The following is a 144179-nucleotide window of genomic DNA, read 5'->3' on the forward strand; positions in this document are numbered from 1 at the left end:
GTACAACTGACCTTTATTTTATTTTAGGTACTTTAACTTTTGAAAGTAAATTCTTGTGATTTAATTTTTTTTTACTTTTAATGTTAGTTTATCTTTCTTCAGAGAAAATATACATGTTGTGATGTCCTATGTTTGTATTGTATTGAAATGTTATAATAAATAAATCACACGCGCCGCATACAACAGGTGTAGACCTAACAGTGAAATGCTTACTTACGAGCCCCTAACCAACAGTGCAGTTTCAAAAAATACAGATAAGAATAAGAGATAAAGGTAACAAGTAATGAAAAATAAAATAATAATATATACAGGGGGGGTGCCGGTACAGAGTCAATGTGCGGGAGCACCGGTTAGTTGAGGGAGTATGTACATGTAGGTAGAGTTAATTAAAGTGACTATGCATAGAGAGTGGCAGTGGTGTGGAGAGGGGAGGGGGACAATGCGAATAGTCTGGGTAGCCATTTGACTAGATGTTCAGGAGTCTTATGGCTTGGGGGTAGAAGCTGTTTAGAAGCCTCTTGGACCTAGACTTGGCGCTCCGGTACCGCTTGCCGTGTTGTAGCAGAGAGAACAGTCTATGGCTAGGGTGACTGGAGTCTTTGACAATTTTTAGGGCCTTCCTCTGACACTGCCTGGTATAGAGGTCCTGGATGGCAGGAAGCTTGGCCCCAGTGATGTACTGGGCCGTTCGCACTACAGGTAGTGCCTTGCGGTCGGAGGCTGAGCATTTGCCATACCAGGCAGTGATGCAACCAGTCAGGATGGTCTCGATGGTGCAGCTGTAAAACCTTTTGAGGATCTTAGGACCCATGCCAAATCTTGTCAGTCTCCTGAGGGGGCATAGGTTTTGTCGTGCCCGCTTCACAACTGTCATGGTGTGCTTGTTGGTGATGTGAACACCAAGGAACTTGAAGCTCTCAACCTGCTCCAGTACAGCCCCGTCGATGAGAATGGGTGCATGCTCGGTCCTCTTTTTCCTGTAGTCCACAATCATCTCCATTGTCTTGATCACGTTGAGGGAGAGGTCGTTGTCCTGGCACCACACAGTCAGGTCTCTGACCTCCCTATAGGCTGTCTCATTGTTGTCGGTGATCAGGCTTACCACTGTTGTGTCATCGGCAAATTTAATGATGGTGTTGGAGTCGTGCCTGGTCGTGCAGTTGTAACCAATGTGAAATGGCTAGTTAGTTAGCGGTGGTGCGCGCTAATAGCATTTCAATCGGGTGACGTGTTGTGATGTCCTAAGGCCTTACTCACATCAGCTGCGGAGAGCGTGATCACACAGTCTTCCGGTAGAGCTGCTGCTCTCATGCATGTTTCAGTGTTATTTGCCTCGAAGCGAGCATAGAAGTAGTTTAGCTCATCCGATAGGCTCGTGAGGTAGATCTAGGATTTAAAAAATCATATCAAATTTTATTGGTCACATACATGTGTTTAGCTGATGTTATTGCGAGTGTAGCTAAATATTTCAGATTAAACATCCCCTTGAAGATAAAATAACAATCACACCCTGGACCAGTGGTTAGGGGCAACGCCTACCAACCCCTGTGGAGTATCAGAAAATGATTTGCATTTGTATTTATTATGGATCCCCATTAGCTGCTGCTTTGGCAGCTGGGGTCCAGCAAAATTAAGGCAGTTTATACAATTTTAAAACATTACAATACATTCACAGATTGCACAACACACTGTGTGCCCTCAGGCCCCTACTCCACCATTACCACATGGTGGAGTAAACTCTAAATCCATGTGTATGTATAGTGCGTATGTTATCGTGTGTGTGTATGCATGTGTCTGTGCCAATGTTTGTGTTGCTTCACAGTCCCCGCTGTTCCACAAGGGTTTTTTTATAATCTGTTTTTAAATCTAATTTTAGTTTAGTAGTTTAGACAGACAGCTCGGTGCATTCAACATGTCAATACCTCTCAAAAATAAAAGTAGTGATGAAGTCAATCTCTCCTCCACTTTCAGCCAGGAGAGATTGACATGCATATTATTAATATTAGCTCTCTGTGTACATCCAAGGGCCAGCCGTGCTGCCCTGTTCTGAGCCAATTGCAATTTTCCTGACCATGCGACTGAACAGTAGTCAAGGTGCGACAAAACTAGGGCCTGTAGGACCTGCCTTGTTGATAGTGTTGTTAAGAAGGCAGAGCATCGCTTTATTATAGACAGACTTCTCCCCATTTTAGCTACAACTGCATCAATATGTTTTGACCATGACAGTTTACAATCTAGTGTTTCTCCAAGCAGTTTAGTCATCTCAACTTGCTCAATTTCCACATTATTTATTACAAGACTTAGTTGAGATTTAGGTTTTAGTGAGTGTTTTGTTCAAAATACAATGCTTTTAGTTTTATAAATATTTAGGGCTAACTTATTCCTTGCCACCCACTCTGAAACGAACTCTTTGTTGAGTGTTGCAGTCATTTCAGTCACTGTAGTAGCTGACGTGTATAGTGTTGAGTCATCCGCATATATAGAAACTGGCTTTACTCAAAGTCAGTGGCATGTCGTTAATAAAATTGAAAAAAGCAAGAGGCCTAAGCAGCTACCCTAGGGACTTCCTGATTCTAACTGGATTATATTTGATAGGCTTCCATAAAGAACATCCTCTGTGTTCTGTTAGACAAGTAACTCTTTATCCACATTATAGCAGGGGGTGTAAAGCCATAACACATGTGTTTTTCCAGCAGCAGACTATGATCAATAATGCCGAAAGCTGCACTGAAGTCTAACAAGACAGCCCCCACAATAATTGTATCAATTTCTCTCAGCCAATCATGTCATTTGTGTCAGTGCTGTGCTTGTTGAGTGTCCTTCCCTATAAGCATGCTGGACTTCTGTTGTCAATTTGTTCACTGTGAAATAGCATTGTATCTGGTCAAACAATTTTTTTCCAAAAGTTTACTAAATAATATGGCTTAAACTTGACTTCAGTGAGTTCTAGACAACTGGGAAGTCGGGATTAAACGAGCTCCAACTGGGAAAATACATTTTGAACGGTCATCCAACTCTGAATTGTAAATCTGGCCTCTTTCTAGAGCTACGACCTGAAGATCAATGACATGATTCAACCTTTTTTTTCAGTTCCCAGTTGTTTTGAAAACACCATAAATCCAGAGAATGCCAGACTTTGATGACAAAATTTGCACATGGACCACTGCGCCACCTTCCTGTTCAAGTGAACACAGCACAAGGTGAGTCCAAAAACATATTGTATGCTGCTGCATAAATGATGTAGTATGCCAGGGAGATATGTATAGTGTAGCTAAGAAAGTAATACTAAGTGTATGTTGTGTAGTAAGATGTTAGTAGCCCATGTGCCTCACCCTAATAATTTCACCTACTGTTCTGACTTGGCGGTGTACATGTAGCCTATAACCTGTTTTAGAGGAATGTAGTCATAGAATATTGTAAGAGCTTTCATTGTCTGCCCCCTTTATCCTACAGTTCTGACATGGTGTACAGGGAGAACACTAAGAACTGCCCATGTTCTGAATTCTGTCACTGTACATTTCAAGTGCTAAACAAATAGTTGACTACATACATGCTACTTACTCATGTCTTAGTCTAAATTACGGATTGCCTCTTAGCCGCTTGTCATCCCCATATGCTACAGTTTGTACATCTCAAGTGCCATTGACAATTTTTGTTTAAACAAGTCAGCCATGTTTTTTTTAAAGGCAGTAAATGAGACAATGAACTGTTTCATTGCCAGACAAGGCTCCACTGATAGCCAGGTGTAACAGTGGTAAGATGTTGGGAAAGGTTTATGTAGGCACTTTGCAGGCACCATTTGTCACCATTATAGTGCAATTCATGTGTTGTGTAGTGGCTTTGCTGGCATGCATCCCACTTATTATTATTTTTTCCCCACCAAGATTTACATGGTAAAATCATCACTGGTTGGGAGTACATACCACATAATTATATATAGGTTTTGTACCCAGTTTGATGCATATTGTAGTGATTCAGCCTGACCTGTGAATGTTCAACGCAGAATTATATGCTTTTCAGCTTTTATTGAAACATCTTGGCCTACACAAAGACCCTATCCATAATAGCATTTTATTTGGGGTCACTGCAATGGTTTCTCTCAGTGGGTGGCATGGTGCATGACATTCTGAAAGAAATTATTTTAGTTGTGTTGAGAATTTTGTTTTTTAATAATACAATTATGTCCAATACATAAAGTAAAACCCCCAAAAATGCATCCCCTTTCCTTTCCAAACCCACGTATAGGCAGTATGTGCAGCGATTCAGACTGGGAATAGAAGACCACAACAGACAAGCCCTTCCCTTAAAGGACCCAGAGACAAAAAAAAGGACAAACATATGCCCCTGCTAAGACCAGCACAAATACAAATATATTCCATGATTTAAAAAAATATATAAAATGACAACACTTGTTGAAAATTCCCAGAGCCATTTAAGGAATACAATACATTTACACGTATATTTATGTTTTTTGACCCCAATATGTGGCTCTTCAAACTCCATGCACAGCTTGCGATGACCTGAAATGAACATGACACGGCTTTCTTTCCACTCTCCAAAAATGTCCAGGTGTAGTGCTTGTGTTGGTTTAAACACAGACTCCTTTAGATGGTGTCTCAGCCTTAAATTTCCTTGAGCACACTTCAGCCAACCTCGCTTGATGTCAGTCAACAACATCATGCCAAACCTTTGTGCTTTTAACCTGTCTATAGGAGATAAGAGTCAGCAGAGTATCCTGGCTGGTCAGATCAAGAGAGGACAGCAATGGTATTAAAAGAAAGAACAATGGGACAGAACAGGTGCAATTCCATGCTGAACACTGGGACAAATGCTGCCTTTCTTTCCCCGATGAGATCCAGTCTGCATATGAGCCCTCAAGAGCTACTGGGAACACAAAGAAGCTGGGAAAGAAGATGCATCCCAGAGGCAGAATGTACTGATTTGTGCGCATTAGATACAATGCAAAATAAAAAGTAAGAATTTGTGGAGGCTGCATCTGTCTGTGGTATGTGTTGGAGGAAGGGGGGTTTCTAGAATAACAGCGCGCCCATGCTGCCCATTTCACTCTGCTCCTTGACGAAGATCTCAAAGTACTGGTAGATGATGGTGACGGCCAATAGGATTCCAGTACCCGAACCGATGGCACCCAGGAAGTCAGCCATGACAGACAGCCCACCTATGCATAGGCCACCGAAGGCTGCAGCCGTGGGGATGTACCTTCACACAGAACACAAGATATTAGAAGTGTGTAGCAAGGCATACACACCAATAATTCTTGACACTTGGGCCAGAGTGCAACCAAAGGTGCATATGTTTTTACCTGTTGAGCTCATGCACCATGGAGGTCTCTCTGTGTCCCCTCATCACCATCTGCTGTTCCTTCAGCTGCTTAGCCACCTGTTGGACATACAGACCTGCGATAGCAACTACCATACATACCTCACTGTACATAACCTAAATATATCTGGTGCATCAAGTGACTCACATCTTTGGCAGAGGATCCTGAAACCTCGATCCATGTCTTGGAGAAGAAGGCACAGGAGCCAAGCATGAAGACGATGTAGATGGCAGCATGGATGGGGTCATCCAGAACAGAACCAAAGGACTCTGGGGGAGAGAGGAAGTAGCAGAGACCTCCAACCGGGTAGGCACGAGCTGGTCCTCCAGTGGAAGTATCCTATACACAAACAACCACACATACAAATAATCTATACGTCGTGGATTCATTGTAAGCATAGCTCAATCAAGGCTGTTTGAGTAAAACCTGCCAAAGGCTAGCTCTTACACAGGCCTGCTGAAGTGAAATATTTAATTCTGTCAACCCTCCCAGTGGTCTTACATGGTAGTCCAAAATATGTGATCATAACCACATTATGGCTTCAAATAGACTCTTCGTTGTTTACGATCACCCATTACTAGATGTCACAGAAGTATTCAGTACTGTTTAACTCATGAAGGTTTAAATGGGATGTGATAAAATAACTAAGTGTATGTGCATTTTAAATAGTACTGGTGTAATGAAAGTTGGTAAGGTAAGTCCACTGCTGTGTGATTGACTAAAGCAGCACTCTAAGGTTATTCTGATAGGTACTTACAGACCAGGTTCCCAGCAGGTTAACCAGGAAGTTGCCGCTGAATCGCGTGGAGAGCATCTGAGAGATGACGTACAGGTTGGACACAAGGGCAGACTGGAGGATGATGGGAATGTTTGAGGTGTAGAAGAGCTTGATGGGATAGGTGTTGTACTGGCCACGGTAACGGGCAGATTTGATGGGCAGGTCCACCCTGAAGCCCTGGAAGGAGGCGAGAAGTGTTCAAGACCTTTCAAACAACTACTGAGATGTAATGGTATTCAAAGCTGATGTTCAATCATTCAGGTTTTTGGTCTGACCATTTGTTCACATTGTCAGATCCAATGGTCATATCATAGGTCACTTAAAGCTGAAATCTATAAAGGGGGAAACTGCCACATCTGTTTGGGATATTACAACAAAGAAGTTACTTCAAACACTTTCTTTCCCTCACATCATTGCACTCGTGATAGAACACCAGAATATGTACAGCAACTTCCTTACCACGCTGCTGGACTCTCCTCCGTTTCATCAACAAAACAAAAGTACTGAGGCAAACAGTGGCGTAGTTTCCCCATTTACGGATTTTAGCTTTAAGCAATGAATTGAAAGCAATTTGTTAAACCAATCAAAAAACAGCCAAGACGATATAGGCTACAACTATAGAGGGGGTTGTCTGTCCACTGACCTGGAAGTATATCACTACAGCAAAGACGAAGACAGTGGCGATGAGGTTCAAGAGGTTAGGCAGGTTCTGGCGGTAAAATGCCTCTCTCAGGGCACGCACCTTGTCTGTGCGAGTGGCCAACAGGTGGAACAGGGCAATGATGGCACCTTCAAACTCCGTTCCTGAGACACAAGAGACAAGGTTACTCAACCAACCACAGCGGAGGGAGCAACCCTGACTGAAAAACAAGAGTACATTGTCTATACAATTACAGGTGGCAGTAAGGCCAGTATACATACCTCTGCCAGTGTTGACAGTAGTGGGGCTGAAAGCCTTCCAGACGATGGTCTCACAAATGTTAGTGGCGATGAACAGGGAGATACCAGAGCCCAGCCCATAGCCCTTCTGCAGCAGCTCATCCAGCAGCAGCACAATCAGACCTGCCACAAAAAGCTGGGGAAGAAAGAGGGACAACAGAGCTTCAAATACAGTCTGACCAGGCGGATGAAAGCTGATAATCGCTGATTGAAAGATTAGAGAAATGGCAGCCAGGGGTTTAAGTAATGAAAGGTCTCTGTACTTAATGGGTCAAATGAATGAACTGTCCAGTTCACTCATGTCCATTATCACTTGGGTTTCAGCCATTACAGAGAGCAGTGTAGTGGTGATGGGGGGGGGGTCTAACTAACCTGAATGATGATGAGCAGGCAGATCCCAGCACCCATCTCTGAGGGGTCTCCGTACATGCCTGTCATCACATACACGATAGACTGTCCAATGGTGATGATCATTCCAAACACTGCAGAGGACAAAGGGAGCTGGGTTGCATTCAATATCCTTGGGACAGCTATGAGTTGGTAGACGATGAAAAACTGAATACGCCACAGCTTTATGACAGGCTATAGACCCTTATTCAATTACCCATCACATATAAGCCCACAACTCAGAAAACAGGTGTCAGGTGGTTAAATAACCATCCCTTATCTCATGATTAATCCTATTCCTTGGTAAAAACTTTGTAGGTCGGACATACGTTTCTGTGCTCCATTGAAGAGTGCTCTGTCCTTGGGGGTGTCTCCAACCTCAATGATCTTTGCTCCAGCCAGCAGCTGCATGATGAGACCGGAGGTAACGATGGGTGAGATACCCAGCTCCATCAGAGTACCTGTAGAATGGTGGGATCACAGTACTGTTTTCAGTCAACTATTATTATGAGCCAACACTGTTGTAATGGGAAAGAGGATTATACCAAGGCAAAACTCTGAATACAGCGACAAATCAGCCAAAGAAAGTCAGCTCGTCAAGAGATAAGACCTGATACCATCACAGGGAATAACTAATTCTCCATGTTAGAGGTACGAACCAAACAGCAAAAATTTAATAGGGATGTGTTCAAACAAGATCAGCAGCCAAGATTGAGAGCCATTTATCAATATGACTGATAAGATACAGGCAAGCATTCAAACTAAGCAGAACCAGACTGTTGGTTTCTCACCTCTGTTGGAGGCCAGGATTACTCTCATCCAGTAGAAGGGATCTGCGGAGTCTGAGGACATGATCCCGAAGAGCGGAATCTTGAGAACAGAAGACAAAGAATGAACCAATACAATGAACCCACAAGAGCTACAACTGCACCCATTGAGTCATTACCTGTGGCCTTAACTATATGTTCAGCTGGTGAGAGATTATGTCAATTTATTCCTCCTGGTATTCATTTTTATTTTCTCTCTGCATTGTTGGGAAGGGCCCATAAGTAAACTGTTAGTCTACACCGGTTGTTTACAAAACATGTGACAAATGAAATGTGATTTGGGCTGCAGGATTTCTCTGCAAGCACCATACAATAGATAGAATTACACTGAGAAAGATTTTCAGGCCCGGCAGATACTAACCTGGCAGCACACCAGGAAGATGAAAAGAGTGATGGCAGTCCATAGTACTTTTTCTCTGAACTGAATCTGAAGAAAGAAAAGAGGGACATCTTAGAGAGACATCACCAGAGCTAAGATTGTTAAAAAAAAGCTAGTGAAGAGAAATTGCAGTATACTATACCTTTCTCTCTGGTTTCTGAATCTCAGGTAAGACCGCACAAAACGGCTTTATGACTTCCAAAAATTTGACTGGAAAAAACAAGAGGACATTGGACAAAAACGACATTATACATCAGTGATTTAACATACACAGTAAAATAAAGTATTAACCAGAGAATTACATTATGCAGAACAGTGAGGTAGGTCTACATGCAGTTGAAGTCAGAAGTTTACATACACTTAGGTTGGAGTCATTAAAACTCATTTTCAACCACTCCACAAATTTCTTGTGAACAAACTATAGTTTTGGCAAGTCGGTTAGGACATCTACTTTGTGCATGACAAGTATTTTTCCCAACAATTGTTTACATACAGATTATTTCACTGTATCACAATTCCAGTGGGTCAGAAGATGAAGTTGACTGCCTTTAACAGCTTGGAAAAGACCAGAAAATGTCATGGCTTTAGAAGCTTCTGATAGGCTAATTGACCTCATTTGAGTCCATTGGACGTGTACCTGTGGATGTATTTCAAGGCCTACCTTCAAACTCCGTGCCTCTTAGCTTGACATCATGGGAAAATCAAAAGAAACCAGCCAAGACCTCAGAAAAAAAAGTGTAGACCTCCACAAGTCTGGTTCATCCTTGGAAGCAATTTCCAAACGCCTGCAGGTTCTACGTTCATCTGTGCAAACAATAGTACGCAAGTATAAACACTATGGGACCACGCAGCCTTCATACCGCTCAGGAAGGAGACGCGTTCTGTCTCCTAGCGATGAACGTACTTTGGTGCGAAAAGCACAAAGCAATCCCAGAACAACAGCAAAAGACCTTGTGAAGATTCTGGAGGAAACGGGTACAAAAGTATCTATAGCCACAGTAAAACGAGTCCTATAATCGACATAATATGAAAGGCCGCTCAGCAAGGAAGCAGCCACTGCTCCAAAACCGCCATAAAAAAGCCAGACTACGGTTTGCAACTGCACATGGGGACACAGATCGTACTTTTTGGAGAAATGTCCTCCGGTCTGATGAAACAAAAATAGAACTGTTTGGCCATAATGACCATCGTTATGTTTGGAGGAAAAAGGGGGAGTCTTGCAAACCGAAGAACACCATCCCAACCGTGAAGCACGGGGGTGCCAGCATCATGCTGTTGGGGTGCTTTGCTGCAGGAGGGACTGGTGCACTTCACAAAATAGATGGCATCACGAGGAAGGAAAATTACGTGGATATAGTGAAGCAATATCTCAAGACATCAGTCAGGCAGTTAAAGCTTGGTCGCAAATGGGTCTTCCAAATGGACAATGACCCCAAGCATATTTCCAAAGTTATGGAAAAATGGCTTAAGGACAACAATGTCAAGGTATTGGAGTGACCATCACAAAGCCCTGACCTCAATCCTATAGACAATTTGTGGGCAGAACTGAAAACGCGTGTGCGAGCAAGGAGGCCTACAAACCTGACTCAGTTACACCAGCTCTGTCAGGAGGAATGGGCCAAAATTCACCCAACTTAATGTGGGAAGCTTGTGGAAGGCTACCCAAAATGTTTGACCCAAGTTAAACAATTTAAATGCAATGCTACCAAATACTAATTGAGTGTATGTAAACTTCTGACCCACAGGGAATGTGATGAAGAAATAAATGCTGAAATAAATCATTCTTTACTATTATTCTGACATTTCACATTCTTAAAATAAGTGGTGACCCTAACTTACATAAGACAGGGAATTTTTACTAGGATTAAATGTCAGGAATTGTGAAAAACTAAGTTTAAATGTATTTGGCTAAGGTGTATGTAAACTTCTGACTTCAACTGTACATAGGTAGGAGGATACTTCTGAAGTAAGAAGAAAGAGTGGGATGTACTTTGTGGGGAGCTAAAACATCAGAGTCCCAATAGACAGCGGAGATGACATCGAGATGCCAGCTCTTGGACATGCTGACCTAACCACCGCCTCTGATGACCATCTAGTTATGATCTTCCAGATCACCTCCTGACCGAGTCTGCCCAAGCACTCAAAACGGACTTGACCAAGCTACTGTTCTAGACTATTTATTTTTTAACTACTTCTTGTTGTTGTTGATTTTGGTAAACAAGCACTTTGAGATTCTGTCTGTAATGAAAAGCGCTATAAAATGTATTACTACATGATTCTACAGCTGATACTCAAACTATGAGGCTCTCCGCACTGCTAAAGCTAACTCTCTCTCCTCTGCTCTCATCCTTCTAGACCTATCTGCTGCCTTTGATACTGTGAACCATCAGATCCTCCTCTCCACCCTCTCCGAGTTGGGCATCTCCGGCGCGGCCCACGCTTGGATTGCGTCCTACCTGACAGGTTGCTCCTACCAGGTGGCGTGGCGAGAATCTGTCTCCGCACCATGCGCTCTCACCACTGGTGTCCCCCAGGGCTCTGTTCTAGGCCCTCTCCTATTCTCGCTATACACCAAGTCACTTGGCTCTGTCATATCCTCACATGGTCTCTCCTATCATTGCTATGCAGACGACACACAATTAATCTTCTCCTTTCCCCCTTCTGATAACCAGGCGGCGAATCGCATCTCTGCATGTCTGTCAGACATATCAGTGTGGATGACGGATCACCAGCTCAAGCTGAACCTCGGCAAGACGGAGCTGCTCTTCCTCCCGGGGAAGGACTGCCCGTTCCATGATCTCGCCATCACGGTTGACAACTCCCTTGTGTCCTCCTCCCAGAGTGCTAAGAACCTTGGCGTGATCCTGGACAACACCCTGTCGTTCTCCACTAACATCAAGGCGGTGACCCGATCCTGTAGGTTCATGCTCTACAACATTCGCAGAGTACGACCCTGCCTCACACAGGAAGCGGCGCAGGTCCTAATCCAGGCACTTGTCATCTCCCGTCTGGATTACTGCAACTCGGTGTTGGCTGGGCTCCCTGCCTGTGCCATTAAACCCCTACAACTCATCCAGAACGCCGCAGCCCGTCTGGTGTTCAACCTTCCCAAGTTCTCTCACGTCACCCCGCTCCTCCGCTCTCTCCACTGGCTTCCAGTTGAAGCTCGCATCCGCTACAAGACCATGGTGATTGCCTACGGAGCTGTGAAGGGAACGGCACCTCCATACCTTCAGGCTCTGATCAGGCCCTACACCCAAACAAGGGCACTGCGTTCATCCACCACTGGCCTGCTGGCCCCCCTACCTCTGAGGAAGCACAGTTCCCGCTCAGCCCAGTCAAAACTGTTCGCTGCTCTGGCACCCCAATGGTGGAACAAGCTCCCTCACGACGCCAGGACAGCGGAGTCAATCACCACCTTCCGGAGACACCTGAAACCCCACCTCTTTAAGGAATACCTAGGATAGGATAAAGTAATCCTTCTAACCCCCCCCCCCCCCCCCCTTAAAAGATTTAGATGCACTATTGTAAAGTGGTTGTTCCACTGGATATCATAAGGTGAATGCACCATTTTGTAAGTCGCTCTGGATAAGAGCGTCTACTAAATGACTTAAATGTAAATGTAAATGTATGACAGGATGAAACGTCATCACTCCCACGCATGCAAAAAGTTGGTTCCACTCACTAACAAGGTCAAGAAGCTAGTATAGCTAGCTAGTTATATTGTATGTGGGGACAAACTTAGTGGTCTTATAGATAATTATTAGTATATTAAAAAAGAGGCAATGGAAATACAGTTAACTACTGTTACTGTAGATAACTAGGCTCAAAGAAATTGACATTCATTGGCAATGGCTTATTCAATCAATGTTATCGAGCTAGAAGCAAACCACAGTCATGATAAGTTACTGTCACATTCATTGCAAAGACTGTGCTACATTTCCTATAAGGATGACATCAGCAAGAATGCAGAGGGTAGATAATGTTGTAAGTGCACACAGCAATCTAAATGCCCCGAACAAGAGCCAACAGTAACATGGGCCCTCGAGTCTGGCTAACTAACGTTACCGAATCCTGCCTTGGCTTTACCGTTAACTGCCAATTCCGTTAATATGGTAACTCACATTAGCTACATCACATGTGATATTTTGTTAGCTTTATTTAACAGTTCATTGATATGTAAATGGTGTTGTATGTAACCCAGATTAGCAAATGTTAGCTAAGGACGCACAATAACTAACTAACGTAACTAGTTAGCCAGCTAGAGTCACAACGTTAGCTACGGCTGATGTTAGCATTACAATATAGTAGCTTGCTAGCTACATGTCCATTCCTAGCCAAGTTAAATATTTCTAAGATAAATGTCATATGCAGTTCACGGGTACATTAACATACATAGAAGTAGGAAAAATCACTCACTGCCCATGGTGTCCTTGATCCGATTCCTGTTGTGTTAAATTGGTGCCACTTTAAGGATCAGCACAATTCGCGTGGCACCATCTAGCCTCTCCGCACTGAAAAGAAAGCTCTGTAAAGACACGTCACCAATTAAGCGCCTAGTACCATGTGCTGTGTTCATGTTTTAGTCGGTACGAGGAAATTCTGAAATGTCCGACTTGCTAGCTGCTTGTAGTTATGCACGAGCCGCGTTCAACTAGTTAGCAAGTCGGAATATTCTGCGTTTCTAGTTCCGACTAGCACAAGAACGTGGCATTTGACATTAAAACTGCCTACTACATGTCAGATCTTTGAGGATCTTTCCTCCCACAAATTTCTGGAGCAACGTAGCTGAATGATCACCTTAGCTACTGTAGTTCACATTGGGGGATATGCTCTGAAAGTAGATGTTTGATTGAACAGAAATGATAGATACCAACTACGTTAGTTTTATTATTGACTGTTTATGTTTGAGAAATCTTGACACTTCACAGAAAAAAATATGCCTTGATTCAGGTTTGATTATGATAAACAATATTGCTCTTGAAGGAAATGCAAAACTTCTCAAATTATGACACGAGACTGCTAAATCAGTAATCTAATTTACCTTCAGTTATATTAAAATGCATGATCATTCTTTTTTTTATTTTATTTGTCTTCAATGATTTCTGAATCGAGAAAATATTGGGCCCTGTGTGATCAAAATCCAATTTGTCTAGGGGTCTCTTGTGCCGCTGCCCGTTTTTTTTAAATCTCAATATAAAATACTTTCTGTGTAACTATTAAGTACATTACTGTGATTGTTTTCAAACCATAAAAATGGAATTAAAAATAAACAAAAATATCTTCATAGCAATTTCTCAAGCAAGAATTTTGCTAGGACTGGTAGAGTTCGTTTTATATAAAGAAACAACAATAGCTTCTTAGCGAGTGGTCGAGATTTACAAGTGTTCCCTGAAGGAAGATGTGGGAGGGTCATGCTTTTACAATTTCCGTTAGGGGGAGGGTTTAGTCTTTTTTAAATTTAGTCCTGGGGAGGGTAATGTACTTTGTAATTGATTACATTTCATATTGCTAAGGGTTGACAATGAATTGTTATTATAGTAGCCAGATGTGTGCCCTATGATGCGCCTCATCCCTGATGCTAAATTGTAATTATTTCGCCTCTATGGCCTATTTATTGCCTTACCTCCCCACTCTTACTACATTTGCAGACATTGTACATATATTTTTTATATTGTGCTATTGACTGTACGTTTGTTTATGTGTAACTCTGTGTTGTTATTTTTGTCACACTACTTGCTTTATCTTGGCCAGGTCGCAGTTGTAAATGATAACTTGTTCTAAACTGGCCTACCTGGTTAAATAAAGGTAAAATAAAAAATAAAAATGCTCTGCTGGGTGCACACTTTCAAGTGCGTCTAGTGTGGTTTGAATAAAATTAGCCTTGGCTATACTATAGGCTATACGAAGAGCATGCTCGGGGCAGTACAGGGCAAAGTTATATTTCTGAGAAAATGTACTTCCTTCACGAGTTTGGTGTATATAAAACAAGACTACACTGCAATGGATAGGCGTTCCCAATCATAGACCCCGGCCTGTCCTGCTGATTCCATTTGTGCTGCCTAACCAACATAAACCTGTGCTGTGCACAGTGGCACTTCAGAAAGCGAATCAAAGGCTTCTATTGAAAATAAATAGTTTTTGTCCAAAACGCCTCCCTACCTCTGAGGAAGCACAGTTCCCGCTCAGCCCAGTCAAAACTGTTCGCTGCTCTGGCACCCCAATGGTGGAACAAGCTCCCTCACGACGCCAGGACAGCAGAGTCAATCACCACCTTCCGGAGACACCTGAAACCCCACCTCTTTAAGGAATACCTGGGATAGGATAAAGTAATCCTTCTAACCCCCCCCTTAAAAGATTTAGATGCACTATTGTAAAGTGGTTGTTCCACTGGATATTATAAGGTGAATGCACCAATTTGTAAGTCGCTCTGGATAAGAGCGTCTGCTAAATGACTTAAATGTAAATGTAAATGTCCGTGCGCGTGGACGAGGCCTACTGATGTCCAGTTCAGTTTGGGCGGAAGAGCGCAAAGATGAGAAGGAGGGCGAGAGGTAAGCTTGATACTGCTATCATTGATTTGAATAAAAACAATATGTTTTGTTGCCCATAATGAAGCTATTTATCAGAGTTATTGACCTCACAATTAGCCATATTCGATAAATTACATAACTTACATTACTATGAAGCGGCAGCCACGGAGATGGGCAGCGCATGGGTGCTGAAAGTAGGCTAATTCGAGAACGCTAATTCATTTAAACAGTCTTCATTTTAATTTGACTTCAGACTACTAACAACAAGAGGGTTTTGTGTTGTATCCTGCTTTTTCCTATTCAAGAAATTATAGGTAAGCCTACCTGTTTGACAGACAAAACTATAGTCTTCTATCCATGGATTTTGCCAGCCAATTCCTTCAGTCACCATGCACTCCTTAAATATCTCAGTGTCAGTAAAGAGCCTTGGTGTGTTAAATTAAAACCAGGGCTCGAATTGAGGGGGTATGTGAGGGTATTATGGCTTTTGTTAAAGAAAATGGTTGAAAGCATAGGTCTACCCCTTGTTGGCTTATGATTTTGAAAACAATTAAATGGACCTGATTATATAACGTGATACATCACGGCGCTTTAGTCTGCAATGTTTTACGCTAGAAACAGGCTGTAAAATGCAGTGGTAAGACGTGACTCCAATGCATATAAAATATCTTTGGTTTGTCTCTTTGACATTTAGACGCTGTGCTACAACCTTCTATAGCCGAGGAGACCATTTTTTTTTACTTCGCTTGGGAAGAAATGTACAGTATGATTCTGTCACTATCAATTGACGTTCAACATTTCAACAGGCTATTAAACAACATACTAACTCTAAATCAGTCAGGAGCAAGCCAGGTAGCCTAAGAAGTAACGAACATTAATTATTTAGACTATATTATTGTTATTTCAAGACTATAGCCTGCCATTTAAAAAACTCTAATGTGAAGCATTTGTGACACGCTAGAAGCTGGTGCGCTTAGCATTTCAACAACACATCAACAACAGCACTTCAACAACATGCCCACAAATTTTGAATTTAGGCTTTATGAAATCACATTTTAAAAGAGTATTACTCATAATGAAATAAGAATGAAATAAATAAAAAATGCCTTACTATGCTATACAGTCATTCTACAGTGCCTTTGAATTCACTTTTAGATACATGAGTTTGGTCAGTATTTGGTTTGAAGATCATGCGGTGAGCTTTGCATGCATCGTTTTTTATTTATCCAAGCAGATGCTCTTATATTCCCATGCCCTAATCACAGTCAACACAAATCTATTTTGTACATCAACATCATGGAATAAAATAGAATACATTTGAAAATGATCGAAATCAAACCGTCTCGGGTGCTGCAGCATGCGCTCATTCGTTGTCATGCTCTGTTGGGGTAATAAAACATATTCTGCTTGTCTCCAGTGATGTAAAATGACGTAGGGTTGAATAAAATGCGTTTTTAAAAAACATGTTTTTTTCTCACACCGCAAATAATTTGATAGATTCATGCAGTGCTTTTATTATAATGGATATCTTTTCAACCCTTGCCCAACCCTACCCTTGCCCAAATCCACAACCTTTTGGCTACTTTGTCATGTAATACTTACAAAACGAAGAAACGTTTCTAAAACTGCATATCTAAGGCTCTGGTCTGTTCAATGAGTGACGATAAACGGTAGGCATGTTCTCTGCTATCCACTTTATGTTTTAATTTATATTTTGGGGAGGGTCACTTGCTTTTTTTTCTCCAAAAGTTCAGGGAGGGTCGGGTAAAAATATATTTTACTGAATGGAGGGCCATCCATTTTCATTTCATAGAGGTCCGGTTTTCTCCGGGTATCACTCATTAAAAATAACGTACAGTCCCTTAGCAAGAGTACTTTCTCAAGCAAAAAATTGCTTGGATTGGTGGAGTTTGCTCATTGTAGACCATTCCAGTGGTCCTTAAGCGAACTCTCCCCACCTTGCAAAACGAACTCCAACATGGGGTGGTGGGGAGGGGAAAACTGAACACTAGCTCTTATTGGCAGAGAGGTTTGGAACTCTCTTTCTTATTTATAAAATATATATAAAACACATGAAATCACGTTTTTGACTGCACTGGGCATTTAATTAACTGCACTTCTCAGCAAAAAAGAATAACAAAATACCACAGAAAATAGATTCAAAGTCAAAGCTGTTGTAGTTACAACATTTTACTGCCACCAGAGGTCAGCCTTATACAATTTTTTAAAATCACTGTTCGAGGTTGTTTTCCGCAGTCTTCAGTGGGTTTCCGCTAGCTTCCATTGCCAAGTCAGATTCCACATCCACAAAGTTAAAAAAAACAATATTTATTTTAATTTTAATTGAAGGCCAGGGCTAGGCACAAGGTTAGTAGTGTGGTTAAGGTTAGGTTTAAAATAACATTTTAAGAAGATAAATTATAGAAATGGGTAGGGTTTAGCCATAATTATGACTTTGTGGATGTGGAAGCTAGTGATGACCTCTTCAGTGGGCAGAGTAGTGGAGTGTTTATTGTATTGTAAATGTATTGTTGAGAAAAGTTCCCTGTAAGCATACCACTGAGCAAAGAAATATCTATGCATATGTAATTTAATGGACAAAGATGAAAAGTAAAAAAAAAAAGAAGCAAATACAAAAAAAATATTCTCCATGGGCAATTTTTTTCCCTGTCTGAACCCTAGAAGTTTATGGTACTGTGTGAAAAAACACAAACACACATGGTAGAACTGTGTGGCACGCTTAACCACTGATCCATAATGGCACAATTACTCTCACACACCAACAACACAGGCAGGGCTTAACACATCGATCCCAGATTCTTTCTCTTCACAACTGGCTCTGTAATTATTGCAGCTCAATGGGTGTAAATTTTGTTGACAATTTCAATACCTTTTGGAAACAAAACACGTTTTATAAGGAGGATGGGATCTACCCAAATCATTTGGGATCCTGGATCCTTTCACAGCACTATAAGGCAGCATTGAGACAATGACTTATCAATGACCAAAGCCCAGCTCAACTCATCCCTACCATTTTGACGCAGAGTTGTCATAATGCTTCAGCAATTGTACATTACACCAGGGGTGTCAGTAGACACCATATAAGAAACCTAATTTATGTCCCTTTAACTGCCCTGAATGTCTCTACTGATTCTATGCAGTAATAATGGGCCTATGAACCAGATTTATACTGTTAGCACTAAGCCGGTGTGCCCTAGGAGGAAGTCCACTGTGAGCAGCTCACCCTGCACTAACATAAAGAACATGAGCACATCTACTGCTGATAAGCTTCCCAGTAAAGCAATGAAAGCAAGGAATCATCCCAGAAGAAAAGTGCTCAAAATAGCCCACGTTAATATATGTAGCTTAAGAAATAAGGTTAATGAAATCAAAAATTTGCTCGTAACAGATGACATTCATATTCTGACCATCTCTGAAACTCACTTAGATAATACCTTTGACAATACAGTGGTAGCAATACAAGGTTCTAACTTTTAGAGAATAGATACAAATGCCAATGGTGGAGGTGTTGGTGTTTATATTCAGAACCGCATTCATGTAAAAATTAGAGAGGATCTCATGTCAAATACTGTTGAAGTAATATGGCTACAGGTTCATCTGCCTCACCTAAAGCCCATTCCGGTGGGAAGCTGCTATAGACCACCAAGTGCTAACAGTCAGTATCTGGATAACATGTATGAAATGCTTAATAATGTATGTGATATCAACAGAGAGGTATATTTTCTGGGTGATTTTAAATATTGACTTGCTTTCATCAAGCTGCCCACTCAAGAAAAAGCTTCAAACTAACCAGTGCCTGCAGCCTGGTTCAGATTATCAGTCAACCTACCAGGATAGTTACAAACAGCACAGGAATGAAATCATCAACATGCATCTTGGCCAGGTCGCAGTTGCAAATGAGAACTTGTTCTCAACTAGCCTACCTGGTTACATAAAGGTGAAATAAATAAAATAAAAAATGTATTGATCACATCTTTACTAATGCTGCAGAAATTTGCTTGATAGCCGTATCCAGATCCATCGGATGTAGTGATCACAATATAGTAGCCATATCTAGGAAAACCAAAGTTCCAAAGGCTGAGCCTAATATAGTGTATAAGAGGTCATACAATAAGTTTTGTAGTGATTCCTATGTTATTGATGTTAAGAATATCTGTTGGTCCGTGGTGTGTCATGAGGAGCAAACAGATACTGCACCTGACACATTTATGAAATTGCTTACTCCAGTTGCTAATAAGCATGCACCTATTAAGAAAATGACTAAAAACTGTTAAATCCCTGTAGATTGATGAGGAATAGAAAAATTGTATAGTTGAGAGGGATGAGGCAAAAATAATGGCAAATAAGTCTGGCTGCACAACTGATTGGCAAACTTATTGCAAATTGATGTATAAAAAATAAGAAGAAACTACACTATGAAACCAAGATAAATTAAATAAAGAATGATAGAAAAAAGCTTTGGGACACCTTAAATTAAATTCTGGGAAAAAAGGCATACTCAGCTCCATCATTCATTGAATCAGATGCCTCATTCATCACAAAACCAACTGATATTTCCAAGTACTTAATTTTTTTTTTTAATTGGCAAGATTAGCAAACTGCCTGCAACAAATGCTGACACTAGACATCCAAGTATATCGGACTAAATTATGAAAGACAAGCATTGTAATCTTAAATTCCGCAAAGTTAGTGTGGAAGAGGTGAAAAAAATGGATTGTTGTCTATCAACAATGCTTGTCATTGTCTGACAACTTGGATGGAAAATTTGGACTTGGATGGAAAATTACTGAGGATAATAGTGGACAATATTGCCACTCCTATTTGCCACATCTTCAATTGAAGCATACTAGAAAGTATGTCCCCTCAGGCTTGGAGGGAAGCTAAAGTCATTCTGCTACCTAAGAATAGTGAAGCCCCCTTTACTGTCTCAAATAGCCAATCAATCAGCCTGTTACCAACCCTTAGTAAACTTTTTGAAAAAATTGTGTTTGAGCAGATACAATGCTATTTTACAGTAAACAAATTGACAACGAACTTTCAGCATGCTTATAGATAAGGACATTCAACAAGCACAGCACTTACACAAATTACTGATGATTGGCTGAGAGAAAGTGATGATAAAAAGATTGTGGTGGCTGTTTTGTTAGTCTTCAGTGCAGCTTTTGACATGATTGATCATAGTCTGCTGCTGGCAAAACGTATGTGTTATGGCTTTACACCCCCTGCTATAATGTGGATAAAGGATTACCTGTCTAACAGAACACATAGGGTGTTCTTTAATGGAAGGCTCTCCAACATAATCCAGGTAGAATCAGGAATTCCACAAGGCACCTGTCTAGGCCCATTACTTTTTTTCAATCTTTACTAATGAATTGCCATTGGCTTTGAGGAAAGCCAGAGTGTCTATGTGTGCGGATGACTCAACACTATACATGTCAGCTACTACAGCGACTGAAATGACTGCAACACTTAAAGAGTTACAGTTAGTTTCAGAGTGGGTGGTAAGAAATAAGTTAGTCCTAAATATTTCTTAAACTAAAAGCATTGTATTTGGGACAAATCATTCACTAAACCCTAAGCCTCAACTAAATCTTGTAATAAATAATGTGGAAATTGAGCAAGTTGAGGTGACTAAACTGCTTGTAGTTACCCTGGATTGTAAACTGTCATGGTCAAAACATATTGATACAACAACAGTAGCTAAGATGGGAGAAGTATGTCTACGATAAGGTGCTGCTCTACCTTCTTGACAGCACTGTCAACAAGGCAGGTCCTACAGGACCTAGTTTTGTCGCACCTTGACTACTGTTCAGTCGTGTGGTCAGGTGCCACAGAAAACGACTTAGCAAAATTGCAATTGGCTCAGAACAGGGCAGCATGGCTGGCCCTTGGATGTACACAGAGAGCTAATATTAATAATTTGCATGTCAATCTCTCCTGGCTCAAAGTGAAGGAGAGATTGACTTCATCACTACTTGTATTTGTGAGAGGTATTGACATGTTGAATGCACCGAGCTATCTGCTAACTACTGGCGCACAGCTAGGAAACCCATGCATACCCCACAAGACATGCCACAAGAGGTCTCTTCACAGTCCCCAAGTCCGGAACAGACTATGGAAGGCGCACAGTACTAAATAGAGCCATGACTACATGGAACTCTATTCCACATCAAGTAACTGATGCAAGCAGTAAAATTAGATTTAAAAACAGATTTAAAAAAAAAAACACCTTATGGAACAGCGGGAACTGTGAAGCAACACAAACATAGTCGCACACACACACACACACACACACACACACACACACACACACACACACACACACACACACACACACACACACACACACACACACACACACACACACATAGATTTTGTACTGTATATATGTGGTAGTGGTGGAGTATGGCCTAAGTGCACACAGTCTGAATGTATTGTAATGTTTTTAAAATGGTATAAATTGCCTTAATTTTGATGGACCCCAGGAAGAGTGGAGATCCATAATAAATACAAATACAAAAATTCTAACTGAGTGGCATAGCCTACACAGTAATTCTGCTGACTAGGATCCATTTGGAAGTATACATAATGGGAGAGCTCACTGGGCCACAAACTAACATCAACTTCAAACATATTTTATGACAGCAAAAACACACAGAGAGCAAGAGACCGAGAAACAGAAAGACTCTTGGTTACAGCCTGGGCTCGCTCGTCTGCCCTTAGATAAAGACATATTTGTTCAGCTTGGTTACATAATGACACAGAATAGAGAGCTAAGACAGAGGTGAGGACAAACAAATACCAACTCGCCTAGTCACTCTATCATAGTCTCTCATACCCTCTGACACAGTAAATCTTGCACATCTATTATCTAGCCTATTCCTTTCTTGCTGTTTCTTTTTTCCATTTATCTGCATTTTGTGCCTGTTTTTGTACAAAGACTGATTTTCAGTGTACGTGTTGTCAGTCAGAAATTAAAAATGTATTCTGAACTGCTCAATTCTGTTTTATTAGACCTTAAAAAGTCCAAGTCCAATTCTTTGTCTATGAATATGATATGAGAATAATAATGTTTTGTATCATGGAAAGCAATGTGTGTTTGAATGGACATGCCATGTAAAGTGATCTTCAATTCCTGGATACAATTATGTTACCAGTGAAGACATAGAGATCATAAAGACGTGTATGAAAACTTGACTGTAGAAGTGCTGAAAAGGTGATCAATGATCAGAAGAAGCATCAGATTTCTGGAGTGCTAGGCAACTCCCCTCCCAGTGGCTACATGTCCTTCGATCTGGTTGAGTGGTCATGAAAGAAATAAGCTGTGTCTCTCTTACCTTCAGTTAGGTGAACATACTTAGGTATCAGAGTACCTCTATTGCACAGAGTCCCTGAGGGGACAGCATATTCACTGAGTATACGTTCCTTGACAGACTCACCAGGTGAAAGCTATGATCCGTTATTGATGTCACTTGTTCAATCCACTTCAGTCAGTGTAGATGAAGGGGGATAGACAGGTTAAAGGATTTTCAAGCCTTGAGACAATTGAGATATGGATTGTGTGTGTGCCATTCAGAGGGTGAATGGGAAAGACCAAAAATGTAAGCGCCTCTGAACAGTGTATGGCAGTAGGTACCAGGTGCACCGGTTCGAGTGTGTCAAGAACTGCAACACTGCTGGGTTTTTCACTCTCAACAGTTTCTTGTGTTTATCAACAACGGTTGGGTCTAATCCTGGATGCTGATTTGTTAAAACCGCATTCCTGCCGGTGTCTATTCCACAAGTTACCACCGGCTTAAAGCTATGACGTTGAAATGCTTATTTACTCTGTTCCATCTCACTGCACAATCCACTGTCTCATCAGCCCAGCCAGGCTATTTATAAACTTGATCTCCACTATAAAAAGCATCTAGACATTATCTCACATTTATTTTAGACTAACATTTAGTTTTCACGAGTGGAGATTTGTATAAACCTTGCTGTCTGTCTCTCCAACATTTGCAACATTGTTTCAATATTTAAATTAAATCTCCAGCCGTCCCATAGTAATGAACGTGTCAGGAGTCAGGACGAGACAGACAGACAGCTTTTCTTAGCCAGTCAAAATCATAAATCAGATGGCATCATTTTCATTGACATATACAAAGAATTGTCAATAGAAAACAGGTAAAACGAAACAAAATGCAGCTAGTTTGCAGTCTTTCCAGCTTCAGTTAAGTGATTGTGTTAGCTGTGTTGTTGGCTAGCTCCTCTGAACAACAGTGTCCTGACAAGAGAGCACATTTTCTATGCCAGGCGAAATCGCGCATCATTAGCTCATTGTTACGGATGTACCCAAATAAATGTCACTAGAAAACAGCTTAAACAAATGCAAATGCAGCTATTTTGCTGTTATTCTGGCTGCACTTTTTGACGTGACTGTAAGCTAGCCGTAGTTGGCTAGCTAACAAGCAAGGAATAAGAACGTTGCCAGCCACTATGGCCATGGAAAATTTTAAACGAATGACTTGGTCACGGCCAAGGATACAGTTAAAAAAAACTGAAAGTCTGGGTCGCGTCTCTGGCATGTAAACCGATCGGCTTGGGTAGCAACCTTAGATTTGTGTCGGGACTATCTTGTGGAAGGATGAAATAGCATGAATAAATTCAGCATCATTTTCTTTTAAATGAAAATATGTAAATAATTATTTGAATATGTTGGTAACTTGACTTCATCTCGTGGCTAACAACACCCGTGCCAATATATCCTCCAAACACTGGCTTCTCAGGTATTATCATCATTCTATTCATTAGGACCTCCAACCTAACCCAATCTGGATGTTAAGTGATTTGATGGACCCATCCAGCTTGATCAGCTGCTGTCACTTTACCTGCTTCCATCCTTTCTAATTGATTAACCTGTTTGGGATAGGGGGCAGTATTTGCACGTCCGGAAAAAAAACGTACCGATTTAATCTGGTTACTACTCCTGCCCAGAAACTACAATATGCATATAATTAGTAGATTTGGATAGGAAACACTCTAAAGTTTCTAAAACTGTTTGAATGGTGTCTGTGAGTATAACAGAACTCATATGGCAGGCCAAAACCTGAGAAGATTCCATACAGGAAGTGCCCTGTCTGACAATTTTTTTTCCTTCTGTTGCATCTCTATCGAAAATACAGCATCTGTGCTGTAACGTGACATTTTCTAAGGCTTCCATTGGCTCTCAGAAGGCGCCAGAAAGTGGAATGAGGTGTCTGCAGTCTCTGGGCGAAGAACAGCAGGAGATTTTGTTACTGGTCAGCCTGGGAACAGTGACACTGGAGATGCGCGTCCACGAGACTACTCCATTTTTTTCTTTCAGCCTTTGAATGAATACAACGTTGCCCGGTTGGAATATTATCGCTATTTTACGAGAAAAATTGCATAAAAATGTATTTTAACCAGCGTTTACATGCTTCGAAGTACAGTAATGGAATATTTCGATTTTTTTTTTTTTGTCACGAAATGCGCTCGCGCGTCACCCTTCGGATTGTGACCTGAACGCACGAACAAAACGGAGCTATTTCAATATAACTATGGATTATTTGGAACCAAAACAACATTTGTTGTTGAAGTAGAAGTCCTGGGAGTGCATTCTGACGAAGAACAGCAAAGGTAATCAAATTTTTCTAATATAAATTCTGAGTTTAGGTTGTCCCAAACTTGGTGGGTGTCAAATTAGCTAGCCTGTGATGGCCGAGCTATCTACTCAGAATATTGCAAAATGTGCTTTCGCCGAAAAGCTATTTTAAAATCTGACACCGCGACTGCGTAAAGGAGTTCTGTATCTATAATTCTTAAAATAATTGTTATGTATTTTGTGAACGTTTATCATGAGTAATTTAGTAAATTCACCGGAGGTTTTCGGTGGGTATGCTAGTTCTGAACATCACATGCTAATGTAAAAAGCTGTTTTTTGATATAAATATGAACTTGATTGAACAAAACATGCATGTATTGTATAACATAATATCCTAGGAGTGTCATCTGATGAAGATCATCAAAGGTTAGTGCTGCATTTAGCTGTGGTTTTGGTTTTTGTGACACATATGCTTGCTTTGAAAATGGCTGTGTGATTATTTTTGGCAGGGTACTCTCCTGACATAATCTAATGTTTTGCTTTCGCTGTAAAGCCTTTTTGAAATCGGACAATGTGGTTAGATTAACGAGAGTCTTGTCTTTAAAATGGTGTAAAATAGTCATATGTTTGAGAAATTGAAGTTATAGCATTTTTAAGGTATTTGTATTTCGCGCCACGCTCTACTATTGGATATTGATGAGGCGTTCCGCTAGCGGAACGTCTGTCCCTAAAAGGTTTTAATAAGGTCAAAATATATTTTTTAGTCTCGATTCCATCAATACAAATCTTACTACCTTCTTCTCCATGAGCTGATTGATTGAACATTGTGATTATAGACAAAATACATGTATATTTATTTATAGTTGTTTCAGAAATGCATTACTGACAGCAACATGTCAGACCTGTGTTGACACTAAGACTGATGTTGTTGCTCTGCTTTTTCTGAAAGCTTTTGGTATTGGTTGTTCTATTTTTCCTCGTGAGGTTGCCCCCAAAGGAGACATGCGTCTCTCGGTCAATGGACAGAGATGTCTGAAGTGCATGTCTGAGTGGTTCACAAGGGATTTGTATTTTTCATCCCTAAGGCTGGAAAGTGAGTTTTTCCTTTGAGAACACTATGAGTGGCAGAGAGTTTTCTATGATCTTATAAGTAGCCGGGGATCACACTCACAGACTGCACAAGTAGGCTACCGTACCAAAAATATATTTGCTCTGTCCAAACACTCATACAGCCCCCACCCCGAAGAAAAATCTGTCTGTCTATCTGCATGATCTTGTAACCGCGTACATATAGAGAAACAGACGACCACACAGAGAAATGTGCAAACGTGCAGTAGAGACTTGCAGATCGCCTGAGGAGTGGGAAGCTGATCTGGGAACAAGAACACATGGTGACGGGGGTGGACAGTTAATTTGCGTCCTCTCCAGATTAGACGGTTCTTTTCCTTCTTATTTTTAGAGGCGGCTAAATATACAGCAGCCGGCTAGGTGTGGGGGCATGTTTGTGTATGACTATGAGTCAGTCAGTTACTGTTCTTTCAGTGTCGTTATTAATGTATTGGATCTCAAGAACATCCTGTTATTGGGGTTTTCCATGTGATGAAATTTAATAGAATATAATGTATTCAAAAGTCTTAAAACGTAGTCTTTGGCTTCCTACAGACGACACGACACACATCCCTGCCCTATTCACTGCGTATGAGGATAGCACTGATTAAGGTCAACAACACGGTCAACAACATGGATGATGAACACTATGTGTTGGGGTTATAGAAATCAAATCACCCAGTTAACTATGTCTCACTCCATCCATCTCCACTTGGGCTCTCAGTACTGCTACTGGACCCGAGCGGTTTAGCTGCTGGGATACAAACACAGAAACAGGCAGCATCCCTCACCTTCACCACTCACATCCTCCTCTCCTGGGCACATAACATGGCAATGAGACAATGGTTATGTAAACCCAAATTCAGCGTCAGAGATACAGAGAGGGACAAGGAGTGGGGAGGGCAGCTATTATTATTGGAAAGACAATGTAATTGAGAGAGAGAGAGGAGAGAGAGAGAGAGAGAGAGAGAGAGAGAGAGAGAGAGAGAGGAGAGAGAGACGAGAGAGAGAGAGAGAGAGAGAGAGAGAGAGAGAGAGAGAGAGAGAGAGAGAGAGAGAGAGAGAGAGAGAGAGAGAGAGAGAGAGAGAGAGAGAGAGAGAGAGAGAGAGAGAGAGAGAGAGAATCATTAGAATCCCTTGCATTAAATTGTTTGTACTTAAACGTGATAACAGATTTTGCAAACTCACACTATTTAAGCAATTTTGTTTTCAGGACAACAAACACTTCTATAACCAGAGTGAGGATGAGGAATTAAGGATGATGATTTACATAGAAATACAACCCAATCGCTATTGGAGATAAAGGCATTGTGGCCAACAGTACAACAAGATTAACTTGATGCATAGCCAAAATAACATGCATCAATGCATGACAGTAATAATCCTTATGGACAGTAAATTGTCAACATACTGTATCCACTTAATTGAGTGATCATATATCAATAATGTTGGTTTGTGATGAAGCAGGGTGTGTCATTATTATCTCATTAAAGTCATTTGCATGTTCATTTAAGCCTGTTTAACAGCGCAGGCTGTGGCACCAGCCCTAACAGGAGCCTTGGGCTAATTCTTGCTCTGCTATGTCAAACCACGTCACCGCCGCCCTTATGTAAGATTCTAATTTCATCTTGGCCTGATTTGTCCTCTTGTCCTTTCCTTGCTCCCTTCTATCTCTCCCTCCATCTCTAAATGTGGTTAAACCCCCCCTTTCAGATGTGAAGGTCACTTGAGCCCAATGGTAAAGAACTATCAAGGTCCTCTGTACAGTATAAGTAGCACCTGTAAAGCCAACAAAGGACTGCACAACCCCTCCAAAACAGACCTTGTATCGCGTTAAATATGATCCGCTATCGGTAGCCTTTCTTTCCTCTTCCACGTTGGTGTGGTTGTTCCTGACGATAGCTAGCAATAGTGGATTATGTTAGGCTAAAGTAATACAAATTGTGCAATAATTTGGGACCTGTAGCCTATTTATGGAATGCAGACCATAGATAGCAGTTTAAACCTGGAGCCTGGCACATGGTTCATGGCGACTGGATCGTTGTCATCACAGTTCCATAATTAGTGAGGATTATTAGGGTAGAGTTATAGGACTACTGTTCAACCCATTGTACACTTTTCTCACCTTTAAATATTTAATGGATTGAACAATTGAATATGGCAACTTTCAGGATTAATCAACCACTATTTGATTCATCAACATATTTTGTGCGTAAAGGCTCTCCAAACATTTTTTTTTATTATTCATAAATTGTAGATATCTCTGTCCTTTAGAAGAGGCAGAATGAGGGTTAGGAAAAAACATAGGAGAGCTAAAACTCAGTTTTGAAGTATAGGTGAAGCGCATGTAACTCACTGGAGAATTACATAAACAGACATAATTAATGGACGTGCAGCATACGGTGCCTTTGGAAAGTATTCAGACCCCTTGACTTTTCCCCCATTCTGTTACATTACAGCCTTATTCAAAAATGTATCAAATAAAAATTGTTCATCAGCAATCTACACACAATACCCCATAATAACAAAGTGAAAACTGGTTTTGAATTTCTTAGCAAATTTATAAAAATAAAACAGAAATACCTTATTGCATAAGTATTCAGACCCTTTGCTATGACACTCAAAATTGAGCTCAGGTGCATCCTGTTTCCATTGATCAACCTTGATATGTTTCTATGAATTGATTGGAGTCCCCCTGTGGTAAATGTAATTGATTGGACATGATTTGGAAAGGAACACACGTCCATATAAGGTCCCACAGTTGACAGTGCATGTCAGAGCAAAAACCAAGCCATGAGGTCGAAGGAATTGTCCGTAGAGCTCCGAGACAGGATTGTGTCGAGGCACAGATCTGGGGAAGGGTACCAACATTTTTTGCAGCATTTAAGGTCCCCAAGAACACAGTGGCCTCTATCATTCTTAAATTGAAGAAGTTTGGAACCCACCAAGACTTTTCCTAGAGCTGGCCGCCCGGTCAAACTGAGCAATCGCTGGAGAAGGGCCTTCGTCACTCTGACAGAGCTCTAGAGTTCCTCCGTGGAGATGGGAGAACTTTCTAGAAAGACCAGCATCTCTGCTGTGCTCCACCAAATCAGGCCTTTATGGCCAGACGCAAGCCACTCCTCAGTAAAAGGCACATGACAGCCCACTTGGAGTTTGCCAAAATCACAAAGACTTTCAGACCATGAGAAACAAGATTCTTTGGTCTGATGAAACCAAGATTGAACTCTTTGGCCTGAATGCCAAGCGACATGTCTGGAAGAAACCTGGCACCATCTCTACGGTGAAGCATAGTGTTGGCAGAATCATGTTGTGGGGATGTTTTTCATCGGCAGGGACTGGGGGACTAGTCAGGATAGAGGGAAAGATGAACGGAGCAAAGTACAGAGAGATCCTTGATGAAAACCTGCTCAGGACCTCGGACTGGGGCGAAGGTTCACCTTTCAACAGGACAATGACCCTAAGCACACAGCCATGACAACGCAGGAGTGGCTACAGGACAAGTCTCTGAATGGCTGGGCCACTCAAGGACAGAGCCTGGACTTGAACCCAATCGAACATCTCTGGAGAGACCTTTGCAGCAACGCTCCCTATCCAACCTGACAGAGCTTGAGGATCTGCAGAGAAGAATGGAATAAACTACCCAAATACAGCTGTGCCATGCTTGTAGCGTCATACCCAAGAAGACTCAAGGCTGTAATTGCTGCCAAAGGTGCTTCAACAAAGTCCTGAGTAAAGGGTCTGAATACTTATGTAAATGTGATGTTTTTTTATTTGTTATTCATTTGCAAAAAAATCAAAAAGGCAAAATGTGGAAAAAGTCAAGGGGTTTGAATACTTACCGAATATACTGTAAATACTTTTGTTTGAAATAGAGGTGAGTGTTTGATGTTGTATGATCACAAACATCTGAGATTCTGGGACACCACTTTATCCTCAGCTTCAGAGAGAACCTAAAAATGGTACACTGCTGTTGCCATAGTGACTATGTACCACTGTTATACAACTGGGCCATTTGCATTGGTAGCCTGAGCATAGTTATAAAGAAGGGCAAGGGTATGGACAACACATTCAGCCTAGTAGATAAAACAGTCCACTCGGCGGCTTTTCTGTTACATCATCACCTGAAGCCACTTTCCAAGAGACTGAAATATGACAGTTTATACTCGATCTAATCCCTCCATCTCTCTCTCTCTGCAATCTCACACAGGAATGTGGAGTACTGCCTGTTCGCCCCCCCACCCCACCCTGATCCACCCAGCTTTTTACCCTGAAATTGGAGCGGTGTCCTCTGGGGCACATCAGCCAGTGGGTCAGACCTGCTCCACAAACGGTACAGAGGTTTAACATTTCATAACATGAGACTTCCCTAAAATCAGTCAACCTAACCAGAGAAACAGGAGACAAATAGCAGAAAGCATTGATAAACAGAGAAAATGGCATGTGTGTATAGGAGAAAGCTTCTCTGATTGTCAATTGTCCCCCATACATGCTATGTATTGAAGTAGAGCACATAGCATGAAAGACAAAGTTGAGCTGCTGTGTTTCCCAGAGCGAGGGCACTAGGCAGATAATGGTCTATGAACGCTGTGTACTCAGGAGAGAGAGAGAGAAGAGCTGTCTGAGTGTTAGGGATCCATTCCATGAGTGGATCACGTGTTTTCAGAAGCCTGTGACTCATACCATTCCTCCCAAGACTGGCTGATTCACTCTCCTCTCCTTTTTTCTTCAGACTGGTTAGGACCTGACCGTGGCTGGCAGAGACACGATCTCCCCTCATCTCTAGATGACCTCACATTGTAGTACCAGCCCCATCTGCCACCATCACATACACAGTCTCTATATTCCTCTCTGAATCATGTAGCTATGTACAGCATTTGTGACACTCTGGAGCCGAGCCTTTGTGTCTCAGCAGCCCAATGGGATTATGATAAAGGTCCATCTGACATTTTAATAAACTGAAAGTGATACTCCTGTTATTTAGATGGGAATTCCAGCCTGAATTCTTAGATGTTATCGAAGAGAGCAGTCTGACCCTGTGGTCAGGTCTTTCCCCCTGACCAAGCAGGTGGTGGTGGGACTGCATCATGATGGACATTATGGAGCTGCAGTTCTCCAAACTAATCCTGGATTAAATCTTTCATAAATGTGCTGGCACTTTGAGGCATTCCCAGTCCTCACTCACCCACACAACCTTTCCCCTCCATCAAATAAATGTAAACTAAGAGCATTGCCAGCTTTCTATTATAAATCAGGGGTTACACTAGTTTTCCATGTAAAAACATGAAGAGCCATTACAACCAATTGGATTTGGTGTGTCAAAAGGGAGTACGTTTTACAGTAAATGTGTTGGAGTAAATTAGTAGATTTCATTGGTTCCAAAAAGACACAAGTGACATTTCAATCAATTAATTTTTTTAAACTTATGGGGGTTAAAGCCGAAATCAGCATAAGGTGAAACGGCACCACTGTTCGTCCCCTACGTCTTTATTCTTTTGTTGAAACAGAGGAGCGACTGGCAGCGCTGTGATTTAAAAAAAAGTATTGCAGTACATATTATGGTGTTCTATCGGGCGTGCAATGATGTACGAGGGAAGTAAGTGTTTGTTGTTTGAAGTAACTTCTTTGTTGTTGTAATATACCAAACTGATGTGGCAGTTTCACCAACAGTGGATTCCAGCAAGATGGCTGTTTTACTGTAGAAGCAGAAAACACTAGCAATACAAGTTGTTTTACTCTTCTGTAAAATGTCACTTACCGTTACACCCCTTAGGCACTCAACCCATTGCTGGCTGTTGTCTGGATTTAGTGAGATGAAGCCCGACATCACTGTATAACACAGTATTAGCACACAAAGGGATAGAATTAGAGAGCAGAGCATTTGCCACAACCAAAAATTGTTTTATTTCTCCAACAAAATGTGGACAAGACAGATATAAGATAGGAGGTATCTGAACATAAAACAACAATATTAATTAATAATCAGATTAATAACATGGAATGTAGTCTATCTCCATTCACTTTCTTTTTTACATGTTTTAGTTTAAGAAACATGTCAAATAAATAGATTTACAGGTACCTGACTAAATAAAGGAAACACTTGTGTAAATGAGGGATACGAAGTATATTGAAAGCAGGTGCTTCCACACAGGTGTGCTTCCTGAGTTAATTAAGCAATTAACATCCCATCATGCTTAGGGTCATGTATGAAAATGCCCAGTTGCCCACTAGTTTGGCTACCATGGCTAGAAGAGATCTCAGTGACTTTGAAAGAGGGGTTGCAAAGGAGCACAGGGGGTGTATAGGGTGTGTGTGTGTATTTTAGTAGAATTTTTTTCTTTTGTGTGTGTGTCTCAGTCACCAGATTTCAACCCAACTGAACACTTATAGGAGATTCCGGAGCAGCACATGAGACAGCGTTTTACACCACCATCAATAAAAAAACAAATTATGGAATTTATTGTGGAAGAATAGTGTCGCATCCCTCCAATAGAGTAGAATCTATGCCAAGGCGCATTGAAGCTGTTCTGGCTCGTGGTGGCCCATAAAGACACTTTATGTTGGTGTTTCCTTGATTTGGGCAGTTACCTGTAAAAGGCCTCTATGTAATCTAATAGCTATCTGAATATACTGCAGTCTCTCCTTTGAATCCAAAGGGAACGGGATGGCAAAATAAACTGGTATAGTAGAAAAATGGAAGATGTTTTCCCTTAGCAACTTTAATTTCACACAGGTACAGCAGTTTCTCTCTTTTTCTTTCTCAAATCTGCCCCATCAGTAGCACACATCAACATCAGTGCATGTGTTTGTGTGTATATAAGGCAGCAGGAACTGTTGAAATCCGTGCTTGCGGTCATTGACTTCCTTATACTGGGTAAAATAACCAAGTTTGTAAAAGAGTAAGCAGATAAGGGTGACAACTCACTGAGTTAACTAAACTGAAGATCGCAAATGTCTCTTTAAACATGAACCATCAGGGCCCTTTTCATCCCCCACGGACACAAAAAACAACACCCAAAAGAAGCACCAAGAACAGAAACAAGGACCTTGTGGAAAACAGGCTACAGCAATGTTCAGCATGCCCCTAAGGCCAGCCTCTGTAGTCCAGTGTGATGTTTCTTCCATGAGTACAAAAGAGAGAAGGGAGACTGTTTTAGTCTGTGCTGTGGTCCTCCAGCTTGGAGATGATGGCGATGAGGTTCTGCAGACCAAAGATGTAGCCACTGTCCTGGCCCTCGTGCACCACACTGTCCTCCACAAAGTCGGGGCAGGTGGTGTGGGCAAAGTCAATCATCCTCACGTCCACTGCCGGGTCAGGGCCTGTATCAGATCGGGCTGCCAGGCACCCACCGCCAGCGCTACCACTACTACTGCGGGGAAACCCAAACGCACCTGCCTCTTCATCTTCATCCTCTTCCACTTCCTCCTCAGACAGACCGTCCTCGGGGGCCCTGTGTGCGTGTGTGCAGGGCGGCTCGCCGTCATAGATGATCAGTAGGGAGGAGGAATAGAAGCGGTAGGACTCACAGCTCTCCAGGGCTGCCTGCATCTCCCTGAGCCTCCGCAGCACCGGGGAGAGCAGCTCACGCCGCAGACGCCGCCCGTCATGGAAGAACTGGAACAAGGCTTCCTTAAAGCCCGACAGGGTCAGTTTACGCCCAATGTATTTATCCATGAACATGAGCTGACCCGAGTCTGACTGGTATACCTGAGAAAGAGGTAGGAGATGGAGGGGTTCAGAAATTCATTTTTCTTCTGAACTAAAACTAAGCAAATGCCTCCCCAATAGATCATGTCAGGCTCTTCAATTCTGCCCCATCCCCATCAATAACACACAAGTTAACATTGTGCCCACCTGCATGCCACAGAGGCGTACTCCGATGGAGGCAGAGGTGCTTTGCTGGCACTTGCGGATTTGCATGACCTTCTTCTCCTCGGACACGTTGTCACCGTGCTGCCGCGTGCCCATCTTCAGGTCCAGCACACACGGAACCGTGTGTCGCCACGTCAGGTTCTCCAGCAGGATGAATCCTAGGAAGGGGTCCTGAGTCAAGGAGCCTTTGGCCACAGGAGAATCACATGTTCTAATGGACCTGGTTGGAGACAACTCTCCACTAATGTAGTAGGAAGACCTGACTCCCTCTCAGCGGACACTAATTCATCAGATGGACCCGACACAAATCCATCTTTAGCTTTTCCTCACATCAATCTACTTCACTTACAAACACAAAGATGTCACAAGTACATTATATGTAAGATTGTGAGGCTACATTGGGCACAAAATTCTGCAGCGTGAAGAAATAGGCAGTAGCACACAGTAATAAGATCAGGTACAGTACATGGAAAACCCCTGCAGGTAGGGGCTGGATGGCCTGATGTTTAGAGTAGTTGTGGTAATGAAAGGATACTGTACTGGTTGCGGTGCTTGGCGTTCTCCTTCATCCTCTGCAGGTGTTTCTGTTGGAGTTGGAGTCTCCAGGGGTTGTGTTGGATGGCGTTGCTGCCTTCTAGAGGCACCTCCTCCTGCTGCAGCCACTCCAGCTCCTCCTCCTCATGCTTATGACTGGGGGAGAGAGGGGAGTCAGGAGGGGTGGAGAGCAGGGAGGGAGTCTCCCTATTGTACCATTAAGTTTACGTTCTAGAACCTTTGATACAATGTGTCTCAACATAGGTGTCAGGTAATGTTATATGGAAGGTACATGACAAAGATCGGCATATTATAAGTGTATGTATGCTTGGTCAGATTGCATCAACTTCGACTGTCCTGTCGCTTCCCTACCCTTTACCCTTCCCCTTGTGCTCTGCCCCTCCTGGCCTGGCGATCAGGGCTCTGTTCCATAACCATCTGGCTCTAACTAACCCCAGCCTGGCCACACCATCATCTACTCACATCAGATGGGTCCTGCCTGCTTGTATTTCAGAGTGCTTTCTGTGTTAGTGTGTGTCTGTCAGTTATGTGTTAGTGATTGCGTGTGTTCACCATAACGATCACCAACTCTGGTGCCCTGCATGTCTCTTCATCAGTGTCACAGTAAGTCTCCGTAACAGCGTTTCAATCTGTCTCGTCTCACCTCTTGTCCTTGTCTTCGTGTGAGTCCAGCAGACTCCGGGCAGACAGCTGCTTGTTGCCCCAGTGCAGCATCTTGCTATATGGCTCGCTGTTGACCGACAGATCTATATTCTCCAGGTGCCCAACCCCAGAGTCACTGTGCAGGGGGTACGCTATGAGACACAGGTTGCCCTCCTCATCCTCTTCAAAACCCACAGATACCACACCTGAGAGAGAGAGAGAGAGGGGAAAGGAAGAAGACAAACTCGTAAGATATCAACCTCATAGAAACAGCAATGGTTCTTTTGACTGTCTCTGGATGAAACACTATTTTCATTTCTCAGCAGCAAACAAGGAACTGCGAAGTATTTGGAGTCTTACCCCCAACTATTTTTGCTCTCCAGCATTTTTTTAAAAACATTTTTTTACTTACAGAGCCTCTGCCCTGGCTTCTCTCAACCTGATCAAAGGATCTGGACAAACAACTTTATAACAAACAGAGATACAGATCTCCCAACTCCACAGAGACACAGAGAGAGAAGCAGAGGGTGATATGGGGCATGGAGACAACAAATAGAGGCTGTGACATTATGGAAATCTTGTATATATTTGTGAACATGATGTTGTTGTGTAAACACACACACAGTATATTACCACTCATGCAGAAAAGGAAAGTCACTGAAACAGAAACCACACAAGGCTCAAGCAGATGCAGTTAAAAATCGGATTTATTTGAAGTGATTTGAGCTGGTTTCTCCAACCATTATAGCAGTAATATTATTACACAGTAAATAAATCAAACATCTTAAAACACACTGTCACCAACACAAGAGTACCAAAAACCACAAATCATGTAAACCTATGCATATTGCCTTACAACAAGTTGTACAGTGAGAGAACAGCACAGCAACATACATAGTGTCTGTAGATGGACCAGACGGATGAACTCAAAGCCTATTTCAATCCCTCAGTCACTCTGACGTCATTCTGCCCATCCCTCATTAGACATCCCCCACCCGGCCCCATTCAAAACCCCCCCAACTCCCTCACCCAGCCACCCAATCTCTCTGTGGGGATGATTCCCCTCTGGGGGTGGGATGCATAGAACACAACAGCTGCAAATTGACATGGAAGGGTACAGTAGCGCAAATCGAAAACAGTTGAAGATGAAAAAGTGAGATAAAGTCTAGGATTCATTGGCTCCTATAGGATCAGAACACATTTTGTGGTGTGAGTATATGAGATCCAAAGCAACTGAGTATCAAGCCACAGCCTTGTTTTAGAATATTTAAAAGGAGGTAGAAAGCCCCTGGTTTACACACACAGGTTTACCTTTCACTTGTCTGTCAGGTACTAAAGACAAACAGCTGCAGTGACCCGTAGTGTTAGATAACCCACTGTTAAAGGGCTAAACAGCGGAGGGGAGACGCAGCACTGGTGGTAAACAGTGAGAGTTAACAAGATATGGTGGACGTTAGGACCCTGCCTTCTGAACCTCAAGACTTAGATACTGATGTCATTGTATGATGGATTTAACCCTCTCCTTGCTGAATTATTTCTGAAAATGTTAGAAAGAATTTCTCTCTGTGTGCGCACACACACTAAACCGGTCTTCATGCGTACTATACTGCATTCTACCTGCTCTGCATGCTCTCTGGGCAGAGAAACACATCTCCTACCTGTCTGTGACTTACCTCCAATGCTTCTACACACAGGACAGCACACCCTGGTGGTGCTCCACTGCTACAGCGCCCTCCTGTGGCCAGATCCAACAGCACCGCCTACCGCACAGCATCCTGGCTGGCTGCAAAGTCCTAACCTGGGCCTTAGAGAATTGACAGAACCCACCTGATCCATCTGTGAAGGGACACCGTTCGACTCCCTAAAAACACCCTACACCATAAAACCATGCACTAACATGGACCGTGAACAAGGAAAAGTGCATAGAAAAAAATGCAAGCACCTGCAATAATAAGCTAACCTATTTTCCAATCACATTCCATACCAATCAGGAAATAGCGAGAGTGGGAATGGGATATGGTCAAAAGAGACAGACAGCCCAGTCACACACAGTAGATGGCAGTGGAAGTGTGGTAGAGGTTAGGGGGTACAGTCTTACCTCGGTACTGGGGGGTGAACTTCCTCATGGCGCTGGGTAGGCTCTTGTAGAACTGGTGCTCTTGGGGGATGAGGGGCTTGCAAATGGTCTGCTCTCCAAAACGCAGCACGCAGCAGTGGCCCCCCACCTGGTGCATGAAGGGCTCAAGCGGGACTCCTTTCTCCAGATAGTGTTGTAGCTGATGCTGCGTTTGCTGCTGCTTGGCCTGCATGGTCTGAGCCTCCACGGCCGGACTCATTCTCCACTGACCCTGATCCGGAGCACAGTGACGCCACGCACATTAGCCTCCCTCCTCAGGGACACTGCGCAGCAGGGCTGTCGGACGACCACCCACGCAGACTCTGTTGATGTTTATTTTGATCCCTCCTTTCCTGATCTCTCCTCTGTGCAGGAGGATTCTGCAAGACGAAAACAAAGAGTGACTGGAAGGAGGAAGAGAGAGAGAAAGAGAAATATCAGCTCAGCGTTGGTCAATCTTAAATCCCGTTTTTCCTCCTGGCCTTAGAAAGTAGGCAGAGAGGTGTAGGAACAGCACGTCCTTTGTGTCCTGAGGTTGAAAATGAAGGTCTGTTCTGCAGAGTGTGGTCTGAGTGAGACACAGCCTGACTGAAAGTCTCGCCTGCTGCCCACTGAAACCCTTCTGACACTGACAGCCTGCGCTCGCTCGGACTGGTAAAAAACTCACAAGCACAAAAACAGACCCGCCCACTCAGCCCACTTCCACCAATCACAAGCAAGTTGTTGGGTGGTACCCATTGAGGGAAGAGAGCAAGCAAACAAAGAGGGATGGAAGGGGATTGGGGGAGGGGAGAGAGAAAAAAGGAAAGAAGCAGAGAGAGGGGGGAGGGATGAAGGCAGAGCTGAACTCCGCTGTATGACAGAAGCCTTTTAACAACCTCACTCAACAAGCTGCATTTTCTCATTCAGACCAACGGCTGAGAGGGTGAGACTGGTGGTCAAATAATGCCGACCCAGTGCCCACATACAGTCTAGCACCACATACAGCCATTTGACATTTGCAAAGACAGTCAAATATGTCACAAACACACTGGTAAACACAGTAACAAATGGTTTGCATTATGACAAATAACATTGAGCCACATAATGTTGATTATAGAACAAACAGCAGTCTGGTACAAATAATGGTGTCAGTTAAGGTAAGGGTAGTCTCAAGGGCAACATAAAACATAATAAAACAGTGTTTGTTGTCTTCCAGATTCCTCTGACGATAAACTGCCAACATTGCCTATAACTACTAGCTAGGCAAAACATGCTGACTGGGAGCAGGGCCCTGTACAGCAGAAAGAGTCAGTGAATAGCGAGAGAACAGGGAGTGATTGTGTTTCCTGAGCTGCAGGGTGGACACTAATCCTTCCCTTCGTGGTAGCCTAGGCTAATCTGTTTCAAGAAGGGAGAACATACCAACTCCTCATTCACAGAATTGCCAGTCACAACAGGACAGGCATTCCATGGAAAAGGACCCATGAGCACCAACATGTGAAGTTCATTGGAGCATACCAAATTGCGTGTCAAATGAAAGCTAAGAGTCTATATTTTTGTGAAATTAAGTCATAGAAGTATCAAGTAATGGTAGACCTAGCAATGAGTTAAAATTACTATATCCATTTTGTTTATGAATGATTAATTCAAACTCTTACCAAAAAATATATTAAAGGGAATTACTGCAACTGAATTGGATACAATGGGAAATCATAATAGTCAAACCACAGTTGGGTCTTCTACAGTTCTCCCTCTTTCATACTGTTATGTTCAGCAACCCCTCCCCCTCTCCGTCTGTCTCTCTCTCCAGTTAAATGTCACCTCTCCCAGCTCTTACAGACACCTAACCATGAGTCCCCTCTCTTTCCATTTACTGTGAGCATCAGCACCGACCGACACCGACCGACACCGACGTCCAAAAGTAGTTGAAAGTTGGTCAGTCCACCATGGCCTTGATGTTAACGTCCACAGACGGACCAAATCTGAACCTATCATAGATGTATGTTTCACAAGTTTGGATAGCACAGTGCAGTACAGTGAGTAGAGCACAATAGAGTAGTCTTATACAATGCAGCAGTACAGTACATTGTAATGTTAACATCAAGCCATTGTAATGTACTGTACTGCCATGTACACCACTGTTCTGTATTGTACTCTGCTATGCTGCACTGTGATGACCAAACTTGTGAAACATGAGGAGAATGACAAACATAATTATGCTTTTCTGTGTAGTACAGACCAGGGACCCACGATGTAATCGCATTACCATAATTCTGTTACAAGGTGTAAATCCACTTCACTTACTGTAGTTCAATAACCAAAATAGATGTTTTCTAAGCTAAGGTGCCACGTCATAGCTGACTTCCCAGTCTTTCAGCAGACATTTCAATCTTCATTCGGAGCAGATATTTAACAGAGTTTTTGGTCACATAAAAACCTGAATAAGATTTTATTGTAATTCCATTAAAGTTCTTCCACTAAATGAGTTTTTGTAAAATTTTCTGTGGAAATTGTTAAAAGCAGTGAGACTGTGCATAAAGTTGCATGGTTTGTTCAACTTTGGAAAAAATGGTTTTGTTTGGCATACATTTTAAAAGTGAAAACGTGTCAAAGTGTAATTCTGTTACCGTGGAATTGCCAGTAGGGTGTGTGTGCCCGCGTGCCTGGCCCAGTAGCAGAGGAGGGGATAGACACTGGCTGGTTCTCCTCAGATCACAGGCAGTAGCAGCAATCCCCACAGTAATATCTCTAATCCAGCATCCTGGAAAACTACAGGGAAGAAATGGGGGAAATGGAAAAAAAACAGGAACTAAAACACACAGACAAACACAGGTTGACAGCACAAGGCACAAAGGGACTGTCAGGTAGGCAACACACAACCACATTATACAACACTAAAGAAGCAATACACTGACACTGCTCTGGCTTTGTCGCTTGACCAATCATCTCTGACCTGAACATTGGTCAATATCCATGCCAACGGTAGCCTATTGCCAGCAGACATGCTGACTTTGGCCTAGACTTTGCAGACACTTGCAAGACTTTAGGGAGGGGCACAAGAATGTCAGAGAGAGCGAGAGAGAGAGCGTGAGAGAGATGCTAGTGGACTTGCTGAAGAGCAGTAGCGCGGCATGGGGCCGTTAGTGAGGTAGATTGTTTAATGCCCTGAGTGTTCCTGTCGTGTGTTCCAGAGAGACAAAGACACAGCGATCTGCTGACAATAGGAGCACAGAGCTCAGGGAAGTGGTCCTTTTCACCTCCACACAGTCTCCATAGAACACACACACACACACACACATACACACACACACACACACACACACACACACACACACACACACACACACACACAGCCCCAAATGACACGTCTTGCCAATAATGTCTGACCTACTGGCAAATAACATTCTCACTCCAATGGTCATTGCCAGCACTGCAGACATGTTGACTTTGGCCTGAACTTTGAAGAGACTTGCAAGACTTTAAGGGAGGGGCACAACAATGGACTCAATGGTTTTTGAGGGAAATATCCTCAGGAGACCCCAAAATGGATTAGAAGCCTCCAGCCCACAGAGCTAGACAGGATCAGGATGACATTCTACCCTATGGAGCTGTGACTGACTGACATGCTGAAGTAGTTGTGGATGTCCTATCAAACTAATGGTATGGAGGTACAAATAAGTTGACAAAAACATCTGTCTACAGCCCTCAAACGCATATCTGGACCTCGAAGCCAGTTCCACTGCATTTTTTTTTTTTTTTTTAATCAGGGACTGATTTAGACCTGGGACACCAAGTGGGTGAAATGAATTACCAGGTAGAACAGAAAACCTGCAGGCTCCGGACCTCGTAGGGTAAGAGTTGAATACTCCTGGTCTACAGTGACACTGAGAGTCTGACAGGTCTGCTGTTCAGCTGGGGTTGTCACCATGCTAGTTTCTCACGGCTGCATGAGGAACGACAGAGGTCGGGTTGTGGTGGAATGTCAGAGAGCCTCGGACAGAATGTCTTAGAGTATGGTGGTGGGCACATTGTGGTGCTGGAGTGCTCATAGGGGGCAGGAGGTGGGCAAGGTTAGTTTCATACTAACATGAGGCCAGGGGTACTGGCACGTTGGGCAGAGCAGAACAGAGGAGTAACTGGAGTGGTGCTAATATGTAGGTGCTGAGTGACTTCAGACAGAAGGGAGGAACTACTGTAGTGAACCCAGAGAGCAGCCTGGGGCTATGAAGGGACACATGGACAAAGGCTGTAGCTCGTAAACAAGCAAGCTAGCACTGTAGGCAGAACTGAGCTTAACTCCAAAACATCCTGGATTTGTAAAGCTACTTCTAGGAATGTGTAAGGCCTATATTTTAAGTGCTTTAGAACATACAGTGCATTCGGAAAGTATTCAGACCCCTTGACTTTTGTTTTTAATGATACAGCCTTATTCTAAAAATATATATTTTTATTTCCCCCCCCTCCTCAATCTACACACAATACCCCATAATGACAAAGCAAATAAAAGGTTTAGAAATTTTGGCTAATTGATTAAAAATTAAACAAACTTAAAAATATTACATTTACATAAGTATTCAGACCCTTCACTCAGTACTTTGTAGAATCACCTTTGGCATTGATTACAGCCTAGAGTCTTCTTGGGAATGACGCTACAAGCTTGGTACACCTGCATTTGGGGAGTTTCTCCCATTCTTCTCTGCAGATCCTCTCCATCTCTGTCAGGTTGGATGGGGAGCATCGCTGCACAGCTATTTTCAGGTCTCTCCAGAGATGTTCAATCGGGTTCAAGTCCAGGCTCTTGCTGGGCCACTCAAGGACGTGTCCTGAAGCCATCCTGCATTGTCTTGGCTGTTTGCTAAGGGTCGTTGTCCTGTTGGAAGGTGAACCTTCAGAGCGCTCCGACTGGGGTGGAGCAGGTTTTCATCAAGGATCTCTCTGTACTTTGCTCGTTCATCTTTCCCTCAATTCTGACTAGTCTCCCAGTCCCTGTCACTAAAAAACATCCCCACAGCATGATGCTTCCACCACCATGCTTCACTGTAGGGATGGTGCCAGGTTTCCTCCAGATGTGACGCTTGGCATTAAGGCCAAAGAGTTCAATCTTGGTTTCATCAGACCAGAGAACCTTGTTTTTCATGGTCTGAGTCCTTTAGGTGCCTTTTGGCAAACTCCAAGCAGGGTGTGATGTGACTTTTACTGAGGAATGGCTTCCATCTGGCCACTACCATAAAGGCCTGATTGGTGGAGTGCTGCAGAGATGGTTGTCTTTCTGGAAGGTTCTTCCATCTCCATAGAGGAACTCACCTCCCTGACCAAGGACCTTCTCCCCCGAGAAGGGCAGCCAGCTCTAGGAAGAGTCTCTGTGGATCCAAACTTCTATTTAATAATGATGGGGACCTTCAATGCCGCAGAAATGTTTTGGTACCCTTCCCCAGATCTGTGCCTCGACACAATCCTGTCTCAGAGCTTTACAGACAATTCCTTCAACCTCATGGCTTGGATCTTGCTCTGACAAGTTCCGTCAACTGTGGGACCTTATATAGACAGGTGTGCAGTGTGCCTTTCCAAATCGTGTTCAAATCAATTGAATTTATTTTTAATATATTTGCAAACATTCCTAAAAACCTGTTTTTGCTTTGTCATTATGGGGTATTGTGTGTAGATTCAATTGTTTCCACCCCCCACCTCATAAATCTATATAAGAATAAGGCTGTAACATAACAAAATGTGGAAAAAGCCAAGGGGTCTGAATACTTTCCGAATGCACTGTATTTAGAATGGAATAGATAGGCTACAGGTGTAGTAGGCGTCTTAAGGCAGAAGTAATACCACTGACTGACTGTACACAAGGACAAACGCCACAACACACCTCTGCTGACCTGTCTCCTCCCACTCTTGCTGGGCTGTTTCAGGAAGAAGGCTCAGCTGGCTCACCTCAGTGTCAGCCTATTCCCCAGACGGACAGATGACGGATCAGTCCAGATTACATCAGATCAGTGTGCTGCTGACCAAGTCTTTACAGGTCACCACGTAAGCCCCCTGTAAAATACCAAAGAGCTACCGGCTATTCAGAGACTAATACATAGCTCCCTCCAAACAAACACACATTTAGACACGTAGACAGACATACACACACGCAGACAGACATGCACAGAGTCATGCAGAAACATGCACACAGACTACACTAAATAGGCTCAGAATGCTTTATCACGCACTGTACCAACATTCTCTGCACAAGTTTATAAACACGAACAAGCTACACGCACATGAGAGGTAACAGGTCCATAAATACCAGCATTGACACCAGAGTGCAACGGGTGACATTTGATCACTTCAGCCATCCGGACACAGCTGCATTACCTTGGCTACAGATGTGCCCACAGCCCACACACACCACACACAAATCCTCTAAAACCTATCCATGGCATGCATGAAGGGGGTCACTGACCTTTCTCATTGGCTATGTCAAGTTGCCAATGAGAGATGCCAACCTATTTGACCCACTTCGGAGGGCATCATGCTAAGGCTGCAGGCAAGCAGAAACGTTAATTCTCTTCCTAAATTGACTGACTCTAAATGGAATTTACCCCTCCCTGGATTCCTACAAAACAGCCAAGCCCATCCAAAGCCCCCCTCTTAATGTCTTCTAATCTAAGCCACTGCAGTACGTGAGTCAATCTGTGTCAGAGCTGAGTAATGCCAAACACAGCATCATAACGGCACCCACCCACACACACACGCAGCATCATAACGGCACCCACCCACACACACAGCATCATAACAGCACCCACCCACCCACCCACATACACAGCATCATAACAGCACCCACCCACACACACAGCATCATAACGGTACCCACCCACACCCACACACAGCATCATAACGGCACCCACCCCCACAGCATCATAACGGCACCCACCCCCACAGCATCATAACGGCACCCACACACACAGCATCATAACGGCACCCACCCCCACAGCATCATAACGGCACCCACCCCCACAGCATCATAACGGCACCCACACACACAGCATCATAATGGCACCCACCCCCACAGCATCATAACGGCACCCACCCACACACACTAAGGCTGGGCGATATAATATATAATATATTTTGGCCATATCACAGTACTTAAAAAAAATAAGCTATTTTATGTTTTTTTTTATAATAAAAGTACTACATTTGCTTTATGAGTAGTGCGTGACCCTAGGGTGGCAACACATACATTCTAAGTGATTTCAATGGGTCTTTTGCCATTCTGATTGAACAGTATAAAACAATTCAACCCCCCCAAAAAGTCATATTTTTCATCAATTTCTGCACAATGCAAATAGCTCGGCCCAATTGAGGTAGTATGTACATGAATGTATAGTTAAAGTGACTATGCATATATGATAAACAGAGAGTAGCAGCAGCATAAAAGAGGGGTTGGGGGGGCACACAATGCAAATAGTCCAGGTAGCCATTTGATTACCTGTTCAGGAGTCTTATGGCTTGGGGGTAAAAACTGTTGAGAAGCCTTTTTGTCCTAGACTTGGCACTCCGGTACCGCTTGCCATGCGGTAGTAGAGAGAACAGTCTATGACTGGGGTGGCTGGGGTCTTTGACAATTTTTAGGGCCTTCCTCTGACGCCGCCTGGTGTAGAGGTCCTGGATGGCAGGCAGCTTAGCCCCAGTGATGTACTGGGCCGTATGCGCCACCCTCTGTAGTGCCTTGCGGTCAGAGGCTGAGCAATTGCCGTACCAGGCAGTGATGCAACCAGTCAGGATGTTCTTGATGTTGCAGCTGTAGAACCTTTTGATGATCTCAGGACCCATGCCAAATCTTTTTAGTTTCCTGAGGGCGAATAGGCTTTGTCGTGCCATCTTCACGACTGTCTTGGTGTGTTTGGACCATTCTAGTTTGTTGTTGATCTGGACACCAAGGAACTTGAAGCCCTCAACCTGCTCCACTGCAGCCCCGTCGATGATAATGGGGGCGTGCTCGGTCCTCCTTTTTTTGTAGTCCACAATCATCTCCTTAGTCTTGGTTACGTTGAGGGATAGGTTGTTATTCTGGCACCACCCGGCCAGGTCTCTGACTTCCTCCCTATAGGCTGTCTCGTCATTGTCGGTGATCTGGTCTACCACTGTTGTGTCGTCTGCAAACTTAATGGTGTTGGAGTCGTGCCTGGCCATGCAATCGTGGGTGAACAGGGAGTACAGCAGGGGACTAAGCACGCACCCCTGGGGAGCTCCAGTGTTGAGGATCAGCGTGGCAGATGTGTTGCTACCTATCCTCACCGTCTGGGGGCGACCTGTCAGGAAGTCCAGGATCCAGTTGCAGAGGGAGGTCTTTAGTCCCAGGATCCTTAGCTTAGTGATGAGCTTTGAGGGTACTATGGTGTTGAATGCTGAGCTGTAGTCAATGAATAGCATTCTCACATAACTATTCCTTTTGTCCAGGTGAGAAAGGGCAGTGTGGAGTGCAATAGAGATTGCATCATCTGTGGATCTGTTTGGGTGGTATGCAAATTGGACTGGGTCTAGGGTTTCTGGGATAATGGTGTTGATTTGAGACATTACCAGCCTTTCAAAGCACTTCATGGCTACGGACGTGAGTGCTACGGGTCGGTAGTCATTTAGGCAGGTTGCCTTTGTGTTCTCAGGCACAGGGACTATGGTGGTCTGCTTGAAACATGTTGCTATTACAGACTTAAATCAGGGACATGTTGAAAATGTCAGTGAAGACACCTGCCAGTTGGTCAGCACATGCCCGGAGCACCCATCCTGGTAATCCGTTTGGCCCCACAGCCTTGTGTATGTTGACCTGTTTAAAAAGGTCTTACTCACGTCAGCTACGGAGAGCGTGTTCACACAGTCGTCCGGAACAGCTGATGCTCTCATCCATGCCTCAGTGTTGCTTGCCTCGACGCGAGCATAGAAGTGATTTAGCTCGTCTGGTAGGCTCGTGTCACTGGGCAGCTCGTGGCTGTGCTTCCCTTTGTAGTCTGTAATAGTTTGCAAGCCCTGACACATAAGACAAGCGTCGGAGCCGGTGTAGTATGATTCAATCTTAGCCCTGTATTGACGCTTTTCTTGTTTGATGGTTCGTCGCAGGGCATAGCAGGATTTCTTATAAACTTCTTGTAAACTTCCGGGTTAGAGTCTGCACCTTGAAAGCGGCAGCTCTACCCTTTAGCTCAGTGCGAATGTTGCCTGTAATCCATGGCTTCTGGTTGGGGTATGTACGTAGAGTCACTATGGGGACGACATCCTCGATGCACTTATTGATAAAGCCAGTGACTGATGTGGTGCACTCCTCAATGCCATCGGAAGAATCCCGGAACATTCCAGTCTGTGATAGCAAAACAGTCCTGTAGTTTAGCATCTGCCTCATCTGACCACTTTTTTATAGTGCTTTATGGTGCTTCCTGCTTTAAAGTTTGCTTGTAAGCAGGAATCCGGAGGCTAGAGTTGTGGTCGGATTTACCAAATGGAGGGCGAGGGAGAGCTTTGTAGAGCTTTAGTGCCAGCATCTGTCTGTGGTGGTAAATAAACAGCCACGAAAAGTATAGCTGAAAACCCTCTAGGCAAGTAGTGTGGCCTGCAATTTATCACAATATACTCTACTTCAGGCGAGCAAAATCTAGAGACTTCCTTAGATTTCGTGCACCAGCTGTTGTTTACAAATATGTACAGACCGCCACCCGTCTTACCGGAGTGTGCTGTTCTATCTTGCCGGTACAGAGTATATCCAGCTAGCTGAATATCCATGTCGTCATTTAGCCACGATTACGTGAAACATAGGATATTACAGTTTTTGATGTCCCGTTGGTAGGATATTCGTGATCGTACCTCGTCTAATTTATTGTCCAATGATTGCGCGTTGGCGAGTAGTATTGACGGTAACGGCAGCTTTCTCCGGGTCCTGACGAGGCATCCGGCTCTTTGTCCTCTGTACCTGCGCCGCTTCCTCTTGCAAATAACGGTGATGTCGGCCCTGTTGGGCGTTTGGAGAATGTCCTGTGCGTCCTCCTTGTTGTAGAAAAAATCTTAGTCTAATCCGAGGTGAGTGATCGCTGTCCTGATATCCTGTAGGTTCATGCAGGTGTCCTGTAGGTTCATGCTCTACAACATTCGCAGAGTACGACCCTGCCTCACACAGGAAGCGGCGCAGGTCCTATTCCAGGCACTTGTCATCTCCCGTCTGGATTACTGCAACTCGCTGTTGGCTGGGCTCCCTGCCTGTGCCATTAAACCCCTACAACTCATCCAGAATGCCGCAGCCCGTCTGGTGTTCAACCTTCCCAAGTTCTCTCACGTCACCCCGCTCCTCCGCTCTCTCCACTGGCTTCCTGTTGAAGCTCGCATCCGCTACAAGACCATGGTGCTTGCCTACGGAGCTGTGAGGGGAACGGCACCTCCGTACCTTCAGGCTCTGATCAGGCCCTACACCCAAACAAGGGCACTGCGTTCATCCACCTCTGGCCTGCTCGCCTTCCTACCTCTGAGGAAGCACAGTTCCCGCTCAGCCCAGTCAAAACTGTTCGCTGCTCTGGCACCCCAATGGTGGAACAAGCTCCCTCACGACGCCAGGACAGCGGAGTCAATCACCACCTTCCGGAGACACCTGAAACCCCACCTCTTTAAGGAATACCTAGGATAGGATAAAGTAATCCTTCTAACCCCCCCCCCCCCTTAAAAGATTTAGATGCACTATTGTAAAGTGGTTGTTCCACTGGATATCATAAGGTGAATCCACCAATTTGTAAGTCGCTCTGGATAAGAGCGTCTGCTAAATGACTAAAATGTAAATGTAAATATCCAGAAGCTCTTTTTTGCCGTACGATACGGTGGCAGAAACATGTACAAAATAAGTTACAAATAACACGAAAAAAAACCCCCACATAATAGCACAATTGGTTGGGCGCCTGTAAAACTGCTGCCATTTCTTTCGGCGCCATTTTAAAGAGAGTTATCAGCCTCAGAAATTGCAGCTCAAATAAATTATTCAGAGTTCAAGTAACAGACAACATCAACTGTTCAGAGGAGACTGTGTGAGTCAGGCCTTCATGGTCAAATTGCTACAAAGAAACCACTACTAAAGAACACCAATAAGAAGACGAGACTTGCTTGGGCCAAGAAACACGAGCAATGGACATTAGACCGGTGGAAATCTGTTCATTGGTCTGATTTTCCAAATTTGAGATTTTTGTGAGGTGCAGAGTAGGTTGAACGGGTGATCTCTGGATGTGTGGTTCCCACTGTGAAGCATGGAGGTGCGATGGTGCTTTGCTGGTGAGACTGTCAGTGATTTATTTAGAATTCAAGGCACACTTAACCAGCATGGCTACCACAGCGATACGCCATCCCATCTGGTTTGCACTTAGTGGGACTATCATTTGTTTTTCAACAGGACAATGACCCAACACCTCCAGGCTGTGTAAGGGCAATTTGACCAAGAGGGAGAGTGATGGAGTGCTGCATCAGATGACTTGGCCTCCACAATCACCCAACCTCAACCCAATTGGGATGAGTTGGACCGCAGAGTGAAGGAAAAGCAGCCAACAAGTGCTTAGCATATGTGGGAACTCCTTCAAGACTGTTGGAAAAGCATTCCATGTGAAGCTAGTTGAGAGAATGCCAAGAATGTCCAAAGCTGTCATCAAGGCAAAGGGAGGTATTTAAAGAATCTCAAATATACTTTGATTTGTTTGACACTTTTTTGGTTACTACATGATTCCATGTGTTATTTCATAGTTTTGATGTCTTCACTATTATCCTACAATATAAAAAAATAGAAAAACATTTTTATTTTTTTTAACACAGGAATGAGTAGGTGTCCACTCTTGACTGGTACTGCATTTTCTCCATATCGCCCAGCCCTAGTTCCCACCCTGACTTCATATCCTGCCGGTAACCAGGATAGCAGAATTGCATCACTGGCCCCAGTTAAGGCTGTCTGGACTGGAGGACACACCCCTCATTGTTTGAGTCTTTGAAAGCAGTCTTTGGAACAAAATGTAATAAATATATTTGCTTTGAAAATAATCTAATTTTGTAATGCAGTGCGCTTCTCCTCAAGTACGTTGTTTCAATTTGCTGAGAGTTTAAATATTTGTTATTAAAAGGACAGCACCTGAACACACTGATCAGTGGTGCAAGGGTTTGCGCGACAGAGCCTCTTTCCACTAGTTTAGCCATTGCCCCCTGCTGCTAGGGGTAAACGGATGTTGGCTCCACCCCACTCCTCAGTGTTCAGTCAGTGTCCAAGAACCCAGAAAGCAGCATCTGTTCATAAACAGGGCAAGGTTACAGGGATCTAGCATACCTGTAGTGGGTGTATGATTTGTTTATGTTTGAATGTTGTGTCAAGCCATTTCCATACAGTGGCCAGGGATGCGCAGCCTCATAGCATCTTTGCAATGGAAATGAAGGCCTTAACCACAACATAGCCTGAGCCAGCAGGTCAATAGGGTCTTCTTCTGTGGAGAGGCATCTCTCTCCTGTCAACTTGACTCCCAGGGCTCTACAGTGCGACCATTTTACTCCCATATGCACCTAAATATTTTGCTGTATGACCTGGTATTTTAAGAAAAATATTAAGGATTCTAGCTTTATTACCCTTAAATATTTTTCGCTGTGCTCCTAAATATGTGTTCACCTACATTTTTCAAAATGTGCTCCTTGTCGAAAAGGTCAGCATAGAGCCCTGACACCACGGCATACATGGGTTAGCTGACAACATCACGAAAACGATTTGCACACTTCAATGTGGCATAAGTCGGTTGTGATTCTGGATGACTAGATAGATAGCAACAATGACAAGAAACTACCTAACTTTAAGTGGCTCATTTCAGCTAGTTTCATCTTGTTCTTGATACCACGTCTTGAGGTGTTTTGACTGATTTTATGTCAATGCTAATATGGCAAAAATTCACAAACTAGCTAACCAACAACTATAATGATGCATTTGAGAGACAAGTGCTCAATGTATTTATGTTTTTAATAAACAAACATTGGAGGCTAAATATATTTCACATGTTGACAACAATCTAAGACAACTCTGTTTTTCCCCAGTTGCGCACATGTCCGTGTTGTTGCTAAGCAACCAACCCTTCTGTAGGTTCGATGTGTCAAGTTGGTGTGTGTGCACCAGCCTTCCTGAGATTTCCACACCCAGAGATCTCATCTCACCACACGTGAGGTGAGAGGATGGGTGTACACATGCCTTATGGCTCATCAACACTAAATATAACCGCTCTCTCACACACACACACACCTCTCGCCCTAAATATCAGCAGTCACACACCTTATCACATGCTATTAAAAGCCTGAGCGCTGACAAACACAAAGAAATGCCACCACCACTGACGCAAACATCCCATCCATGCACGTAGCCAAGGATTGGCTCTCCTTAGGACCCATGCACTTCGTTCACGTTGTCCTGCATGCATGTTGTCCTTTGTTCATGACCAGAAAAGGAGAGCCAGTCAGTACAAGTAGCCTATCAACACCGTCCACCTATCTGCTGTGTATCAGACACTAACAGGACTAGAGGCCCAGGTAAACCAAAGGAAAGCAACATGGAGAAGATGGAAAACGATGGGGAGAGGGTTGAAAAGGGAAAATTACTTCTCTGGAGAGAAGGAGAGCAAGAGAGTCTGGACAGGCTGCCTTTGGGCCATTCAAGCTTGGCTTTTAAAGCTCCACTTGGAAATATGATCATATTAAAATAGGAAATATGATCATTGCAGGGTGACTGAGGGCTGGAATCTGCTCTCACCCTGGAAACGCAATACTTAAGTCAAGATCCTGCACAGTGCACCCTCACACACTAAAAACAGCCCAATTGTTGGGAAACAGCATTGGTGGTCTGATGTAGGTGGGTTATTAGGCTGCTGTGGCTTCATGTTGATAATAGGTTTTTGCTTCAGATGCATAGTCATTAGTCAGTGTGTGTTTTTAAAACAAGTGTGGGCAGTGAAGCAGGCTGTTGATAGAAGTTATTTAGGCAGGAGAACAGTGTGTTTTGGTGTCCTGACAAACAATTTGTGCCATGGTTCTGCATTGCAGTGCTTGTGTGAACACTTGAGGGAGAGTGCATGTGTGTCTGGATAGATCACAGAGGTAGCCCTCCCTCGCCTCTGTCTAATGAACCCGCCCAGCCAAAACTCTCCATCTGCAGCGCTTGCTGAATCACTATCAGAAAGGAAGAGCAGTGTCTGATGGTTTGAGAGACGGGGTGTCTAGCTGGCTGTTGAGGTGAGCTGGCCAGCCAGTGGATTGGGTGATGGGTGTGATGAAGGCCCCTGAGTGGGTGTTGATGGGGAAACTGGGCCTGGTCCAATGAGCAGGCCACTGAGTCCCACAGCAGACAGAAAGCTGCAGAGCACAGTGGAAAAGTACTGCAGCCTGAGTCACTGAAGAAAGCGTTCTGATGGAGCAAGACACACACACACACACACACACATATTCAGTAAACAAACCCTATAGCCTACATTCTTACAGGCAGCTAAATAGATGAATACATCCACATACAGACTGAAAATGTGCAATAACAAACCCTACAAGTAGCCTACTTTACAACAGATTCAGATCAGCTGAGAGATTTGCAATTTGCATAGACATTTTCCATATCTTAAACATAAAAGTAATTTACAATTCAAGGTCTGTGCCAATAAGTGGGGAGCTGGAATATGGTCAGTGTGTGAGTGTGTCAGATTGATGATGAGAGAGTAAATAGTAGCCCTAGTCATTTTTACCTTCTCTCCACCATTATCACCACTCCCTCTCAATACAATTCCTCTGTCCCCATCGACCCCTTAAAGCTGCAATATCTAACTTTTTGGGTAACTTAACCAAATTCACATAGAAATGTTAGTTATAGATCAGTCATTCTCATTGAAATCAAGTCTAAGAAGCGGTAGATCTGTTCTATGTGCGCTATTTCTATGCTTCCCGTGCTTACGTTTTGTTTTTTGCGTCTTACTTTCGGTTTTGTACACCAGCTTCAAAACAGGTGAAAATACAATATTTTGGGTTATGGAAAATATATTTCACAGCGGTTTAGATGGTACACTGATTCTCTACACTACTTGCTTGTTTTGTCACAAACTGAAATTAGGAAATATTAGAATTTTAGCAACCAGGAAATAGCAGAGCGATTTCTGTATTGTGCACCTTTTACAATCCCTCAACATCACTACTTTGCACTTCCCTGATTCCACAATCTGTAACTAAACCCCTTTGCAGTCTCAAATCCCTTCATACTCTTCAAGTCCATAATTCTCTGGGTGATGTGCTGCACGTGATCCCCAGCTGAAGAAAACAGGAGGGATCAGCCTGACCCTATCATAGCAAAATAGGACAAGTGGAGAGAGCCAGAGTGGGAGAAAGAGACAGCCATTGTGCCAGAGTATGTTATAATAAACCAGTGAAAATGAGATCCCAGGCTCAATATAAGGCAGTAATCCTTCAACAAAAGTGCATCAGATTCTAATTAGAGCAATAGGGTGCCAGAGAGAGAGAGAAGGGGGTGGAGTAGGGTAAGGTAGGGTGGAGTAGAGGGAGGAATGTAGGCAAGTTGGCACCAGGACAGGATTCTGCCATGGTCTTTCCTACACCTCCTGCATACTCTACCTAACAAAGCAGGTTCCAACGACTCGGCTGTTACTATGGAACGGAGCCACGCTTGTGTACTCTCAAGGACAAATACCAGGGCCTCCCTCCCTCTCACTCAATCTAACCGATTTCCCTGGCATAACAGTCACTTATGGAGCCTTATATAGCACACGTCAGCCTTATATAGCCAACTATGCTTCTTAACAACTAGCGAGTCATTCCGCCTTAAAAAGCACAAGAAAGTGGGATTTTGACACCCACCATCTCAGATTGTTCTGAAATCCTTTCTGTAGTTAAGATTAGCATTCCTGAAACACTATTTTGTTAAAATATAATTACATCTTAGAATTAAGCTAATTGATTCCACCCAAATTGGTCATTTTTATTTATAGGATTCATAGAATCTTCAATAAATATAGTACCCAACATCCGATTTGGACATTCATTTTTCTTAACAATGAGTAAGACATGAGGAATCCAATAAAACGATCAAAAGCCACCCACGGGCCCCTCATGCCAATCCCACCCCAACAACCAGTATTAGTTCTCCATGTTTGACAAGTAGTATGGAGCTGCTGCTTAGAGTATTGTTTCTTTGTAATGTATTCCCTGTAAATCTGGTTGTTATTTTTCCCCTGTTCAGAGAAATTAGCCATCGAAATCACTTGCATTAGTTACCATAAATGAGTGTGAAAGTACCAAGTTTTGCTCACTAGATGCCGCTGCTCCTTCTAATTGCCACCACACCCTTTTATCCATGTTGGAGGTCTCGTTGTTGTTTAAATGGATCACAACATTTTCTTTGCAATGTTGGTTTGAAAACCAATAGCTGTTGCTCATGATGAAAATAGATTGTATGCTCATCCTCACAATTCAAGCCAATCCTCCATGAAAGCAATTCAGTTTGTCATTCTCTTTGGCTTAATGATTGTCCAGGAAACAGACCCTCTATGTCCTTCAAAAAAAGTATGGATTAGTTAGACCATTCCCGTGAACAAGCAAACCATTAGGCTACAGCAGTTCTAATGGTTTCAATGTTATGGTCTCTTCAACAGTAAAAGTCCCAAATACACACTGTATATGTGACATGTTAAATGTCACTAATCATATATATATATATATATATATATATATAGAGAGAGAGATGTTTTCTAATAATTGTATTAACAAACATGACTTCCATGCAATGGTTTAGCACAGAAAAAAAATATGTATGAAATGTATGCATTCACTACTGTAAGTCGCTCTGGATAAGAGCGTCTGCTAAATGACTAAAATGTAAAATGTTTATAATTGTATTCTTTTTTTTATTAGGGTTAGTCACTAGCCAATTTCTCCATAGGCTTGTAGGGAAATTATTCATATGAGAATTGCACCATATGGATAGCCCTCAGAGAGCTTCCATTTGTTGGACTATTCAAGGAGAGTTGGGTTGATTCATTACATTGCTAAGAGAAGGACAAACTGAATTGCTTTCATGGAGGACTGGCTTGACCACACAATATACTTTAACCATGAGCAAAAGCGATTGGTTTTCTACCCAAAGTTGCAAAGAAAATGTTGACTCATTTAATAAACCTGGAAAATGTATAAAAGGGTGTGGTAGCAGAAACAGTGGCATCTAGTGGCAAAACATGGTACTGTCGCACTGATTTATGGTAAATAATGCAAGCGACTTCAATGGCTAATTTCTCTAACAGAGGAAAACAAACATTACCAGATTCACAGATACAAATATTGAAGAAGCAATACTCCAAGCCGCAGCTCCATATTAACGTGTCAAACATAGAGAACAGATCCTGTATACTGGTTATTGGGGTGGGATTTGCATGGGATGTGGGGGTTCCATGGATGGCTTTTGACCATTTTATTGGATTTCTCATGTTTTACTCAATGGTAGGAAGAAGTTTGGTCCAAATCAGATGTTGGGTACTATAATTTGTTGAATATTATGTGAATCCTGTAAATAAAAAAATAAAAAGGCTAATTCAAATTAAACTTGGATAAGATAAACATTCCTGAAAAATAATTGTCTGTTTCTAACTACAGAAATTATTTCAGAAAAATCAGAGATGGTAGGTGTCATGGCTTGCTGAAATGACGCTCTTATCCAGAGCGACTTACAGTAGTGAATGCATACATTTCATGCATTTATTTTTTGTACTGGCCCCCCATGGGAATCGAACCCACAACCCTGGCGTTGCACGCACCATGCTCTACCAACTGAGCCACAGGGAACATACACTTTACATAACAGTCAGTGTCCAAATTACTGTCTGTGACCTATGAAGGGAATGATGATTGGCAGTTAAAATGTTGGACTATCAGAGGTATGGAGGGAGTTATTGCTTTTCCTGGCAGTGTCACTCCTTGGTTTAGAGTTGATGGTGCACAAATAAAGCCATAGTGTCCCTCCAGAAGGGCTTTAGTCTCCCCAGTCCCCTCCCTCTCAGGGGCAGGGAAACCCCCTCCCATCCTGGCAGAAGACAGAGTGTGTGTGCATAGATAATATCAGATATGGCTCAGTTGTCAGATCTGATTTCATATGATCCACACAGTCCTAGAATAGGCCAGCCTAAAGAGAATACCAAATCTCTCTCTCAATCTGTCCATCACTAGTTTAAATCTGTCAGTCAACAAGAGTGTGAAAGATATTAAAGCAGGGGTTCCCAAACTTTTGGCCCCGACCCCATTTTGATTAAATAAATAAAAATGACCTCACAAGTAAAAAAAACAACAACAAAAACCCCAGAAGTTTAATACACACACGGCAGTCTATTACAAATCAGTCTGACAGTACTTTTGACAGAATATGTGCATCATGTGTATTTATTATGGATCCCCAATAGCTGCTGCCAAAGCAGCAGATACTCTTCCTGGGGTCCAGCAAAATGAAGGCAGTTTATACAGTTTTAAAACATTACAATACATTCACAGATTTCACAACACACTGTGTGCCCTCAGGCCCCTACTCCACATCTACAGTACTAAATCCATGTGTATGTATAGTGCGTATGTTATCGTGTGTGTGTATGCATGTGTCTGTGCCAATGTTTGTGTTGCTTCACAGTCCCTGCTGTTCCATGAGGTGTTTTTTTTAAATCTAATTTTACTGCTTGCGTCAGCTACTTGATGTGGAATAGAGTTCCATGTCATTCATTATGTTTTTGTTCCTCCACTGATTTAGCACCTAGTCTTGTCCACTGTGTTCTAATTACGCTTGTGGGCATTGTAGAGGAAAAGAGAAGACACATACTGTATGTGTTCCTGAGAGTCTTCTCTTTCAGTGATGGGTTGATAATATTTTGTAACTTAAATAGTTCACAGGACAGCGCCACATTTGTAGGAAGGTAAATAGAAACCGCTCTGTTTACTACAACCACTTATTTATTTTTCTCACGATCCCCTTTTAAAAATCAGGCGACCCCACATGGGGTTTCGACCCCTAGTTTGGGAAACTCTGCATTAAAGCTAGGCAAAAGAATAATTATAGAATTGGACTAGGCTATATTAAAGTATTAAGGTCATCTGTCTGTGTTTAGAAAGCTTATTAAGGATATGTGACTGAATGTCTCTGATGGCTTAGGCTACATAAATTGGTGTGTGAGCAGAGCCATATTAGGGCAAATGAGTGAATGTGTAAATTTATCCTGTCCTTTCGATGTCTCTGCCATTTTCATCCTGTTGCTACGGGGCTAACCCTTACCCCGCCCCACTCCAAGTGTTTGCCCAACCCACTAAACCCCAGTAATCACAGAGCCAGCGGGACAGGAGTGTGTGAGGTGTGTGAGTGTGTGTGTGAGTGTGTGAGTGTGTGTGTGAGTGTGTGAGTGAGTGAGCCCAAACTTCAGAGGGATCTCAGATTAACAGGGGCTGAGTGACTCACAGCAGACACTGTGGGTCTGGGAAAGGAGGGTAGAGGGGAGGACCAGGGTCGTGCTAATGGGGTAGGGAATTGTGGCCTCCAGCCAACTCTGCAATCGTCATACGAGAGTGATGCTGACAATGTAAGACGCGTGTTTCTTTCCCTCTCAGCCAAATGACAGACTAGAATAAAAACATTTAAACAGGTGAAATGTCCAGGACCAGAGGTGTCTCAACCTTGACAATGCCTGCAATAATAAAATAGCAAAACATGCCTTTGGTTGAGGGGAGCCAAACCACACTAATCTATGAAGGACAGACATGGCAAGATTAGCCCAGTGGGTGTTTGTTCCATCATGATATAACACATTAATGGCTAGCTATTAAACCTGTCATTTAAGAGGCAGCAAATTCTAATGCAACCAACCAACAACTCATCGGAACATAGCCTAGGCCTGATCATGGTTATAATGGACATCTGCTATTGGGCCTGTTTAAAGCTATTCATTAGGCCAGTTTCTTATAACCTACTGTACGCATCAGAGGAACACAGAAATTTCCATGGGTCTTCTTCCCATCCCAACCTGCCATCACCCCACTATGAGATATGGACAGGTTGTCAGCAGCACTCTCCAACACGCCTTGCCTTGTCAGATTGATTTCGCTGCTATGCAGAACCACAGAGTGGCTAGTTCTTGGAACCCCCCAGGAAGTCTGAGGGAAGGAAGAATGAGGGCAAGACAGGAGGAAGGCAGGGTTCTGAAGGTTGGGTCAGTACCAGGCCAGATGACCAAGGAGGGAGAGGTTCCATCGGCTGGTTATGTAACAACCACCATTTCCACAGAATTGCTGTTCTGTTTTCTGGTAAACATGGCCTGTGTCTATCCATGGTTGTCTCTCTCCAAATATTTGTCATAGAGTTGGCTGAGGTAAGGCATCTCACAGCAGGTTGTCAAATGCCTGTCATTCAGGAGGACACAGGTGGGTGCACAGAGCGCATACACACACTGCAAACACACACGACTTAAAGTGTCCCAACTCAAATTGTACTTCCCCCACCTCACACCTCATCCTTTTGAGATAGTTTGCATTGGACTGGAGCCACATGGACTACTCGGAGAAGCTATGTGCAAAAAGAGCCTTCCTCTCCTGTCTTGACCATCCATCTCCAGTGGAAGGCCAGCATGTCATCAGACCAGCAGCATGGCCTCAATTTCCACACAGTAAATTTACCCCACAGGTGCAGGAACATATCACCACAGTAGCTGGCTAGCTGTAGGGACAGATAGCTCGGGTTAGGGTGAGAAAGGCTTAACGTCACTGCCGGGAGGAGGTCTCTCATTTCTGAGGGATACCCTACATGCCTTACGTAAGGCCTGGAAAAGAACATCATCTAAAGTGAGTAACCCTCAGGGTCAATGGCCTGTGTCATGAAGTTGCCCTCTTTGGACACAGCGAGCACCATCTCCCTCTGTCTCCTACACCCAAGCTGCTGTGGTCAGAGAGGTCGTAAATTCCTGGAGGAGACTATCTCCTCATGGCCACAGTATAGAGAGAGAGTTTTCATAGAGAGAACAAAGGAATTTCTTCCACCTCACAGAACTGGAGGTCCGAACAATATTTATGTTCTGGAGAATGTATAAAAGATCGGTGAAGAATCCAGCTACGAACTGGTGCGTTTGGTACAATTTTGTGAAACTCATGAGAGACAATACGGCTACATTACCATAACGCTGTTTATATAATAGCCTCAGTTATGAGGCTTACATCTAATTGTTGTATAAAATGAATGAATAAGGATGAAGCTATTTGTGAGATGATGGGATGCTATGTAATGATGTTAATGTGAGAGAATTGTATTTCTGTTTAAAGTTTCACTAAGTCATTGGCACGCCCCCAGGGGCACAGACAGGACCTGGCGTCATGAGACAGCCTTTTTCTATGTCCCTAGGTGGGGGTTTTATATCACCAGACCAGCTTACCTCGATAACGAGAGGACCAAGGTTTGAGAGGAGACCAAGCTTTCCTCAATTACGAGATGGCTAAAGGTTGCAGACCATGCACTTCTCTTGCTGAACTTTTAACCATACCACGTGGTTAAACTCTTAGACTATCGATACCGACAGAATTAGAACAAGTCTTTGATATTAATTACTAGTCTGCAGCTAGGAATTCGGTATCACTGAACGCGAAGACCGACAACCGCCGAAACATCTATCCTATAACGACATGAATGAATGTCACTCTGAACTATCCATTCTAACCACGAGAGAGAGAGAGAGAGAGAACAAACTCTCCAACAGAAACAAACTTTTCAACAGAGATCCCAACGACACACTGAGCGTAAATATATATATTGATTGCAATTATTCACGAATGAGTGAGCGTTCAGGTGCAAAGGATTAGCATTTCAATTGTTATAATTATCAACTCTGTTGTGCCTCCTCAGCTGACCCCCCACTCCCCTTTTGTCTAACAAGCCGCCATGCCGGTTTAGCCCACATTCTATCATTTCCTTGTTACCATATCTACTGTTTGTTATGCATTTCTGTGAATTACCTAGTTAGCAAATAAATGATTTTAAGACAATTGATGAATGGATGACTCATAGTGAAGACCGGGTTCGTGCAGATAACCAACAATTTACGACGTTTGGAATGAGACTAACGTGAGGTAAATAATAATTCATTAATTCGAAGACTAATTGATCAGATATTAAAATATCTGAAAGTTATATTAGGAAAATTATAACTTTGTAATCTGAATATTTTCCTTGGTGCCCCGACTTCCTAGTTAATTACAGTTATATGATTAATCGCGTAATAATAATTACAGAGTTATTTGATAAATAAGTCTTCAGTTTTAATGATGCCAAAGACACGACAGCCTGTTTAACATCATGATGAGGTGCTAGCCAGGACAAATTTCAGTTTGATTAGAAACTGATACAAAATGAATACGCTCTTAGAACTAGCTTGTTTTTCAATTAGCCAAGAAAAATTACACTTACAGTGTAGGTTCAGATAAGAACAAATTAGGCTACTATTTGACAGGTTTGTCAGACATTAGAAGCATTCACTAGGCTACTATTTGACAGGTTTGTCAGACATTAGAAGCACTCACTAGGCCATCTCCAGTACCAGTCAATAGTTTGGACACACCTACTCATTCAAGGGTTTTTCTTTATTTCAACTATTTTCTACATTGTAGAATAATAGTGAAGACATCAAAACTATGAAATAACACATGGAATCATGTAGTAACCAAAAAAGTGTTTATATTTGAGATTCTTCAAAGTAGCCACCGTTTGCCTTAACGACAGCTTTGCACACGCTTGGCATTCTCTCAACCAGCTTCATGAAGTAGTCATCTGGAATGCATTTCAATTAACAGGTGTGCTTTGCTAAAAGTTAATTTGTGGAATTTCTTTCCTTCTTAATGCGTTTGAGCCAATCAATTGTGTTGTGACAAGGTAGAGGGGTATACAGAAGATAGCCCTTTTTGGTAAAAGACAAAGTCCATATTATGGCAAGAACAGCTCAAATAAGCAAAGGGAAATGACAGTCCATCATTACTGGAAGACATGAAGGTCAGTCAATACAGAAAATGTCAAGAACTTGTAAAGTTCCTTCAAGTGTAGTCGCAAAAACCATCAAGCACTACGATTAAACTGGTTCTCATGAGGACCACCACAAGAAAGGAAGACCCAGAGTTACCTCTGGTAACTCTCTAATGAACTTATCCTCTGCAGCAGACTCAGATTGCAGCCCAAATAAATGCTTCACAGAGTTCAAGTAACAGACACATCTCAACATCAACTGCTCAGAGAACACTGCGTGAATCAGGCCTTCATGGTTGAATTTCTGCAAAGAAACCACTACTAAAGGACACCAATAATAATAAGAGACTTGCTTGGGCCAAGAAACACGAGCAATGGACATTAGACCGATTGATGTCTGCCCAAAACTTGAGTCCAAATTTGAGATCCTCGTTCCAACCAGTAGGTGAATGGATGGATGATCTCCGCATGTGTGGTTCAAGGCACACTTAACCAGCATGGCTACCACAGCATTCTAAAGTGATACCCCATCCCATCTGGGTTGAGCTTAATGGGACTATCATTTGTTTTTCAACAGGACAATGACCCAAAAAACACCTCCAGGCTCTGGAAGGGCTATTTGACCAAGGAGAGTGATGGAGTGCTGCATCAGATGACCTGGCCTCCACAATCACCCGACCTCAACCCAATTAAAATAAAATGTTATTGGTCACATACACGTGATTAGCAGATGTTCTTGCAGGTGCAGCGAAATGCTTGTGCATCTAGCTCCGACAGTGCAGTAATATCTAACAAGTAATATCAAACTAATTACACAACATATACCCAATACACACAAATCTAAGTAGGAATGAAGTAAGACTATATACATATGGACTAGAGGTCGACCGATTATGATTATTTTTTTTACGCCGATACCGATTATTTGAGGGACCAAAAAAGCCGATGCCGATTAATCGGCCGCTTTATTTATTTATTTGTAATAATGACAATTACAACAATACTGAATGAACACTTATTTTAACTTAATATAATACATCAATAAAATCAATTTAGCCTCAAATAAATAATGAAACATGTTCAATTTCGTTTAAATAATGCAAAAACAAAGTGTTGGAGAAGAAAGTAAAAGTGCATTATGTGCCATGTAAGAAAGCTAACGTTTAAGTTCCTTGCTCAGAACATGAGAACGTATGAAAGATGTTGGTTCCTTTTAACATGAGTCTTCAATATTCCCAGGTAAGAAGTTTTAGGTTGTAGTTATTATAGGAATTATCGGACTATTTCTCTCTATACGATTTGTACTTCATATACCTTTGACTATTGGATGTTCTTATAGGCACTTTAGTATTGCCAGTGTAACAGTATAGCTTCCGTCCCTCTCCTCGCTCCTACCTGGGCTCGAACCAGGAACACATCGACAACAGCCACCCTCGAAGCAGCGTTACCCATGTTGAGCAAGGGAAACAACTACTCCAAGTCTCAGAGCGAGTGACGTTTGAAACGCTATTAGCGCGCACCCGGCTAACTAGCTAGCCATTTCATATTGGTTACACCAGCCTAATCTTGGGAGTTGATAGGCTGGAAGTCATAAACAGCGCAATGCATTGCGAAGGGCTTCTGGCAAAACGCACGAAAGTGCTATTTTGAATGAATGCTTACAAGCCTGCTGCTGCCTACCATCGCTCAATCAGACTGCTCTATCAAATCATAGACTTAATTATAACATAATAACACACAGAAATACGAGCCTTAGGTCATTAATATGGTCGAATCCGGAAACTATCACGTTTATTCTTTCAGTGAAATACGGAACCGTTCCGTATTTTACCTAACGGGAGGCATCCATAAGTCTAAATGTTCCTGTTACATTGCACAACCTTCAATGTTATGTCATAATTACGTAAAATTCTGGCAAATTAGTTCGCAACGAGCCAGGCGGCCCAAACTGTTGCATATACCCTGACTCTGCGTGCAATGAACGGAAGAGAAGTGACAATTTCACCTGGTTAATATTGACTGCTAACCTGGATTTCTTTTAGCTAAATATGCAGGTTTAAAATATATACTTCTGTGTATTGATTTTAAGAAAGGCATTGATGTTTATGGTTAGGTACAGTCGTGCAACGATTGTGCTTTTTTCGCAAATGCGCTTTTGTTAAATCATCCCCCGTTTGGTCTTTGTTAGGAAGAAATAGTCTTCACAGTTCGCAACGAGCCAGGCGGCCCAAACTGCTGCATATACCCTGACTCTGTTGCAGAGGTGACACATTTTCCCTAGTTAAAAGAAATTCATGTTAGCAGTCAATATTAACTAAGATGCAGGTTTTAAAATATATACTTGTGTATTGATTTTAAGAAAGACATTGATGTTTATGGTTAGGTACAAGTTGGAGCAACGACAGACCTTTTTCGCGAATGCGCACCGCATCGATTATATGCAACGCAGGACAGGCTAGATAAACTAGTAATATCATCAACCATGTGTAGTTAACTAGTGATTATGATTGATTGTTTTTATAAGATAAGTTTAATGCTGCTAGCAACTTACCTTGGCTTCTTACTGCATTCGCGTAACAGGCAGGCTCCTCATGGAGTGCAATGTAAAGCAGGTGGTTAGACTAGTTAACCGTAAGGTTGCATCCCCAAGCTGACAAGGTAAAAAAATCTGTCATTCTGCCCCTGAACAAGGCAGTTAACCCACCGTTCCTAGGCCGTCATTGAAAATAAAAATGCATCCTTAACTGACTTGCCTAGTTAAAAAATATTTATATATAAAAATAAAAAATGTAATAAAAAAATTACAAAAGAATCTGCAAATCAGTGGCCAAAAATACCGATTGTTATGAAAACTTGAAATCGGCCCTAATTAATCAGCCATTCCAATTAATCGGTCGACCTCTAATATGGACAAGCGATGTCAGATCGGAACGGACTAAGATACAGTAGAATAGTATAGAATACAGTATATACATATGAATAATGCAAGATATGTAAACATTAAGTGACTAAGATACCATAGAATAGTATAGAATACGGTATATACATAGGAGATGAGTAATGCCAGATATGTAAACATTATTAAAGTACCTAGTGTTCCATTCCTTAAAGTGGCCAGTGATTTCTAGTCTATGCCTATAGGCAGCAGCCTCTAATGTGCTACTGATGGTTTGGGATGAGTTGGACCGCAGAGTGAAGGAAAAGCAGCCAACAAGTGCTCAGCATATGTGGGAACTCCTTCAAGACTGTTGGAAAATCATTTCTCATGAAGCTGGTTGAGAGAATGCCAAGAGTGTGCAAAGCTGTCAAGGCAAAGGGTGCCTACTTTGAAAAATCTAAGATACAAAATATATTTTGATTTGTTTAACACTTTTTTTGGTTACTACATGGTTCCATATGTTTTATTTCATAGTTGATGTCTTCACTATTATTCTACAATGTAGAAAATAGTAAAAATAATTTAAAACCCTTGAATGAGTAGGTGTGTCCAAACTTTTAACTGGTACTGTATATCAAAGAGTGGGCACCTAAGCAACCTGAGTCGGGTTCCAAATTATAGGTGTTTGCTCTGGTGAGAGAAAATGTAATCCTTCAAAACCACAGACATGGCTCTGTGACTCAAAGCCTACACCACCACCAGAGACCTCTCTTAACACACACACACACACACACACACACACACACACACACACACACACACACACACACACACACACACACACACACACACACACACACACACACACACACACACACACACACACACACACACAGAGTTGACAGTGAAATGGAAAGTCACTGTTCCAAAACTACAGGCCTAACAATAAAGACTGGAGGAACACATTTGCACCCAAGTTACACAAACTCTTTATGAGAGCGTTGAGAAATGTCAAACACAGTGAAACTTTGCTTTGGGACACATTGGGAGTCTAAGGTAAGTGAAACTTGGTCTCTGACATCGCCTTAGAACAGTGGTGTAAAGTACTTAAGTAAAAATACTTTAAAGTACAGCATAAGTCGTTTTTGGGAGTTTCTGTACTTTACTATTTATATTTTTGACAACTTTTACTTCACTACATTCCTAAAGAAAATAATGTACTTTTTACTTCATACGTTTTTCCTGACACCCAAAAGTACTCATTACATTTTGACAAGAAAATAGTCAAATTCTTGCACTTGACCAGGGATGTTCTCTTGATATCCCTACTGCCTCTGATCTGGTGGACTACCTAAACACAAACGCTTCATTTGTAAATTAATGTCTGAGTGTTGGGAGTGTGCACCTGGTTACCCGTAAATAAAATACAAATATATATATATATATATATATATATATATATAAACGTGTGCTGACTGGTTTGCATAATGAGGAATTTGAAATTATTAATAATTTTGATATTTAATTATATTACAGTAATTACATTTACGTTTGATACTTAAGTATATTTAAAATCAAATACTTTTAGACTTTTACTTATGTAGTATTTTACTGGGTGAATTTACTTGAGTCATTTTCTATTAAGGCATCCTAACTTTTACTCAAGTATGACAATTGGGTACTTTTTCCACCACTGCCTTAGAAAAACAATGTTAGCAAACTTTCTTGTTAATGCTGGAAAGTGTTAGGACTGATCCACAACGTTCTTTTATGGTTACTGCTAGTGCTTCTAGCGCGGGTACCGTTAGCTTTAGTTTGGTAGTTAGCTAACGTTAGGTCGCCGTGCAAAATAGTCAGAAATGGTTCTGTACGCATATTGGTAGAATTTACTTAATTTACCGCCAGGCAGAATTATCAACTCATAAAAGTTATAAACCGTGTTTACCGATGAATACATATTTACCTTGGCTTTCGGCTATCATCAACTCGAGATTCACTATAAACACGCGGTATGAGCAAAACATTTATTGGTACTATGGGTTTCATGTATTTCCGCTATTCCCAGAGTTCTATTTTCATTGGTTTAAAAGACCGTGGGAATTCGTCTCTGATTGGTTGACGGCACGACCTCTCCCCGATGCCATAGCAACCAGTTATTTTGATTTATGCGAAGACCTATGTCAAATACAGTACAATATGAAGATAGGCTAAAACTGCTTCTCCAATTGAAATCCCCGATCACACTTGTAGGCGATGTCATGGCGACGTTGGATATCTAAGCGCAATCGTAGAAACCCGTCATTGTGTCTAACGGTCGTCTCGCGCCGAACTGCGCATGTGTAAGCCGTCAAATCAAACGCACTCCGTCGATATAAATGTTGTGTTTGAGGAACATGAAAACGTATCCGTTTGTCCCTTTCACGAGGTTGGAATAAAAACATGTTCAACTAATTAACACATTGGATAGAATCTAGGTTATGTATTTAGATTTCGAGAAAAATAACATCTAAGGAATATTTTTTCACTTCTATCATTGACTTCTCAAACCACAAACGCCGGCTTGTTCTGTTTGATCTGTTCCGCAAGCGTTTCTGAAAGTCTCGCGATATTGCGCATCTGCGATATTGCGCATAGAAACTCTGTGCCTATGTCAAAGCCGGCAAAATACAGTAGGTCATAGGTATAACATGGAAAATGTAGTTTTGCATAATTTACCTAGAGCCATATCTTTAGATAAATATAAGGCTCTACATTTACTCAAACACCTTTAGAGTGAAGAAATGCATTCCAGGCTTGGCTGCTGCATGAGAAATGAATGGATAACTAATGTTTTCTGTCACACCCTGATCAGTTTCACCTATCCTTGTTATTGTCTCCACCCCCTCCAGGTGTCTCTTGTTATCCCTGGTGTATATATCCCTGTGCTTCCTGTCTCTCTGTGCCAGTTCGTCTTGTTTGTTCCAAGTCAACCAGTGTGGTTTCCCTGTGCGACTGCCTTTTCTATTCTCTTTTACTAGTCCTCCTGGTTTTGACCCTTGGCTGTTTTGTGAACTCTGTACCCGCCTGCCTGACCATTCTGCCTGCCCTGACCTCGAGCCTGCCTGCCACACTGTACCTCCTGGATTTTGACCTTTTGCCTGTCCATGACCATTCTCTTGCCTACCCCTTTTGAATGTAATAAATATCAGACTCAAACCATCTGCCTCCAGTGTCTGCATCTGGGTTTCGCCTTGTGCCCTTATAGTTTTCTGATAGGGTAGAATACAATAGAAGTACATGCCGATTGTGTAGTTTTAGCTGGTTGAAGATGTGGCAAACCTGACCACCTCAGTGTCACCTGACAGGATAATTCAATAACTCTGAAGCACGTTAAAACGGCCAGCTGATTCTAGCCATCCCTTCTGGTTAGTTCTAGTCTGGCAGCATAGTCTCATTCAGAGGACCCACACATTTGTTAGTGTCTTATTGGTCAAGGTCACACCAAATACATATCACCATCTCGTTAAGCCCGTCAGCGGAAATAATCCCTGGGACTTCAGTTTCAATTAATCTATGACCCCAGGTGTGTGGTCAGAAACATGCTTTCCCCATCCGGATGAGCAGTTTCACAGTTATCCTCCTGCTAAAGTTTTCCTCCTGTATGCCTGATGTTTAATTGTGCGTGCATCTAAACGTAAGTGCCTTGAGATAGGTGTCATATTATGTGGAGTTAAGTTTTGTGGTCTATTTTGTATAATTACCGTGTGTTGAGCTTGTTAGCTAGCTCGCACTCCTGCTAGCGTTAGCACTACTGTTAGAATTTAGCATTGGAATGCATGAGCATGACTGTTAGCGATTAGCCGTTTATTAGCGTTGCTCATTTATGGAGCTTGGCTATATATATCATTCATACTCATTGTATTTATATTATGTATACATTTCAACATTACTGTAATGTTCATTTGAGCACATGTTTATTTGACTAGGCATTAGGCCTGCTGTGGTGTATTATAGCCAATGCTATTATCTACAGTTGAAGTCAGTAAGTTTACATACACCTTAGCCAAATACATTTAAACTCAGTTTTTCACAATTCCTGACATTTAATCTAAATAAAAATTCCCTGTCTAAGGTCAGTTAGGATCACCACTTTATTTTAAGAATGTGAAATGTCAAAATAATAGTAGAGAGATTTATTTCAGCTTCCATTTCTTTCATCATATTCCCAGTGGGTCAGAAGTTTACATACACTCAATTATTATTTGGTAGCATTGCCTTTAAATTGTTTAACTTGGGTCAAACGTTTCGGGTAGCCTTCCACAAGCTTCCCACAATAAGTTGGGTGAATTTTGGCCCATTCCTCCTGACAGAGCTGGTGTAACTGAGTCAGGTTTGTAGGCCTCCTTACTCGGACATGCTTTTTCAGTTCTGCCCACAAATTTTCTATAGGATTGAGGTCAGGGCTTTGTGATGGCCACTCCAATACCTTGACATTGTTGCCCTTAAGCCATTTTGCCACAACTTTGGAAGTATGCTTGGGGTTGTTGTCCCTTTGGAAGACCTGTTTGCGACCAAGCTTTAACTTCCTGACTGATGTCTTGATGTTGCTTCAATATATCCACATAATTTTCCTCCCTCATGATGCCATCTATTTTGTGAAGTGCACCAGTCCCTCCTGCAGCAAAGCACCCCCACAACATGATGCTGCCACCCCTGTGCTTCACGGTTGGGATGGTGTTCTTCGGCTTGCAAACCTCCCCCTTTATCTTCCAAACATAGCAATGGTCATTATGGGCAAACAGTTCTATTTTTGTTTCATCTGACCAAAGGACATTTCTCCAAAAAGTACGATCTGTGTCCCCATGTGCAGTTTCAAACCGTAGTCTGGCTTTTTTATGGCAGTTTTGGAGCAGTGGCTTCTTCTTTGCTGAGTGGCCTTTCAGGTTATGTCGATATAGGACCCGTTTTACTGTGGATGTAGATACTTTTGTACCCGTTTCCTCCAGCATCTTCACAAGGTCCTTTGCTATTGTTCTGGGATTGATTTGCATTTTTCGCACCAAAGTACGCTCATCTCTAGGAGACAGAATGCATCTCCTTCCTGAGCGGTATGACGGCTGCGTGGTCCCATGGTGTTTATACTTGCGTATTATTGTTTGTACAGATGAACGTGGTACCTTCAGGCATTTGGAAATTGCTCCCAAGGATGAACCAGACTTGTGGAGGTCTTCGCTGATTTCTTTTGATTTTTCCATGATTTTCCCATGATGTCAAGCACTGAGTTTGAAGGTAGGCCTTGAAATACATCCACAGGTACACATCCAACTGACTCAAATGATGTCAATTAGCCTATCAGAAGCTTCTAAAGCCATGACATCATTTTCTGGAATTTTCCAAGCTGTTTAAAGGCACAGTCAACTTAGTGTGTGTAAACTTCTGATACAGTGAATTATAAGTGAAATAATCTGTCTGTAAACAATTGTTGGAGAAATTACTTGTGTCATGCACAAGTAGATGTCCTCACCGACTTATCAAGAAATTTGTAGAGTGGTTGAAAATCGAGTTTTAATGACTCCAACCTAAGTGTATGTAAACTTCCGACTTCAACTGTACTTACCTGTGTTATAGAAGCCATGTCACTCATAAATAGCAGTGCTGTAGCCTAAGTTCTCTTTCTCTTCTTTCCTTTCAGAACCATAGTTAATGCCAGTTCTCACTGGACATGATTCTCAGTTATCTGAACCATGAGTGGTTGGGTGTGTGTGTGAATGTGGACATTTTCTTCCATTAAACTTGCCTTAACCTGGACATCCGCCTCATCCTTGTTCTGACCGGACATTCTGTAGTGGTTGCTACCGGCCTTAAGCTAGCACCTAAGGTTCCTTATTACATTCATCGTCCTTTGATTATCTACACCCTACCTCTATTTTTCACACTGTGTTGTAAATAAAAGAATGTAGGGGGGATATAAGGAGAAAAACATCCTATTTGGCTGCAGCTGCTGCTTTAAAACAGATGGTAGGAGGAGGGGAATATTTGTATTATGGATCTTCATTAGCAACTCTTCCTGGGGTCCGGCAAAATTAAGGCAGTTATACAATTTTTTTAAACGTTACATAGCAGGGGCATGTTCTGAATCATGTCCATGTATGTGTATGGATGGAGAGCGAGAGAAAGACCAGCAGGAGTGCGCCAGAACAGATGTTGTCAATTCAGAAACAATGCTACAGAAGCCAAGGAATGGAGGGAGACAGATGGTTTTTATCTGACCGGACTCCAAGGTAATTTGTCATGTCTCTAGCTCAAATATTTACAAAAACTACCAAAACATTTTACTTTAAAGAAGATTGCACACATTACAGCAGAGAAACACATATATGAAGGGTTTGAGGTAAAACATCAAGACATGAAAATTGGGAAAAGTCTATCAAGGACACGTGTTCTGGATGTACACAGTGCAGGGTCTAACTAGAGTAGGCCTTTAGAGAGGGTAAATGCAACAAAATTCTTGTACACATGTTGACATATTGCATAACCACCATACTAGGGATTAACACCGGTAACTGGGATCCCGGGACTGTCCCGGGACCATGCTTCACAATTCCCCCCAAAAATTTAATTACAAGACCTGGGAAATTACAACATTTTCCCCCAATGTCGGCACTAATGCAATTCCACAAAATACACAACATGCGCAGCAGCAGATTAAAAATGAAATAGCACATTATACAAACAGGTTGTCTCATGGAAGCCTTAGCGTATTTATTTAACACAAAGTCACCATCAATTCGAAGCACATGCATAACACTGTTGGACTGCACAAGACCCGAATTGCAGTTTAGAGTTCTCATCAGAACTGAAAATTCGATCCCTTTCAGACCATAGCCTGGTGAAATGAAGCCCGAGCCCAGGCCTGATCTGACATCACAGAAATTAAATGAGCCCCAACCAGAAAAATTTTCCCCAACCCGATTTCTAGAAAACAGCAGGCTATAATGTTAAGCCTCTAAGCAGACATATGGAACTGTTTTAAGATGGTCATTATATGGCTCATTTAGCTATTTGATTTAGAATTTTAGGACCCGTTTAGGTATGAAAAAAATACAAGTGGATTTTGCTATTCACTTGCGTAGTAGCCTGGCCTACTCCTGACCAAAAGCCTCTGTCTAATCAGTCAATGTGATTTTATTTCACTGAATCTCTGTCTGTATATTTGGTTAATTGTTCTCGGTTGGACAAGTGGAAGTGCTAGCTAATTTATTCGTTCACTGATCAGAAACACTTAGCATGCAATAATGTACCCTAAATCAAGTGTAGTCTATCATTTATCTAGTATACTAACCTTATGTAGCCTTATATAGAGCCTGAGCTATTTTCCTATCTTCCCAATCCTGACTCCTGTCTCTAATGAAAATTCCTAACTTTTTCTGTAATCCATAGGTTTCATTATCAAAGTACATCTTGCCTATGCATGTCAAAATACTGCTATAACATTTCCCCCGTTTCTCTGTGCTGTCTCGTATTGCTTCCCATATGAGAGCTTCGGTAGAAAATGTGTGATCAACAAATGGCATGAGAGTAGATATGTATATATCTTTTAAACAGAGTTGGTCCCCGTTAAGATACGGTACCCTGATATTTAAACAAAATCCTCTCTTCAACTCTCTGTTATTCATGAGCAGCTCTGCTCTGTGTAATCATCAACTCGATTTTGCCAAATAGGAGATATTCTGTCATTCATTGGCGTTATCTAGCAAGCATAGCAACTTTGGTCATTTAACTTATGTTTGACTGCCATTACAAAGTTTCTATGATTCAACAAAGCTGTCACTACAATCATTGCTTGACTTGGACTGAAGTAGGTGCCGGCACTCATTTTGGGTGTTGGTAATGTTTATATTTAGGTGCAGGAACTCCTCAATACTTTTGAGCTAATATTCTATAAGAAGTGCAGGAGGAACTCAAGAATAGAATATCTGAATAGAACTCAAGAATAGAACATCTGAAGTTCCTGTACTCAGTTCCGGTGAACTCCTGCCCAAGTCAAGCACTGACTACATTTCTGCAGAGAATAAAGTAAATAGCAAATTCACTGAATGATGTTGACTTAAATAAAATCTGAAGACATCTTGCAGGATTGGTAAGGCTTAATACCACTGAAAATATCCATGTGAAGCTTTTATATGCAATGTAGAGACCATGAATATGAGCCACCTGTAGGGTTGCAAAGGGTCGGAAACTTTCTGGTAAATTTCAGTCATTTTTTTCGGAAATTTACCATGGGAAGTTAAGCCTGGGAATTTGGGGAATTTTGCTTACATTTATGAAAAAAGCTTATAACAATGAACCTTTTTTGTGGGATACACATAAGGCAATTCTAGGTCTTGTGGAATATTTTGGTTAAACTACACTGTCTGAGCCAAGGACTACATGCTTTCTGGTAAGTTTTGATTACAATACTGGGTGGGGTGAATATATTTTATGACATACATGATTGTTTGTTAGCTTACAGCAAAGTGTGCTTAAATAATTTCTAACTTGTCCACAATTTCTGCTGGTTAGTTTTTGCTATCATGTCGGTTTTAGCTTGCTTGAGCCTGCTAACTGAGGAGTGTTAATTCACCTGCTTCCATACATGTTTCATCTTAAAACATTAATCTTACAAAGGAGTTGTTTAGTCTAGCTGCTTAAATATTTATCTGTACATCATTTTTTTCTAATCTTTACAGGAAAATGCCACAGGCACTATCTGATGTGTGGAGACATTTCACTGCAGCTAGGAAAAGCTGTGTACATTTGCAAATACTGTGCCAAATCATATATGAAGAATGCAACAAAGATGCAGAATCATCTGGCCAAATGCATAAAGTTCCCTAAGCGCTTCAACAAGCAACCTCTGACAAAAGTCCCTCTACTTCTATTCGAGGTGAAAATGATTAATCAGACACCTTATTGATAGCAACAGCTCATGGTCCTTTGTTTTTTGACTCAATGGAGGAACATAGTCAGAGAAATGCTGATGAATGTCTTGCTCGAGCTGTGTATGCAACTTGTTCACCTCTGTTGCTCACAGGCAATGTGTATTGGAAGAGATTTCTGAATGTTCTTTGCCCAGCATACACCCCTTCAAACAGACATGCTTTATCTACTCATTTGCTGGATGCAGAGTTCAAAAGAGTTCAAGTGAAGGTCAAGCAAATCATAGAGAAAGCAGACTGTATTGCAATCATTTCTGATGGGTGGTCGAATGTTCGTGGGCAAGGAATAATTAACTACATCCTCGCCACCCCTCAACCAGTATTCTACAAGAGCACAGACACAAGGGACAACAGACACACCGGTCTCTACATTGCAGATGAGCTGAAGGCAGACATCAATGACCTTGGACCACAGAAGGTATTTGCACTGGTGACAGACAATGCTGTGAACATGAAGACTGCTTGGTAGGAGGTGGAGGAGTCCTATCCTCACATCACACCCATTGGCTGTGCTGCTCATGCATTGAATCTGCTCCTCAAGGACATCATGGCACTGAAAACAATGGATACATTCTACAAGAGAGCCAAGGAAATGGTTAGGTATGTGAAGGGTCATCAAATTATAGCAGCAATCTACCTCAGCAAGCAAAGTGAGAAGAATAAGAGCACCACATCGAAGCTGCCCAGCAACACCCGTTGGAGTGGTGTCGTCATCATGTTAGACAGTCCCTTGGAGGGGAAGGAGTCTCTCCAAGAAATGGCCATATCACAGTCTGCCGATCTGGACAGCCCCATCAAGAGGATCCTCCTGGATGATGTATTTTGGGAGAAAGTGGTAAGCAGCCTGAAATCTATAGCAGTAGTCGTTGCACGGATTGAGGGAGACAATGCCATCCTGTCTGATGTTCAGACTCTGCTTGCAGATGTAAGAGAAGAAATCCATACTGCCCTGCCCATTTCACTGTTGCTCCAAGCAGAGGAAACTGCAGTTCTGAAATACATCAAAAAGCATGAAGACTTCTGCCTGAAGCCCATGCACCCCGCAGCGTACATGTTGGACCCCAAGTATGCTGGCAAGAGCATCCTGTTTGGTGCAGAGATCAACAAGGCCTATGGTGTCATCACTACTGTGTCTTGCCACCATGGCCTGGATGAGGGCAAGGTTCTTGGCAGTCTGGCAAAGTACACTTACAAGCAATGGCTTTGGGATGGAGATGCAATATGGCAGTCGTGCCAACATATCTCATCACCCACCTGGTGGAAGTGACTTTGTGGATCTGAGGCTCTTTACCCGGTTGAATCCATCATCCTCCAAATCCCATCAACATCAGCCGCCTCAGGTCCTTGTATGGGAACACACACCCCAAAGCACACAACAGGCTGACCACTACAAGGGTTGAAAAATTGGTGGCCATCCGGGAAGATTTTAGGCTTTTTGAGCCTGACAACGAGCCATCCTCAACAAGGTTGGAAAGTGACAGTGAAGATGAGGCCTCAGAGTCTGATGTTCAAGAGGTGGACATTGAGGAGGTCCAGGGAGAAGACATGGAAGCCTGAGAGGAAGACAACCAAAGCTTAGTTTCTAGACTATCATTTTACAGATGTATGTTGAAAACGTTTTTGGGAGATGCGATGGATCATTGGGGATCATTCAATATTCCCTTTCTTTTGTTGTTCAGTGAAATCATCCCATGTGAAGAGTCAACTCATTTAATTAAAGTTCAATTCGTAACTACAGTTGAAGTCGGAAGTTTACATACACTTAGTTTGGAGTCATTAAAACTTGTTTTTCAAACACTCCACTAATTTCTTGATAACAAACTATAGTTTTGGCAAGTCGGTGAGGACATTTACTTGTGCATGACACAAGTAATTTTTCCAACAATTGTTTACAGACAGATTATTTCACTTATAATTCACTGTATCACAATTCCAGTGGGTCAGAAGTTTACATACAGTAAGTTGACTGTGCCTTTAAACAGCTTGGAAAATTCCAGAAAATGATGTCATGGCTTTAGAAGATTCTGATAGGCTAATTGACACCATTTGAGTCAATTGGAGGTGTACCTGTGGATGTGTTTCAAGGCCTACCTTCAAACTCAGTGCCTCTTTGCTTGACATCAAAGAGAAAATCAAAAGAAATCAGCCAAGACCTCAGAAAAAAAATTGTAGACCTCCACAAGTCAGGTTCATCCTTGGGAGCAGTTGCCAAATGCCTGAAGGTACCACGTTCATCTGTACAAACAATAGTACGCAAGCATAAACACCGTGGGACCACACAGCCGTCATACCGTTCAGGAAGGAGACCGGTACAAAAGTATCTACATCCACAGTAAAACGAGTCCTATATTGACATAACCTGAAAGGCCACTCAGCATGGAAGAAGCCACTGCTCCAAAACCGCCATAAAAAAGCCAGACTACAGTTTGCAACTGCACATGGGGACAAAGATCGTACTTTTTGGAGAAAGGTCCTCTGGTCTGATGAAACAAAAATGTTTGCCCATAATGACCATCGTTATGTTTGGTGGAAAAAGGGGGAGGCTTGCAAGCCAAAGAACACCATCCCAACCGTGAAGCACGGGGGTGGCAGCATCATGTTGTGGGGGTGCTTTGCTGCAGGAGGGACAGGTGCACTTCACAACATAGATGGCATCATGAGGGAGGAAAATGATGTGGATATATTGAAGCAACATCTCAAGACATCAGTCAGGAAGTTAAAGCTTGATCGCAAGTGGGTTTTCCAAATGGACAATGACCCCAAGCATACTTCCAAAGTTGTGGCAAAATGTCAGGGTATTGGTGCGGCCATCACAAAGCCCAGACCTCAATCCTATAGAAAATTTGTGGGCACAACTGAAAAAGCAGGTGCGAGTAAGGAGGCCTTCAAACCTGACTCAGTTACACCAGCTCTGTCAGGAGGAATGGGCCAAAATTCACCCAACTTATTGTGGGAAGCTTGTGGAAGGCTACCCGAAACGTTTCACCCAAGTTAAACAATTTAAAGGCAATGCTACCAAATAATAATTGAGTGTATGTAAACTTCTGACCCACTGGGAATGTGATGAAAGAAATAAAATATGAAATAAATCATTCTCTCCTATTATTCTGACATTTCACATTCTTAAAATAAAGTGGTGATCCGAACTGACCTAAGACAGGGAATTTTTACTAGGACTAAATGTCAGGAATTGTGAAACTGAGTTTAAATGTATTTGGCTAAGGTGTATGTAAACTTCCGACTTCAACTGTACATAGTTTTTTTAAATGTCTATTGGAAGGATTGAATCATTTGCAATTATGTCTACTTATGATAAGGTAAAAGGTTTACGTTTCTGTTTCCATATGATATGATAACTATACCCAGTGCAAAAAACATATACATTTAAATGGTATTAATATTAATTTGCATATATTTCCGTTAATTCCCATATATTCCTGTTAATTCCCATATTTTCCCATTCATTCCCACAGAAAGTTTCCCCCTCTGAATATTCCCCAAAATGTGCAACCCTAGCCACCTGTATCCTTGATTGCATAACACATTAAATGCATGACTCAGCTCTGTTTACATTTTCTCCAATAAGTACAATAGAGCAGTGTGCCAATATCTGAGGGACAGAGACATAATACTTTGGTACATTTGGAAACTGCTCTCACAGTAATTATATACTTTGCACACAAACATGAGTAAGAAATCAGGCCTTCTTGGAAAGGGTGTTGGGTCTTTTTGCGCAACGCTTGTAAGGCTCTGATTGTCCAAAAGGGGTCCCCACCCGTCTTCTACTGTTGTTCTCCTCTGCTGTCGTCCGTTATCCGGTGACTTGTCGTGTAGTCCTGAACAGAACTACAGAGTTGATTCTACTTCCATTCACTCTGGAAGATGCTCCTTTGAAGATAGGCTAACCAGCCGTGTTGATGGTTCCCAATGGGTTGATGAGAGTAGTAGAATACGATGGTTTGAAGAGAGTAGTGGAATGGTCCCACTTAAATGAGCTTTTCTAGATACTTTACTTAGGACAGCTAATCAGCAGTACCAGTGATTGTCCAGGTGGTGACTTTATATATCTATCTCATGTTGAGATTCAAAGTTCCAACCACTTCAAATGTGAGCTGCAGCTTGATGTCTTTCTGGTCTGACATGTTAATTGTTAACCCATCATTTTATACTGTTCGTTCAAAAAGGGGGGGTTCCTTCAGGCTGACACACTATGTGACCTCACTCAAGGGGGCTGTGACAACTTACTTGTACAAAGTTATAGAAACTATTATCTCTTATGGCTCCTAAAATCATATCCCTCTCTCGACAAAAACACTTTCATAATTTTTCGTAATTCATGCACAGCGCATCGGACGGACACTTCACGCAAATAGTGTGTATACTTTTCAAGTTACAGTATTTCCTTTATAACATTTTTAATGACATCACAAAACAACACCTGAAACGTCACCAGTGTTCTCCATTTTGCCTCTGACCATTCCCCAAGTTCTTTGTTAGAAATGTTGTTCCAGTATTCGCTTCAGAACGTGTTAGAGTTTTGGTGGGAAAAGGTCTGTGTAGACAAAGCCACATTCCTTGGGTGAATTTGGAAAGGGACATAGCTGAATGTTCTGAAATTGATTGACAGGGTGTGAGCTGTCAACCCCCCACCAGTTACCTTCTCCCCCCTCTGCGGGTGAAAGGGGATCTGGTTGAAGTTATTTATTGCAAAGCTAATCTGACCTATTTGGATCCTTACAGGACAGTTTTGACAGTAGGTCACTTTCTAAATGTAATTCATTACAGTTAGTCGTTTCCTGTCAAAATTTGTAATCGATAACATAACTTTTGGATTTCCTAAACTCGGTAATGTAATCTGATTACATTCTGTGACTTCTAGATTACTTTTTTTGCATCATATGGGATGATTTCTGTATTTTGAAAGTTACTTATCTTGAAAACTTGATTGCGGAGAAGAAAAACATTTTGGGACTATGCCAACAATGGACCAATGAAACAAATTCCAAAATATAGTTTTTGGGTGGAGTTTTCCTTTCAGGCATTAGAAGAAGACAAAAAATGTCCATCAAATGTATTTTGTATGTCATCATAGTGGTCTATGACATTCTCTCAGGTGGAACAAACTTTAACTTGCACCTTTTTTCAATGTTGAACAGAAAGGTGTCATAATGGGTTTCTTTCTCGCAAACATCCCTTCTGAATTTAAAAGTAATCCATTTTTTGTTGTTGCTGGTAAAGTAACTAACAGTTGTAGTTTTTTGTAATCAGATTACATGTTACTGATTACATTTAATAGTTTAATCAGTTACTCCCCAACCCTGTGTATAAATTACACACAGAACAATCCCCCGGTTGTTCCCTAGCCCAGAGCTGGTTGGAGGGAGCATGCGTGGGTTAGTTATTTTCTGCTCAATCACACAGCAGGGACAACAGAGCGCTTTACTCCCCACACAATGACAGGGATAAGGCACATTCTATCCCCTTACCCAGGGACAAAACTGCTTTGACATTTTGTGAAGAAAGAAATGTTTTTTGATGGTAATGCTGTTATGTCATAATGGAGTGGGATAGTCACAAATACGTCATGTCAGACACTCTTTCTCTCCTGATGTGGCCAGAACATTTCCTCAAATTGTAGATCGACAATTGAATCTATTATGATTGGTAACGGATTTGAAAATGGAAAACAAGAAGCACATGACAGGTGCTGCGCCACATGTGAACTGTCCTCGTGTTTTAGGGCTAGCAGTCCGTTTTATTGTGTACGGCCATGTGTCTAAAAGGAATCTAACTATTTGTGCTTTTTGAACATGTTTGAAAATGGTGAATAAAGCTGTTTCAGCTCCCGTAAGATAAGACTATTAGCCAATGTGCTGAAAGGGGAAAAACCAATAATTACACGTAATGTGAAACAGTGGTGGTGGACCTATCAGCATCAGTACAACATGTAGGAAATTGTCAACTGAGGAACACTTTCCACTCATTGCAAAATTGTAGACTTTCTGAGATATACAGTGTTGTCATAATCTTAGGCTATACTAAACTACTAATGGTTCAACAGTATAATTTAGTGTTATAGAACAATATTGCCCAAAGCAACTTACACACTCAGGAAAAGATGAGTTGTTTTTATTGTTGTTGTTTATTGTGGTTTGTTAGGATCTTTTTAACCCACCAAGGGCTAGCCATGAAGTTGACCACACAAATAATTACTACCAGTAATGACTGTCAGAGATCCCACTTCTCTCACTTTAATGGTTGTTTACCCTAATCATCCTTTGTATTGTAAACAAGCCATTATGTGACCAACTCTCACTCTCTTGCCTTGTCACCCTCTCTCTACCCCTCACTCTGTCTTTCTGTAACTGCCTCCTGTGTCTGTTAGTCTGTCTGTCCGGCTCAGGGCTTGTTTAAAAAGGCCCAGGAACTAAGGAACAGGACAGAGGGTGTTTACCGAGCCTGTAGATGTCATTGTTGTTCAGGTTATTCAAGCCTTCAAGTGATGCCAACTTTACCAGAATACTTGTGGGAGCGGTTTGGAACAGGACTGAATGGAGGTTAGATTCATTAGAGCAAAAACAGTTCATGTTCCTCCCACTGCCTTAATGTTTCATTCTATTACCAAATTGAATCAGTAAGTGGCTTGATTGGCATGTTCAGGCAGTTTCCTTTCGAGGAGCTGCCTAAACAAAGAGACTGGAAAGTCTGCTAGACTTTCCAAGTCACACACAGCTGGCAGGCATGGAGAACAAACGAATGAGAGTGAGAGAGGACTGTTGCTTAAAGAAACATTCAGTAGCTGCCTTGTTAAGCAGCGTCTTGCATAATCACACATTGCCACACTCTGCAACAAATAACCTAGTAACAAATGTGAATATATTTGTTGAGAATATACATAAATGGTAACATATTATCTGACATTGTGTGGGTAGGGATGAAAATGAGAGGCCGTGGAATGAACAGAGTGTTCTGATGATCACACACACTATCAACCTCTTCCTCTGCGTAGTCTTCATTGCCGAGCAGTACCCAGAACATTGTGCGCCTCACTCTGACCCCGTCAATCTCCCGCCTCACTCTCCTGCTCTCTCCCTCTTAAAGCCTCTCGCTCCATTCATTTAGAATGCACTGCTGTTTAGAACACGGTCACTGAGGCAGAGAGGGAGTGCACCATTCACTCGTGTTTCAATGGAGATGACGCAAATCCCTGACCTGTTTTGTACTCCGAAATCCTGGGCATTCTCTCTTCGACCAACGTTCTCCTTACAAATCTTGACCTTGCTGGCAGGTGGACAGACAAACTAATTATGAGTGGGCCAGAATCCCTATGTGGACTGGACTGGACCAGACCCAATATTCCTGTCTGTCTGTTTCACCCCTGCTAGTGGTGAAAACACTTTCTCTGAGATGGATACATTGGGTCGTAGGTTACCTATGTGGCACTGTCAACAATGCTATCCTGACATGACTCTGTATCATGACTCAAATCTCAAACATAAACAATGCCAATCATTAACAGTAATTATTCAATAAGCCAATTATATTAATTAACCAATTGAGAATATGTGAACCATTCTAAACATGTTTTGTAGAGCTGTAGGTATTATCTTTTCTTATTGATATTTTTGATCATTAGAGTAGTTTGAAACTACACTACAGGCCAGGGCCCAGGCCAAAGACCAGGGTGGATAAATGTCAAACTATATAACAGCACCACCTTGTGTTCAATCGAGGAAACATTTGACAATATACCTACTGTAAATACCAAACAGAGGAGGCTGGTGGGAGGAGTTATAGGAGGACAGGCTCATTGTAATGGCTGGTTTCCATATGTTTCATGTGTTTGATACCATTCCATTGATTCCATTCCAGCAATTAGAATGAGCCCTTCCTCCTATTGCTCCTCCTACCAGCCTCCTCTGATACCAAATAATACATAGTGCTCTGTCTAAGACCAAAGAATACCTGATAATGCTATAAACGGGGCTATGTTTGCTTGAAATGTTGCTTCATTTATACACCAGAATAGGTCTACGCTGTGCCTTACGTTGGACATCAAAACATGATAGCTGAAAATAATAACAGTCGATCTAATGAATAAGCAATTTATTCATATCAATACAATAACGATTTTAATAATGAAATAACTGATTTTGAAAAGGTAGGGCTTGCACATGATCATATAACAATGACTACTTGTCTAGGCTATGTATTTTAGTCCTGGCTTGGTCAAGCTCTAGCATGTCGGCAGAAGCCACAGGTGAGTCGCTTCACTGCTCTCCAAACATGGTGGAGGAATCCTCCCTTCTTTCTGGGGCGATTTACGGTCACCTGAAAGATAGAAAGAAGTCATATTTGTATTCACCTCCAAATCTACTGTACTCTTTGCAGACCAAGTACTGTACATTGATTTGTTGACACATTTGAAAGGTCCTCATATGTCAATGATCTGCGAAGAGTGTACGAGGCTGAAAAGTCTGCTAGTCCACACTGTAAATAGCATATTTGAGTGACAAAAAAACTTTAATTGTATTCATAGAGAGAGCTTACTCTTTCGCTGATTAACTCTGATCCAACAACAATGGGATCCGAGAACAACACTGATGGGGTTCAGTGACCTATCAACTTTTCCACAACCATTCTGGAGACTATAAAACACAGCTCCTTGTCCTACATGAAAGCATCAATATGAAGTTGGTTTGCAGGGAATGCTGAAACGTACCCAGAGTAGAGCATATCTCGCAGATCAGAGTCTACCTTTCCCAGGTTCTCTTCAGTCAGGTAATATATTCAAGGCTCTCAGGAGAGCTTTGGCAAACTCATTTTGGATAATGACCCAAAGCTGATGTGCCAAGCAGAAGTGTGTCGTCATGTCTTTATCCATCATAGTCATGACGGGATCAATTGGAAAGATGTTATATGTAACCGATGTGAAATGGCTAGCTAGTTAGCACTAGTGCGCGCTAATAGCGTTTCAATCGGTGATGTCACTCGCTCTGAGACCTTGAGGTAGTTGTTCCCCTTGCTCTGCAAGGGCCGCAGCTTTTGTGGCGCGATGGGTAACGATGCTTCGTGGGTGTCAATTGTCAATGTGTGCAGAGGATCCCTGGTTCGAGCCCAGGTGGGGCGAGGAGAGGGACGGAAGCAAAACTGTTACATATACACAAATTTGTTGATGTGCAGAAATTGGGAATTAGGCATAGTTCCAGTGGACATTAGGGTCCAGTAGTTCACAGCTTTGTGTTCTTCAACTCTGCAGTACCTTCCACAGTCACCAGGTCTCACAGGGTACCGTTGAGAGTACACACTGGGAAAGAGCTACATCATGGCTCTCACAATCAGGCAGGCAATGTCTCTGGACACCATTTGGCTTTTAGAGGAGACATTGTACTGAAGGATCATCTTTGTGCTCGACCAGTAAGAGTTCTGGGCAAGTTGATCATACACAGAGGCTAGAATCTCTTCCACCTCAAGTGGAAGTTGGCCTCTGTTTCTCCATTGGCGACTGACATTCCAAGGTCCGCAGACAGGTGGTTCTCCAGACCCTCAGGGTGAGTGTGGCTTCCTTCTTTGGTGCCTCAGAGTATATTTGGCTCAGCAGTTTGGCTCTACAACCCTGCACAACGTTGGGATCAATCACAAGACGTTCTCCATGGAGAAGAGGGGACTTACTGCCAAGGTGTGACTCAGACTTCTGGATAAAATGGAAGTTTACACAGGAGGAGGGTCCAGTTATTCAGTCACATGTGATAAGCTGACATACAGAGTTACAGCTGTCATAACAGATCCGGTAACCTCACTATCTCCAGCACTCAGGCCTTTTCTCAGGGCAGTGGGGTCACCAGCCATACTCAGCAGGTCATCAAGAATGGAGCGCACAACCCTGATGCCCACAGGCCTGGAGTAGAGGCTCTGCAGCTGCTTCGTATCATTGAAAGCATCTGTGATCTTAAGACTACCAGTAAGTTCCTGCAGCACCGAGATCACCACCCACATCATCAAGTCGACCAATGCCACGCTGGTGGAGGCCTCTCCCTCAGAGGAGTCTCTGTCTGCAGGGTAGGTTCCAAGAATCAGACTAGTGACGATTTCACAACCGCAGATGCACTCTGTAGACTGGAGGCTGGAAGGTAGGTCAAGTCACTGATGATGTTCTTAATTGCCTTTTGGAGAAAGCTTGTGGTCGCAAACCCAGTAGGTTCCCTTTAGAGCCACAGTCTGCTCTCCACTTGCAGGGTTTATGCTACAGCAAGACAGCAAATAAAGGCCACAAGTTTAGAGACTATGAACACTACAGCAGCAGTGTAAAGTACTTAAGTAAAAATACTTTAAAGTACTACATAAGTAATTTTTGGGGGTATCTGTACTTTACTATTTATATTTTTGCCAACTTTTACTTTTACTTCACTACATTCCTAAATAAAATTATGTACTTTTTACTCCATACATTTTCCCTGACACACAAAAGTACTCGTTACATTTTGACAGGAAAATGGTCCAATTCACACACTTATCAAGAGAACATCTCTGGTCATCCCTACTGCCTCTGATCTGGTGGACTCACTGAACAAAAATGCTTCGTTTGTAAATTATGTCTGAGTGTTGGAGTGTGCCCCTGGCTATACGTAAATAAAAAAACAAGGAAATGGTGCCGTCTGGTTTGCTTAATATAAGGAATTTGAAAATGAGTTACACTTTTACTTTTGATACTTAAGTATATTCAAAACCAAATACTTTTAGACTTTTACTCAAGTAGTATTTTACTGGGTGACTTTCACTTTTACTTGTGTCATTTTCTATTAAGGCATCTCTACTTTTACTCAAGTATGACAATTGAGTACTTTTTCCACCACTGCACTACAGAGGCCTACAAACAGCGAACTATGTAACTGATGTGCATATATTACTAGCTAAGAAACACTTGTATCAAGTAAAGTGACACTCACAAGTTAGGAGAGGAAAGGGAGGAACACATTAACCCTCCAATGCCATGCAGTGGATGAGCGGATGGGCTGTCACTGAACAACCCTATCATCACAATGTGTCAATGCAATAGGTTCAGAGCTTATTAACAGCTAATAAACTCAAATTATATTTTACTACTGCCTATCTTATGACCTTGCCAGCTCAACAATGGTGAGATCCCTGCCTTCCCTGATTTATTTTTGAAACCTGAAGTTACAACAAAGGTAATCATGCTGCTAACTGCTTCTCGGTTGTCTTACTGCCTTCACCTCCAATGAACTTTACAGCGAATAACTGATAGTCAAAGTATTAACAATGTGGATTATGAAATGCTAGTTAAACACTCCCTCACTTGTGAGGTAAGCCAATGCTTCATGTCCTCTGTGGTGACATGAGGAGCAACCTTGTGCTGGCCTCCAAAGCCAGGAACTACATCAGGGCTCTTTTCTGAAAACAGATGAGAGGCCTCACAATATTTTGTTTGTTCTCTTTCAAGGTTGACTATTTTACCTGATGGGTATAATAAGATCTCTCCCAGCACATATATAATGGTCTTCAGGTATTCATTTCTGGTAGAACAAATGACCTGAAATATAAATATGGGATTATAAACGAATATCGTCATCAATAAAAATGTTATAGCTTATAGCTTCCATCTCTACGCAGACGACACCATTCTGTATTCTTCTGGCCCTTCTTTGGACACTGTGTTAACTAACCTCCAGACGAGCTTCAATGCCATACAAGTCTCCTTCCGTGGCCTCCAACTGCTCTTAAATGCAAGTAAAACGAAATGCATGCTCTTCAACCGATCGCTGCCCGCACCTGCCCGCCTGTCCAGCATCACTACTCTCGACGGTTCTGACTTAGAATATGTGGACAACTATAAATACCTAGGTGTCTGGTTAGACTGTAAACTCTCCTTCCAGACTCACATTAAGCATCTCCAATCCAAAATAAATCTAGAATCGGCTTCCTATTTCGCAACAAAGCATCCTTCACTCATGCTGCCAAACATACCCTCGTAAAACTGACTATCCTACCGATCCTTGACTTCAGCGATGTCATTTACAAAATATCCTCCAACACTCTACTCAGAAAATTGGATGCAGTCTATCACAGTGCCATCCGTTTTGTCACCAAAGCCCCATATACTACCCACCACTGTGACCTGTATGATCTCGTTGGCTGGCCCTCGCTTCATATTTGTCACCAAACCCACTGGCTCCAAGTCATCTAAGTCTTTGCTAGGTAAAGCCCCGCCTTATCTCAGCTCACTGGTCACCATAGCAGCACCCACTCGTAGCACGCGCGCCAGCAGGTATATCTCACTGGTCACCCCCAAAGCCAATTCCTACTTTGGCCGCCTTTCCTTCCAGTTCTCTGCTGCCAATAACTGGAACGAACTACAAAAATCACTGAAGCTGGAGACTCATATCTCCCTCACTAACTTTAAGCACCAGCTGTCAGAGCAGCTCACAGATCACTGCACCTGTACATAGCCCATCTGTAAATAGCCCATCCAACTACCTCATCCCCATACTGTTATTTATTTATTTTGCGCCTTTGCACCCCAGTATCTCTACTTGTACATTCATCTTCTGCACATCTATCTCGCCAGCGTTTAATTGCTATATTGTAATTATTTCGCCACTATGGCCTATTTATTGCCTTACCTCCCTTATCCTACCTCATTTGCACATACTGTATATAGACTTTTTCTATTGTATTATTGACTGTATGTTTGATTATTCCATGTGTAACTCTGTGTTGTTGTTTGTGTCGCACTGCTTTGCTTTATCTTGGCCATATCGCAGTTGTAAATGAGAACTTGTTCTCAACTGGCCTACCTGGTTAAAAAAAGGTGAAATAAATACAAATAAATAGCTGCACAGAAAGTAAGTAGAGCCAATCTTACCTCACAGTTTTCCTATTCATCAATCATGATTCACAGAAATTAGGTCAAACTCCAGTCAAAATCTAATTTTGTCAACCTTACCTTATCACATTTGTGGGATTATTACAATTTCTGTTTGCACTTTCTGGACATTTTGGAGTGTTTGGCAATTTTGATGCAAAATCAATGCAGCACTGCATAGAATTAAATGATGTCAATTGCCATGAGTGCAGACATCTGGCTTTTCAAGTTAAATAGAAAACGCCATTATGCATATTGATTTGAAATTAATGTTTTTTTGACATGTGGAGCACTCTGAAATAAGCACATCATTTTTATGAAATAAAAATATATACTCTACCGGTTAAACATTTTAGAACACCTACTCATTCACTTGTTGGCTGCTTTTCATTCACTCTGCGGTCCGACTCATCCCAAACCATCTCAATTGGGTTGAGGTCGGGGGATTGTGGAGGCCAGGTCATCTGATGCAGCACTCCAACACTCTCCTTGGTAAAATAGACCTTACACAGCCTGCACATGTGTTGAGTCATTGTCCTGTTGAAAAACAAATAAAAGTCCCACTAAGCCCAAACCAGATGGGATGGCGTATCGCTGCAGAATGCTGTGGTAGCCATGCTGGTTAAGTGTGCCTTGAACTCTAAATCACAGACAGTGTCACCAGCAAAGCACCCCCACACCATAACACCGTCTCCTCCATGATTTATGGTGGGAAATACACATGCAGAGATCATCCTTTCACCTACACCGCATCTCACAAAGACACAGTGGTTAGAACCAGAAATCTCAAATTTGGACTCCAGACCAAAGGACACATTTCCATCGGTCTAATGTCCAGTGCTCGTGTTTCTTGGCCCAAGCAAGTCTCTTCTTCTTATTGGTGTCCTTTAGTAGTGGTTTCCTTGCAGCAATTCGACCATGAAGGTCCTTTCCCAAATAGGGCTATCTTCTGTTTTCGACCCCTACAACACAACACAACTGTCTCAAAAGCATTAAGAAGGAAAGAAATTCCCCAAATTAACTTTTAACAAGGCACACCTATTAATTGAAATGCATTCCAGGTGACTACCTCATGAAGCTGGTTGAGAGAATGCCAAGAGTGTGCAAAGCTGTCATCAAGGCAAAGGGTGGCTATTTCAAGAATATAAAATATATTTTGATTTGTTTAACACTTATTTGGTTACTACATGATGCCATATGTGTTATTTCATATTTTGACTTCTTCACTACTATTCTAAAATGTAGAAAATTGTAAAAATAAAGAAAAACCCTTGAATGAGTAGGAGTTCTAAAACTTTTGACCGGTAGTGTATCTCACAAATAAAATATATAATGTTCAGATAATGTAGTTATATATATATGAATATTATGCCAGTTCAGTGGTTTTACATTTTAAACACAATAGTAAACGTATCTTCACATCATGTGGATTGTTACATACGTAGAAAGGCTACAATTTCATCACTTATAGCTTACCTTTACAGTAAGGCTACTGCAATTTATTTACTATCCATTATATCATAGGGAACTATCCGACTGATGTATAATTTATTTCGTGTTTTTTCAAAAATGCGAACGTGTATTTTCCATAAAAATTGACGTTCAAGTCTCTGCCGAAACCCGGGATCGAACCAGGGACATTTAGATCTTCAGTCTAACGCTCTCCCAACTGAGCTATTTCGGCAGACATGATATGAAAGAATCCAACAGACATTTTGAACAACCCCAATGCCTTGTGGGATATGTTAGTTTCTGTGTAATTTGACAGATACACCTGCAGAGGTCGCCATAATGCTAAAGATTGTAATGTGACGTGTAACCAAAGATGGTTTAGAATTGTCTTTCTATACCGCAAACGTTTTGTATAATTTATGTTGAATATTATTGTATTAAATTGTTACATTGTAAACAAAATACTATATTGACCAAAAAACAACAATATGAAATACACCCCATATACTACCCACCACTGCAACCTATACGCTCTCGTTGGCTGGCCCTCGCTTCATACTCCTCGCCATACTCCTTGCTAGGTAAAGCCCCGCCTTATCTCAGCTCACTGGTCACCCCCAAAGCCATTTCTTCCATTGGCTGCCTCTCCTTCCAGTTCTCTGCTGCCAATGACTGGAACGAACTGCAAAAATCACTAAAGCTTGAGACTCTTACCTCCCTCACTAGCTTTAAGCACCAGCTGTCAGAGCAGCTCACCGATCATTGCACCTGTACATAGCCCATCTGTAAATAGCCCCTCCAATCTACCTCATCCCCAATCTGTATTTATTTATTTATCTGCTCCTTTGCTCCCCAGTATCTCTACTTGCACATTCATCTTCTGCACATTCTACCGTTCCAGTGTTTAATTGCTATATTGTAATTACTTCACCCCCATGGCCTATACCTCTCTTATCCTACCTAATTTGCACATGCTGTATATAGATTTCTCTACTGTTTATTGATTGTATGTTTGTTTATTCCATGTGTAACTCTGTGTTGTTGTATGTGTCGAACTGCTTTGCTTTATCCTGGCCGGGTCGCAGTTGCAAATGAGAACTTGTTCTCAACTAGCCTACCTGGTTAAATAAAGGTGAAATAAAATGTTTAAAAAATCTAATCTCGATAGTAGTGCCTGCAGCTCGCTCTGTTGATGGTTGTTGAACTATTGCTCCTGTGCTTTGCATGTCCTGCAGCTACTGCCCACACATACAACTTATTTTGCCTTGCCAAGCTCAATTCAGCCTGTACTCAAACTGTAGATAGTGTGCTCATAGCAATGGAGAACCCATCATTTGTACACACGCACGCACGCACGCATGCACGCACGCACGCCCCCCCCCCCCCCCCCACACACACACACACACACACACACACACACACACACACACACACACCACACACACACCACACACACACACACACACACACACACACACGTGGCTGTGTACGTGAGTGAGTGTGGCTGTGTATATAAGTGTGTGTGGACATGCATGATAAAGTTGTTACCTACCTCTTCATCTGCCTCCAGCTGCAGCCCTCACAGCAGGCCTTCCCTTAACACATTTCTCTACTGAAGGAAAGACTTTCATGAAGCACTGTAGCTCCCCAGGCTTCAACCCCAAGCAATTTTAAACCATGTATTCTAAAGTGGCTGTATTCATGTAGCACTGTGTGGTACTCATCTTTATTCACGGAAAATGTGCCTGTTATTGAAAAACCTATAGATGACAACAAGAATGCAGAAATATAGAAGCCAGATTAAAGGTGATTGACTGCAAACACAAGACCCAATTCAATAGTCACATTTATTGATATTTTCATTGTCTTCTCTCTATACATTTAGACACAAGAAAACGACACAATGGGAATTTCTACAATTAATACATGTGACGCATGTGCGTATATAAAGCGGGTATGAACATTCAGTAGCATAAATCCATTTGTCTCAGGTTTTATGATGATAAATCTATAAGACACAGTCCCACAGGGAGTTGAAGGTCTGTGTGTGCACCACAGAACAGCACGGTGCTGAAATCAAACAATTAGCCAATAGTGTTCTGTTTTGTTTTTACCTCGCCTACACCAGTGGAGGCTGCTGAGGGGAGGACGGCTCATAATAATGACTGGAATGGAGTTAATGGAATGGCCATGTGTTTGATGTATTTGATACCATTCCACTGATTCCACTCCAGCCATTACCACGAGCCTATCCTCCCCCATTAAGACGCCACCAACCTCCTGTGGCATAAACGTTTCTTTTTTCAGTCCTTTATTTTCACATCTTATTTTTTTACCCGTATGCGCAAATAACGAATACATTTTAAAAACGATGTAAGCTAAAATCAAATCTACTACCGGCATATTTATTTGTCACATGCGCCGAATACAACTGGTGTAGACTTTACCATGAAAATACAACTGGTGTAGACTTTACCATAGAATGCTTGCTTACGAACCCTAAATATACCGGTAGTACACAAACCTACCTGTGTTCCTACAGGCAAATTATTCCTACAGGCAAATTATTACAAAAACACAGTCCTGTTCATTTGCACTGGCTCTGGGGACTTTTGCAGGTACAAAGGTGTTTAAGTGGTTTGACACAAGGGTTGACAAGATGGCCATGACAGATGTCCTCTACTATAACATCATCACTCTTTGTAATATGACCAAATGATGTGGGGACCAACCGACAAGGTGGAAACCACATTGAATAAGTTACAATGTCTATTTTATATACAATACATTGCAACAGATAAATATCAATACATGATTACAAATTCAGTGCCAAATAGTGATTTGTGGACACTTTTATGAGCTTTGTGGAAGATTATCTGTCAACAATTAAACATTGTCTGTCATCTGTTTACTACAAACTATCCAACACAACACTGTGTGTGTATTCTCTCTCTCTCTCTCTCTCTCTCTCTCTCTCTCTCTCTCTCTCTCTCTCTCTTTCTCTCTCTCTCTCTCTCTCTCTCTCTCTCTCTCTCTCTCTCTCTCTCTCTCTCTCTCTCTCTCTCTCTCTCTCTCTCTCGATATTTATTAGCATCAGATTTGCCGCCAACCTATACTGAACAAAAAGATTAACGCAACTTGTAAAGTGTTGGTCCCATGTTTCATGAGCTGAAATAAAAGATCCCAGAAATGTTCCATATGCACAAAAAGCTTATTGGTCACAAATCTGTTTACATCTCTGTTAGTTGAGCATTTCTCCTTTGCCAATATAATCCATCCACCTGACAGGTGTGGCATATCAAGAAGCTGATTAAACAGCATGAGAGAGAGAGCGAGGGAGGGAGGGAGGATTTGTAGATCGGCATTTAGTGATTTGTGGACACATTTATGAGCTTTGTGGAAGTTTATCTGTCAACATTAAAACATTGCCAGTCATCTGTTTACTACAAACTATCCAATGCAACAGTCTATTACATAGGGAGATCCTTAACCTCTGTATCTCCCCTCTCTCTATTTACACTGCCTTCAGAAAGTATTCATATCCCTTTGACTTCTTCCACATTTAGTTGTGTTACAGTATGAATTTAAAATGAATTACATTTAGATTTTGTGTCAATGGCCTACACACAATATCCCATAATGTCAAAGTGGAATTATGATTTAGTAATTTTTTACCAATTCATAAAAAATGAAAAGGTGAAAGATCTTGAGTCAATAAATATTCAACCCCTTTGTTATGGAAAGCCTAAATAAGTTAATGAGTAAAAATGTGCATAAGTCACATAAGTTGCATAGACTCACTCTGTGTGCAATAATAGTGTTTAACATGATTTTTGAAGGACTACCTCATCTCTGTACCCCACACATACAATTATCTGTAAGGTCCCTCAGTGAATTTCTTTCACAGATTCAACCACAAAGACCAGGGAGGTTATCCAATGCCTCACAAAGAAGGGCACCTACTGGTAGAAGGGTCTTTTTTTTTTTTTTACATTTAATATTCCTCTGAGCATGTTGAAGTTATTAATTACACTTTGGATGGTCTATCAATACACCCAGTCACTACAAAGATACAGGTGTCCTTCCTAACTCAGTTGCCAGAGAGGAAGGAAACCGCTCAGGGATTTCATCATGAGGCCAAAGGTGATTTTAAAACAGTTAAAGAGTTTAATTGCTGTGAAAGGAGAAAACTGAGGATGGATCAACAACATTGTATTTACTCTACAATGCTAACCTAATTGACAGAGTGAAAATAAGGAATACAAATATTCCAAAACATGCATCCTGTTCGCAATAAAGCACTAAAGTAAAACTGCAACTAATGTGGCCAAAAATGAACTTAATGTCTTGAATACAAAGCATAATGCTTGGGGAAAATCCAACACAATACATCATTGAGTACCACTGATCTGTAACGCCCTGGCCATAGAGAGGGTTTTTTTGTTCTTTATTTTGGTTAGGCCAGGGTGTTACATTGGGTGGGCGTTCTATGTTCCTTTTTCTATGTTTAGGTATTTCTTTGTTTTGGGCCGTGTGTGTGGCTCCCAATCAGGCACAGCTGAAGCTCGTTGCTGCTGATTGGGAGTCACACATAAGGAGCATGTTTTTCCTTTGGGTTTTGTGGGTAATTGTTTCTGTTTAGAGTATTTTCCTAACAGGACTGTTTGCTGTCGTTTTTGTTCATTTTGTAGTGTTCTCTTGCTTTTTTGAATTAAAATTCTATTGATGAACACATCCTCTGCTGCACCTTGGTTCCCTCTTACAGACAGCCGTTACATGATCACATTTTCTAGCATGATGGTGACTGCATCATGTTATTGGTATGCTGGTCATCGGCAAGGACTAGGGAGTTTTTTGTTGTTGATAAAAATACACAGAATAGAGCTTAACACAGGCAAAATCCTAGAGGAAAACCTGGTTCAGTAGGCTTTTGAACAGACACTGGGAGACAATTTTACTTTTCAATAGGGCAATAACCTAAAACAAAAGGCCAAATATACACTGGAGTTGCTTACCAAGATGACATTGAATGTTCCTCAGTGGCATAGTTACAGTTTTGACTTAAATTGGCTTGAAAATCTATGGCAAGACTTGAAAATGGCTGTCTAGCAGTGATCAACAACTAACTTGACAGAACTTGAAGCATTTTTTAAATAATAATGTGCAAATATTGTACAATCCAGGTATGCGAAGCTATTAGAGACTTACCCAGAAAGAATGACAGCTGTAATCGTGCCTAAAGGGGATTCTAGCATGTATTGACTCAGGGGTGTGAATACTTATTTTTTAATACATTTGCTAACATTTCTAAAAACATGTTTTCTCTTTGTCATTATGGGGTATTGTGTGTAGATGGGTGAGCCAAAAAATCTATTCAACCCATTTTGAATTCCGTCTGTAACACAACAAAATATTGAATAAGTCAAGGGGTCTGAATACTTTCTGAAGTTACTGTATATATGAATAGATGATAGTGTACACTATGTACAAAGTTCCATCTTATATTATATCAGTAGGATATATACATATTCTTGTTCAGAATCAATGATACCTTTAAACCCATTCTTAAAATAGTTAAGGCATGGGTAATACAGATGTAAGATCTTCATTTGATCACTCTTTTGTTGCTGAGAATTTTCCTGCTCAGCAAGAAATGCAACCTTGCTGTGCATTCAAGTTTTAAAAAGGCTTCTAAATTTTATAATTTCCACTTTAAAATGTCAGACTTGATTTACCCCCAAATTATTTTATCAAACCCTACAAAAAATGTCCATTAATTATAATCCACATAATAATTCACATTTCCTGTTGATGCAGGATTATTTTCATGTTGTAGCAAACTGGCTTCAATTAAGGTCCTACATCTGTATTTAGCAGGATATGTATTTGTGTATCTATATGGGTGCCAATGTTTTTCTGTTTTTTTAGAAGCTGCCTTCCAATGCTTGAGTGGGTGGAATTCTGATCCTGTGCTGGCCAAACAGACACTCATATAGGCTACTGTAAAGAAGTTACGTACATAAGCATCTTAGTGTTTACACTCAGTGATATACAGCAGGGTTTCCTAAACTCGGTCCTGCACCTGGTGCACCTGCACCTGGTGCAGCTAGTGTGTGCTATTCTTCAAGGGCTCTACCAGGCAATGGTCAATGGTTTCGCTGCCCTCCAGCTGTAACTGGCGTCCCTTCCTTGGCTCCACCCAGGAGTTGTGTGTGACGGTCTCTCCTGGCGAGGGGTCCACCTGCAGTAGTGACACCACCCTCTTCTTCACCTTGGCTCTGAGGGCAAGCCGCACCTTCTGCCTGGTGAAGGCATAGAGCAGTGGGTGGGAGATGGTGGTGCCATAGGCCAGGGCCAGAAACCAGAGGCGCAGGCTGACCAGGGTGTCACTGGGGCCCAGGCCCAGGATCAGCACATTGGCCACGGACAGTGGAGCCCAGCAACCTAGGAAAGTGGAGACGATGAGGAGGGACATCCTGAAGACGCGCCGCTGGCGCTCCCGCCGGTCCCGGTGACGCCTCACGGCCCGCCGCAAGGCAATGATGGCCGACACAGATGCCTGAACAGTGGGACCGGTGACAGGGGCAGCAGGTGCAGGGGCAGCAGCAGCAGCAACAGTGCCTTCTGAGCTAACCAGAGGGGCTGAGGACAGGGCTGGGGGGGAGGTGGCTGTGGGGGATGGGATGAGTGGAGGGTGAGAGAGGTGCTTGGCTGTGTCTGTACACTGCTCTCCTCCCTCTATCACTCCCCGCCCTGCCTTCTGCTTCTGTCTCTTACGGTGCCCCCTGCAGGAAGGTGCCCTGAAGCGCTGGCTCTTTTTAATATGGGAGCCGATGCGAATGTTCAAGGCCCGCAGGATCCGTGAGTATGTGAACAGCATGACTGCCACTGTGATAAAGAAGATGGGCACCTGCAGCAGCAGGTGGTAGTACATGGCCAGGCCTGTGTGGTAGCCCTGTCCACCCACACAAAGCATCGTCCGGTTACGCCACACTAGTGCCAGGGTGGTGTCGGGGGAGGAGGTGGAGCTGTGCTGTCCACTCTCCGCCCCTCCGGTGAGAAACTCCACCTCCAGAAAGGGGATGAAGAAGACGGCCAGAGACGTGGCCCAGACGGCAGCCAGCAGCAGCCCCGCCCTCTGCGGGGTGAGCAACCGGTTGGCGGGTCGGACAGAGATGTCGTAGCGGTCCACGCTGATGACCAGCACGTTGATGGCGGTGGCGAAGGAGGCGAAGGTGACACAGGCCTCGTGGAAGCAGCAGAGCAGGGCCAGGTTGGGCCCTGGGGGCAGAAGCACCACCACCAGGGTCAGAGGCAGACAAAGCACACACAACATCACGTCCAGCACATGCAGGTTGACCGTGACCATGTTGCTGACCGAGTCGACCAGGTTGGACTGAGAGCAGTAGAGCACCAGCACGATCAAGTTGCTGCTGAAGCCTAGGACCAGCTCTAGCATGAGGAAGGCGGTCAGTGACACCTGGAAGCCCAGGGGGTAGGGCATGTACCAGGCTGTGCTGGAGGAGACACTTCCCCCCGAGACCTCCTCCAGGGCCCCCACACCTACCACCGTCCCAGCCCAGTCGCTCGGGGCTGGGGTCGGGGTGTAGCTGTCCGTCTCCATGGTGGGGACTTCTCAAGCGTCAGGGGTAGTAGTAACCGTCACAGCCGTGATGTGTTCCCATTGTGCAAACTGGCTCCATGATGATGGAGAACAGAGCAGTAACAATCCTGTAGAGAAAGGGAGACGGGGGATGAATTGTGTGTCTGACGGGGGTTTTGAAATGGTTAAAGCTATAAGGCAAAGATAAGTAATCAAACACACAGGCAATCAATTGCTCTTAATGGATTCTCAGAAATAACACATTCAACAACTTAGAAATGGGTTCTGATCTTTGGCCAGTAAGCTATGACTCGGATCACCTGCTGGATCGTTCTGCCAATTCGGTGACTTTTGAGGTATGTAATTTAACCTAATTTTAACATTTTGTCATAAAGAGCACATGTTCAACTTCATAAAAAACATGTTTTCCCATCTCAAGAGGTTAAATATAAAAAATATATATACTGGTAAGTGCCTGTTAAGTGCCAAATAAAGTAACAGGGTTTCCGTAACAGGGTTGATGATTTCATCTTAAATCAGCCTTGAATCCCATTGTGACAGGGGTAATGGAAACTTGTTGTGTGCTACAGGGATTGGCAATTGAATGCAAGCTCCACCATTTATTTCCTTCACATTCTAGCCTCTTGTGTATGGGTAACAGGTTTGACAAGTTATGCTCGACCTGCTCAGTTTTCCACCACAAAACAACAGAAAAGGGCCAAAAATAGTAGAACCAGCTCACCTGCTTTAACATTATGATTTGACTATTAGATCTTCAATGTTTATTTTGAAAAAATATTTATTAAGGAATAGTTTCACCATATTAAAACGAGTTCAGTTCACATAACAGGGTTGACCTTAAAATGAGGGACAGACGTAAATGAATCACTAATCACATGAACTAAATAATCATACTCAGAAATTACTTTGTCAAAGCAACAAAATAACTAGGGCTTTACAATGATGGTGAAAACTTGGAGAAATGTTGGGGTTACGTGGGTTAAAATCTTCCCTAGAAGTCACAGAGGGCGCACAGAGGGACATGTCAGTCTTTATTTATATAAAAAAATCTGATTGATTGAATTTGCCATGTGGTCTATATTAAATGGCCCTTCATTGAATATAAGAGGCTTTTAACATGATAGTTTTTGCATATATTTTCTGCGTAAAGTGCTTAGACTTTATTGAGCAGTTTGTCAGAATTGACTGCTCTTTAAATCCATTTTAGGGCATCATAATACATTCAGAGAAACGGCAGTAGGTCATCTAGAAGCGTCTGTATAATCCCCTGGAGGTTAAATCTACATCAGGGCTCTCTGACAGATACGGCCTCTTTCATCTCCTCAAAGAGATTGACTAAATGTCAGCATTAGTCAAGGTGGCTTTGGTATACAATTCACAGAGCTACTGTAAGAGAGTATTTACTGTGTTACATCAGGACACGCAGCAAAACAGACAAACATGCATGAACTACACATATTTTATAATAAGATATCATTTGGTATTTATGGTGTACAATAATTTCCTGACACTCCCACTTGAAACTGATGAATGCATGTTTGTGTGTAAGAGATGGGAGGAAGTATTAAATATACTAATGCAACTGCAGTAAGTAATTGCAAGCTCTTTTTACATCGCTGTACAATAAAGATGTAACCAATGCACAAATCCACTGCACAGTCTCTCACATACGCTGTGTACAATGCACCCGCAGAAACACAATCAGCCAAACAAAGTACTGTGCTAAGCCATGTGTGTCAGTGGAATGAAGCGTTCAGAGATAAAATGTATAATTTGTTTTCTATACTGAGGTGCTTGTGGGTAATCAGATTAGTGTCTACATGCCAGACTATAACCCCATGCTGTATTGACAGCATACCAGTGGTGATGTCCATGACACAATTCCCAAACATTGATTAGGGGCCAGCTGCTGAAGGCAATCAATTGATCAATCGAAATCCCAATCTTTGCTCTAAATCAGGAAATCAGACCAATCAGGAAATTGCGCCAGAGCCCAACCCCCTCTGCACTACTCTAGAAATAACACATTTGGTTGAACGATGGACCCAATCTCTCATGTTGTCGTTGCCATAGCAACTGAGCTGCGAGGGTCTAAATTAATTAGGGAACACAGATGCTGTAGTACTACGGAGCTACTGTGTGACACCATGTTGGTGACGATAGGCCAGTTACAGCCTAATTGTTGGTGTTCTAGAAAAAGGCAATACTTGTAGAGTTTTTCCAGCACTGGAAGGCGCGTGAGAACATCAAGTAAGACATGATGAGATAAATGCCAAGGCAGATACATTTGCCAGTATACTCTAAAAGAGAAAACAATGAACCTATAGTAAAAAGAGATAAGGAGAGGTCAGGTAGAAAGGGATGAGGGGAAAGAGGGGAAAATGAGGTGAGAATTAGAGGGGTAGGACTAGGGAGGGAGGGATGTGTATGGAGCACTGCAGTCCTACGCTCACTTATTATAGAGATTTCCAGCTGGCTGGGTTTGTGGGCAGACTGGCTAACCACCACTAGGCTATGAGATGATAGAGAGATAGGAGAGGGACAGAGTCTCTAAACAAACATACAGTAAGACAGGGACTGAGGCTGAACGAATCAGTTGGACGGGCCTTTGATTTCCATAGGCGGGCACCTTTTTTTGTGGGGGGGCGGGGGGAGCTTACTATTTATCCTACCATTTCTACCGATCTGCATGAGTTATGATTACTTTTATATGCACATTTTTGTGGTACAGTTTCATTTCTATAATAAAGTTTTCATTTCTCATAATCAGTGTAACGTGGTTAATTATAAAAAATATATATAAATCTAAAAAACAAAATTCAACTAAGATGAGAGCACCAGCCTCTGCCATATGGACACATTGATAGCCTACACTGTGATCTATTTGTCAGAAGGTGGGTGTAGCTGGTGCATGAAGTCAGGCGCAGGAGAGCAGAATGAGTGAGCAACATACTTTACTCAAAATAAAGGCACAAGGTAACAATACACTTGACCGACAATAAACGGTAATCAATTATGCACAGGTGAAAACAGCACCCGTCAAAAACCAGCCATAACGTACCAAATGAACATAGAAACAATCACGCACAAAAACATGGGGGAAACAGAGGGTTAAATGCATGAACATGTAATTGGGGAACGAAACCAGGTGTGTAGAAAACAAAGACAAAACAAATGGAAAATGAAAGGTGGATCGGCGATGGCTAGAAGACCGGTGACGTCGACCGCCGAACGCCGCCCAAACAAGGAGAGGGACCGACTTCGGCGGAAGTCGTGACACCATTAGTGGCTAAAGAAATTACCGTATGGAATTCAGAGATAGCCTATAGGCCAAATTCAGCAGTAATCTATAACTTCCATCTTCAACTAAGTAAAATACATAGGCCTAAAGCCGACAAATAAAAACAGAAGAAAATATCCTGATGAAAACTCCGCTTGAGTTTCCGGCACCAGTGAGCTTGGGACAGACAGATTTCTTTCATGGCATTTTCACTGGATATATGGGATCATCAGATCATGATATGTTTCTCTTTCACACCGAGGCTTGGTAAATATCGAGGCTGGGAGAGTGTTGGATTTTTTTTTCAAATACTGTGAAGAACTATTATTATTTGCAAAGGATGTAAATAAAAAAAATACTTTGTTGACTTACAGTGTGAGGTGAAGAAAAAATGAATGAGAAGCTCAGCTTATTAGCGGTGGACGTGGTGAGTTAAGACAATCAAAAATCAGACATCCCAAATGGGCACTTTCCTATATATGCATGCAGCAGGCCAGGTATGCCTACTTCTATGCCTCCTAGAGAAAAACCAGACACTCATTACTCACATGGAGCACTCCAAACAAAAGACAATGAAAACATTTACAAAACTCGTCAATTATGGTTATGAAATAAACCAAAACTTGCTTCTCACAAGTGTAGCAGGTTCTGAACTCTGCAAACAACGTTTTTACATTTACTAGACCTACTGGTGACATACGTAATGGGGAATTTATGAAAAATAAATACAATCAATGGGCAAACAATTCACACAATGAATGTGCAAGAATTGACGGGAGACAGCTGAGTGCATTCTGGAGAGCTGAGTGCATGTATTCTGGAGAGAGACAGGCCATATCTTCTCCACACACCCCTCCCCTTCTTCTTGTTGCAACATTTGAAATTATACTCAAGACACATTATCTTCACACATATTTTACAGTGAGGGAAAAAAGTATTTGTTCCCCTGCTGATTTTGTACGTTTGCCCACTGAAAAATAAATGACCAGTCTATAATTTTAATGGTAGGTTTATTTGAACAGTGAGAGACAGAATAACAACAAAAAAATCCAGAAAAACGCATGTCAAAAATGTTATAAATTGATTTGCATTTTAATGAGGGAAATAAGTATTTGACCCCGTCTCAATCAGAAAGATTTCTGGCTCCCAGGTGTCTTTTATACAGGTAACGAGCTGAGATTAGGAGCACACTCTTAAAGGGGGTGCTCCTAATCTCAGTTTGTTACCTGTATAAAAGACACCTGTCCACAGAAGCAATCAATCAATCAGATTCCAAACTCTCCACCATGGCCAAGACCAAAGAGCTGTCCAAGGATGTCAGGGACAAGATTGTAGACCTACACAAGGCTGGAATGGGCTACAAGACCATCGCCAAGCAGCTTGGTGAGAAGGTGACAACAGCTGGTGCAATTAGTCGCAAATGGAAGAAACACAAAAGAACAGTCAATCTCCCTCGGCCTGGGGCTCCATGCAAGATCTCACCTCGTGGAGTTGCAATGATCATGAGAACGGTGAGGAATCAGCCCAGACCTACACGGGAGGATCTTGTCAATGATCTCAAGGCAGCTGGGACCATAGTCACCAAGAAAACAATTGGTAACACACTATGCCGTGAAGGACTGAAATCCTGCAGCGCCAGCAAGGTCCCCCTGCTCAAGAAAGCACATATACATGCCCGTCTGAAGTTTGCCAATGAACATCTGAATGATTCAGAGGACAACTGGGTGAAAGTGTTGTGGTCAGATGAGACCAAAATGGAGCTCTTTGGCATCAACTCAACTCGCCGTGTTTGGAGGAGGAATGCTGCCTATGACCCCAAGAACACCATCCCCACCGTCAAACATGGAGGTGGAAACATTATGCTTTGGGGTTGTTTTTCTGCTAAGGGGACAGGACAACTTCACCGCATCAAAGGGACGATGGACGGGGCCATGTACCGTCAAATCTTGGGTGAGAACCTCCTTCCCTCAGCCAGGGCATTGAAAATGGGTTGTGGATGGATCCAGCATGACAATGACCCAAAACACACGGCCAAGGCAACAAAGGAGTGGCTCAAGAAGAAGCACATTAAGGTCCTGGAGTGGCCATGCCAGTCTCCAGATCTTAATCCCATAGAAAATCTGTGGAGGGAGCTGAAGGTTCGAGTTGCCAAACGTCAGCCTCAACCTTAATGACTTGGAGAAGATCTGCAAAGAGGAGTGGGACAAAATCCCTCCTGAGATGTGTGCAAACCTGGTGGCCAACTACAAGAAACGTCTGACCTCTGTGATTGCCAACAAGGGTTTTGCCACCAAGTACTAAGTCATGTTTTGCAGAGGGATCAAATACTTATTTCCCTCATTAAACTGCAAATCATTCAAAAACATTTTCTCATGCGTTTTTCTGGATTTTTTTGTTGTTATTCTGTCTCTCACTGTTCAAATAAACCTACCATTAAAATGATAGACTGATCATTTCTTTGTCAGTGGGCAAACGTACAAAATCAGCAGGGGATCAAATACTTTTTTCCCTCACTGTAGATGCTTTTCACTGACAGCCTCAACTCAATCAGATCGGCCTATTGCCACACGCGCTGCCCAAATCGAGGGCTTCCCAAATAGGCATACTGTAGGCCTACACACTTGTGAGTTGAAACAATCCACAGCTATTTAAAAAAAAATAAGCTAATGATCCTCTATGGCTAAGTCAAGCTCTCTGTTGAAGTATTTTTAATGATTTTATTTAGACAGGAGTTAATATAGAATTTGGGCAAAACATCAATTTACTTTAGGGGAAGACAGCATCCGAACAGTGCACTATGCACTCACCACATTTTCTTTCCAGTTCGCAAGCGGCTGAAACTAGAGATCTCTATATAATAACGAAATGCTCATGTCTCTGGCCTAACAATGGGAGTCGTTGTCCCAAAGGTGGGAAAGCAGGCTACAAGCTTAGGTCTGGATGATATGCCCATAAAAACGCATTGGGCTTATTCTGGACAGAGTTTGGTAAGAGTGAGCCCTCTCGCTTTGCCTCTTCCTCTCTGCTGGAGAAATCATCTGAGCGAGCCAAACAGCACCCCTCTGTCTTAATATATGTAGCCCATGTATATGATCCTGTCTGTCCAAAAATAGTATGACATGCCATACTATTTATTTCCAGACAGCATCAGATACATGCTCTACACATTCTGAGACAGAGGGGTGCTGTTTCGCTCACTTGGATGCTTTAAGAGAAGGATTGAGGGATGAAGGGAGGCAAGAATAGCAATCATGCTGCGCAGGTAAACAAGATGCCCCAGGGAGAGAAGATGGAGTTGTGTTTTTTCCACTCCAATCTCTCCCATCAGCCTAACCCTGTTCCTGCCTGCTCTAATGCTCCCTCTACTCTGTGTTTTCCTCAAAGGCCTTACACACATATCATCCACCTTACATCCACTTTACTCACGCACATCATCCACCTTACACACACACATCATCTACCTTACACACACCTTATCCACCTTACACACACACACATCATCCACTTTACACACGCACATCATCCATCTTACACACACATCATCTACCTTACACGCAGGTAGTCTAGTGGTTAGAGCGTTGGGCCAATAACCAAATCCCCGAGCTGACAAGGTAAAGATCTGTCATTCTCCCCCTGAGCAAGGCAGTAAACCCACTGTTCCCAGGGCACTGAAGACGTGAACGCCTCTCTGATTCAGAGGGGTTGGGTTAAATGCGGAAGACACATTTCAGTTGAAGGCGTTCAGTTGTACAACTGACTAGGTATCCCCCTTTTCCTTTCCTTTCCACACATCCTCTACCTTACACGGACATCATTCACCTTACACACACAGGTCATCCACCCTGTGTTGAGAGCTGCGTGATAACAGGTAGGACACTTATTGTCTCTCTTGATAGGGGGAGACAACTTCATTCATACCTAAAGTGTAGGGAACTGCAGTCTCTGTGATGATGATAGTGGATCGATGTAGAGTGGAATCCTGAGTCTCTAATACCTTGTTGTTTATGTCCAGCATTCCTCATCCTCTGGCCCTCCCCTACACACACACACACACACACACACACACACACACACACACACACACACACACACACACACACACACACACACACACACACACACACACACACACGGTATTGTACAGCTAACCTTGTGGGGACACACAATTCAGTCCAATTCAAAATCCTATTTACCCTAACCCGTACTCTTACCTTAACCCTCAACCTAACTTTAACACTAACCCTAAACCTAACCCTAGCTCCTAACCCTAAAACTAACCCATTTCCTAACCCAAACCCTTAATGTAATTCTAAACCTAACACTAATAGCATTTGACCTAGTGGGGTCTAACAAAATGTCCCAAGTTGGTCAAATGTTTGTTTGTTTACTATTCTTGTGGGGATTTCTGGTCCCCACAAGAATAGTAAACACATCCACACACACACAAAGTCACATGCATACATGTACAGTTGAAGTCAGAAGTGTACATACACTTAGGTTGGAGTCATTAAAACATTTTTCAACCACTCCACAAATTTCTTGTTAACAAACTATAGTTTTGGCAAGTCAGTTAGGACATCTACTTTGTGCATGACACAAGTAATTTTTCCAACAATTGTTAACAGACAGATTATTTCACTTATAACTCACTGTATCACAATTCCAGTGGGTCAGAAGTTTACATACACTAAGTAGACTGTGCCTTTAAACAACTTGGAAAATTCCAGAAAATGATGTCATGGCATTAGAAGCTTCTGATAGGCTAATTGACCTCATTTGAGTCAATTGGAGGTGTACCTGTGGATGTATTTCAAGGACTACCTTCAAACTTAGTGCCTCTTTGCTTGACATCATGGGAAAATCAAAGGAAATCAGTCAAGACCTCAGAAAAATGCCTGAAGGTACCACGTTCATCTTTACAAACAATAGTACGCAAGTATAAACACCATGGGACCACGCAGCCGTCATACCGCTCAGGAAGGAGACGCATTCTGTCTCCTAGAGATGAACGTACTTTGGTGCGAAAAGTGCAAATCAATCCCAGAACAAAAACAAAGGACCTTGTGAAGATGCTGGAGAAGACGGGTACAAAATTATCTATATCCACAGTAAAATGAGTCCTATATCGACATAACCTGAAAGGCCACTCAGCAAGGAAGAAGCCACTGCTCCAAAACTGCCATAAAAAAGCCAGACTACAGTTTGCAACTGCACATGGGGACAAAGATAGTACTTTTTCGAGAAATGTCCTCTGGTCTGATGAAACAAAAATAGAAATGTTTGCCCATAATGACCATCGTTATGTTTGGAGGAAAAAGGGGGAGGCTTGCAAGCCAAAGAACACCATCCCAACCGTGAAGCACGGGGGTGGCAGCATCATGTTGTGGGGGTGCTTTGCTGCAGGAGGGACTGGTGCACTTCACAAAATAGATGGCATCATGAGGTAGGAAAATTATGTAGATATATTGAAGCAACATCTCAAGACATCAGTCAGGAAGTTAAAGCTTGGTCGCAAATGGGTCTTCCAAATGGACAATGACCCCAAGTATACTTCCAAAGTTGTGCCAAATGGCTTAAGGACAACAAAGTCAAGCTATTGGAGTGGCCATCACAAAGCCTTGACCTCAATCCCATTGAAAATGTGTGGGCAGAACTGAAAAAGCATGTGCGAGCAAGGAGGCCTACAAACCTGACTCAGTTACACCAGCTCTGTCAGGAGGAATGGGCCAAAATTCACCCAACTTATTGTGGGAAGCTTGTGGAAGGCTACTAGAAACGTTTTACCCAAGTTAAACAATTTAAAGGCAATGCTACCAAATACTAATTGACTGTATGTAAACTTCAGACCCTCTGGGAATGTGATGAAAGAGATAAAAGCTGAAATAAATCATTCTCTCTACTATTATTCTGACATTTCACATTCTTAAAATAAAGTGGTGATCCGAACTGACCTAAGACAGGGAATGTTTACTAGGATTAAATGTAGGAATTGTGAAAAACTGAGTTTAAATGTATTTGGCTAAGGTGTATGTAAACTTCCGACTTCAACTGTACATGCACTAGTGCACACGTGCGTGTACACACACCCACGCACACATACAAACACACACACTATCAAAAGGCTCTTCTTCCTCTGCATCTCCTCTCTCTCTCGCTCTTGCTCTCTCTCTCTCTCTCTCTCTCTCTCGCTCTGTCTCTCTGTCTATGTCTATGTCTAACCTGCTCAAGTTTTCACAATCGTTCTATTTCAGGTCCATATTTCTGTAAAACCCAACCATGAATCATTCAGGTGATAGGGCAACACAGTGAACACCTGTCTCTGCCTCTCAAGGTCCAACCTTCCATCTGACCAACATGCTGTTTGGCCAGTTTTCCCGCAAAATAAAAAAGCTTCACAATGTTTACCTAAACTAGAGGAATCTTATAAAGATAAAGCACATTTAAAAAATATATTATGTAAATTAAATTTTACTCCCTGAATAGCCCTTACATAAGGTCCGCATAAGGCCTCTAAATACAACGACTTTTAATAGATTGTTTGGACCTAGCTATATTAAATGTTACTTTTACAGAAGGCCTTATCTTCTACATCTCTGTCACACCACCAGTACACCATCTTCATCTTTTCCTGCTTTCATCCGCTTGCCTCTCCTTGTACTCCTTGTATTTTTTTCCTATTTTATACAACCACACTTTCAACCAGAATAGTTGTGTCTCTAACTGCTCCTTAGCGCCATTTTGAAACTAGCAAAAATATTTATGACCTGGAAAGAAATGGTAATTGAATTTCTGCATAAAAAGAAAGGATCGGTCTGTAACACAGAATGAGTGGCTGTTAAAATTCCAGACAGCTGGTCAATAAGCCAATCACAGTTGAACAGGCCCGTAGCCCTCGATTGGCTCTGTTTTGTTATGCTATTGGTGAAGGTCAGAGCACTGGAATAGACAGATAATTCACATTTTAAGTCTTGGAGTTAATGAGTTGAAAATATGGCTCTCTAAGTGTGTTACGGAGTTGGTCACATGACTAATTAGGGGACCGTTGCCAGTACCTCACGATATTCCATATTCATCCATTTCCTTCTGTTTGCAGGAAGGAAATATTTTATACCAAAAGGAAGCACTGGTAGTGACCAAGAAAGCTGAAACAAGTGCAAGGGACTATACATGTATGTGTACAAAACATTAGAAACACCTGCTCTTTCCCATGACATAGACTGACCAGGTGAATTCAGGTGAAAGCTATGATCCCTAACTGATGTCACTTGTTAAATCCACTTCAGTCAGTGTAGATGAAGGGGAGGAGACAGATTAAAGAAGGCTTTTCAAGCCTTGAGGCAATTTAGACATGGATTGTGTATGTGTGCCATTCAGAGTGTAAATGGGCAAGACAAAAGATTTAAGTGCCTTTGAACGGGGTATGGTAGTAGGTGCCAGGCGCACCGGTTTCAGTATGTCAAGAACTGCAACGCTGCTGGGTTTTCACGCTCAACAGTTTACCCTGTGTATCAAGAATGGTCCACCACCCAAAGGACATCAAGTCAACTTGAAACAACTGTGGGAAACATTGGAGTCAATATGGGCCAGCATCCCTGTGGAACGCTTCTGACACCTTGTAGAGTCCATGCTGCAACGAATTGAGGCTGGGGGGGTGAAGCTCAATATTAGGAAGGTGTTCCTAATGTGTTGTACACTCAGTGTATGCCACTTTATATAACACACTGTATAAATTAATTGTCCATGTATTCATTTAGGAAACAAATGTGTGTGTGTGTTGGAATCCTCAGTAGGCGGAAATAGCGCCACGGCCGCCCCACCTCCATTGTTATGGTTTTTGTTGCTGAGCTGAGGAGACGTTGCACAGCATGGTAACAGAAAATATCAGTACATATTGTGCTCTTCTATTGTGCGTGTAATGATGTCAGAGGGAAAAAAACAGTAACTTCTTTGTTGTTGTAATATTGCAAAAGGACGTGCCGATCATTCAGAGTTAGAGACAGCAGGTGCGGTAGAGAGAGAGAGTCCAAAACAGTAGGTCCAGAACAAGGTAGCACGTCCAGTGAACAGGTCAGGATTCCATAGCCACATGCAGAACAGTTGAAACTGGAGCAGCAGCATGACCTGGTGGACTGGGGACAGCAAGGAGTCATCAGGCCAAGAGAGAGAATTAGAGAGAGAACTTAAATTCACACAGGACACCGGATAAGACAGGAGAAATACTCCAGATATAACTGGCCCTAGCCCCCCGACACAAACTATTGCAGCATAAATACTGAAGGCTGAGACAGGAGGGGTCGGGAGACAATGTTGCCCTGTCTGACGATACTCCCGGACAGGGCCAAACAGGCAGGATATAACCCCACCCACTTTGCCAAAGCACAGCCCTCACACCACGAGAGGGATATCTTCAACCACCAATCTATTACCCTGAGACAAGGCCGAGTGTAGCCCACGAAGATCTCCCCCACTGCACGAACCCGAGGGTGGAGCCAACCCCGACAGGAAGATCATGTCAGTGACTCAACCCACTCAAGTGACTCAACCCTCCTAGGGACGGCATGGAAGAGCACCAGTAAGCCAGTGACTCAGCCCCTGTAATAGAGTTAGAGGCAGAGAATCCCAGTGGAGAGAGGGGAACCGGCCAGGCAAAGACAGCAAGGGCGGTTCATCACTCCAGTGCATTTCCGTTCACCTTTGCACCCCTGGGCCAGACTACACTCAAACATAGGACCTACTGAAGAGATGAGTCTTCAATAAAGACTTAAAGGTCGAGACCAAGCGTGCATCTCTCACATGGATAGGCAGACCATTCCATGAAAATGGAGCTCTATAGGAGAAAGTACCTGCCTCCAGCTGTTTGCTTAGAAATTCTATGGGACAGTAAGGAGGCCTGCGTCTTGTGACCGTAGCATACGTGTAGGTATGTATGGCAGGACCAAATCGGAAAGATGGGTAGGAGCAAGCCCATGTAATGCTTTGTAGGTTAGCAGTAAAACCTTGAAATCTGCCCTAGCCTTAACAGGAAGCCAGTGTAGAGAGGCTAGCACTGGAATAATATGATCACATTTTTTGGTTCTAGTCAAGATTCTAGCAGCCGTGTTTAGCACTAACTGAAGTGTTTTTAGTGCTTGTATCTGGGTAGCCGGAAAGTAGAGCATTGCAGTAGCCTAATCTAGAAGTGACAAAAGCATGGATTAATTTTTCTGCATCATTTTTGGACAGAAAGTTTCTGATGTTTGCAATGTTATGAAGATGGAAAAAAGCTGTCCTTGAAATATTCTTGATATGTTCTTCAAAAGAGAGATCAGGGTCCAGAGTAACGTTGAGGTCCTTCACAGTTTTATTTGAGATGACTGCACAACCATCAAGATTAATGGTCAGATCCAACAGAAGATCTCTTTGTTTCTTGGGACCTAGAACAAGCATCTCTGTTTGTCTGAGCTTAAAAGTAAAAAAATGATGCCTTATGTCTGAAACACAGGCTTTCAGGGTGGGTAATTTTTGGGCTTCACCATGTTTCATCGAAATGTACAGCTATGTATCGTCCGCATAGCAGTGAAAGTTAACATTATGTTTCTGGATGACATCACCAAGAGGTAAAATATATAGTGAAAACAATAGTGGTCCTAAAACGGAACCATGAGGAATGCTGAAATTTACAGTTGATTTGTCAGAAGACAACCATCCACAGAGACAAACTGATATCTTTCTGACAGATAAGATCTAAACCAGGCCAGAAATTGTTCGTGTAGACCAATTTGGTTTTCCAATCTCTCCAAAAGAATGTGGTGATCGATGGTATCAAAAGCAGCACTAAGATTTAGGTGCACGAGGACAGATGCAGAGCCTTGGTCTGATGTTAAGTTTAGGCTCTCATTCTGAAAAATAAAAATCCAGTGTCCACAACTGGGATCGACCACGCAACCTTCTGTCTCTGGATCAATCCCAGTTGTGGACATTGGTTTCTTATTTTTGTTTTTAACCCTATCCCAGACCTTAACCCTTATCTTAACCATTTGGAATGAATGTCTAAACTTAATGTTTAACCCTATCCCAAACCTTAACTCCAATGAGTACCGGTTTTGAAGGCATTTCCCAACGTCCTCAGGACATGGCTAGACGTCCAATTTCAAAGTCAATCTTGAATGGCCTGGCTGCACTTTCCATTCCCTGTCAATAGGTTCACTTCCACCTCTCTTTCTTTCTTCTCTCCCAGTATCATTGATGTATCTGCACATCACACATTCACTCCTGGATATAGACCTATTGAATGCAGAGAGAGTGATGGTTTCCTAGTCAGACCTCTGAAGACTGCAGTGAGGTATTCCCAGAGGAGTGTGGGAGAAACACACAGCCTCTGTGCCGGTATATGTTCCCACAATAAAGCCTGGTTGAAAATAGCTCATACTCATAAAGTCAATCAATACTATTTAGCCTACTTACAGACTTACCACCAAAAACCCAAGAAAGCAAAATGAGTCCCATTTCTCTTACTACAGTTTACATTATTATCTACAAATAACGAATCAATATTCAAAAGTAATTTGATGCAAAAGAAACATTGACCTATTTGGTAGATAAAATAACACACTAGGACTCTACCACAAGGAAAATAGAGCTATGACATAATAATAAACACAAAGATGTAGGCTTTTTTGATTACATGTTCAACAATCTATTACTATTGATGTTATTACAATATTATATGGAAGATAAGGTAGAAGGTGTTATTGGACTACAAGAAAGTAGCCAAATAATGTAGACATATACTATAGTGGGCCACATTAATTTTAACATGTATTAATTCATGCAGTGGGTTTACATTTAAGATGTTATTTGAAGTTGCTCAGGTAAAATAGTGGAACAGGACTTACCTGTTTGTAGCTCTTGGTCTTCTATTTGTTGTATTTCATATCATGTTTAATGGCTATGTAATGTGATTATATTAATGCTGTTGTAGTCTACATCCCTGTCACTCTCATGTAAAATCTGCGTTGTTGCCTCTGTGTTGGAGATGATTGTCCTGCAACAGTATTATGTACCGTGAAGAATCCCGTCAACATGTTGTGAGTGTCTTCGGAGACCACATGCTGCTCAGCAGAGAGTACGGTACCACTAGTCACATCAGACGTAGAGCTGCTTTCCCTCCATCCGATAACGGGCTTGCACATACTGCACAGTGCAGTGTAGGATTGAGTAATTACTTTATTTCGCGCCCTGAGTGACAGGAGGGAGGTCCTTCATTTTACAACGAAGGTCAACTGTAGCGTGTGGAAAAGCATATGGTAAATCCTGTAAAGGCAGGATTTCATTGAGTAGCCAAGAGGAACAAAAAATACACACCCTGTAACGAATGCAGTCAAGTTGAAATAAAAGAAGGCTACAGTGTCTGGTTTATTTTAGATTAAACTAAAAGGACAGTGCCTTAAAAAAAAAGTCATACCCCTTCACTTCTTCCACATTTTGTTGTGTTACAGCCTGAATTCAAAATTGATGAAATAGTCCCCACCCACCCATACCCCATAATGACAAAGCGAAAACATATTTTTAGAAATTGTTGCACATTTATTGAAAATGAAATACAGAAATGTAATTTACATAAGTATTCACACCCCTTTACTATGACACTCCAAATTGAGCTCAGGTGCATCCAATTTCCTTTGATCATCCTTGAGACGTCACTACAACTTTATTGGAGTCCACGTGTGGTCAATTCAATTGTTTGGACATGATTTAGGGGGAAAAAACTGTCTATATAAGGTCCCACAGTTGACAGTGCACGTCAGAGCAGAAACTATACCATGCAGTCCAAGGAACTGTCTGTCCGTAGATCTCCGAGATATAATTGTAATGAGGCATATATCCGGGGAGGGATATAAAACAATTTCTAGAGTGTTGAAAGTTTACAGTGGTTTCCATCATTCAGAAATGTTTTAAATATGGAACTACCCAGACTCTGCCTAGAGCTGGCCATTCAACCAAACTGAGCAACCGGGCAAGAGTGTCCTTGGTCAGAGAGGTGACCAAGAACCCAATCACCACTGACAGAACTACAGAGTTCCCTTGGCTGAGATGGGAGAACATTCTCTATAGCACTTCACTAATCTGGGCTTTATTGGAGAGTGGCCGGACGGAAGCCATTCCTGAGAAAGAGGCACATGACAGCACGCCTGGAGTTTGCAAAAAGGCACGTGAAAGATGCAGAGCATTAAGCAAAATATTATGTGGTCTGATGAGACAAAAATTGAACTCTTTGGCCTGAATGCAAAGCGCTATGTCTGGAGAAACCAGGCACAGCTCATAACCCGTCTAACACCATCCCTACTGGGAAGCATGGTGTTGGCAACATCATTCTATGGGAACAAGAATATGAAAGTCCTTGAGTAGCCCAGCCAAAGCCCAGACTTGAATCCCATTAAAATCTGTGGAAAGACCTGAAGATTGCTGTTCACAGCTGCTCCCCATCTAACTTAACAGAGCTTGAGAATCTGCAAGGAAGAATGGGAGAAAATCCTAAAATACAGATGTGCAAAGCTGATAGACATACCCAAGATGACTCAAAGCTTTAATCGCCACCAAAGGTGCTTCTACAAAGTATTGACTCAGGGGTGTGAATACTTACACTACCGTTGAAAAGTTTGGGGTCACTTAGAAATGTCCTTGTTTTTGAAATATATATATATTTTTTTTACCATTAACATCAAATTGATCAGAAATACAGTGTAGACATTGTTCATGTTGTAAATGACTATTGTAGCTGGAAACGGCAGATTTTTTAAATGTAATATCTACATAGGTGTACAGAGGCTCATTATCAGCAACCATCATTCTTGTGTTCCAATGGCACGTTGTGTTAGCTAATCCAAGTTTATCATTTTAAAAGGCTAATTGATCATTAGAAAACCCTTTTGCAATTATGTTAGCACAGCTGAAAACTGTTGTCCTGATTAAAGAAGCAATAAAACTGGCCTTGTTTAGACTAGTTGAGTATCTGGAGAATCAGCATTTGTGGGTTCAATTACAGGCTCAAAATGGCCAGAAACAAATAGCTTCCTTCTGAAACTCGTCAGTCTATTCTTGTTCTAAGAAATGAAGGCTATTCCATACGAGAAATTGCCAAGAAACTGAAGATCTCGTACAACGCTGTGTACTAATTGTGGCTCACTTGGTAGAGCATGGTGTTTGCAATGATGTTTGCAACGCCAGGGTTGTGGGTTTGATTCCCATGGGGGGCCAGTATGGGGAAAAAAAATGTATGAAATGAATTGAAATGTATGCATTCACTACTGTAAGTCGCTCTGGATAAGAGCGTCTGCTAAATGACTAAAATGTAAAATGTACTACTCCCTTCACAGAACAGCGCAAACTGGCTATAACCAGAATAGAAAGAGGAGTGGGAGGCCCTGGTGTACAACTGAGCAAGAGGACAAGTACATTAGTGTGTCTAGTTTGAGAAACAGATGCCTCAAAAGTCCTCAACTGGCAGCTTCATTAAATAGTACCCGCAAAACACCAGTCTCAACATCAACAGTGAAGAGGCGACTCCGGGATGCTGGCCTTCTAGGCAGAGTTCCTCTGTCCAGTGTCTGTGTTCTTTTGCCCATCTTAATCTTTTTATTGGTCAGTCTGAGATATGGCTTTTTCTTTGGAACTCTGCCTAGAAGGCCAGTATCCCGGAGTCACCTCTTCACTGTTGACGTTGAGACAGGTGTTTAGTGATAAAAAAGCGAGTAGATGCATATGTCTTACTTTGCTAGGCATAAATAAATGATGTTCAAGGGTCATGCAGAAAGAGTGGCTTCTGTGCAAGGCAGAGATCAGCATGTGAGCTATATAAGTGAGAGAGAGCAAGCATGCCCAGAGAAAGAGAGTCAAGAAAAAGAGCCAGAGAGAGAGGAACAGCGAACAGATCTAGAGAGGGAGGGACAACAAACAGATCCAGAGAAAGAAAGTAATCAAGCTGCTGCAGCAACTCCTTCCAGAAATGAGAGCGATTTTGGTGACAAAGACACTGGGCCCAGACAAGTGAAGCTGAATAGCTACCCACACAAAAGTTTTGGGACACAGAAAAGGCCATTTCAGCACTGCTGGTTTGTGAAATACAATTGAGTAGTGTACTCTGTCCACAAAAAATGCAGCTTTTTGCTTTCCATGTAGAGTTTTTGGCAAAAACATTACATTTCATTATTTTGTCATTAATGGCTGTAAAAATTGGAAAAAAGCTTTGTTTATCTTCAGAAAACATGAGATGGCACAAACACACAGAGACAGTGTTGTGGCATGGCAAAGCTACCAGGCAACTAGCAATCATGCGAACATTGCTCAGATTTTAACATCTGCCCATGCTAGTGATACTGCAGAAAGAAGGGAGTATCTGAGGAGAATTGTTGCGGTCACCTCAATGTTAGGAAGACAGGGACTTTCTTTCTGTGCCAATGTTGAATCTAGTGAAATCTGCTCCACTACAGCCCCATTGTTGAGAATGGGGGCATGCTCGGTCCACCTTTTTGTGTAGTCCACAATAATCTCCTTTGTCTTGATCACGTTGAGGAAGAGGTTGCGGTCCTTGCACCACACGGTCAGGTCTCTGACCTCCTCCCTATAGGCTGTCTCATCGTTGTCGGTGATCAGGCCTACCACTGTTGTGTCATCAGCAAACTTAATGATGGCGTTGGTGTCGTGCCTGGCCGTGCAGTCATGAGTGAACAGGGAGTACAGGAGGGGACTGAGCACGCACCCCTGAGGGGCCCCCGTGTTGAGGATCAGAGTGGTGGATGTGTTGCTACCTACCCTTACCATCTGGGGGCGGCCTGTCAAGAAGTCCAGGATTCAGTTGCAGAGGGAGGTGTTTTGTCCCAGGGTCCTTAGCTTAGTGATGAGCTTTGACGTCACTATGGTGTTGAACGCTGAGCTGTAGTCAATTAACAGCATTCTGACATAGGTGTTCCTTTTGTCCAGGTGTGAAAGGGCAGTGTGGAGTGCAATAGAGATTGCATCATCTGTGGATCTGTTGGTGCGGTATGCAAATTGGAGTGGGTCTAGGGTTTCTGGGATGATGGTGTTGATGTGAGCCATGACCAGCCTTTCAACGCATTTCATGGCTACAAACGTGAGTGCTACAGGTCGGTAGTCATTTAGGCAGTTTACCTTAGCATTCTTGGGCACAGGGACTATGGTGGTCTGCTTGAAACATGTTGGTATTACAGACTCAGACAGGGAGAGGTTGAAAATGTCAGTGAAGACACTTGCCAGTTGGTCAGCGCATGCTCAGAGTACACTTCTTGGTAATCTGCCCTGCGGCCTTGTGAATGTTGACCTGTTTAAAGGTCTTACTCACATCGGCTGCGGAGAGCGTGATCACACAATCGTCCGGAACAGCTGATGCTCTCATGCATGTTTCAGTGTTACTTTCCTCGAAGCGAGCATAGAAATTATTTAGCTCGTCCGGTAGGCTCGTGTCACTGGGCAGCTCTCGGCTGTGCTTCCCTTTGTAGTTTGTAATAATTTGCAAGCCCTGCCACATCTGACGAGTGTCTGAGCCGGTGTAGTATGATTCGATCTTAGCCATGTATTGACGCTTTGCCTATTTGATGGTTCGTCAGAGGGCATAGCGGGATTTCTTATAAGCTTCCAGGTTAGTGTCCCGCTCCTTGAAAGCGGCAGCTCTACCCTTTAGCTCAGTGCGAATGTTGCCTGTAATCCATGGCTTCTGGTTGGGGTATGTACATACAATCACTGTGGGGATGACGTCCTTGATGTACTTATTGATAAAGCCAGTGACTGATGTGGTGTATTCCCCAATGCCATCGGAAGAATCCCAGAACATATTCCAGTCTGTGCTAGCAAAACAGTCCAGTAGTTTAGCATCTGCTTCATCTGACCACTTTTTCATAGACCAAGTCACTGGTGCTTCCTGCTTTAATTTGAGATTGTAAGCAGGAATCAGGAGGATAGAATTATGGTCAGATTTGCCAAATGGAGGAAGGGCGAGGGAGAACTTAGTACATGTCCCTGTGTGTGGAGTAAAGGTGGTCTAGAATTGTTTTCCCTTTGGTTGCACATTTAACATGCTGATAGAAATGAGGTAAAACTGATTTAAGTTTCCCTGCATTAAAGTCCCCAGGGGCCTTCTGAGTGGCGCAGTGATCTAGGCACTGCATCGCAGTGTTAGCTGTGCCACTAGAGATTCTGGGTTGGAGTCCAGGCTCTGTCGCAGCCGGGCGCGACCGCGAGACCCATGGGGTGGCGCACAATTGGCCCAGCGTCGTCCGGGTTAGGGTAGGGTTTGGCCGGCAGGGATGTCCTTGTCCCATCACGCAGTGCAAGCTGACACGGTCGCCAGTTCCTCCGACACATTGGTGCGGCTGGCTTCCGGGTTAAGTGGGCATTGTGTCAAGAAGCAGTGCGGCTTGGTTGGGTTGTGTTTAAGAGGACGCATGGCTCTCGACCTTCATCTCTCCCGAGACCGTACAGGAGTTGCAGCGATGAGACAAGACTGTAACTATCAATTGGATACCACGAAATTGGGGAGAAAAAGGGGTAAAAGGAGCGCTGCCTCTGGATGAGCGGTTTATTTTTTGCTTATGGCGGTATACAGCTCATTGAGTGTGGTTTTAGTGCCAGCACTGGTCTGTGGTGGTATGTAGACAGCTACAAAAATACAGATGAATACTCTCTAGGTAGATAGTGTATCTCATGATAAGCTGTAGACCACACTACCTCAGGCGAGCAAAACCTTGAGAATTCCTGAGACATCTTGCACTAGCTGTTTACATATATGCATAAGCACCCGCCCTGTCTTACCAGAGGCTGCTGTTCTAGCCTGCCGATAGAGTGTATAACCCGCCAGCTGTATGTTCTTATTGTCGTCGTTCAGCCACAATTTGGTTAATTATAAGAGTTTTTAATGTCCCATTGGTAGATATACGTGCTTTCAATTCGTCCCATTTATTTTCAAGCGATTGAACATATGCTAGCAGGACGGAAGGCAAAGGCAGATTAGCCACTCGTCGCCTGATCCTCACAAGGCACCCTGATCTTTTCCCGCAAAATCTCAGTTTCCTTCTCCATTTAACACGATTTCAGTGGGTCACAATTTATGTTAAAATTCTGATCTGAAATGTGCTGTGTGGTGGTACTGAGGGCCTTGAACTGAAAGGCATCATGAAATCAGCAGATTATCAGGTGCTTTGGAGTCCAATGTTCAACCCAGTGTCCAAAAACTCAGTCTCTATTGAATGTTGTGGGTCTTCCAACAGGACAACAACCCCAAACATTTACGAATTAGAGCAGTTGGCTGCTCAAGAGTGAACCAAATTGACAGTAGAAAGGTGCAGCAAGCTTACTGATGGCTACAAGAACCGTGGGTCTGCAGTTCTTGGCCAAAGGCTGTGCAACCAAATACTAGCTCTGGGATGCCAATAATTTAGTACATCTTCCTTTTCCCTAAATTAAAATTGTAAACTTAAGTTGACAGAAATAAAATTGCATCTGCAATGTTTAAAGTCCAATAACAAGGTGTGGAGGAGAACAAACATTTTTTTTCTATTTCAACTTATTTTAGAAGAAATAGAGAATTATTTAAGTGCAAAAAGTTGAGAATGACACAAATATTAATTTCCACAAAGTTTGCTGCTTCAGTGTCTTTAGATATTTTTGTCAGATGTTAGTATGGAATACTGAAGTATAATTACAAGCATTTCATAAGTGTCAAAGGCTTTTATTGACAATTACATGAAGTTGATGCAAAGAGTCAATATTTGCAGTGTTGACCCTTCTTTTTCAAGACCTCTGCAATCCGCCCTGGCATGCTGTCAATTAACTTCTGGGCCACATCCTGACTGATGGCAGCCCATTCTTGCATAATCAATGCTTGGAGTTTGTAAGAATTTGTGGGTTTTTGTTTGTCCACCTGCCTCTTGGGGATTGACCACAAGTTCTCAATGGGATTAAGGTCTGGGGAGTTTCCTGGCCATGGACCCAAAATATTGATGTTTTGTTCCCCGAGCCACTTAGTTATCACTTTTGCCTTATGGCAAGGTGCTCCATCATGCTGGAAAAGGCATTGTTTGTCACCAAACTGTTCCTGGATGGTTGGGAGAAGTTGCCCTTGGAGGATGTGTTGGTACCATTCTTTATTCATGGCTGTGTTCTTAGGCAAAATGGTGAGTGAGCCCACTCCCTTGGCTGAGAAGCAACCCCCACACATGAATGGTCTCAGGACGCTTTACTGTTGGCATGACACAGGACTGATGGTAGCGCTCACCTTGTCTTCTCCGGACAAGCTTTTTTCCGGACGCCCCAAACAATCGGAAAGGGGATTCATCAGAGAAAATGACTTTACCCCAGTCCTCAGCAGTCCAATCCCTGTACCTTTTGCAGAATATCAGTCCGTCCCTGATGTTTTTCCAGGAGAGAAGTGGCTTCTTTTCTACCCTTCTTGACACCAGGCCATCCTCCAAAAGTCTTCGCCTCACTGTGCGTACAGATGCACTCACACCTGCCCGCTGCCATTCCTGAGCAAGCTCTGTACTGGTGGTGCCCCGATCCCGCAGCTGAATCAACTTTAGGAGATGGTCCTGGCACTTGCTGGACTTTCTTGGGCACCCTGAAGCCTTCTTCACACCAATTGAACCGCTCTCCTTGAAGTTCTTGACGATCCGATAAATGGTTTATTTAGGTGCAATCTTACTGGCAGCAATATTCTTGCCTGTGAAGCCCTTTTTGTGCAAAGCAATGATGACGGCACGTGTTTCCTTGCAGGTAACCATGGCTGACAGAGGAAGAACAATGATTCCAAGCACCACCCTCCTTTTGAAGCTTCCAGTCTGTTATTCGAACTCAATCAGCATGACAGAGTGGTCTCCACCCTTGTCCACGTCAACACTCACACCTGTGTTAACGAGAGAATCACTGATGTAATGTCAGCTGGTCCTTTTGTGGCAGGGCTGAAATGCAGTGGAAATGTTTTTTTGTGGGGTTCAGTTCATTTACATGGCAAAGAGGGACTTTGCAATTAACTGCAATTCATCTGATCACTCCTCATAACATTCTGGAGTATATGCAAATTGCCATCATACAAACTGAGGCAGCAGTTTGTATGATGTGAAAATTTATATTTGTGTCATTCTCAAAACTTTTGGCCACGACTGTACATTTGGCTGCAACAGTAAACAGAAACCATCCATGTGAACACATTATTGCATGGTTTATATTCAAAATATTTGTTTCCATTAGCCAAAATCGCATTAAGATATGTCAGCTGGATGGAATTGGGTTAGAGAGGCCCTCTACATTTTACTGTGGCCATCTCTCTCACTCCACAGAACAATGCAAACAAACCAGCCTCATGGAGCATTAGGTAAATGCTTGTGAAGTGGCCACTTACTGTACCAATTGATCGTGTGTATGTGTGTGTCTATAGGGGAGAAAGGAGGCTTCATCAATTGAACAAATAGCAAAAGGATTATGAAAACATGACGAAGAGAGTCTGAAGTGTCTGGGTTTGTAGTTACACCCGTTCCTTTCTATTGCGTTCATGACTCGCATCAAATAACCCTGAAAGGAAACAATTATTGACCACTTCAATATTGGAAGTCTTTTTTTTTTATTCGACTTTTTTTTTAGTAACATCAAGTGCTACGATGAGCAGAGCAGTAGCCACTAGTATCGGAGTGTCTGAAGTCAATGGAGAGAAATAATGAGATGCATGAAGTCGGGCAGGTTGGCTAGAATGTTCCAAAATTTGTTTGAAGTAAATTACACAATTTTCCTTGAGATGGTAGAGGGAGAGTGGGCCTATTTTTGGTGCTGCTGCTGCCAAAAGCATCATCTTCTCTGTCTGTCTATGTAATGGCTCATTTCCTTGGCTCTGCACTTCAGCCCCCTACAGCTGGGTGCCATTCCCTGGCCCTCTCCCACCCCCTGGCAGGCCAAAGAAAGATGGGCTCCAGCTGGCAGGACAGAGCAGGCTGGGGGACAATTAGAGGAGTGTGGGCGAGACAACCATACCTTATGCCAATTAGTGTGCCTTGAGCCAGTCAGACATGTCATCCATAATGACCTCCAACACTGTGGAGCCAGGTGGGAGTGTGTGTACATGCACACATGTCTATGTTGAAGGGGAATAAAGTCACTCAGAAAGGTTAATAATCATATGATTTATTTTTGCTTATTAATATGAATATCAGTTTAAAGTACAGTCCAGAAGCAGTCACTGCAATAGAAAAGTAGGCATTTGCTTGTGGGGTGTTGCAAGCCATATACACAAACATATGTAACAAAGCACAAGTGACTGCAGCCAGGTATTTACATAGTGTGGGACAACATAGCATTTCCTGTCACAAAAGTCAATCTAGAGGAGTGACCTAACCAAAAGGCGTGTACCTGCCGCAGTAACCATGACATCATCAGAGTGATGCAACACTATGTACCCATTTTTTTTTTTAGCACAGTCAATTCCCTGTTTGAATATCCTGAAAATCCATCTATTCTTCTTTTCTCCATTCCATGAAATGACCACTAATCTGCCATTACTGGACAGATGCAAGCTATGTGGTGGAACTTTCTCTTTCACCTGCACAATCAACTTAGATGGGTGATTATTAGGCAGAAGGGAAGGATGCATGTTAATAGTATTGGAATAGGTCAAACAACAGTCTTGCCCATCACAGCAGTCGTGCCCATCAGGATGCTCTGTAGTTGTTTGATCTTGCCTTCCTGTGGCAGTGGTGGCAGGCCCCTGTCTGCCCGGTCATCCTCGTCCAGGAGCTGCTCGATGTAGCAGGAGCACCCCAGGAGGACGTGGCCTGTGGCCTGCATGGAGAACAGGGTCCATCTCAGAGCCTCCCTACAGGAACAGGGAAACAGATGCAAGACAGAAAGACACTAATACCTGGACTGTAGATCAGTGATCAGACAGGTGAGTGGCAAACCGATAGACATAAGCATATAGTAAGGCAAATGGAGAAACACCAACAGTGTTAGACAGATGGGAATCATCTGCTGCCTTTGATACTGTGAACCATCAGATCCTCCTCTCCACCCTCTCCGAGTTGGGCATCTCCGGCGCGGCCCACGCTTGGATTGCGTCCTACCTGACAGGTCGCTCCTACCAGGTGGCGTGGCGAGAATCTGTCTCCGCACCATGCGCTCTCACCACTGGTGTCCCCCAGGGCTCTGTTCTAGGCCCTCTCCTATTCTCGCTATACACCAAGTCACTTGGCTCTGTCATATCCTCACATGGTCTCTCCTATCATTGCTATGCAGACGACACACAATTAATCTTCTCCTTTCCCCCTTCTGATAACCAGGCGGCGAATCGCATCTCTGCATGTCTGTCAGACATATCAGTGTGGATGACGGATCACCAGCTCAAGCTGAACCTCGGCAAGACGGAGCTGCTCTTCCTCCCGGGGAAGGACTGCCCGTTCCATGATCTCGCCATCACGGTTGACAACTCCCTTGTGTCCTCCTCCCAGAGTGCTAAGAACCTTGGCGTGATCCTGGACAACACCCTGTCGTTCTCCACTAACATCAAGGCGGTGACCCGATCCTGTAGGTTCATGCTCTACAACATTCGCAGAGTACGACCCTGCCTCACACAGGAAGCGGCGCAGGTCCTAATCCAGGCACTTGTCATCTCCCGTCTGGATTACTGCAACTCGCTGTTGGCTGGGCTCCCTGCCTGTGCCATTAAACCCCTACAACTCATCCAGAACGCCGCAGCCCGTCTGGTGTTCAACCTTCCCAAGTTCTCTCACGTCACCCCGCTCCTCCGCTCTCTCCACTGGCTTCCAGTTGAAGCTCGCATCCGCTACAAGACCATGGTGATTGCCTACGGAGCTGTGAAGGGAACGGCACCTCCATACCTTCAGGCTCTGATCAGGCCCTACACCCAAACAAGGGCACTGCGTTCATCCACCACTGGCCTGCTGGCCCCCCTACCTCTGAGGAAGCACAGTTCCCGCTCAGCCCAGTCAAAACTGTTCGCTGCTCTGGCACCCCAATGGTGGAACAAGCTCCCTCACGACGCCAGGACAGCGGAGTCAATCACCACCTTCCGGAGACACCTGAAACCCCACCTCTTTAAGGAATACCTAGGATAGGATAAAGTAATCCTTCTAACCCCCCCCCCCCCCTTAAAATATTTAGATGCACTATTGTAAAGTGGTTGTTCCACTGGATATCATAAGGTGAATGCACCATTTTGTAAGTCGCTCTGGATAAGAGCGTCTGCTAAATGACTTAAATGTAAATGTAAATGTAATCACAGTGTGATTGACAGTGCAGGGATGGAACCTGCATCTCCTTGATCTCTCCTAGTTTAGATACAACTTCCATTCTCTTTCCACTGACTTTTTATAGAGAACAATACAAGCAGAAAATAAAGGAGCCTAGAAAACATTATTTGTCGATCTTGCACAATTTCAATCCTCACTGTCACAACTGCTCAGCTAAAGCCGAAAATCGGCAGCGCTCAGTATGGATGACATAACCTTCCAAAATGAATCTGAACATATCAATAACCTCCTCCTAGGTCTAACCGCCACACCTTTGTGTACCCACATAAACAGACAGTGACACATACTCACAGGTCACTCACTTTCAGCATCTTCTTGGCATCGTAGCAGCGCATGTCGTAGGAGACAGAATAGATGGCATAAAGGGTGGCCTTCACATTCAGACAGCCAAAGAAATCCTGAGGGTTGTTCTTGTACAGGTCAAATGTTATTTTAGCCACATCTTTCCTTGGCTGGGGTTTGAGCTCATTTCGCATTCTGCGAGGAGTGTTCTGGGAGCAGAAATATTGAGAGGGGGAGAGAAAGAGAAACAAAAGCAAATCAATTTCCCCCAGGAATTAAGTCTGGTCTCCAACAGCTTATTTTCGATGGGAAACTCAAATTGAGTGTGAAGGAAAACTGCATAGATAACCTCTTACACGGGCTGTCAAACGAAGATAAATGAATGCAAGACTAGTTAGATCCCCCATGCACACACCCCTCCCCCCAAGGGCTTCAGTCATCTGCAAAAGAACATAACAAGCATTAGAATACAGATTAATTCATTCTGAACGGTGGATGGACAACAGGAGATTAAATGGCATTATGTTAATGAGAGACGCTCAGCATGACAGGAGCCAAGGAAACACACAGGGTGATGCCGTTCAGGTGGCAGCTCATCATTTAATGAATATGAAAATGACCTGCTTTGGACAAACAAACACCACTCAACTCTTGCTCAAATGGTGCTTTTATTATGCCCAAAATTGTAAAGAGGTAACTAAATGAGGGGTTTATGATTTATCATATACACTGACCAGCCAGTTTATTAGTTACACCCATCTAAACTCAGCAAAAAAAGAAACGTCACTTTTTCAGGACCCTGTGTTTCAAAGTTAATTCGTAAAAATCCAAATAACTTCACAGATCTTCATTGTAAAGGGTTTAAACACGGTTTCCCATGCCATAAACAATTCATGAACATGCACCTGTGGAACGGTCGTTAAGACACTAACAGCTTACAGACGGTAGGCAATTAAGGTCACAGTTATGAAAACTTAGGACACTAAAGAGACCTTTCTACTGACTCTGAAAAACACCAAAAGAAAGATGCCCAGGGTCCCTGCTCATCTGCGTGAACATACCTTAGGCATGCTGCACGGAGGCATGAGGACTGCAGATGTGGCCAGGGCAATAAATTGCAATGTCCGTACTGTAAGACGCCTAAGACAGCGCTACAGGGAGACAGGATGGACAGCTGATCGTCCTCGCAGTGGCAGACCACGTGTAACAACACCTGCACAGAATCGGTACATCCGAACATCACACCTGCGGGACAGGTACAGGATGGCAACAACAACTGCCCGAGTTACACCAGGAACGCACAATCCCTCCATCAATGCTCAGACTGTCCGCAATAGGCTGAGAGAGGCTGGACTGAGGGCTTGTAGGCCTGTTGTAAGCCAGGCCCTCACCAGACATCACTGGCAACAACGTCGCCTATGGGCACAAACCCACCGTCGCTGGACCAGACAGGACTGGCAAAAAGTGCTCTTCACTGACGAGTCACGGTTTTGTCTCACCAGGGGTGATGGTCGGATTTGCGTTTATCATCGAAGGAATGAGCATTACACCAAGGCCTGTACTCTGGAGTGGGATCAATTTGGAGGTGGAGGGTCTGTCATGGTCTGGGGCGGTGTGTCTCAGCATCATCGGACTGAGCTTGTTGTCATTGCAGGCAATCTCAACGCTGTGCGTTACAGGGAAGACATCCTCCTCCCTCATGTGGTACCCTTCCTGCAGCCTCATCCTGACATTACCCTCCAGCATGACAATGCCACCAGCCATACTGCTCGTTCTGTGCGTGATTTCCTGCAAGACCAGAATGTCAGTGTTCTGCCATGGCCAGCGAAGAGCTCGGATCTCAATCCCATTGAGCACGTGTGGGACCTGTTGGATTGGAGGGTGAGGGCTAGGGCCATTCCCCCCAGAAATGTCCGGGAACTTGCAGGTGCCTTGGTGGAAGAGTGGGGTAACATCTCACAGCAGGAACTGGCAAATCTGGTGCAGTCCATGAGGAGGAGATGCACTGCAGTACTTAATGCAGCTGGTGGCCACACCAGATACTGACTGTTACTTTGCTGACTGTTACTTTACTTTACCCCGGGATTCGTCAGACCAGGCGATGTTTTTCCACTTCTCAATTGTCCAGTGTTGATGATTGCATGCCTACTTGAGCCACTTCTTATTGTTTTTAGCTGATGGGAATGGAACCCTGTGTCTATCTTCTGCAATAGCCCATCCATGACAAGGATCTTCGCCGTTATTTGTCTGTTTGTGGCCCGCCTGTTGGCTTGCACAATTCGTGACATTTTCCTTCGACCTCATCAAAGAGCGGTTTTGCCCACAGGACTGCGCTGACTGGATGTTTTTAGTTTGTCTCGCAATTCTTGGTAAACCCTAGACAATGTCGTGTGTGAAAATCGCAGGAGGGCGACAGTTTCTGAGACACTGGATCCGGCGCGCCTGGCACCGACAAACATACCAAGCTCAAGTCGCATAGGTCACTAGTTTTGCGCATTCTAACGTTCAATCTAACAGTAACAATGCCTTGGTGCCCGTCTGCATGCTTTGTATAGCAAGTCACGGCCACGAGACTCACTGTCTGCAGGAGCGATCCATTTTCGTGAACGGGGTGGTGTACCAAATAAACTGAGGTGAGTATGTCAGACAATTTCCCTCAACTCTTCGCCCAGAATAAGTATGGTTTTGCATTTATCTGAACTGAATCATTTCTGATATGCAATATGGGAGTAGATTCTCTCTTTTGTTCCATTTTATCTAAACGGCTTGTTATACAACTGCATCTTCATCTGAGAACACATCAGCATTGTAACTACTAGGTCTTACTGAAATGTGTCTGGATGATGATGATGCTGCCGTACTGCTGCTATGCACATAGTACTGGCAGATTTTCCATGCCGTGGCAGGATCAGACGGCGGCATCGGGGAATTCGAAAGGTGGATTGTGTTTTTTCATAAATAACAACTGGTGTGCTGCTTCAAGTGTGAAGGAAAAGTTGAGCTTTTTCTCATCTGATCTAGAATACCTCATGGTAAGCTGCAGACCGTTTTATCAACCAAGACCGTTCTCATCCATTATCATCATGCCTGCCTACATCCCTCCACGAGCCAAGACCACTCTGTAGCTCAACAAACTGTATGGGGCCATAAACAAACAACAAACTGCTCACCCAGATGCAGCATTTCTGGTGGGTGGAGACTAACGCGGGGAGACTTAAAACGGTCCTACAGTGCATTCGGAAAGTATTCAGACCCATTTACTTTTTCCACATTTTGTTACGTTACAGCCTTATTCTGAGATACATTTTTTTATATATCCTCAGCAATCTACATATAATACCCCATAATGCCAATGCAAAAACAGGTGAAAAATAAACAGAAATACCTTATTTACATAAGTATTCAGACCTCTTGGACCAACAGGCTCAGAGACAGCTTCTACCCTCAAGTCATATGAATGGTACATTTCCAGACAGCTAAATAGTCAATTAATGGTACCCTACACACACACACACACACACACACACACACTAGACCAATATATATATATACAGTAGCTTTAACAGCATTCTCTGGTGTAGCCGGAGGACAGCTATTTTCCGTCCTCCTCTGGGTACATTGACTTCAATACAAAACCTCAGAGAATCATGGTTCTCACCCTCTTCCATAGACTTGCACAGTAATTATGATGACTTCCGGAGGACATCCTCCATCCTATCAATCAGAGCTCTTGCAGCATGAACTGACATGTTGTCCACTCAATCAAAGGATCAGAGAATGAATCTAGTGCTGAAAGCATAAGCTACAGGTAGTTGGCACTGCAGTCATAACATGTGGTGAGTAGTTGAGTCAAAGAGAGTGAAAAACAGTTGGGACAGTTTTGAACAAATTAATAAAAAAATTAAGGAGAAGCAGCAGAGAGAGAGTGAGCTAGTTATATTTTTGTCACGTTCACAGCTAACTAGCTAATCCAGCTTGCTAATTTAGCCTACTCAAAACACCCAGCTCAAACAGAGAGGAATGCCATTTATGTTAGCTAGCTGGCTAAGGCTATCACAGGAACTCTTCTAAGTCAAGGTAAGCTTTTGGTTTTATGAATTTATTGCCACCGGGGCCTGCCGGTGTAACAACTAAACTGCACTGCGTAATTGTAGCGGTTTACTAACTTCTTAGTTCTAGTAGCAATGTTGACTATGATGTTAGCCCATATGGTGACATTGACAACGATGCAGGCTGTGTGTAGTTGTTAGTGGTTATGGTATGAAGGTTTGGCTTGGAAAGGTTTTTTTCTCGTCTGCCAATGACTGGAACAAATTGCAACAAAAAAAAAAAAAATCACTGAAGCTTGAGTCTTATATCTCCCTCACTAACTTTAAGCATCAGCTGTCAGAGCAGCTTACTGATCATTGCACCTGTACATAGCCCATCTGTAAATAGCCCACCCAACTACCTCATCCCCATATTGTTATTTATTTTTGCTCTTTTGCACCCCAGTATCTCTACTTGCACATCATCATCTGCACATCTATCACTCCAGTGTTAATGCTAAATTGTAATTATTTCGCCAATATGGCCTATTTATTGCCTTACCTCCCTTATCTTAGTACATTTGCACACACTGTATATAGATTTTTCTATTGTGTTATTGACTGTACATTTGTTTATTCCATGTGTAACTCTGTGTTGTTTGTGTCGCACTACTTTGCTTTATCTTGGCCAGGTCGCAGTTGTAAATGAGAACTTGTTCTCAACTGGCCTACCTGGTTAAATAAAAGGCTAAATAAAATAAATAAAACATTGACACTCCCACCCACACACATTCACAACAGATGCACGAGCATACTGACAAAACATTACACACACACATACTTTTATTTTCTGCCTAGTCACTTTACCCTGCCTTCATATACACATCTACCTCAGATACCTTGTACCTCTACACATTGACCTGGTATTAGAACTCCCTGTATAGATCTCCATTCTTGGGTATTTTATTTTATTCCTTGTGTCACTTTATTTTTAAACTTTGCATCGTTGGGAAGGGCTCGTAAGTAAGCATTTCGCGGTAATGTCTACACCAGTTGTATTCGGTGAATGTGACAAATAAAATGTGATGATAATACACAGAAGTGAGGCCTCTTCATCATTCTACCTGGGTAACCCGGTGTAATGGCACCACCTAGTGGACTCTGTGAGAAGAAGGATCAGAGGTTACATATACTGTACAGTGTCTGTGGAAAGTATTCAGACCTTCACTTTTTTCAAATGTTCTTAGGTTACAGCCTTATTCTAATAATTGATTAAATTGTTATCTTCCCTCAATAATCTACACACAATGTAGAAAATAGTAAAAATAAAGAAAAACCCTGGAATGAGTAGGTGTGTCCAAACTTTTGACTGGTACTGTATACACACACAGTGCCATCGGAAAGTATTCAGACCCCTTGACTTTTCCACATTGTTACGTTACAGCCTTATGTAATTAAAAAAATAATAATAATAATTCCTTAGCAATCTACACGCAATACCCCATAATGACAAAGCTAAAACAGGTTTTTAGACATTTTAGCAAATGTATTAAACATAACAGAAATACCTTATTTACATAAGTATTCAGACCCTTTGCTATGAGAATCGAAATTGAGCTCAGGTGCATCCTCTTTCCATTGATCACACTGATGTTTCTACAACTTGATTGGAGTCCCTCTGTGGTAAATTCAATTGATTGGACATGATTTGGAAAGGAACACATGTCTATATAAGGTCCCACAGTTGACAGTGCATGTCAGAGCAAAAACCAAGCCATGAGGTCAAAGGAATTGTCCGTAGACTACCGAGACAGGATTGTGGGAAACTAGTCAGGATCGAGGAAAAGTTTAACAGAGCACACAGTGATCCTTGATGAAAACCTGCTCCAGAGCACTCAGGACCTCAGACTGGGGCGAAGGTTCACCTTCCAACAGGACAACGACCCTAAGCAGACAGCCAAGACAACACAGGAGTGGCTTCGGGACAAGTCTCTGAATGTCCTTGAGTGGCCCAGCCAGAGCCCAGACTATTTTCTGGTGAGACCTGAAAATAGCTGTGTCGCAACACTCCCCATACAACCTGACAGAGCTTGAGAGAATCTGCAGAGTAGAATGGGAGAAACTCCCCAAATACAGGTGTGCCAAGCTTGTAGCATCATACCCAAGAAGACTCGAGGCTGTAAATGCTATCAATGGTGCTTCAACAAAGTACTGAGTAAATGGTCTGAATACTTATGTAAATGTGATATTTCCATTTTTATTTTTTCATAAATTAGCAAAAATATATAGAAAACAGTTTTGCTTTGTCATTATGGGTTATTGTGTGTAGATTGATGAGGGAAAAAAACAGCAAGGCTGTAACCTAACAATATGTGGAAAAAGTCAAGGGGTCTGAATACTTTCCGAAGGCACTCTATGTGGCCCTACCAACCTGTGCAGGCGCCCACTTCTGCCCCTTCTCCAGGACCATGAGGACAGCGTTGTCTTGAAGGGTCAGGAAGAACTCCTCAGTGTACACCCCCGTCCCGCCTTCATCCAGCACCAGGGCACTGACACAGGACACGTGCAGAGAGTCCATTGCCTGAGAGGGAACAAACTACCCATTAGCCTGGAAGAGATATGGAGCCAGTCCAGTCATTAGGGACTGAATCATACACCCTTCAGAGTTAGTTACTTAGCCACTCCATTCTTTCGAGCGTCAAAGATTTCTATAGTGAGTAATGCAAGTACCGAGTGTGTGAATACATTTGCAAGTCTCTGCTGAGTAGGTAGTTTCTGGAAAGTTTTCAAAGACATGCGTAAAACAGCAGAAGCGTCACAATTGGAGAACTAAAACAAGAGAGACAATGTCAGCATTCTGTCACCTCAAATTTTCTTCCGCTTGAGTTCCTACACCTCTTTTAGAATATTATCTTAAAAGAATTCTGGAGTTCCTGCACCTATAGTTGAAGTTGGAAGTTTACAAACACTTAGGTTGGAGTCATTGAAACTCATTTTTCAACCACACCACAAATTTCTTGTTAACAAACTATAATTTTGGCAAGTCAGTTAGGATATCTACTTTGTCATTTTTCCAACAATTGTTTACAGACAGATTATTTCACTGTATCACAATTCCAGTGGGTCAGAAGTTTACAGACACTAAGTTGAATGTGCCTTTAAACAGCTTGGAAAATTCCAGAAACTGATGTCATGGCTTTAGAAGCTTCTGATAATTGACATCATTTGAGTCAATTGGAGGTGTACCTGTGGATGTATTTCAAGGCTTACCTTCAAACTCAGTGCCTCTTTGCTTGACATCATGGGAAAATCTAAAGAAAATCAGCCAAAATCTCCGAAAAAAATTGTAGACCTTCACAAGTCTGGTTCATCCTTGAGAGCAATTTCCAAATGCCTGAAGGTACCACGTTCATCTGTACAAACAATAGTACGCAAGTATAAACACCATGGGACCACGCAGCCGTCATACCGCTCAGGAAGGAGATGCGTTCTGTCTCCTAGAGATGAACGTACTTTGGTGCGAAAAGTGCAAATCAATCCCAGAACAACAGCAAAAGACCTTGTTAAGATGATGGAGGAAACGGGTACAAAGGTATCTATATCCACAGTAAAACGAGTCCTATATCGACATAACCTAAAAGGCCACTCAGCAAGGAAGAGCCACTGCTCCAAATCCACCATAAAAAAAGCCAGACTGCGGTTTGCAACTACACATGGGGACAAAGATGGTACTTTTTGGAGAAATGTCCTCTGGTCTGATGAAACAAAAATAGAACTGCTTGGCCATAATGACCATCGTTATGTTTGGTGGAAAAAGGGGGAGGCTTGTAAGCCAAAGAACACCATCCCAACCGTGAAGCATGGGGGTGGCAGCATCATGTTGTGGGGGTGCTTTGCTGCAGGAGGGACTGGTGCACTTCACAAAATAGATGCCATCATGAGGTAGGAAAATTATGTGGATATATTGAAGCAACATCTCGAGATATCAGTCATGAAGTCAAAGCTTGGTCGCAAATGGGTCTTCCAAATGGACAATGACCCCAAGCATACTTCCAAAGTTGTGCCAAAATGGCTTAAGGACAACAAAGTCAAGGTATTGGAGTGGCCATCACAAAGCTCTGACTTCAATCCTATAGAACATTTGTGGGCAGAACTGAAAAAGTGCATGCGAGCAAGGAGGCCTACAAACCTGACTCAGTTACACCAGCTCTGTCAGGAGGAATGGGCCAAAATTCACCCAACTTATTGTGGGAAGCTTGTGGAAGGCTACCTGAAACGTTTGACCCAAGTTAAACAATTTAAAGGCAATGCTACCAAATACTAATTGAGTGCATGTAAACTTCTGACCCACTGGGAATGTGATGAAAGAAATAAAAGCTGAAATAAATCACTCTACTATTATTCTGACATTTCACATTCTAAAAATAGTGGTGATCCTAATTGACCTAAGACAGGGAATATTTACTAGGATTAAATGTCAGGAATTGTGAAAAACTGAGTTTAAATGTATTTGGCTAAAGTGTATGTAAACTTCCAACTTCAACTGTAAATATAAAACGGTACAGTCACCCAAAATGAGTACCGGCACCTACTTCAGTCCATGTCAAGCAGTGGCCTAAAACTTGCATACACCATCAGATGGAATTCATAGCAAGCAGTAGGGAGGGGGTGGGGAAAGGGATACAGTGCCTTTGGAAAGTATTCAGACCCCTCGACTTTTTCCACATTTTGTTACGTTACAGCCTTCTTCTAAAATTGATTAAATAAATAAAAAAATCCTCAGCAATCTACCCACAATACCCCATAATCACAAAGTGAAAACTGTTTTTTAGAAATGTTAGCAAATGTATTAAAAATAAACACCAGAAATACCTTATTTACGTAAGTATTCAGACCCTTTGCTGTTAGACTCGAAATTGAGCTCAGGTGCATCCTGTTTCCATTGATCATCCTTGAGATGTTTCTACAACTTGATTGGAGTCCACCTGTGATAAATTCAATTGATTGGACATGATTTGGAAAGGCACACACCAGTCTATATAAGATCCCACAGTTGACAGTGCATGTCAGAGCAAAAACCAAGCCATGAGGTTGAAGGAATTGTCTGTAAAGCTTCGACACAGGATTATGTCGAGGCACAGACCTTGGGAAGGGTACCAAAAAATGTCTTCAGCATTGAAGGTCCCCAAGAACACAGTGGACTCCATCGTTCTTAAATGGAAGAAGTTTGGAACCACCAAAACTGTTATTAGAGCTGGCTGCCTGGCCAAACTGAGCAATCGGTGGAGAAGGGCCTTGGTCAGGGAGGTGACCAAGAACCCGATGGTCACTCTGACAGAGCTCTAGAGTCCATCTGTGGAGATGGGAGAACCTTCCAGAAGAACAACCATCTCTGCAATACTCCACCAATTAGGCCTTTATGGTAGAGTGGCCAGACAGAAGCCACTCCTCAGTGAAAGACACATGACAGCCCGCTTGGAGTTTGCCAAAAGGCACCTAAAGACTCAGACCATGGGAAACAAGATTATCTGGTCTGATGAAACCAAGATTGAACTCTTTGGCCTGAATGCCAAGCGTCACATCTGGAGGAAACCTGGCACCATCCCTAGGGTGAAGCATGGTGGTGGCAGCATCATGCTGTGGGGATGTTTTCAGCGGCAGGGACTGGGAGACAAGTTAGGCTCGAAGGAAAGATGAACGGAGCAATGTACAGAGAGATCCTTGATGAAAACCTGCTCCAGAGCGCTCAGGACCTTAGACTGGGGCGAAGGTTCACCTTCCAACAGGACAACAACCCTAAGCACACACCCAAGACAATGCAGGAGTGGCTTCAGGACAAGTCTCTGAATGTCCTTGAGTGTCCCAGCCAGAGCCCAGACTTGAACATCTCTGGAGAGATCTGAAAAGCTGTGCAGCGATGCTCCCCATCCAATCTGACAGAGCTTGAGGATCTGCAGAGAATGGGAGAAATTCCCCAAATTCAGGTGTGCCAAGCTTGTAGCGTCATACCCAAGAGGAATCAAGGCTGTAATCGCTGCTAAATGTGCTTCAACAAAGTACTGAGTAAAGGGTCTGAATATTTATGTAAATGTGATATTTATTTTTTATACATTTTTTAGATTTGCAAACATTTCTACAAACTTATGTGTAGATTGAGTAAAAAAATTACTTCATTTTAGAATAAGGCTGTAACGTAACAAAATAAGCTATTTGTCAGATGCCTCAGGACATTCAAGGCCATATTACATCAAATCTAATACTGTACATAAAAACTATTTCATTTAGGCCTATTATTTACCCCCCCCACCTCCCAAAAAAGTGTTAAAAAATCAAAACATTGAACTTATGGGCGGGTTCTGGCATGTGTCACTTCCCACAGATACCATATGCAGTAAACAGTAGCTATCGCTGTGTAGGCTAGGCTACACTGTGTGGGCTAGGCTACACTGTGTGGGCTAGGCTACACTGTGTGGGCTAGGCTACACTGTGTGGGCTAGGCTACACTGTGTGGGCTAGGCTACACTGTGTGGGCTAGGCTACACTGTGTGGGCTACTCACCGTTAGCTAGCCAAGACTCATTAGCCAAAAATAGGTACAATTGCCATTTTCAAGAGACTGCATAAAAGAGGATGTTAGCGTATTTGCCAAGTTAAATAATATCAGTGATTTTCACTGATTGCATTGATCTAATGGAGGGCCTTAAAGACAGTTTCAGTACATGCAGAGACAAATACAGCATTGTAGTGCTGATCATTATTTCAACACTTTTAGAAATCATGAAACATGCTTCTCCACTTTAAGTCGCACTCTCTTCCTCACTTCGCTGAGACATAACCATCAGTCCAGTGAAATTACAACAACTGACCTATTACCAGTGTCATCATATAGCAACTGACCTATTACCAGTGTGATCATATAGCCTAGCTTCAGACTCAAGATTTGATTCCATGTTATTTATAATAAGAGGTGGAGAAAATCAGACCTCTCTGTATGAAACAATATTTCCAGTCAATGTAAATTGCCTATCACACTTGATCTCCCGCGACCGACTGGGAATTGCACCCCGCTTGCATTTTGACTCAAAGTGATCTCGACCAAGTAAAGGTTGGTGACCACTGTTCTAGTCTATATAGGCTATGGCTGCCTATTGTGATTATTACTGTTATAGCAGGGCATTATGTTCTAGTCTCATAGTCTATTAACTATAGGCCTATGGTTTATTATGTGTAGGTCTATGTGAGTCGCATGTTAACTGATTAACAAGACTATTTGGTCTGTAATGTGAAATCACGTTAGATGGTTTGTTGTGTGCGATCGATTACATTAGTGTATAGGGTAGGCTTTTATGATAATTGAATGATGATTTGAGTGCCCAAATTTTTGCCACACCTACATTTTTGCTGGCCCTGCCATCAGCGGATTTCTGCCAACACCACCGGCACGTACTGCAGCATACAAGCCTATGACGGAAACTGCCAGTTCTCTGCTTCCCTTTGAAAGTCTCTGACTCACCCATCCTTTCAGTCCTCCATTCTTTTAACCATCTGGGTCACATTGTTCCCGTGGCTTAAATTTATGATGAAGAGGTAGTAACCTGACTCTTTCCTTCTCCTCCCTTACTGTCCATCACTCATAAACCACTCTTCTCTCTTATTAAACGTGTACTCGTTCTCAAGCACCCTCTTCCTTCTCTTTCATCCCTTCCACATTTCCTCTTTGTTCTCCTTACCTTGTTGAGAAGGTCTCGCAGCCCATTAGCCATGATTCCCTTTTTAACGTTGCGGTCAGCGCTGGTGACCCGGAAGGGCTTAGGCCGACGAGACCTGACAAGGAGCTGCTGGGTCATGGAGGCACTGGCTGACACACTGGCTGTCACACAACTGGTGGAGACACATACAAGCACACAGTCAAAAACTGTCAAATGTATTGGAAAATTATGCTGATGTTGACTCTAAATGTGGTCCTCCGTAGCTCAGTTGGTAAAGCATGGCGCTTGCTACGCCAGGATAGTGCACTCTTAGAAAAAACAGTTCCAAAAGGGTTCTTCTACTGTCTCCTTAGGAGAAGGAGAACCCTTTTTGGTTCCAGATGGCGCTGACAGAGATGGTCGCCTCGCATCGCGCAGTATTTAGTTTTTTTATGTATTATTTCTTACATTGTTACCCCAGGAAATCTTAAGTCTTATTACATACAGCCGGGAAGAACAATTGGATATAAGAGTAGCGTCAACTTACCAACATTACGACCAGGAATACGACTTTCCCGAAGCGGATCCTCTGTTTGGACCACCACCCAGGACAATGGATCGGATCCCAGTAGGCGACCCAAAACAACGGCACCGCAGAAGGGGCAGACGGAGCGGTCTTCTGGTCAGGCTCCGTAGACGGGCACATCGCTCACCGCTCCTGAGTATACTACTCGCCAATGTCCAGTCTCTTGACAACAAGGTAGACGGAATTCGAGCAAGGGTTGCCTTCCAGAGAGACATCAGAGGCTGTAACATGGCTCTCTCTCTCTCTCTCTCTGTTTCACAGAAACATGGCTCTCTCGGGATATGTTGTCGGAATCGGTCCAGCCACCGGGCTTCTCCATGCATCGTGATGACCGAGATAAACACCTCTCTGGGAAGAGGAAGGGCGGGTGTGTATGCTTCATGATTAACAACTCATGGTGCGATCATAACAACACACAGGAACTCAAGTCCTTCTGCTCACCCGACCTAGAATTCCTTACAATCAAATGCCAGCCATTCTCGTCAGCTCTGTACATCCCCCCCTCAAGCAAACACCAAGAACTTCACTCGACTTTATGTAAACTGGAAACTATATACACCGAGGCTGCATTTATTGTAGCTGGGGATTTTAACAAAGCAAATTTGAGATCAATGTTACCTCAATTTTATCAGCATATTGATTGTGCGACATGTAGGGCTAATACTCTCGACCACTGCTACTAACTTCCGTGATGCATACAAAGCCCTCCCCCGCCCTCCCTTCAGCAAATCCGACCACAACGCTCATGCCGGCTTATAGGCAGAAACTCAAACAGGATGTACCAGTGACGAGAACCATTCAACGCTGGACTGACCAATTGGAAGCCACGCTCCAAGATTGTTTTGATCACGCGGACTGGAATATGTTCCGGTCAGCTTCAGAGAATGATATTGATCTATACGCTGACTCGGTGAGTGCGTTTATAAATAAGTGCATTGGAGATGTTGTACCCACTGTGACTATTAAAACCTACCCTAACCAGAAACCGTGGATGGATGTTGGCATTCGCAAAAAACTGAAAGCGGGATCCACCGCATTTAAACATGGAAAGAGGTCTGGCGATATGGCTGAATATAAACAGTGTACTTATTCCCTCCGCAAGGCAATCAAACAAGCGAAATGCCGGTACAGGGACAAGGTGGAGTCGCAATTCAACGGCTCAGACACGAGACGTATGGGGCAGGGTCTAAACACTTCATTATAATAGTCTCGTGACTATCTGTCCAAAAGGAATACATTTTTACAAAAATAATGTATGGTAATTATTCACTATATACACACAAAAAAAAAAATTGTGCTAATGAACTCCACTTTACATTCATACATTCACAGCTATAATTGACAGAAAACAGATGACAGTTCTGACACTAAGTCTCCTGTCTACAGTAAATTGAGTTTTGGTTACCTTTTTTGCCACGCTTCTCCGTCTCTGTGAAACACAGGTCCAATTTCTGATAATTTATAAATCGACGGATCCTTGATTTCACTGTCTCTTTTTTTGCTCCCTCTCCTACATCACTGGTTCTTTTACTTTCGTTCTAATCTGTTGACTGTATGCAGTCAGTTATATTCAGCAACTCTCTCAAGCTACCAAAAATAAATCAAATCCCAGTGCTGTAAATCAATAGATGGCAATAGTAGTGGGCCTACTGATGTCTGTCAAACCGTGGTGTTGTTATCTGACCGATGTCTCATACACATCACTTTAATAACACATCATAGAGTGGGAGTGCCCTGCCTTTTAACTTCTATCAGACCATCCATGTTGCACAACCAGGTTCGATGTAACAATTAGATGAATGTGTTTAGATTCTATGGCTTACATAATGTGGGTCATAATGTAACAGTAGTAAATCAAACGAGACACATAGTATCAGACTATCAAAATCCAAAAGTGTTTGTGTAGGCAGGATTCATCTGACTAGTAGCCGAGGTGTGACACAAAACAAAACCAATTCAATCACTGATTATATTCACACCCCTGATCTTTGATCTGACCAGGCCTGAGCAAAAAATGTATCATCTTCAACTGAGAATAGCACCACACTAGAAGTGGCATTTTGGGGGCAGCATAACCACTGATGGACACGCTTGTCTTTTGACCTCATGTATGGTGTGTTCCAATGAAACCTCAGGCTCACTGGGGATGGAGGGCCCACCTTGGCTTTCACGTGTTAAGGAATTGAAAAAAATACATTTCACAGAGCACAGTGTCAAAACCTCCTGCAGTCCTTTAGTTTGGTGAGAAATTACTCTTTCACAATTTATTCTCTGTTGCCAGTTATTTCACATGCTGTCTGTGACCACCTAGCTTTTACACACATAAATGCCCCACAGCAATACAGAGCATTGACAAGCTCTCTTGACCACAGGAACATTAACATACACACTCAAATGAAAAACACAATTCAACTGCATCTCAAATCTACAAGACAAGCAAACCACACACCCACCCACACCCCCTCTGGGAGCCAGCCAAATAAGGAAAGTGCATAAACAGATTAAGGACAGAGTGATAAAATGCTTAAGTGCACTGCTGCTTATGCAGTCACAACTCACACCTCATCAGGCAAGATTGAGGCGCATTATTAAACACAGTGGCATTACAGGATCATCTTCACATGAACCCTGACTCAGTAATACAGCTAGGGTAAATGGGATCAACATCACAGTACCAAGTTACCACTTGCCTTCTTACAGAGGGTCAAAAATAGGTCAAGTGCCAGGGTCAGGACAAGTCAGAGCTCGACAATGTAAGCTACAGTACATTAGAATGTGTGCAATTTGCATTATGGTTGTGTGCAGATGTAATCTGCACAATAAGACACATTTAATTATATACACACACAAGGTCAAACTCAGGACAATGTCCAGTACATTCATGTTTCAATTCCTAGTCACATTACGTGGCAATGCCTTCAATCGAGTATGCAAAGCCACGAACATTTATTTACACAGAAAAAACTAAACATACCTTGTCTGTCATAAATGTTGAATACAATTATATTGGACATTACTCTGCCGATTGATTGTCTGTGGTGTTGGTCAATCAGCTGGTTGAACATTGACAAACTATGCGCAGAAATGTATTATTAAACCGACTTCAAAACGCGGGTCTATGTGTGTGGCAATCAAAATGTTTGCTCATGGCGGAAGGCACTTGGACAAGACGCGGAGTACATGCAAGCATACTAACAAATGTTTTCATGGTTTTGATCATGTGCCAGGTCAACTTCAGTAGCAGCGTTCTAAATAGTCGGGTAAACAATACTTTTCTGTGTATATTTTGTCTTAAATTTTGAGCAGCTGAGGGACCAACCAAACAGACAATCGGTAGAGTAATTTTATTCAACATTTTGGCTTATAAAAAAGGTACAATTGCACGGTTTTGCAGTGGTTTGTTTCAGACTGTATACCATTTTTGGGGGATCAAAGTCTGATTTATTCATTGTGAAGTTAGCTTTATATTAAAGATTCGGATTTTGCTCGTCAATACCTCAACGGAACATGACAGGATGATGGAAATGTCATATTCTAAATCAGCTGACGATAACGAACAAGTTACACCCCGTGTTTTTCCAATTCCGTGCTATATTTACTTTTTGGAGGGGAAATGTAGCTAAACCGTTGCGCTCCTAGTGTTAAGGGACCATCTTAAAACTGCAACGCCTACTATTGCATGTTAATTAAAAACGTCAGTACCTTCTCAAATCAATTGACATTGTTCAGAGACTTCTTCTCAAAAATAATCGGCAATTAGTATTTTTATTTACTTTATATTTTCCATGTATTCACTTTACATAAAAATACTGCCAAAAAACATCAATAGCTTCAACCTCATTTCACTTTCATGATTACAACCAACTGTTATTGCTTCAGGGACCTTATCATTCCAATCGAAAGCAATAACTTTGTATTTTTTACTCTTAAAAAAAATATATATTTGAATTGAGTTTACTTTGAAAGTAAAATAAACGGGCACTCAGAGTCTGGAGATGGAGCGCTGTCAACAGGTCCACAGCTGGGTGAACGACTGCCCCTTCTATTGAAGCCACGGAAGTTCAAGACCGACTGCAGTACTACAGGCATTGTTAGCAGAAAACAGTATCCACATTTTTTTAAGACAGTCAATGTACCAATAATTGCTTCTAATACACCAGATGTCCTTGAACTGATTATTTTAAAATTGCTTACAGAAGAAGTTTAAGAACAATTTAGCTGCTAATGGCAGCCTACAGTACTGCGTCGGCCTTAAACTTGAGTTACTCAAAGAGAGGGTGCAGCACGAAGCTAGCCTGCAATGTCACTTCCTGGAATAGCTCAAACTGCGCATGTTATGTCTCCATGAGACACCATATTAACCGACTTAATTTGGCTACAATGCACTATCGAGTCTTTACATAGGAAGAAATGGTGTCATGTGATCAATAGCTTTGTCCATTCATATATACACATTGTTAGGAGTGTATAGTGGGGACTGAACCTTGTAACCTGTTGGAGGTTACCACGTTCAGAGAGCGTGTTTGGGACACCAGATGCCTGTGGTTCCTGGCAGTGGGTCTATAGAGGTCTTAGTGGTGGGGGCTTAAGTGCGGGTGCCCCGGTTCGTGAGGATCTGGAGGTGAATGAGACTGACCGGAATGCAGTTATGGGTGATGTCCAGGGAGAGGGTTGTTGCCTGTGTAGGGAGAGTAAATGTGTAGGCCTGGAGGTCCAGGGAGTAAGCTAGACTCTCAGCCCCAGGAAGAGGGCAGGCAGACAGGGCAAGGAGTGTAGGGCCTGGAGGTCTGGACTTAGTTTGTGGAACTCCAGTGTAAGGAGTGGAGCTCCAGAAAAGGTGAGGCAGCAGTGAGGGCCAGACAGGGGTGGCTTGACTGGGGGAATAGGTCACCTGGTCAGTGGGGGACTGTCTGGTCCTCCAGAGAGGTCCAAGGAGGGTGAGGCAGGAGTGAGGCCCAGACAGTGGTGCCCCGAGTCACAGAGAGGTCACCAGGTCAGTGGGGGCCTGACTGGAGGTCAGGTAGGCCCCAAGGAGAAGGCTCATTTGAGAAGGTGTTATGAGTGACACTGTCCTTCCGGGCAGCCTCTGGAGGTTGGTGGCTCTGTGCCCCTTTTTTTTGGTCTACTGGGCCTCTGGTGTGTGCCTGGCGACTCATTAAATTCTTCTGCTGCTTGGTCATTTGCTACATACTTTAGTCTGAGACTGCCATCACTGAGGTCAGTTGTGGTGACGTGGGGCATGAGGGATGTTGTACAAAACAAAGTCATCAGCAATTGGATAATCTCTAAACAATTAGAGTATCAAAGCCAATTACATTTTCAGAGTACCGATTTACCCATGTGTGTTCTGGCTCTGGTCCAACCCATCAGTTCCTGGACCAATCAGACGGCCCTGAATGTGTTTGCATTCAGTGAAGGGTCAGGGAAATACTCCGATCCAGACTCATTGCGGAGAAAAAAAATTACGTCCGTAGGCATGGCATAGCGTTTGGCCGGAGCAAGGAGTCTGGGTAGCCAGGCAAGTGTGAAAGGGCTGGCTGAGGCCTACGGTAGGTGACGGACACCGTCCTTCTCGGGTGCAGAGCAGGGTTCCTTGGGTGGTCCCCCACTGCTCCCTGGCCCTTTCCCTGGGGCAGGGAGCTGGCTGGAATAGTGACCCTGGCATCCTTTTTTTTCATGTAAATTAAATTAAAATTCATTAAAAAAATTGACAAAGTAAAAAAACACTCAAGTAATTGCCGTTGATTAGCGATATAGTCCCTGAACCAATAAAAGTTGGTTGTATCCATGAAAGTATTATGGGGTTTAAGCTATTGAAGTTAAGTAAGTATTTTTCCTATTTAAAGTCAATTAAAATGATTGCCCGTTGATTGAAGAGGACAGGTCCTTGAACTTACTAAAGTTGGTTTGAGAGTTCTGTCATGTGATTTCAAAACTTGAAATTTCAGTTAACAGTGGGTTCAAATTGCACCTTTAAGATGGTCCCTAAACTGCAGTACAAGGAAAATCTGGCATTGAAATTACTGTGAAGGTCACTTTTTGTAAACGGAACTGGACAACCGGTGTAGCTTCTTCGCTATCGTCAACCGATTAAAAATGTAATTTATACCATCCTGGCATGTTCTGTTGAAGAGGTATTGATGAGCAAAGTCTGAATCTTTAATATAAAGGTAACTTTACCGTAGTGATTTACTGGGCAAACCATGTCCCAGCTCCATTAGGTCTACTACCTAGAAATCTTCAATGAATGTCAGGGGCAAATGTAAATCTACCAATATACAATGAAACAAACTTACTTGTTGGTATACCTTTGAGTCAAAAAGCCTCTCCTTATGGCTGTCTGCTGAGTGTCATCCACCTAGCCATCATTGGCAGCACCTTTTTAAATCACGTAATAAAACATAATTAGGCCTATTGTGCTGAACTCCTGAGTAACCATAAAAATGAAAATAATCATGGTATTTTTGCATGGTTTATAAATTGCTTCAATGCTTCGTCCAACTTTGTGTGAATAACGACATCGGGTGGAAAAATGATGAATGACCTTGCAACACCTGTGAGGCTGCTGTCGGTCGGGCACTGCATCTGGGCAACGAATGAATCCCGCGGCGTTCGAAGCTATCAGATGTGATCTCAAGTATGACCTGTCAAAGCACAGAAATTGCTCAATTCACTACTGCTCTGATGCACCTCAGACCGCTTTGGGGTAGTATACAAATGGTAGACCACATGATAAGCTGTCAACTGCGGCTTCGGTTATGCAGGAAAGTGCCAAAAAATTTGGCCCCAGGGTTCAGTGACTCATCTGTATTTTCTTTTCAAATATCCATTTCTATTTCTTAAAATAGCTGTTAACTAACTTATGTTGTCTATGTTGGTAGTGTAGTAGTAGTAGACTACACATGACAACAGTAGCCAAAAGGGGGAGTGAGACCTTTTTAAACAGTTGGCTCATTAAAGGCATTTATTTTATTCTTCAGAAATGTATGATATGGGCCTGGCCTATAGTAATCATACAGATTGTGCTGACACTATTTCTGTATAGCCTATGGTAGGCTATTATATAAATACATATATATATATATATATATATATATATATATATATATACTACTGTTCAAAAGTTTGGGGTCACTTAGAAATGTCGTTGTTTTTGATAGAATTATAATTTTTTGGTCCATTAAAATAACATCAAATTGATCAGAAATACAGTGTAGACATGGTTAATATTGTAAATGACTATTGTAGCTGGAAATGGCTGATTTTAATGGAATATCTACAGAGGCGTACAGAGGCCCATTATCAGCAACCATCACTCCTGTGTTCCAATGGCACGTTGTGTTAGCTAATCCAAGTTTATAATTTTAAAAGGCTAATTGATCATTAGAAAACCCTTTTGAAATTATGTTAGCACAGCTGAAAACTGTTGTTCTGTTTAAAGAAGCAATAAAACTGGCCTTCTTTAGACTAGTTCAGTATCTGGAGCATCAGTATTTGTGGGTTCGATAACAGGCTCAAAATGGCTTTCTTCTGAAACTCATCAGTCTATTCTTGTTCTGAGAAATGAAGGCTATTGCATGCAAGAAATTGCCAAGAAACTGAAGATCTTGTACACCGTTGTGCACTACCCCTTCACAGAACAGCACAAACTGGCTCTAACCAGAATAGAAAGAGGAGTGGGAGGCCCTGGTGCACAACTGAGCAAGAGGACAAGTACATTAGAGTGTCTAGTTTGAGAAACAGACACCTCACAAGTCCTCAACTGGCAGCTTCATTAAATAGTGAACAGGTGACTCCGGGATGCTGGCCTTCTAGTGTCTGTGTTCTTTTGCCCATCTTAATCTTTTCTTTTTATTGGCCAGTCTGAGATATTGCTTTTTCTTTGCAACTCTGCCTAGAATTTATCTTGGTTTAGCTTCTCTAGTGTCCGTGAGTTATTTACTCATATATATATATATATATATATATATATATATATATATATTGAACAATTGAGACAGGCTATAAACATATTCTTTGATGAACATGATTGTGTTGTTTTTGTACCATGATTTTAGTCGTTTTGTAGGCCATATTACCTCACAAACTGTACCACCTGCACACCATCCAGTACTTCCAGGAGTCCAGACGAATGTTTATTTGTAATTTGCTTATGTATCTATCTGAGTTAAGTAATGGTCTGTGCTGTGACTAAAAATTACTCTCAGCATTGCTGCTTTAATTATCCAATTGACTTGGCATCAAGCATTAATCAACTAGATGGATGATCTCTAACAGGGACCTCTGTCTCTGAGGTCAGTTTCCTCCCTATGCCATAGTCCTGTTATCAGTCTTCTTGTTGGGAATGACGCAGGGTGATATTACTTATTCGTTAGTGCTTTATTGGTTACTGATGCTTGTAATTAATAAACGCCTCTGACGTCAATGCAGAAGAAGCAAGCTGTACACACAGAAATTAGGTTACATTATCTGATTTTATTTTCCAACCTTTCCTTAGTTTGTTACACATACAAATAAAAACAATAAACAGACGCCAAATAGTTCCCTGCCTATTACTATTTCAGAAGATTATCTGCCCACAAATTGTACATTTTGCCCACTGTAGCGGAGACAAAAGACCAGCTTCATCTTATATTTGATAAGTGACATTTAATTAGCACAATTTGTTCTATCATTCTTTTTATATAATGGTTCTGTACAGGCAGACAGTAGATCTTTTTGGCATAAAATGAGGTAAGAATTATGCAATAGAAATATAAAACAGATAAAGGGCTAAACTAATTAAAGACTTCAAGATGTCTTTTCCTCTAATAACAACCATTCCTTCCCATAACCTATCCATCCCTTAACCTGATTTTGAAAACCCACCCTGGTGAGTTGAGAATTGCCCCCCTTAGCCTTTGCCCATACGACCCCAGCCTTTATTTCCTTTTCCCAATGCGTGCCATCAGCTCTGCATTGGCAGCAGCCTTGGCTCTCATGTCGTGGTTCTTGGCAAGATCTATGAGGACACTGAGGATGCTGGTGGGAACATCCAGGGACAGGGTGAAGCGAGACCCTTGCTGGGCTCTCTTGGAGACCTGGGAGGCCGGACGTGGGGCTCTGGTCTGCCGGGGTGTTGGATGGAATTCTGGGGGGAGCAGAGGGCCCAGGATGCCACTGCGGTTTACGAGTTTGACAGCCAACAGGTCTCCTGTGTCTTCTTTTCCCAGCTTGGCACTGGCAGAGCCCGTTATCTGGCACTGGTTGCACCATGGCAGCAGCAGAGCCAGACACAGACTTAGATGCATGCCTCGCATGGTAAGCACAGTTGATCTGAGGGAGGAAAGGCGGAGAGGAAACTTTTTATAGTGAAAATCATACAATTTTGAAGCAGATTTGTTCATTTGCTCTAAATATAGCATGGTTCCCTCATGGTCCTTGTAATGATGGCATGGCACACCATTAATGTTTCCTCAACGGTATGTAATTGCCATGACTAATGGTTACCCACTGTGATATATTTACATATCAGTGGTTCTAACAGATCATTTAACTCCCGAACATTCTTGAGTTAGTACGTCAGTGTACACTACTGGTCCAAAGTCTTAGAACACTTACTCATTCAAGGATGTTTCTTGATTTTTACTATTTTCTACATTTAAATGTTTTTATTTTACCTTTATTTAACTAATCAAATGTATTTATGTAGCCCTTCTTACATCAGCTGATATATCAAAGTGCTGTACAGAAACCCAGCCTAAAACCCCAAACAGCAAGCAATGCAGGTGTAGAAGCAAGTCAGTTAAGAACAAATTTGGTAAAATACCAAGTCCATATTATGGCAAGAATAGCTCAAATAAGGAAAGGGAAACGACAGTCCATCGTTACTTTAAGACATGAAGGTCAGTCAATACGGAAAATGTCAAGAACTTTTTAAAGTTTCTTCAAGTGCAGTTGCAAAAACCATCAAGCGCTATGATGAAAATGGCTCTCATGAAGACCACCGCAGGAATGGAAGACCCAGAGTTAGGAGCAGTTCATTAGAGTTACCAGACTCAGAAATTGCAGCCCAAATAAAAGCTTCACAGAGTTCACGTAACAGACACATCTCAACATCAACCGTTCAGAGGAGACTGCATGAATCAGGCCTTCATGGTCGAATTATTGCAAAGAAACCACTACTAAAGGACATCAATAAGAAGAAGAGGGCCAAGAAACATGAGCAATGGACATTAGACCGGTGGAAATTTGTCCTTTGGTCTGGAGTCCAAATTTGAGATTTTTGGTTCCAACCACGGTGTCTTTGTGAGACGCGGTGTGGGTGAATGGATGATCTCCGCATGTGTATTTCCCACCGTAAAGCATGGAGGAGGGGGTGTTAGGGTATGGAGGTGCTTTGCTGGTGACACTGTCTGTGATTTATTTAGAATTTAAGGCACACTTAACCAGCATGGCTACCACAGCATTCTGCAGCGATACGCCATCCCATCTGGTTTGACCTTAGTCCCACTATAATTTATTTTTCCAACAGGACAATGACCCAACACACCTCCAGGCGGTGTAAGGGCTATTTTACCAAGAAGGAGAGTGATGGAGTGCTGCGTCAGATGACCTGGCCTCCACAATCTCCGACCTCAACCAAATTGAGATGGTTTTGGATGAGTCAGACCGCAGAGTGAAGGAAAAGCAGCCAACAAGTGCTCAGCATATGTGGGAACTCCTTCAAGACTGTTGGAAAAGTATTCCAGGTGAAGCTGGTTGAGAGAATGCCAAGCGTGTGCAAAGCTGGCGTCAAGGCAAAGGATGGGTATTTGAAGAATCTCAAATATAAAATATATTTTGATTTGTTTAACACTTTTTTGGTTACTACATGATTCCATTGTGTTATTTCATAGTTTTGATGTCTTCACTATTATTCTGCAATATAGAAAATAGTAAAAACAAAGAAAACCCTTGAATGATGTTATAAGGTGTTATAAAACTTTGGACCAGTAGTGTATAAATGTTGCTTTGGTCTTCAAACTCTATTTCTGCCGTACATCTGACCATTCAACACTTGTCCAATTGAGAATGAAAGACATTATGGTTCCTTAAAGTTCCTTTTACAATCACATTTACTATGAAAGTTGTGGATCATCCTTGGAAAGTATAAAACATGTAATCATCAGTAATAACTTCTTACCCAATGTCACAACTTAGGAGTGGTAAGGTCCCCAAAAGGCACTTGTCCTGTTCCTCTTAGATGCAGGGTGGTGGCAAAGTATTTTTCTTCTGGTTCTCTCTGTATCTCTCAGTCAGTCTTTGCCCAGCAAGTAGAGAAGTGACCACTGTAATGCACGCACAGATGTTCAACTGGACTTCTCTCTCGTTACCCAAGACTCTTATCGTCCTCCCTCTCTATCGTTCGAGTGTTACTGCACCGTCACATACACCTCTCCCCTACTCTCTGTTTATCTTGTACATCTCTCCATCCCTTGCCCTCCCCTCTCATCGTGTCTCATTTCCCTTTCTGTCATTGTTTGCTATCACCCTCTTTGTCTAAAAATAACATGATGGTAAGTGCAATTTTGTCTCTGTCTAGATTGGATATTACCCCCATCTTCACTCACAAAGAGATAATAAACACACATTTTCCCATGCTTTAGACATGCTAGACTATTCACATGTATTTTGAGTTTTCTTGATCAGTATGAGAAAAACATAATGCAAAAAACATTAGGTCCACCTGTATCAAGTGACAACACTATGGTTGTGGTTGTAACATCTGGTTCAAATTGGTGTGCAGATCCCTATATCTGATTTTGAAGTTATCATGATTAACTTTTTGCCTATGTGATTATCTCATTTTCAGAGTGGAAGAAGTGAAAATGTAATGTAATTTATTTTACTTAGATCAGATTGACTTCACATGAAGGGCCATTCACCTGTCACAGCACTTTGCCTGCCACTCATGATCATAGTGTTGTTGAGTGCTGTGACCGCAAAGCCATTCTACTGACAGATTCCGTCTGTCAGTCCTGCCAACAGTAAACTGGAGGGTGTATGCAACTAGGGTTTCCCTGTAGTTGAGTTAATCAATTTATCAATGAGATCAACTGATCAATTACCAATGTCTTGGGTGTGTGT

At 42.6% G+C, this 144179-nt stretch overlaps 5 protein-coding genes, 1 long non-coding RNA gene and 1 other non-coding gene across 10 annotated transcripts; 1 reads left to right on the forward strand and 6 right to left on the reverse strand.

The window, feature by feature from the left end:
• Window positions 1-4145: 4145 nt before the first annotated feature.
• Window positions 4146-13153, reverse strand: s61a1 (transport protein Sec61 subunit alpha). The gene is given in 12 exon segments (NM_001140216.1): window positions 4146-5217; window positions 5321-5397; window positions 5486-5677; window positions 6096-6293; window positions 6760-6920; window positions 7038-7191; window positions 7428-7537; window positions 7772-7903; window positions 8234-8312; window positions 8631-8696; window positions 8791-8858; window positions 13068-13153. Coding segments are annotated over 12 exon segments (1431 nt in total). The 5' UTR covers window positions 13075-13153; the 3' UTR covers window positions 4146-5030.
• A 1663-nt stretch (window positions 13154-14816) lies between these two features.
• Window positions 14817-30896, forward strand: LOC106565808 (uncharacterized). Of its 2 annotated transcripts, none has more exons than XR_001319737.3 (3): window positions 14817-15202; window positions 30124-30246; window positions 30646-30896. It is a non-coding gene; the product is annotated as an uncharacterized LOC106565808 (long non-coding RNA). The 2 variants fall into 2 exon arrangements; XR_014379797.1 differs by lacking the exon at window positions 14817-15202 and adding an exon at window positions 29455-29625.
• An 897-nt stretch (window positions 30897-31793) lies between these two features.
• On the reverse strand, window positions 31794-65060 carry LOC106565807 (inositol hexakisphosphate kinase 2). 2 transcript variants are annotated; one of them, XM_014133363.3, is made up of 7 exons: window positions 64955-65060; window positions 39709-39850; window positions 37082-37479; window positions 34985-35189; window positions 34322-34476; window positions 33769-33944; window positions 31794-33621 (listed from the first exon to the last, which is right to left on the reverse strand). In XM_014133363.3, exons 3-7 carry the CDS (start codon window positions 37317-37319, stop codon window positions 33067-33069), a joined length of 1329 nt encoding a protein of 442 aa, XP_013988838.1. In that variant the 5' UTR covers window positions 37320-37479; window positions 39709-39850; window positions 64955-65060; the 3' UTR covers window positions 31794-33066. The 2 variants fall into 2 exon arrangements, with proteins under 2 accessions (XP_013988838.1, XP_013988837.1); XM_014133362.3 differs by having other exon boundaries at window positions 37082-37503.
• A 21382-nt stretch (window positions 65061-86442) lies between these two features.
• trnaf-gaa (transfer RNA phenylalanine (anticodon GAA)) lies at window positions 86443-86515 on the reverse strand. The gene has a single exon. It is a non-coding gene; the product is annotated as a tRNA-Phe (tRNA).
• A 1596-nt stretch (window positions 86516-88111) lies between these two features.
• On the reverse strand, window positions 88112-94012 carry LOC106565949 (G-protein coupled receptor 22-like). The gene has a single exon (XM_014133640.3). It carries the CDS (start codon window positions 93905-93907, stop codon window positions 92390-92392), a length of 1518 nt encoding a protein of 505 aa, XP_013989115.1. The 5' UTR covers window positions 93908-94012; the 3' UTR covers window positions 88112-92389.
• Window positions 94013-117351: 23339 nt separating this feature from the next.
• LOC106565928 (lipid transferase CIDEC) lies at window positions 117352-135203 on the reverse strand. 2 transcript variants are annotated; one of them, XM_045691787.2, is made up of 5 exons: window positions 135046-135203; window positions 131528-131678; window positions 126230-126379; window positions 119791-119979; window positions 117352-118035 (listed from the first exon to the last, which is right to left on the reverse strand). In XM_045691787.2, exons 2-5 carry the CDS (start codon window positions 131642-131644, stop codon window positions 117940-117942), a joined length of 552 nt encoding a protein of 183 aa, XP_045547743.1. In that variant the 5' UTR covers window positions 131645-131678; window positions 135046-135203; the 3' UTR covers window positions 117352-117939. The 2 variants fall into 2 exon arrangements, with proteins under 2 accessions (XP_045547743.1, XP_045547742.1); XM_045691786.2 differs by having other exon boundaries at window positions 119780-119979.
• A 4910-nt stretch (window positions 135204-140113) lies between these two features.
• On the reverse strand, window positions 140114-141381 carry LOC106565948 (urocortin-2-like). The gene has a single exon (XM_014133639.3). The coding sequence runs from the start codon at window positions 141368-141370 to the stop codon at window positions 140993-140995; it is 378 nt and encodes a 125-aa protein (XP_013989114.1). The 5' UTR covers window positions 141371-141381; the 3' UTR covers window positions 140114-140992.
• Between the last annotated feature and the right edge of the window lie 2798 nt (window positions 141382-144179).

Source organism: Salmo salar, chromosome 12 (assembly GCF_965601325.2).
Source record: "Salmo salar chromosome 12, fSalSal1, whole genome shotgun sequence".
Lineage (NCBI taxonomy): Eukaryota > Metazoa > Chordata > Actinopteri > Salmoniformes > Salmonidae > Salmo > Salmo salar.

Bases quoted from the DNA above. Each gene is read 5' to 3' on its own strand.
- LOC106565928 (XM_045691786.2), bottom strand. From the start codon at position 131,644: ATGACCCAGCAGCTCCTTGTCAGGTCTCGTCGGCCTAAGCCCTTCCGG. The intron at 119,980-126,229 runs GTTGGTAGGGCC...TTCTGCTCCCAG, and splicing joins AGAAGTGGGCGCCTGCACAG to AACACTCCTCGCAGAATGCG. The intron at 118,036-119,779 runs GTGAGTATGTGT...CTGTTCCTGTAG, and splicing joins ATGCTGAAAGTGAGTGACCT to GGAGGCTCTGAGATGGACCC.
- LOC106565949 (XM_014133640.3), bottom strand. From the start codon at position 93,907: ATGGAGACGGACAGCTACACCCCGACCCCAGCCCCGAGCGACTGGGCT.
- LOC106565807 (XM_014133363.3), bottom strand. From the start codon at position 37,319: ATGAGTCCGGCCGTGGAGGCTCAGACCATGCAGGCCAAGCAGCAGCAA. The intron at 35,190-37,081 runs GTAAGACTGTAC...TCTCTCTCTCAG, and splicing joins GTTCACCCCCCAGTACCGAG to GTGTGGTATCTGTGGGTTTT. The intron at 33,945-34,321 runs GTATCCTTTCAT...ACCCCTTCCTAG, and splicing joins CAAGCACCGCAACCAGTACA to GATTCATCCTGCTGGAGAAC.
- LOC106565948 (XM_014133639.3), bottom strand. From the start codon at position 141,370: ATGCGAGGCATGCATCTAAGTCTGTGTCTGGCTCTGCTGCTGCCATGG.